Source organism: Equus przewalskii, chromosome 2 (genome assembly GCF_037783145.1).
Source record: "Equus przewalskii isolate Varuska chromosome 2, EquPr2, whole genome shotgun sequence".
Lineage (NCBI taxonomy): Eukaryota > Metazoa > Chordata > Mammalia > Perissodactyla > Equidae > Equus > Equus przewalskii.
In genome coordinates, this window is record NC_091832.1 from 55689730 (window position 1) to 55833908 (window position 144179).

Sequence of the window (144179 nt, forward strand, 5' to 3'; positions counted from 1 at the left end):
CGCCAAAGGCACCAACTCTCCTTAGAAGGAGACACTCCACTCAAAAGACATATTAATAATACATTAGATTGAAGAACTGGGGCATTATGTGTCTAAAGAAAGAGGGTTAAAATATTTTATTAGAGAACATACATCAATATTGAGCAACACTTAAATATTATGGCATCCATATTTAGAAGGACAATATAAATGCTTATAATTTGAACAGTCACTTTATTAAACAAATAAAATAAATTCCTTTTTAACAGTGGGTTGCATTATCCATAAAGTATATTATTTCAATAATTTATTCATCTGCTTGGTAATATATATATATGTTTTCTTCAAAAAGAAACCCCACAAAATAACGTGATTGATCACCACATCACATCATAAACAAATGGACCTGTAAAAATGGCATGTAGAAAATTCATAAACACTTAAACAGCACATTCCAAGGATACTGAGTCCATTTCAAAGGAATTAAATACTTTAGAAGCCATTGGAGGCAGCCTAGGTGTCATATATATGCATCTGTACAAATTGGTGCAGTAAATTCAAGTATAACAATTCACACTATAGACATAGGAGAGAATCTCCTTCTTATAGCAGAGAGCACAGCCCAAACTCAATGCGATTCAGATGAGCTCTGTTTGTTACCTGGAGGGGAAGGAGGTCAGATCAGCTCAACTGACCAAGTGCCACAACTTGGACGAGGTGGGCTCACCAGCACTGCGAAGGTAGAACTTGTACCTTACAGAGACCTTATTTGCCACAACAATCATAAGGATTACAGGGAAACCACAGCAGCTAAAATCAGCCAGGCAGCCCACATCTGCATCTCTGGCAGTGTGGAAATGCGTGTTTGTGTTTTGAATGGATCTAAGGAGGAGATGAGCAGAAAAGCTGCAGTAAGGTAAGAAACGTCATGGGCTTTACGGTTAAATGGCATTGGCTTTATTTACTAAAATACAGTTGTAATTTCACAGACAGAGCAAACCTCCAGATTTGTCTTCCTTAGCCCCAGCAAGTCAAGTCCTTCCGAACTGCTAGTTGATGGGAAAAGTGCAGATCCAAGGCCTTCACTTTTGTTTACTTCTTCCACCGCCTCTGCTGCTTTGGGTGTGTACTGAAATCCCAGGCGCCCTGTGCTACTACAGCGGTGCCCCGAAAGAGCTGGGAGACCGACCCTTCGGGGATGGAGCACGTGAAAGCCAGCCTCGGGGGTGCTATAGGAATCCAATTATTTTCTGCCTTTTTTTTAGAAGGAAAAACTCTTTCTTTTAAAACTTATTGCACAACATTTTCTGCAAAAAATAATTCCTCAATTTTAAAAAATACTGAATTACATTGTATAAAGATTTGCTTGTTAAGATTCCCAAAGCACTTGGTTATTCTTATGGATTAACCACTTCATATTTGAGCAAGTGTTTATTTGAACGATGAGAAAATATGGACTTTTTTTTGTCCAGCCGCTCACTAGCACTTGTAATGCTGTGCTAAGCTTCAAGAACAAAAAGGATCGGACAACTGAGAAATCAAGGCCTTTTGATCTTCAGCCAAGCCAAACACTGGAGCTCTGTCAGGAAAGCCGCTGAACTCATCATTTATTGGCTGCTCCTTGATTCTTCCTCGGCTTAAAAAAGAGCGAGAAGGAAAGCAGGTGTGTTTGCCTGCAGGGGACTTGAGGGATGGGGTTTGCACAGCCAAGTGGCCACCATGGTAAGCAAGACTGACTTCCATGTGCCCTGACAGACTGGAGTGGGGGCAGCCCCAGCACATGCCTGAGGTTCACAGCCCCTGGGCCTTTGCATGGGTTCATTCCTTCCCTGCCTAGAAAATTCCTTCTGTTCCTCACTCTACTTTGCCTTTCAGGACCTAGCTGAGAGGTCACCATTTTTGAGAAGCCTAACTCCGAGGCTGGGTTGGGTGCCTTCTACCACATTCCCATGGTGCGGCGTGAATATGCCTGTCACATACCGTGCCCTCCGCAACTGTTGACTTGCCTGTACTCATGGGTGCCTTGAGGGCAAGGACCATGTGTCCACCATGGTTTTTCTCACCCTCTGGAGCCTCCTGAATGTGACAGAATGGATAAGTGAGCAGAAGCGCCGCTGTGTGCAATGGCAGCTCCCCCTGGAGGAGGCTGGCTCTGCCCTGTGGCAGGGCTGCTTCTGCTCCTACGGCTGTGCTAGAATTTGAGGGGCACGAAGAGACCCTCAGTGTTTAAATTCTAAGAACGCAACAGGGGAGTTGTACTCAGCTGACTCTCAAAAAATTGAGCTAATTGTCCCCCAAACCTGTTTTCTTCTTTCTTTTTACATCCACAATCACTGCTTAAGTCACTATTGTCCCAGTGTTGACAACAGTAATACATTAGATTTGTGCCTTAGTTAGACTAATGCTTGGTAAGGATGTAAATCTACGTGGCAGGTAAGACTTACAGGCTCCTGAGGTGGATTCAGAAGATGGTGGGGAGCAGGAAACGGGGCTGTGCTGGGCGCCTCCTTCAGTGGGTGGGAGGACAGCACACACAGACGTGAAGCTGGCTGTTGTAATGGGAGCATGTCCCCTCAACAAAGAAGGCAGATCAACCTTTAATGAATCATATTAATACTTTTTACATATTAGGTATTGTACATCAATGTGAACAAAATTTTATCCTTCTGTAGAGTAGGAATTCCTACTCGAAACCCAATGTATCCATTTTGACAAGTTCAGATTGTGGTAGGGCTGGTTCTTTGTAAATCGAGCCCCACGCTCGTTCCCCTGTGAGCCAGCCCAGTCACGTCCTGCTCCCCATGAGCTGATGCTCTCGCTTTTCCTTCTCCTTGCACTGAAAGAACAGAAAACTCTTCTTTTCAATTTGGGCCAATACCAAGCCTTTCACCCTTGCCACAGCTCAGCAGCTGCTTCTCGAAGCCTAGAAGACTGAAACAGCCATAGATGGTGTTTATACAAAGCAGAGTTGGGCCAAGAACCTCTTCCCCGAAAGTGACTTTTCCCCTCTGTTTAAAACAAGTTTGAGATTCCAAGTCACAAGAGACCATTTGGCAGGGATTTGGTGGCAGGTCCCTGCCAAACACAGCCTTTGAGTATGGATGGCTGCCCTTGGCCGACTGCATTGTGGTGAGCTGAGCCTGCTGTATGAACTTTCCTGTCAAGCCTCCTGCCCAGGAGGGTCCTGGAGATCATTTAAAGGGGTCCAGAGAAATGCCGGGGCTCTCACCGGCAGACCCTGACATTAGAGCTGAGACTGTGACCCGGTGCTCTCATGCTGTGGGCTTTAATTCCAACTGAAATCAAAACTGCCTGTGGGTCGCGACTGGGAATTTGCTGTTTGTCTTGTGAACACTTAACTTGTGACAGTTACCCAGGCCATGTGGTGCCCAGCCTTATTTCCTGCAGTGATTTTAAGCTCGAGCTTTGCTTCAAGTGCTCTCCTGTCTTCCAGTGGTCAAAATTACTTCTCTTTCTCTTAACATCAGTTATACAAACACACACACATCCTTTGTATAGTGACCGCACTCTATACAGTGTCTTTCATAGAAGCACTATGATGACAAAATACTTCCTATTGCCAAGTAAGAAGTCAACATGAGAATGAGAAAGACAGCAACACCAGCCCTGGGTACTCTTGTTCTGGGTTGTCTATAATCTGAAAGTAGTACACTGAGTCTGATTTTTAAAAATTAAAACAATATGCTCCGGTGGGATATTTCCAACCCAAAGAAAATAGCTTCCTCGGGGTAGGGAGAGAAATAACCAAAACTTGGAATTTGCTTCCTGGAGCTCTAAATTTAGGAACGGTGGCCCCCAAGCAATGGTACACCACAGTTTTGTGACTTCCTTTCTAATGAAGGGGTGATTAGTGTCTTGAACTGGTGATGACCAACTTCTGGAAACATATCAGCCTGAACTACAATGAAGAGCAAAGGAAACAGAAAGACTTATTCCATTGTTACTCCTGCATGTGGAGTTCTTGGTGCTAATTTAGAATAATGTTTTATTTACATAGCATTTGGGAGGGGAAATGAAGACAAGGAAGAGTGCTAGCATTTTTTGGGGTCTACTATGATTTGAAATGTTTTATTAGCTCACAAGGCATTTTCATGTACACCACGTCATTTGCTTACCCCATTTCACAGACGAGAAAAATAGGGCCAAGAGAGGTCAAATGACTTGTCAAGGGTCACTTAGTAAAGAGATGGGACCTGAAATTATGCCCAGGCCATGTGGCTCCCAGGCCACCGCTCTTCCCACAACACCACGTACAAGCTCCCACTAGTTTCCCTCCTACGACTGGCTCTGCCGTGGAGCTGGTCAGATCAGGCCAGGGCATCAGCAAGGCAGGTGGCCAGGACAAGAGAACTCCAGGAAGAGGTACGCAGAAGGCTCAACTGGTTCTAGTCTTTCTTCTTCCTGAACTCCCTGCAGACTTTTCTGTCTTTATTCTTCTCACATCACTGTATTGTTCTCTGTGAAAATATTTCTTTTGTAATATGACTGCAAAGTCTTATATTTTACAGTATCAAAATGTGCAAAGGGCTTTTGACATAGTAGATGATCCAAAATTGTAATTTTTACTACTTAAGATTTCTCTCTGCATACTTTATCCCAGTGCATGGTACGGAGCAAACTCCGTCCATGGTCTGCAATCCTGGGTCAAGTAGGTGTGGTAATACTGGAAAGTGGACTGCTTGTGACTTCTTATACCCCAGAGACAAAAGTAGCTATTTTTCTCCCTTCACATCTGATGAAGAAAGCATGTGTTTTGATTCAGGCTTAAAAAGCCGAAGTAAAATTTCTCTTGCAGAACGTTAGCTCTTGTGTACTGAGGCTGAGGCATCAGGGCTGCGTGTGATGTTCAGAAGGAGGAGGATCAGGTGAGCTGCTGGACACAGAGACAAAAGCGAGCGTGGGACTCTGCTTTTTCATTCAATTGCTCCCTAATAAATGTGTAACTCCTTTAAGGAAGTAAGTGGAAAACTAGCAATAAATCATTATTTAAATATTTGTAATACTTGCTTGTGTTTTTCTTAAAAATACTTCATCAGCTTACTTTTTAATAGCCTTCCTACTGTCAGGTTGGGTTTGGGCATCCTTATTTTTGGTGAAAGCTGCTCATTTCCCTATGCATTCACCATTGCTCCCTTTTTCCCTGCACTTTACAACTGTCACCTCTGCTGTGACACAGAGGCTGTTGGGGGGCACTGTGGACTGAGACACATTCATCCTGATGCTCGGCTTTTGATTAATGGGCCACGGGCTTTCCAACTCTTGAGACTTCAATTTACCAAGCTGCAGAGCTGAGATCTTTTCATTAGGGAAGATAAGGCTGGGTTCAGCAAAAGGAATGGGAAACAGAGTGGGAAGAAAGACAAATTTTTTTAGTGGATAAATCAATAAGCCATTGCTACACTCATTCAGACCTGTTTTTGGATGGGCTGCCTTAAATACACTTAATGCTTTTGTAGGCCCTGCCTTTTCGTGTGAGTTTTCCTCCTGTAATTTCTAGATTGGATTGAAGCTGGCAAAACACAGTACTCTGGACAAAGGTGTTCCATCGTGATGGATATCGTGGGACCAGAAACACCTCCACTCTAAGATCCCCAGGGAGGGGCACGACGGGAAACCAACGTGCCATGGGTTCTCACCCAGAAAGCACCACAGCAGATGCTGTGCAGTCAGAGCAGCACTGATATTTCCAAATGAGGATCAATGCGCTTCGCTTCTCAGCAGGGACCAGGCAGAGGAGAAGACATCACTCTAGGGCTTTCAGGGAAGCACCAGGTGGGCAATGAATTTGTTTACAACAAGGGGCTTGGGTGGGTTGGCGAAACAGAAATGGGATGGAATTCCTCAAGAGAAGCAAGGTGACCAGGCAAAGATACTCTAAGACCGTGCAGAATGGGCAGCCGACCTGAGAGGCAGGAGCAGCAGCAGCTAAGAGTGTCCTGTTATAGTCACTGAGAGCTTAGGCAGTGGCAGCGGGAGGTCTTCAGAAGGTCTGAAGTAAAGTGCCTTTGAGCAGGAACAACTGTCTAGAGCCTCCTGTCCAGTCAAGTAAGCGCAGCTTCCTTTCCTCTACTCTCTCTTAGGCTGTGAGACAGAACTGAGGAAACGCTACCCGAAGGCTTGTTGGCACCCATTTTCCAAGCTAATCCTGATGGAGGGCAGATGTCATGGAAACAGTGTCAATTCACTCATTGCCGGGGTTAGGCCCCGTGGTGATCATGGACTCCCATGTGGTCCTCTGTGACCCATCTCCCAAGACTGGGTCCTGCCCTTGGTTCTTGATCCCATCTTGTTCTGTCTCACCTTGCTCTCAGGGCCAAGGAGCTGTCCCATTCAGCGACGGCACTCTGCTTTCCTTGGTGCTTATGTCTCTGAGGGGATCCCATACCTGCCTGACTCTAGATGGTCGCTGGCTTCAGATTCCCCACTGCTGCACTCTGCACCCTTGATAAGAATCTTACTGTAACCTTTCAGAAGCCCACTTCCTGTTACCTGAGCCTTCCTGGTAGGTCATCTGGTATTTCCAAGTCACTGTGGACCTGGTCTCCCAGCCTTTGCCTGTACCTAGTGCTTGGATCTCGTCCCTTGTTCCTCTTTTTCCTAGTCTGCTTGCCTGCTCAGGAAGGGCCCAAGTCCTCAGATATGGCCACTCAGGGCCAAGGACTGCTGTGGGCATATGAAATAATGACAGTTCCTGCCCCAATGGAGTTTTAATCTAGTTGAGAAGGTGGAACACATACAGGTACAGTGTAAAGTGGGTTTTAAAGTGAAAAAATAGATATAGATTTTAAAACACAACAGAAGAGCCAGCCCTGATGGCCTAGTGGTTAAAGTCCTGTGCTCTCCTCTTTGGCAGCCGGGGTTTGGTTCCCGGTCATGGAACCACACCACTCATCTGTCAGTAGCCACACTGTGGTGGTGGCTCACATAGAAGAACTAGAGGGACTTACAACTGGAACATACAACTATCTACTGGGGCTTTGGGGATGGAAAAAAAAAGAGGAAGATTGGCAACAAATGTTAGCTCAGGGTGAAGCTTTCCCAGCAAAAAAATAAATAAATAAAAAGTAAAAAGCAACAGAAAGATTGCAATAAAGTACATAATTAGTTGCTAAATACATTTTATAGATAACTGCTGTAGGAACTTGGAGAGGATGACCAGGAAAGGCTGAATTTGAACTTCTGATCTGGGAAAAGAATTGTGGATAAATTTTTATGGGCAGAAAGGAGAGAGTAGGAAGGGAAATATGGGCTGAATTCTGTCCCCTCAAATTTGGTATGTTCATAACTCCTAGTACCTCAGAGTGTGACTGGATTTGGAGACAGGGTCTTTAAAGAGGTGATTACAGTGAAATGAGGTCATTGGCATGGGCTCAAATCCAATGTGATGGGTGTCCTTTTAAGTAGTGATCAGGACACAGACACACAGAGGGAAGGTGATGTGCAGACACAGGGAGAAGGTGGCCCTCTGAAAGCCAAGGAGAGAGGTCTTAGAAGGCCCTACTGACACCTGAGCTTGGGCTTCCAGCCTCCAGAGCTGTGAGACAATAAATTTCTGTTGTTTAAGGCGCTCGGTCTGTGGTATTTTGCTATGACAGTCCTAGCACACTAATATGGGGGGATTACACATGCATGGAGCTGCATCAGCAAAAGAAGGAGCACATCGGGTAGGCCAGAACCCTTTGCTTGGAGTGGAAAAGATCCTGGCAGGAGGAAACGATGAGAGAATTGAGGGAGTCCATGAGCAAGTTCCAGGAGCAGATTGGCTGGTGGGGTAGAGCCAGGGAGCAGGGCAGCAGAAGAGAATGGCCCAGCCTTCGCCTAGTCAACTCTGCCTCGGGGAGGCTGCAGAAGGCGTAATCTCCGCTTAATGCTCATGTGGACCCAAGTTTATTTTACGGGATTGATCGAGGCCTTGAAGGCCCTAAGGGAAAGGGAAAGAAACAACAAAGGCGAGAGGCAAAGACGAAGAAGAAGAAGAGAGAGAGAAAGTGGCTTTGCAGGGCTCAGAGAGACTTCTGAACTGTCAGAGGGAGAGGTGGCACCTGATAAAAGAGGGGTGCACGTGCAGTGGTGGGGGAGAAATGCCACAGAAACCCCTCCTGCCTCCCAGCTCTGTCTCCAGGGTGGCTGCACACTGTGTTTCACCCTTCATTCAGAACAAATAGCTTAAGAACAGAAAGACAGCAATACGGGCAGAGGGTAAAAGCCCTTGGGGACGGGGCCTCGAGTGTGCCCCACCCGTGGGCGCCTCCTGCCCCGGTGCACTGGAGGCTGCGGGGCCGAGCTTGCAGCACCAGGCCTCACACGGGGAGGGGACGGAGCAGCGGAGGGGAGCCCCATCTTGTCACCCAGGGCTACGCACAGAGCACTGTCTCCCACGGGAGCTGGCACCTCTGGAGTGAGGACATCTACCCCAACATCATGCATTGCTTGTAAGTTTGGCAAGAAGAGGAGGGTGGAATTATGGACAGAGAGGAGGGGATAAGGAAAGGATCAAGACAGACAGGGGACAGGAGGAGAAGGGAAGCTGCCACACAGTGTCAGCCCAAGCCTTCCTTTGTGTGCCCAGCATGGGCGGTGGTGTTATTATTGATTGGCCTCCATATTTCCAGGTCTTTCCATGTTAGTTCTGTACCCACTATCATTCCATGCCCTATCACCAAACTCTGCTGTACAGTCTCATCTCTAATGCTGTGGACACCCTGTCCTAGGCCATGGAACCACCCACCTTGTTTCCAACTGGGAACATCCTCCTCCCCTCACTGCCCATGAGGACTGGAGAGAGAACTGGGAAGGAAGTCCCTCCGACAGTGCTAGCTCAGAGAAAGACGGCTTCATCGTCCCAGTGCAGGGTTAATTATGTTTCCCCATAGAGATGCCATTTCAAGTCTAGTTAGATAATTTCAGACTTAAACAAAAGGAAAAATAGGAAAAGAAGAAGGAAAAGGACAAGGAGGAAGAGGGGTAGGAGACGAAATCCTGCTAGAAGCTAGTATTTGTCTTTTGGAAGATGTCCCTCCCATCCAGCACCTCTTTCTTTGCCCCACTTCTTGGTGAGCTGCAGGGCAGACTCTGAAATGCCCTGGTGCAGGGCGCTGTGGTTGGGAGGTCTGCCCAAGGAGCCAAGCGTGGTCCCAAAGCCTGTGGGGACCTCCACTTCAGCAGGCTCCAGGGTTCACATCGGCCCTGGTCAAATGGCACCTACTGGTTGTTGCTACTCTCCGAGTCAGCCAGAGTGTGCTGGGGGAATTTGCCGAGGAGGTGAAGAGCTGAAAGACCTCCTTGGACTCCCCTGAGCTTCTGCCGACCTGCCAGTTCTACAGAATACAACAGTGGGTGCTTTCCTCTTAGCCTGATGCCTACGGAGAGAATCACAATGATAAATACTAAAGTCTGTCTTTTGGCTGAGCAGGTTATGTGGAGCAGCCCCCACCCCTGAATATGAACTTGTCACTTTATGTACCAACACCTGCAGGTTGGGAACATTAATGAAGTCAAGCGGAGACGTGTCAATGGCATATTAAAAAAAAGATGCTTGGGGACTGGCCCGGTGGCGCAGTGGTTAAGTTTGCACGTTTCGCTTCGGTGGCCCGGGGTTCGCCGGTTTGGATCCTGGGTGCGGACATGGCACTGCTTTGCAAGCCATGCTGTGGCAGGCGTCCCACATATAAAGTAGAGGAAGACGGCACAGATGCTAGCTCAGGGCCAGACTTCCTCAGAAAAAAGAGGAGGATTGGCAGCAGATATTAGCTCAGGGCTAATCTTCCTCAAAAAAGAAAAAAGATGCTTGTATGTTGAGCACCAAATCCACTGGTTAGCATCATTTGCACTGCACTGTAAGCTAGCGATGGCATAGATCAAGGACGGCAATTTACGGCCCATGGGCTAAATTAGGCCCACAACCTGTGTTTTTGGTGTGGCCTGTGAACTGAGAATGGTTTATACATTTTTAGAAGGTTGTCTAAAAAAAAAATATCAAACAAAGAAAAATGTGTGACAGAGACCATATGGCCCACAACGCCTGAAGTATTTACTATCTAGCCATTTACTGAAAAAGTTTGCCAATCCCTGGTGTACATTAAATAGATTTCTATTTTTTAGTTCATCTGGGAACATCTCTCCCACCCCCCAATTTATAACAACGCATCTTGGGGAAATGCATTCCTGATTTGCAACAGATGAGCTTGGAACGCATCCAGCTCCTAAGCTGGGGACTGTCTGTCCCTCTCTCTATTTTTCGTGCCAAGTGCAGCGCCTGGTGCAGGAGGGAAATGAGCAGCTTGCTGACGATGATGATCAGGGTGTATCCAACTCTTAGGCTCACTGGAAAAGGAACGTTCCCAAAACTCTCTTTGGGACTTTTGCATTCCTGAGGTCCTTAAGGTGTCAATCTCTGATGGCTTTGCCTTTCATGTCACCCGTTGAGCAAGCCAAGGGACCTCTGCCCTGCTTATTCCCTTAGCTCTGTGGCTGCCTCTCTAGGGAGAAAGAGCAGAATTACATCTGCTTGTCTTTTAGTCAATGAGAGAAGCACAGACAAATATGCACTCAGCCCCGGAAACAATCTTGTGCTCCCCAGCTGCTGGAGAGATATAAGAGGAGAGAAGGTGTGAAGAGAGCTGAAAGCATGGATCAGCGAGGACTGAGTGAAACGTGAGAGCCAGGGTCTCAGGAAACACAGTGGACCCCGGGGATGTTGAAGGCATCCTGGAAAAAGGAGTCAGACGCTGGATTTGGGACTATCCAAAGAAATCCTTAAAGCTTTCCCTATTCCTCCTCGTTTCTTCCTATGCTAAGCATAGATAACAATCCCTTTCTTCTCTTTATGCCTCACAGGAATGACTTGAGATAGGCAAAACTGATAGTACAGAGTGTTATATAAACAGAACAAAATATTAAACTCATGTTGGGATTTTTGTCTTAGTTTCTTTTCTATTGCATCTGAATTTTCCTACTGTATTCAGGTTTTTTCATTGATCAGCACCTTCATTATTTTTTCTCCAAATACAGTATAAATTTTCTCTTAGATTTTTTACCTAATTAAGTCTGCATTTCTCATAGATTAGCAATACTCATTTCCAGCTTATAATGTGGCTACCTTGACTATGATATGGAGGGAAAGTAATATAACTCCTGAGCCACACGAAAAGGAAAGACAATTATTTTGTCTTTGGAAAGGAATAAGCAACCAGTTTGAGGGCAATTCCTTGCTTATCAGTTGCAGCAAAGTATTACTAAACCATCCATCCTACTTTGAGCGATGTCGGTGGTAAGTCCTCCCCCTCCTTCTCAACACGCAGAAATCTTGTGCTCCACCGCCATAGCCTTCTCTTTAGGTGGGAGACTCAGTAATCCACGTTGCAGTAGCAAAGAAATGACATTTTCCTGCACAGGGCAGATACGGTCCTTCCTCAGCCCCCATGACATTTGGGTCTGAGGGAGTGTGAATGAATTACTGCTGATGGGAGCACTGGCAAGGGGCCAGGTGTCCTATGCTGAAATCCTAACTTGCTTTTGCCAGCCCAGGCCCACGACAGTCATCTCCACTCACTCATCTTGCAGGGATGGCCAGGAGGCCACTGCTGCCATTGCTTTTTGAAGATGGTAGACCCCACAGCAGTCTGGGCTCAGCCCTGCTCCACAGCACAGTTTGTAGACAAGAGCAGGTGCCGACAGTGTTCCAACCGGGCTTGACCAGCGCTGTGTGCAGGTGGTTTCATGGTTAAAAGTCCTAGTAGTGTAAAAAGAAATCAGAGTAGCAAGTGAGCATACCTCTGCTGCCTCCATCTTTGCTACCTCTGCATTCTTCTCAGTCCCCCTGCTTTTGCTCGCAGTTTACCTTCCATGCGCTTGGCCTCCCTTCTCCCTTTGCTGACGAGCAGAGCTCTTTCCTTAATTAAGTCAACAAGTACTCATACACAGAGGCAGCATCTCTTTTGGCAAGAGGACCTGAGCAGAACCAGCCCCAGAAGCAAGTGAGAATGTTTGTCAAGCTGTGATTAAGTAGCTGTGGTTAAAGCATGAATAATTACCTGCCCAAGCAAATAGTTCCTCACAAGTTCCCACTCCCAGGCCGCAACCAGGAAACCTACTGGGCCAGGTCTGGGCACGGTTCACTTTGAGGGGGTGGAGGGAGCTGAGATGCTGTGGACATAAAGCTTTCACTTGTGAAAGGAGATCCAGGAACAAGTGGATGCTGCAGCCAACAACCGAGTCTTCACTTTTAAAGACTGCCTGGGCCGCTGGCTGCCCGTGCATCAGCGTTCTGAACCATTTCCCCACCGTGACAGACACGAAATTCACATGTTTGACACACTCGTTGAGCTCCGCATGATTCCTAGAGAAACACCTACAACTCCTTGTCTTGCTCTCCAACTCAAAAAAAAAAAGATGTTGGAATACAGCAATGAGTGAGAGTGATGTCGTATTTGTTTTTATTTGTTTTAAAAAGGGACACACTTTCAAAGGTGTGCCAATTAATTGTGGTTGGGAGCCCATAACTTCAACACAGTACACGAAGTGTTTTGTGTCCACACTGTGTTGCTGTTCTAGGCTAATGCAGCCTCTTCTGCATTTTCTTGTATGTCCCTCTTGTTCCAATTTGATCTAACTTGTCTTTCTTGCAAGGCCTGAAAAACATTCCAGGCCATTATCCCCTAAAAAAGAGGTACATTCTGATAGAATCATAGACGCCAAACCCTTCCAATTATGACCTGCTCCGGGGTTTGGCTGGGATGGAGATTTGGCAGCATATTTACTGAGGTTAATTGGAAGGCAAATCCCAAAGAAATGAAACATTAAACAGTTTGAGTATGATTTAGTATCCTCAGCACACCCAATCCCAAATGGAGGACTTTCACCCTGACTATGAGGCAGGGGTGCTGGGGGAAACACGCAGACCTTAGCGTTAGGGAGACCCAGGATCGTATGAGGGTTCCTCCTTGGCCTTGGGAAAGCCATTAATCACTCTTAACTATCAGAGTTTTATCTCTGAAATATGAATGTGGAATTGCTATGAGGTTTAGAGACAATGGGTGCAAAATGCCCTGTGGATGCCTGGCACACAGTAGGAACTAACAAAAAAGTCTTAAGAAAATACTTATTTACCCACATATCACTGTCTACCAAAGATAGACCAGTCCAAGAGGTGTGAGAGAGCTGGAAGCCTTAATATTTTGGAGAGTGTTAGCATACACTAAGTGATTACAGGCAGAAGCGGTCTTCGATGAGACATGAGAGAGGCAAAAGGAAGCAAACTATGACAAGTAAGATGCTTTTCTGAAATCCTTGCGATAGTTTGGAGAAATTTTTGAATAAAGAGATTCAAGGTCTCTCTTAATGCATGCAATTTGAGTTGCAGAAGAAACTCAAATTTTGCTTATCCCATAATGTCAGACTGATTTTCTGTGACGTTTAGACAATCCCAAAGCAACCGCTTTTTATAACACATTAGAGAACACATTTTGACCACTATTATTCCGGGTGAATTCTTCAAACTCCAAATAGAAGCAGTAAACATGTGAGTATAAATATGACAATCATTTGTTTAACTGTGACAATTTTAGATAGTTTTTGGCATGCTCAAAGGTACAGAGATTTTTGTGGATGAGTAAAAAATAACTCTAATAATGTTTATCCCACTTTGACGAAGTCTTGGGTGACATTGTCAATTTCTTGTAAAATTGGCATGTTTGTACGTAATATTGTGTTATGGGAAAGGAAAAAAATGTTAAAGTTTGCCTCCCTGGAGGGAGTAGGCTTGCAGAAGAGTGTAGGAGACAATTATTTATGGATACTTTTGCATGAATACAATTGTCGTGGCCTTTATCTGATGAACAAAACATTTTCTAGATGTTTATTTTGATTAGAGATACCCTTAATGTTAACTTTCTGGTGATCCTAAGCATTCTAATATTTAAAATTTAAATTTGTCTGTAAAGGTGTTTAAAGATCATCTCAAACATGGAGCCATATTTTGCTGAAGAAAAACTATTACCATTCTCTTCAGGGGGATGCTCTTCCTGTAAGGGGGAGCCTGGAAAATGTGGCTTCTTAAATTCAGATTCTGAAAGAAGCTCTTCTCAACAACAAAACTTATGTTTCCTATCAAGGCAGAAGAGAAATGGGGTTTGCACATTCAAGTCCTTCCCTGGTGCCTACACCCATCCTAGGACCTCTACATCTGGGAGAGCTGTTATGGACAGGCAGGCAGACCAGAAGAGTCTAGAAATCCAGCCAACATCTAATTCCAAAACCCAAGTTATGAGCACCAGGCAGAGTGTCTTTCTGGTCAACAAGAAGACACTCTCCAGAAAAGGCTGAGAAAGCAGTAATATTCTATGTCCAATCACAACCAACAAGCAAACTCAATTCTAAATGCAAACATATCCTCCAGGGCAGTGTGCAAAGATATTAGTCTTTTAGAAAGATTCAAGGAAATTATCATTTTGCTGCAAGGGAAGAAGGAAAAGATGATGGGGCTGCTACCTTTGCCATTTATGTTAAATAATGGCTACAGTCTGCTTTGAAATTCTTAGAGGAAATTATCCTAACAGGTGAAAGAGGCCACAGAAATGATCAGGTGTTTTAGACCAGTGATTTGAGTCAAGAATTATCCCCAAAACATAAATCTTACTTTACATTCTTATTGTGGAATGTGAAAAATATTTTAATATTTACATATAGTTACCATCTTCATCTTTACTAATATACTGAGTTATTAATGTTTACCAAAATTCGGTGTATATATAAAGCAAAAAATAGTATGTTTCCCAAGTTCTTGTAAAAGTGGGAATAGATGAAATGAATGGGTTACTGGATTTTTTACCAAAACAAATGAGCTTCTGTCAAAAGCTGTTTGCAAACTCCCACTTTAGATGAGTTTTGGTGACCAGTCAGTATCCTTCCAACTTAGGCATTTGTATCTCTCAAAGTTCAGGAAGGATCTACCTGGATCATAGGCTCATTCCAACATGCTGCACCAGCATTCGGGACCTTGAACCTCATTCATTATGCAATAGTGAAGCAGCTGAGAAAAAAACAGAAGTCAAGATGTGCCTTTCAAAATATTATAAGCTCTGGATTTTCATAATGGAGTGCTGGAAAAGCTAAGTGATTTGCCAAGAAAGGTTTTCGAGGCCACGTCAAAGAGGCTGTGGAGTAATTTTGTAGCCTCTATCTTAGCATGAAATCAGCAACCCCCTACCCCAACCTCTTGGTCTTTAAATATGTTACACAAGCAGCCTTCCTCCATCTGATCTTGGAACAGCTTTATGGAATTTTGTCTGTAGTAATTAAGTTGAAAAGACGACTCTCATCTCTACTATTTTCCAGTAGCGAAAGTCATCTCTTCCCTGACTGGTTCCTTCAACACTCTCTGGACCCAAGCATAGAGGGTGAGCCTCCATTAGTTCAGAGACACAGTGAGTGCCCCCACTCTCATCCTCAGGGAATCAGGACCAGCGTCCAGTCAAATTGCAGCAAAAGGTAAATCCCGCTGTCAAGTTTCACCCAAGCTGAGAAACTGGAAATATCAGAAATGGTGGAGTTTAAAACTTGCTCTAAAAATAATGTGCCTGGATATCGGCCACCATCTTAAGGCTCTTCCTCTCCAGGCCTGCTCCCCGTAAATATCCAATGAAGCTGTCAGTAAGTTTAGCCTGAAAATAAAATCCCCTCACTCCGTCAAGAAATAGCTCCAAACTTAGAGTGTGTGCTCAAAATATTCATGATGAAATCATAATCCTATATTTATAGTCTTTTGGATTGTGTATAAAATTCTGTTTCCCATGGTGTTTTTCATTGAAAGAGCCAGACGTGGAAAGCGGGCTCAGAGGACAACAGAGAGAGCATTAGCCTCAAGGAAATGCTGTTTATCATCATTTTGAACTGGATGGCTGTGTGATGTCCTCCCGCTTCCCTCAGTCCTACTTACTGCCCATGAGTTGAGTCTCCTCTGCCACCCCATTCCCAGATGGTCCCCCTTTTGATTTGATGGTCCTGTCTTGTCATCCAGGAAGAGTGAACCTGAGATCATCTCCCCTTCCTTCTGACCTTTCCTGTCCTCTAGACTTCCTCCCCATTTTCACTGAGGGAGATGGTGTGGATCTTAATGGTTGGAACTTGATGGCTCTCGCCAAGGCTGGGGGTTGAGGGCCCCAAGCAGCAGCAGACCTGCAAAAAGCTTTTACTTCTCACCCGGGCTGTGGTGCAGGCTGATCGGTCTTTGGGCACTGTAATCCTGGCAGATCCACGGGGCAGAGAAGAGAAAAATTTCCATTCACAGACCCCATCCGTCTTGGAAATCTTATAGAAGGTCTCTCCCGATCCCACCGGAATCCGCACCAGGTCCTTGTGCTGCCCCTCCAGGGCATGGCTGGGCGGGTGCAGGGCATAACCCAGGGCATGTTGGGAAGACTGCTTTCTGCGGAGACACTGGATTCTCAAGACATTCTGAAAGGCCTTTTTAAACTCTTGACTGGAGCACGGGTATATAATGGGGTTGATGCAGCTGTTTAGGTATCCGAGCCAAAATACTATTTTAAAAACTGTTTCTGAGGGCTTGAAATCAGGGAAGAAAGACCCTGCAAGAAAACACACAGATTCATACATATTATTTGCAAGCCAATAGGCCAATTGGCTAGGAAAACAAGCAAATAAACCAACAAACCTCATTTTATATCTTTAAAAAGTTTCAAATGATTCCAAATGCATTTGAGTATCTCACATTTGACTGGCCAGCCCCTGTGAATATCCTCAAAGACCATTCTCACTTGGTCCACAGGTACAAGATCAATTATGGGAGCAGACTCAACAGATAGGGTTGCATCAGTTCTCAGTGATAAAATATAACTTGATGTCTTCTATGAAGCTTTAAATAATGAAAACATGAAATTTTGGCTGAGTAGACATATGCAAATTGTTTGCCTGAACTTAAAAATAAGTTGGAATCCATTCAAATAATCCATATTAAAATTGGGTCACCTAATAAGTATTTCCTTTGTTCTTTGACACAGTGTTATATAGGCACAGCCTAAATAATTATGAATTCCTTTTCTCCTGAATATTGGAATTGTCTATTTTAATGAGAATCTCAAATTTACAAAATATTGGCTTTGCCAACTTTTGGCCAGTGATTTTTGACTATTTTTCTTTGATGATGACTTTCAAAGTTACAGTATACTCCCCTACTCGACCTACTCCAATGGCTGCCAAATGCTTGTCAAATGCCTGTCGATTACTTGACATTCAGGGTCCTCCACAGATGTAACCTAACAGCTTTCTAACATTAACACTTTTACTTTAGCCTGGCTCACTACAAAATTTTCTCCAAGCCATTGCTCATCTTTTTTGTCCTTTCACGTTGAGTCCCTATGTCTAAAATGCCCTTTCCCATTCTCTTTATCTACTCAAGTCTTATCCATTAATTTACACAGCAGGAATCCAGTTTCTTTACATCTTTTACAGTAACTATCGCATAGCCCTTAGCAGCAAAATAGCAAAACCATGGAACCTTAAAGGGAACAAACTTAGGGATTATTTAACTCAATTACTCAATTTCTAAATAAAAAATGATGATTAAAGAGGTCGTCACAAACATGACAGCTACAGCACTAATAGAGTGATGGATAAAGGTATAAAGTGATGGATGAAGTCCAGTGTTCTTTCTTCTCTGCACAACTTTTTTCTTTTACTTCGGTCTAAGGTTTTGAGTTTATGTCTTACTTTTTCCCTCTGCTCCACAGACCCATTGGAGCCATGACAAACTGATGGGTGTGCTTAAAATCTACTCTGGCAAACAATGCCCTGACATTTAGTAGAGGATCTCATAAATATAAACCAAGAGTACACTTAAATACTGCAGAACCAAAGAAGACAAAATGGTACAGTGGTCAGTGGGAGCATTTATTATCTCTAAAACACATTCTCTGCTAAGTTCAATGGGTCTCCAAGAAATTAAGACACACATACACACACACACACACACACACACACACACACACACGATGGTTGTTAAGTAAGAAAATATTATTCTCTAGCTCGAAAGCTTTTTTTTTTTGAGGAAGATTAGCCCTGAGCTAACATCTACTACCAATCCTCCTCCTTTTGCTGAGGAAGACTGGCCCTGAGCTAACATCTGTGCCCATCTTCCCCTATTTTATATGTGGGACACCTGCCACAGCCATAAGCCGTGTGTAGGTCTGTGCCTGGGATCCAAACTGGCAAATCCCGGGCGGTGGAGGCAGAGCACATGAACTTAACTGCTACACCACCAGGCTGGCCCCTCCAAAGTTTTTAATGCTGTCCTATAATAATAATAATAAACCTTACTCACTGAGTACCTGATTGGAGCCAGGCTCTAGGCTAAACACCTTACCTACAATTTAATAATCATTAACAACATAAAAATTCATCTTATGTTAGGACGCCTATATATTGCCTGGGATTAAGGGAACCAGCTTCACAAAGGCACACACTGGCCTGGGCTTAATGGGCTAATGAGCAGGGTGCACCAAAAACTATTGTCTGGGTATTTCACTATTCTGTAATTCATCTAGAGAAAGGGGTGTATTTCCCTTATTTGAATAATTTCAATTGAAAAGAAAGAATATATAAACCATGAATGTCAATACTAATAAAGTGATTTGGGAGCCTTGGAATTTCCCATAATTCCTTCAAGGACACTCTTTGTGCTTACAGAGCCCAGTATTGCATTTATAAATCTCAACATTTTTTCTAGTCTCTTCCCTCTCACTCCGCTTCCCTCTCTCAAGTGCCTCCGCTTAATTCCAGTTCTGGCTGACACAGGGCCGAGCTCTTGGCCTCTTTCTGCTTTGGCCGTCTTCCTGTGTCCACAGCTTCAGAGGTAAATACTGCTTTCCCCTCTATGCGTCCTGTTCAAAACACCTATTTCCTCCCTGCAGCTGAAGTATAGGGTGAGAAAGGGAGATGGTGAAAATGAATTTACACTAAGATTTGAATGTCAGATGGTCTCCAGCTTTAACCCTCCGGGGATATTGTCTAACTAATCCAACCACATCTCTAGATGTTGGCTTTTCAGACAGTGAGTGGGAGATGCTTCTGGACAGGAGGCATTACCATAAATGACACCATGTGGTTTATCCCACGACGTGTGCAGCAGCACCTAGGTGTGTCTAAGCCTAGCACGATTTGCCCACTCCCACTCTGACAGTTCCACAGGGGCAGGTCACAGGATCCGTTTTTCCTTGCAGTGTTCTTTCTCTCTTGGGGGGTGATTCTCTTTCAGCAGCTGCTGGCTGGGCTTAGGAGAGGGATTCATAGATATACTTCCTTCAGGAACTTTCCAAAAGGTAAGAAGAGACAGCAATGGCCTGTTTCCCTCCTCATTTGAATCATTTACGTCCTCAGATCTTTCTTCCCTTCATTTTTCCTCTCCTAGGAAGCAGACGTTGAGCTAGGATCAGGCTTGAAAAAGAGCTGTCACTGCCTTGTCCCAGTGAGGGGCCCCTCATCCCATTATCTTCTTCCTGTCCAAACCTCCCTGCTCAGGCACCATCTTCTCTGAACTCTCCAGTATTTCTATTCTCAACCTCAAATTCTTCTCAGATCCCTTTTTCCTTGAGGATGATGATACTTTTTAGAATGGGAGGCAGCTGGATCATGCTCCTCCCTGTCCTCCACCCATCACTGCACGGAGCACCAGGGTTAAACCTGCCTGGTTTAGGGATGGGGACCTCTGACCCAGTCGCTGGGTTGTAAGTTTCATCTGAGCAGGTGCCATGTCAGTGTTGCTCGATCATGGAGCTCCAGAACTCAGCACAATGCTGGCATCTCGAAGGCATTCTCCCAGTTTTTGCTGAATGAATGGCCATCTCCCTGTCCTCTCTATGACTCACCATGTGGCCTGGACAGCTGTAGCCTTTTCCTTCCTGCCCGTGCCTTCCGTCTCTTGTCTTTCCTTTTTTTCTGCCCAGTTTCTGTTCAATCCTCTGGTTTTTCTCTGTGACGATCTTTCACTATCTTTTTTCCTTCTGCATTATCTGGTATCTAACATTCTAGTTTCTCTTATAATGCTTCATAGGAAGAGCTAGACTTTGGAACCATCCAAATGCGCACAGAGACTCCTGTTTCTCTTGTCACCGTAGGTATGCTGTGCTCCTCAACAGCCTCTGCCCAGACTCTGCTTCAAGAGGAATAAACAGTGCCCGGCTTAATTCCCTCAAGCCCTCGCCCTGCAGATCAGGTCATCCTTGCATGTGAGTCTGCCTGGTTTAATTCCTGAGCTTTGGAAGATTCCAAGCCCCTAGGGACTCTTCCCTTCACTGAGTTTCTTCTCCTATTTGATCTGCTGAAGAATTTCTGACTCTTCTTTTTCCAGGACCCTCCAAACATCTGGTCAACTAAACCTTGGCCAGATTGAGATGGGTATAGCCTGAGTGTATCCCTGAACACCATCAACGTCTTCACCCTTAGAGATTCAGAATCCTCACTCCACTGTTGAGGTCTCTAGATTCCAAGGGGTAACTGAAACTGATAATTTCAAGTGATACGACTCATGTCTCATCACTCAATGTCCTCCTAATTGGGAACAGTTGACTTCCCATTTCTGATCTGGGGTTCATCCATAGGATTATGATGGATGACAATGGGAGCCATCCTAGTGAAGGCTTGGCCATTATAGTCACATTTTAGCTACAAAGTTACAGCAAAGTTTGCACTCAATGCCCCCAATACAAGAGAAAACCATTTTTCTCCCAATGTTAGTCTCCAAGTGAGTTTCTCCACCAGCGCTCACTCTGACACGCAGTGAAGACAGAAGTGGAGTTCTCAAATTCCAATCCAGCACTGATAATTAGAAGTTTCCTCTTCAGTTCAACCCTTTCAGAATTAAGGTGACTCAGTGTGGAAGCAGAAAGCTATGAGTCAGTCCTCTTCATTGTAGTCTCCCAGCATCCATGCTTCACTTCACCTACCTGAAAACTTGACATCTTAATGACAACTTTGAGAGAGATTGTGTTATGATAAACCCAAATTAACTACAGTCATCGAATGCCAGAATGTGAAGACTGGCAGAAACTTAGAGACCAGCAAGGACTGTCAGCCCCTGCTTTACAGATGAAGAGAGTACGGCTGAGGAGGTGAAGTGGTTTTCACAAAATTGCCTGCCTCATTTGTAGTCCAGTCAGGACTAGACCCAGACTCTCCTCTGCTTCACCCATTTCCGCTCCTGATCTTTTCTGCCGTTTAGCAACCCCACAATGGCACGAGAAATGTTAATGGCACTATGTCCAGCTGTTGTCATAGGATGACAACAGAATTTGCAGAGATGATGAGGAAGAAGGAGGAGGAGAGAGGCACCATCAATAACTACATCATTTAAAAAGCCATAATGTGCTGCTCAGACATTGGAAAAAAGAACAGTGGGTGATGATCTCGGAAGGGCTCATTAGCAAGGTATCACATTCTAAAAACTGGAGTTTAAATGGCTCCAATTAAAAAACTCTGGACTCCAAAGGAGAACCTAATGTTGTGTGACTATAGGAGAAAATAACCTTTAACTGTTTCTCCTTGTCCAACCAGTGGTCTCTCTGTGCATGTGGTACCAATCCACTGTGACTGGTGTACATCCAATCAACAGAGGACAGACACAGGCTGTCACACAAATAGGCTGCCAGTTCCCCAGGCCAAGGTGCTCCAGTTCCAAGCAATGTTTAGGCCAGAGCAGTTGGCATCTTCTTGCCAGGAAGAAAACTCTGCTCCATTGAACTAAACCCTAGAGAAAAACTATAGGAACCAGGGTGTGAGCATAGCCCCAATTTTCTTATCATCCCAGCGTCTAATAGATGCCTCCATGTTGGGCTGGCTTGTTTGCCTAAGCCCTCCTAAGGTTCATCCAGGGGCCACCCTTGGGCAGTTCACACCCAGATAGTCTTCAGGTTATCTACCTAGAATGGTGGTCAGGAATCTCTAAGAATGCTGGCCAGATTAACTGCAGACTAGAGCCCTAGACTCACGACCCAAGATTCATCAATAGACTTCCCAGGAAATGAAATACACGTCTGTGTATGTACAGAGATTCATTTTCCTGAGAAGAGGACTCCAGCTTCTATGGGTTTCTCCTAGCGGTCTTGGAGACACAAAGGATGGCTAAGCCTCACTCCCAGTTACTGAGAACAAGCCTTACCTCTGGTTGGCACAGCTCACTTGGCCCATATGTCCTGCTGAGAGCATCAAACTTACAGGGCAAGAGGTGTTAGGTCAACACCTCTTTCGAAGAACCTGCTCTTTTCTTCTACTTAACTGGGGCTTGAAACAGCATAGTTCTCACCTTATGCCTCTGAGGGAAGTAATCTGGTTGCTCCCTTGAGAGAGTTAATATGTTGAGTCTTTTCTGAACTTTCCGGCAGGAAGCTAGAATAGTAGTCAAGGTGAGGAAGGGTGGAGGTGTGGGGGGGTGTGGTGAGTAGGGTGCTGCCTACACACAGAGCACACCCAGGCACTTCGGGGACTGTGCAGTGTCGGGTGGGAGTGCCTCCCTTTTGCCTGGGGCTGGGGTATATTGGCCCATAGTCACTGTTGTCAAGAACCACCGCTTCTTCCAACCCAGGCAAACAAAGAGGTTGCTTGGGGAGATGCTCTCTCATACCTCAGACTTCTGGAGTTGGGAGACACTCTTTATGGGGTCCTTCTGATGGCCAAGGGTAGCTCTGCATAATCAGAGATTTTACCCTGGACAAGTCCAAGATGCTTGAAGGAAAGCTCTTCAAAATGTTTCTTCAGTCACCAAAGCCCCAAACAGTATTTCTCTTTTTACTTATTTACTTATTTATTTTTATTGGTGAGGAAGATTGTCCCTGTGCTAGCATCTGTTCCAGTCTTCGTCTGTTTTGTATGTGGGGTGCTGCCACAGTATGGCTGCCAAGTGGTGTGTAGGTCTGTGCCCAGGATCTGAACCCATGAACCCTGGGCCACTGAAGCGGAGGACGTGAACTTAATCACTATGCTACTGGGCCAGCCTCAGTATCTCTTGCTTTAGAAGAGGGGACTGTGTCTCTCAGAATGAGTGTGTTTGGCCCAAACAACTCGGGAGAGAGGACCCGTGACCCAGTTGCAGTAACTTGCTGTGCACACTTTCCTGGAAGAGCTCCTTGTGTTGTGTGTCCCCCTTTGAAATGAATAAATAACTCAAACACTTTCAAAGGATAGCAAGATTTTTTCCCCTTTACTTAATAAAAGATAATTTGATTCGGGAAAATGCTAGCAATGCAGTCATCATGTTCTTTTATAGGTTGTTTCCTTAAAAGCATTCGCCTTTCATAAACCAGCTGATTTTCCAAATTCGCCACTTTCATGGTCACCATTGTTTCATGAGTCTCACACATTTGAAACATCCTCTAATCATCTCTACATGAAAGCGCTCTCCAACCACCCCGTCTAAGGAAGAGTAGGCATCAGACACACACCCATTAGTGTGGTTTCTTTCTTTCATGGCACATATCATGGTTTGTAAGTTTCCTCTTAAAATTTTTTTCAAAAATTTTTTTCTTGTGATGAGGACTTTTAAGCTTTACTCTCTTAGCAACTTTCAAATATGCAAGACAGTACTATTAGCTACAATCACCACGCTGTACTTACATCCCCAGGACTTACTCATCTTATAACTGGAAGTTTGCACCTTTTGATCTCTTCAACCATTTCGCCCACCCCCACCCCCCTGTATGTTTTCTTGTTCTCTTGTTTTCTTTGATTGTCTCATCCTCCAGGTTGTTCAAGAAGCCCTACCATGCCAGGGGCCAGGCTGTCTTTCTTGCTGTAGTGTGAGCGCAAGGCCTGGCTCAGTTCCTGAAAGAAGAATGTGTATCTGACTCCTCCTCCTCTTTGTCTCTAACATTCCAACCAGTCACCAAGCCCCACTAATGTTTTCCTTTGGAACATCTTTCAGGCTTTCCTTTCCCCTTCACCCCATCCCCAGCACCCCTGCTTGTGCAGCAGAGTGTGGAGGGGTCTCTTCACTTCCAGCCTCACTCATTGCTAAGCCCATGGTACCCATCTCATCACCCTGCAGCCTCGTCAGGATGGTGCCACTTTCCTGCTCAGAAATCAAGGAAGGGCTCAGAATCAGGAATCAGTTAAGCTTAGATGGGTTGTTTAAGGCTGGGGGAGTCACTTTCCTTTCCTGAGCCTCAGTTTCCTCATCTGTGATATGAAAGGTTTGGACCAGGTAATTGTTACCACTCCTTTCCCTCTGTAGAAGCATATGCTTCCAGGAAAACTGAAATAGGAAACAGTGAAAACCAGTGTGTCAAGCCAGATGATTAAGGAACCCTGTGGGGAGATGGCCAGAAGGGAAGAGGGCAGAACGGAGGGGAGGGAACCCAAGGTTTGCAGGAGGACATCCTGATGTTTGTCCTAGAGATTTGTGTCTGAGCAGGCAGGAAAGAAGGCCTGGGAGGAGAAACCCAAGGGCTGTTGTCATGAGACACACCTGTGTAGGCGCACATGCAGCCACACTCCGAGGCCCCCTGACAGTGGGTTACACCGAGTAGGAATGGTGTTTGCTCTTTTTCTGCGTGGAGCACGGCGTGGTCCAGGCTGCTGGCAGCTCCAGAGCTCCCATACTCCTTGCTAATACGGGAGTTGCACACATGCATATCTGGGGCCGGAGAGGCTATGGCTAGTGGTCATCTGGTCATCTTCAAGGTGAGAGGATAGACAGGGAAGAAAGTAGTGGAAACCATGAGGGAAAATTCCCAGAAATAACTAAACGGAAGGGAGATTTTTCAAGGGGCTCAGTAACACAGTTAAGGGAACCTCATGATAGTGAGATCTGCCAAGACATGTGCTGTGCATTATTTTTTTGTTGTTGATACGATCAAGTTCAAGCTCATCACCTTGGTGTTTAAGGTCCCTAATCACTTGGTTTCATAACCTTACACAATCCTCTCCCTCACTATTCACTCACTTAACGAATAATTTGCTTAGCACCTTCTGTGTGACAGGCACTGTCGTAGATACTAGAGAAAGAATGGTCAGGAAAATGCATAAGGTTCCTGCCCTTGGAGCTTACATTCTATGAGTATTTCCAATAAATGCCTGTTAAACTGAATTAATTTCCAACACCAAGCCTTTCTTCTTGCCATGGTAGACTTTTTACTGTGACTCTGTTGATCCTCCAAGGTGACTATGGCCTCAGATTGCGTGGCTCTCCACTTCACTTCTTGCTCCTCTTGCAGTGACCTGGCCCTCTCCCCTCTCCCCAGTCAAACCTCAATCCATTCAAAGACTCAGTCCACCTTCAAAGCTGTGTTCAAAATCCAGCTCCTCTACGGGCCCCTCCTTCATTACAGTCTGACGTGTTTTCTCACTGTTTCCTCCAAGCATGACCTTTAGTTACTCTTCTCTATACCACTCATCACCATCTGCCGTACTTATTGCTTCTCTTGTTCCTTTTCTTGAATACAAACTCCTTGAAGACAGAGTGTTTTGTCTGCTCATTTCACTGCTGTATCCGCAATACCTACTTAAACTGTATCTTTACAGCATATAGTAGGCTCATGACAAATAATGTTGAATGAATGACACGTTCAATCCTTATGCTTTTAGTCTCTTTAAAGACACATACTACTTCTTATCCTTCAGTTACATCTCCCTCAGTGATGAACACAATGCTCAATAAATGTTTATTGAATCAACAGATGACATTTGTTGATGGAAGAAAGTGACATTTTGAATAAAACTCTTGCTTCAACTACTTACAGCTGGAAATACTCAAGTGAAGAAAGAGAGCCTGTCTTAACCCACATTCCAACATTTTATCTTCCTGATCTTCAAGCACTCCTATTTACATAAAAACAAAATCATTCTACAAATAATTTTATACAGCTACATTGCAGGCACTTCATAATATTATTACTTCCAGTACTTATAAAGACATTTTATAGGGTCCTGCAGGAAAGGCCGAAGCCTATAATTAAGAGGCGATAGTCATCAGCAGGCTCTCATATTTGTGGGACGTGAATCCAAGGCCAAACGCCACAAATCTGAAGCAGTGACATAAACAGTGAAAACTGGTTCTCAGGGGGAAGTGCAGGAGCTTTTCAGGATGATGTCCCTTCACTTTCAGCTTAAGGGCTAAGGTAGGTTCCATTCCAGAGTTTTCCCAGCAAGGACATGGGTGAGTTGGCTGGTGCTTATGTAGTAAGAGGTGAACAGGGGAGAAGGCAGACGGACTTTTGCTTCTGGACTGCCTGTAAAGATCCTGCATCTGCGTTCTCTGGACAATTCCCTACTTGGAAATGACATTCCAGCTTCTCTCACTGGCCACCGGCTCACCCAGAGGCATGTTCTCTGATATTGCAGCCATCCTCCAGGAATATTATCCAGCTCAGCACGAGGCGGAATATGAATAGCACTTTGCTCTCCGCTCTCAGCTCCTGCACAGCCCCTCCCTTGCCTGGGTTAAGTCAGGGGTGGAGGCTGTCTGTAGACCCTTGCTACTTCTCCCCAGTCCCGGGCTCGAGCTGGATCAGACCAGCAGAGGGTCTGATCTCCATCAAAAGTGGGTGGTATTCAAACTGACAGAACACATATGCATAGGCATTTTAATAACTTATTTTCAAAATAAAAGGTGCCTTTTTGGAAGCTGTAGTATGGCTTCTAAATACAGGTGAGCAAACCAATTTTGAAGTGCAGAAATGGATTTGGGACATTTACTCTTTAATTTTAAAAGGCAATAACGAATGGCACCGTTTTGATTACAAACGTCTTTGAAAAAAAGAATTGACTACGTCTCCATCTTTCATAATAAATGCAGTGTTGAGAAATCCCAGTTTTGCTTGCAGAGGACGTCCTCATTCTTTTCAAACTTAACTAAGTCTTCTGCAGTCTCAACTGAAACTGATACTCTAAGGGAGAAGATAGAAGTCATTGAAGCTCACCCATTTCCCCAGCTTCAATTCCCTTTTTTACCTTGATGACTCTCAAATCTCCATATCTGGCTCCCCAGCTCCAGTCCTGCATACACAAACATTACCAGACACCTCTGTTGATGTTCCCAAACCCTCTCATCCTTAACATAAACAAACTGAACCCACTGTCTCTCACAAAACCTACTCTTTCTTCTCTGCTCCATCCTCAGCAGATGGCACCCCTTAGCCTAAGTTGTCCCAGCCAGAAACTCACTGTCATCCTCAACCTTTCATTCTCCCACCTCATCCACTACATCCAATCACCCAGCCCAGACCACTGAGCCTTCATTCTCCTTGTCACCATCCATCCTAGTTCAGGCCACCATCATCTCTAGGTGGGACTCTGTATCATCTTATCTTCTGAGCTTCCTGCTTCTAGTCTGACATCCTTCCAACCCACTTCCCATATTGCAGCCAGAGAGATTCTGAGATCACAAACCTGATTATATCTTCCTTAATCAAATCATTTCAATGACTCTTCTTCAGTGAATTCAAAACAAAGTACAAATTCTGTACTAGGACTTATTAGGTCCACAGGTCTGAGAGACTGAAAATCCACTTTACTGGATCACTAGTTAGTGGAATATGGTGATCTAAGTGTCCATTCAAAGACTCTAGTTAGTATTACAGAATGATCAACAAGATTTGAACATTTGTATAATTGTTAACTGAGTGATGCAGCATCTTTAGGTCACAAGGATGTGGTTCAGGGTTATAGTGGTTGATATATCATAGTTTAATCCTAAGGAATAAACACATGGCTTCCAGAAGGCAGCATGTCCACTAAAAAGTGTTCCCAGGGCAGAGAGTAGAAACCACTCATGAATTTCCAACTGTTCAGTGGTAGTAACAGCATGCATCAGAACTTTTTGAAAAAGGCCTGGGTCAGGAATAAACATGACTGAAGGACAGACATGGAAAACAGTGAAGAATAACCAAGGACAGAGACAAGTGCCTTCGAGGCTGCCCAAAAAGCACTAGTCCCTGGCACACGGTGTGATTTTCTACGACCAACAAAAGTCGTGCTCCTAAGGAAAGGTTGTTCCCACTGTCGTGATTCCCCTCTGAAATGCCCACCCAATATTTGCTTAAATTAGGTGATTAATTCAGAACACGTCAGATAACCACAAACGATAGTTTCTGGCTGTGCTGTTCAGAACAGCAGCGTTCCTCAGCAGCTCCAGCACAGCTGTGTTCACTCCCCAGGCAAGTGCTGAAGCAACAGAACTTCTACCTGGCTGTTGTTGTCAATTTGTCTGTCTCTCAGGCACAGAAAAATTTTCATGGGAAGAGAAGAAAGGTACAATAGTTTGTCAAAATGAAAATAATGATACTCATCGTTTTCGTTTATTCCAGTTTGATTCTGGTGAGTTAGAAGTTAGCTCCATTTTACGTCTCAAGACAGGTATCAGTGTTTGCAAGAGGCTGGCTTAGGAACATGTTAGAACCCGGGGGCTCTGGCAGGTTTCCATTTTCCTAAGTTTTTCTTAGGCTTACATTTGTTTCAGAATGACTAAACAGGGAGGCTGCTAGGGGCAGGGAGACCAACAAGGAGACTAGCACACTGGTCTGGTGTAGAATTCTGACCAATAGCTAAAAGCTGTAGGAAGACAGATTTGGGCTGCTCTGGAAGTTGGTCTTCCCACCGATGAAAATAGCCTAGGATAGGATGGATAACACGCATTGAGGTTTATCATACTAGGATTCAAGCATCATAAAGCATCCTATTAAAACACTCTTTACGGCACATGCTAAGCCGAAGCTTTAGAATTTCCTGAAAAAGCAAACACTACTAGGGGAGAAAAAGTTGCTCGTTCTGAATGTCTCACTTCTTCAATGTTGCAATAAAGAAATTGTGCGTTAGAAGCATTGCGAGACGCACACACATATAAGAATATGGACATATTATTGGATCTGACAAATGATATACTTAGTATGATATACCTTTTTCTGGGGGTGGGACTAGTCTACACGTATTTCAATAATTCCTAAATTTTCTTCATAGTCTATTTGGGATCCAATACACACATTTTGATCTAAATTGTTGTTGAAATCATTTATAATCACCTCTTGTAAACCCTGGAGGCTCCAAGAGCCAAGCTGACATCTGGGCTACAAATAGAAGAGGATGTGAACACACAGAAAGGGTAAGGCACTTAGTCAGGGTTACACAGTGAGTGGAAGGACTAGACTAAAAACTCTGGTCTTCAGATTCCCAGTTCAGAAATCATTCTATTAATTAATATATTGAAGTTTTCAATTGCAAGAGTAGGAATATCTCTAGTTATTTGAGAGCACTCAGAGAACTCACTCTAAAAAATATGGACACCTTCAAGATTAATATCTGTGGCTAGCATTTAGACATCAGCGTATAGCTTGAGTCCTTGCTTATTTCTGTAGCTCATGACCCATACACGTATATCCACTCTGATGTCTCTCAAGAAGTTTAATATTAATGTGTCCGAATGACATACCCTAATCTGTTTGTCTTCTGGTGTTCTCTATCTTTACAGGTGACATTTAACATTTACTCACTTGTTTGTGACAAAAACATGGCAGTCAACCCTATACCCCTATTTTGATAGCTCCAGAAGATTATACCACCTAACATTGCTCACACCTCTCCGGTCTTCTACCTGCATGCATCATCCTCCCCTTTCCCTACTATGATCTGTATGAAATGCAACTCCAGTTTGGTAACATCTCTGCTTATGTGTCTTAAACACTTTCTGGTGCTCTTAGATGAAATCCGGCATCACTAATATGACTCATCAGTCCATACGATCTGTCTTGCCTTCCTCACCTGCCAGTCTTGCGTACCTTCTATGACACCTCCTCTGATCACCCTGATCCTCTCTTGATTTTGGAATGTTCTCTGCCCCAGGACCTTCACATCTGCTGTTCCCTTTGCATGGGATGTTCTTTCCCCCCCAAGCTCCTCTGTGGCACTAACTCTTCTTCAAGCTTTAGGTCTTAGCTTAAATTCCTCTGCTTCAAGGAAACTATCTCTGATCTCTTTGCACCCATCTACACAGCCCGGATTTCAGACTAGGAGAGGTTCTCTTGTTAAAAGCTACCAAAGCAGCCTACAGTCTTCACTCACAGTGCCTGTCCTGACGGTTCTCGCATGATTACTGGTGGGATAATTTGCTTAGTGTCTCTGCCTATATAAATTTCATCAAGAGAGGAATTATGCCTGGAACACTGTAGGTGTTTAGTAAATATCTATTCATGAATAAAATTAACATTCATTGAGTGCTTATTATATGCCAGACATCAAGCAATATATTTCACAAAATTATCCAATTTAATTCCCCCCTACAGCCCTATGTGAAGATAGCAACACCATTTTACCGATGAAGGAAATGAGGCTTAAGGAGTTGAATTCACAGCTAAAGAAATTGGCTAAGTTCAGATTCAAACCCAGGCCCATTTGACGCCAAAGCTCATTCTTTTAAATTCCAGATTATGCCATCTAAGGGTCGGGCTCTGCTTTGCTGGCTTTAAAGTGAAAATAGTGCACAGTGTTACAGTACTTAGAGTTCAAAACAAAACAATCATTGGAATGGCCAAAAAAATTAATCACACATTTCATGGACTATTTTTCAGACAGCAGAGACATGTATAACTCAAGTCATTAAGACAAAAATAAATTCTTGAAAGTTAATAATTTTGTTTGTTCGGGATAGATGTGGTTGGTCATGTGAAAACCTGTGAACATTATGTTCTGTCAAAAAACTTTCGACAAAACTCTATTAATAAAGCATGCTTAGAAAACAATCAGGTAAGACACGGTCAGAACGTATGACTCATCATTTGTAAATAAGCATTAGACAAAGTGCAGGCCTAAAAGGAGAACTGAAATCTGCAGTTCTCGAACATGGACAGTAAGGGAAAGTTGAAGGAGACGAAAATGGAAATAGTCACCATCAGTTGTGCTGCATAAAAATACCAATTCCTGCCACAGGCTTTATAGAGCTGCTCCTTGTTCCTGGGAAGGAAACCCTGAGAACTTACCTACCAGTCCACTGACGAGGACAAGTTTCTTGTCTTCTCTGTGCCTCCATTTCCTCATGCTTATGGGCACAGAGCCTGGCTGTAAGCAGTCATTACATTTGGGCCATTTCTTGTTCCATATATACCAGTTCTGCATCTACTGCATTCTACTGCTCCTTCATTAGTGCTTATCTTGTCACTTTTTAACCTTCAGTGATACTTTCTGAGGTCAGAAACCAGACCTTCTGACTATCCACGAGTTATCTTCCTACCAAGATGCGTCGGGGATTCTGGTTCTGGCTCTACGACTCTGGCCACCCGTGAGCCCTCCCCGATAACCTGTGCACTTGATTATCTCCTTAAACGATCATCAGCCGGGCACTTCACCTGTCCCTTTCTCAGAGCAGCTGCTCTGAGAATCTCCAAGTACTTCGAGAGAACTTTGACTCTTATTCAGTGTATTGGAGAAAAGGGACATTCACAGTGGCATGTGTTCACGTTTCTTGAATACCCTGCTGCCCAATAATATCTAATTTTGCCTACAAAAAAGAAAGGGATAATTTTGCCCGCTTGAGAATTTCCCAGGACTAGGCTGAGTCTAACTAGGTAGATAATAGGTGCTTTTCCAAGTTGTGCTCCGTCCAGACTAGAGTGAGGGCCACATGTTTACTACATTGCATTTCTCTCTGGAAGGCCTTCCTCATGAAGAGCCATCTGGCCTTTCTACCACATCTGGCACTTTCTTTCTTATTTTTGTCTGTTTTAGATGAAAAGGCTCATTGGATTTTAGACGTAGTTTTTTTGCTTTGTTTCAAAGTTTCATGATCCCATAAAACCTAGAAGAGGTCTTCAGAGCACCATGGGGGTGATGATGGCAGTTCTAGCAGTAATAATTATAATAAGAGACACAAATTATTGAGCATTTTCAGGTGTCCAGCAGCTTTGTGTTGAGTGCCTTTCATGCATTACCTCATTATCTCCTTACAACCCTATAAGGTACATACTCTTCATCCTCATTTTACAACTGAGGAAAATGAGACTTAGAGAGTTTAATAACTTGCCACAGAACAGTCAGCCAGTAAGAGTGAAGCTGGGTTCAAACCCAACTCTGCCTGGCTCTGGAGCCTGCACTGCACCCCGATATGGGACGTGCCGAACCTCTGCACCACTGCTCTTTGTGTGGGGCTGAGTGCTCACCGCTACATTTCACAGCCCAAATCAGACTCAAAGCATGAAAACGAGGTTGTATTGAATCGACTCTTAAGAAATTGCTGGAAACTTCCTAACGCAAAAATCGATAGCGACTTTCTTTTTGGAATTAGTTTATCCATATTTAGGCACCAAAACAGCTTGAAAAAGGCCAAAGCAATTAAGTTAAAAATTATTGTATTTTTTAACTTAAAAAATTAATACAAACTAAATTTGTACACTTTGTAATATCCACAATATGTGTGCCCACATGCACGCATGCACACACACACACAAAATAAAAATCAACTATAAAGTTACAGCCTAGAAATAAGAACACATTTTAAGCAACTGAGATGGTATTTACAGCACGTGATTCTGTGATCAGCCTTTTTTCACTTGGTGTATCTTGAACATTTTTCTATTTTATTTTTATTCCAGAGCACTATTTTTCATGGCATCTTAGTATTTCATCATATGAATATAACAAAATTTATTTATCCGCTCTTGCTAATTTGAAATTCTGGACTTTCAAAGTTTTCTGTATTATGAATAAACTATGAAATAAACATTTGTGTGGATAGATTTGGAGGCATATTATGGAGTATTTTCTCAAGAAAAATTCCTGGAAAAAGAATTCTGGGTCATATGATATAAATTTTTATAAGGTTTTTGATACATATTGACAAATTTCCCTTTGGAGAGGATACAACTATTTGCACTCATACATTAATGAAAAATAATGACAACATGGTGATGATGATGACAATGAATTATGATGAGTCCTACTATGTGCTAAGCATTGTGCTAGCTCTTCACATGAAGCAACTGATGTAATCTTCACATCTGCCCATTGAGGTTGGGTGCCATGACGCCCATCACACATGGCATCTCTTTCCCTCCTAGGAGCCAAGAAGGAAATCCCTGCCGAGGACTATGAGGGGCTGCGTGACCCAGCCTCTGCCACTTGGCGAGAAAGCACTTCACAGCTATGCTGAATCTCTTTATTTCTCAAACTGCCAAAATTTCCCAAACTCATAGCCTCAGTGCCTGTGTCCTGTCTTCTTGGGATGTTCTTCCCCTGAGTTTGCATGTCTAGATTTTTCTCTTTTACAGCTCAGCTCTGTGGCTACCTCCTCAGAGATGCCTTCTCTGAGCACACCGTGTAAAGGGGCACCCATTTCATCTCTACTCCCCCTGGTTCCCACGTCAGCCTCCCTAACACATCAGCTAGTTTTATTCCTTATCAGCTCTTGCCATTTTCTGAAACATTTTTTAATTGTCTCTTCCACCAATGAAATGTAATCACCTTAACCGCAAGAAGCACTAGCACTGGTAAACAGGAGGAATTCCACACATGCTTGCAGGCTGAATGAATAAACGCCTGTATGAAACAGCAGCTAGAAAGAGCCGTCAGTATTGGAACCCGGATCCCCTCTTGCTTTTAGAACGGCAACATACAGAGAACACCCACCTTCCCCACCCTCGGCAGCACTATGTACTCATTTTCTCTTGCCAATTTGATCAGCAAAATGTGATATCTTTTTATATTCTATTAGTCACTTGTATTTCTGCTTTTGAAAATTGCCTGTTAATTACTTCTGCCCATTTTTCCATTGGGAGGTCATCTTTTTTCATTATTTGTAAAATGTACCTAAGGTCTATTAAATATTTCCTTGAGAGGTAAGAATAACAGATAAAAAAAAAGAATGTATGATTAACTTGGTAGATATAAAAAGGCACTTAGTGCAATTTATCACTGCTCTCTGATAAAACCCTCTTAGTGCTCAATCACTAGGAGGACACGCCCTTAGCAGCACAAAGAAGATCTATCAAGTTCTATAATAATATTTGACTGAGAAATATAGTCGGTGCTTTTTCACTAACTCTCTCTGCCTCGGTTTCCTCATGTATTAAACGTTTACCTCATGTTATGAGAATCAAATGAACTAACATGATAGAGTTCTGGGATTAGTGTCTGCCACATAGAAAGGTCACACACATTGGTGATTATTACTACTCGGTCTTACGTAACATATAACATTAAAGGAATAAATTTGTAACTATTTACCAGCTAACTCATGTTTATATTTTTAATATTTCCATGCTTATCCTTTGAGGAGTAAAATAAATTACAATGATATTCAAATATATCAGTTGAAAAGATCCATGTAAACAGCTTAAAGTCGTGTATGAAAAGAGAATCTGACAGTCTTTTCAACATATGGTGTCAGAAAAACTGAACATCCACATACGAAAAAATGAATCCGGACACAGACTTTACCCTCACAAAAATTAGTTCAAAATTAATCATAGGCCTAAAGGTAAAACACATAAATACAAAATTCCTAGAAGATAACATTGCAGAAAACCTGGGTGACCTTGGTATGGTGATTACTTTCTAGATACAACACCAAAGGCGTGATCTATGAAATAATTGTTAAGCTGGGCTTCATTAAAATTAAAAACTTCTAGGGGGAAAGGGGTGTGGAGCGGGCACAAAGGGCGAAGGGGCGCACCTATAAGATGACCGACAAATAATAATGTACATTTGATTTTTTTGTAATTGAGGTTAGAATGGCCAAAATCTAAAGCAACACCAACACCAAATGCTGGTGAGGATGTGGAGCAACAGGAGCTGTTGTTCATTGCTGGTGGGGATGCAAAATGGTACAGCCACTTCAGAAGACAGTCTGGCGGTTTCTTACACAACTAAACTTACTATATGATCCAGTAACTGTGCTCCTTGACATTTACCCAAAGGACGTGAAAACATGTCCACATAAAAACGTGCACATGGATGTTTATGGAAGATTTATTCATAATTCCCCAAATTTGGAAGCAACCAAGGTATCCTTCCATAAACTGTGGTGCACCCAGACAATGGAATATTATTCAGCACTAAAAGAAATGAGCTATCAAGCCATGAAAGAACTTTAAATGTATAATACATTTGAAAGGGAAATGTGAAAGAAGCCCACCTGAAAAGGCTACCTATTATATGATTCCAACTATATGACATTCTGGCAAAGGCAAAACTATGGAGACAGTAAAAAGATTCATAAAAAGTAAAGGGAATCGAGGGAGGGAGTGACGAATAGGCAGAGAACAGATGATTTCTAGGGCAGTGAAACTATTGTGTGCGATACTGTAATGGTGGATATGTGTCATTATACATTATTCACACCCATGGATATACAACACTAAGAGTGAAGCCTGATGTAAACTATGGACTCTGGGTGATGATGATGTGTCAGTGTGGGCTCATCAACTATAACAAATGTATCACCCTGTGGGGGATGTTGATAATCGGGAGGCTATGCACACGCAGGGGTTTGGGGTATGTAGGAAATCTCTGTACTTTTTCAATTTTGCTGTGAACCAAAAACTGCTTTAAAAAAAATGAAAAATTTTATTAAAAAAAAGATAAAGCCTTTCAGAGTCAAAAAAATTAAATATGTACTGTTTATGAAAGAACCAAAATACAAACAAAATAAAAAACAAAATACCATCACATGGTTAAAAGAATAATATGGTTTGGAACTTTATATCAAACCAAGGCAAAAAACCCCTGGGACAGCAATATCAGTATCAAACAAAGCAGAATCCAGGGCACAGGGCATTTCATGGGATAAAGATGATTATTTTATTTTGATAAAAGGCACACATCCCTATAGAGCTATATTTTTAAATTTTATATACCAAATGATATCAAATACCTATATAGATGTGTCTATACATGTGTATATATATGTGCGTATATGTGTGTATATTTAAAAAGCTCTTAGAAAAAATTGATAAAACTATACTCAAAGTAGAATGACAAAAATATAGACATAGCAAAATATCTACTGAAAATTTTCCAGTTGAAGAGTAAATCAAAATTGCAATGACAGACAACTTCGAAAATACTGAAATTTGAATTTCATATAATTTTTATGTGCCATAAAATATACCCTTCTGTTGATTTTTTAAATCATTCAAAAATGTAAAAATCATTCTTAATTCACAAGCCATACTGAAAAAGGAGTCAGTTTGTCTTTGGGGGCCATAGTTTGCTGACACCTGAAGTAAGATTTTCCCCTTACTTTAACAGGCATTTGTCTGAGAGCAGAAGTATTTTTTCTATCTTTTGATTATTAAAAATGTTTTTTATAAACAAAAGTGTCTAAAATACTAATTAATGAACAACGTTCTAGAAGACTAAGTCAATGCATGACAGAAGAACTGAACAAGAGATACACATAATGGAAAGACAATTTATTATTTGCATACTGTATATTAATGATTTGTTACCTGGAAAACAGATGGTGTCTTTTATCTTTAAAAAAATCCTATTTCTTAGCTTTGACTACTAAAAGACCTAGAAACAATGATCATTGCAGTCGTAATAAGCACCCCACTATATTGTGTCCTCTAAATACTGTTTCCCGCTGAAAAACTCAAGAATTCTTGGAGAAATGACTGATGCCAGGTCTGGGCAGGAAACAGACGAAAACAGATACAGGTGGGCAGTCATGAGAGACCACAGGCTCACGTCAAAAGGACTCATGAACCAACCTGAAGAAGTTACCACTGACCAAAGGTGCCACAGTTTAAGACTCAAAATGGATTGAAAAAGCACTAATCATCACAATAAGGATTAATAATGTGTTTCAATCCATAAGTTTTAATGATGCTGGGGGCCAGGGGGTCACTGACTAACTTTGAAGGAGACTAAATAACCACTTTATTATTTTTAAAATTGGTAAACCAGTAAAGAATCAGGCACTTACCCAGCCTTTCTTGTAAAATCTACACCTCAGTTAACCCGATAAGTGATAAGTGTGATAAATGGAGGTTGCTCCCTATAGATGTTTTCCAGTTAATAAGAAGTGAAGACAGAATGATAGAGTTAGAACATTACCATTTTGCAATCCTAGCAAATAAGGCAAATTGATGAATCTAGGCAATGACCATCATTATTGATATCTTAAAAAGAGAGCCAATAAAACATTATGTCCCTTCTGATGGAAGTATACACCATCTAAACACTAATTTTAAAACAAACTAACAAACATCTGATAAAGCTTTCTGGGTCCAACAACAAATTTCCAGGAAATACAAGGAGAAAAAGAATATATTAAATGATATCACAGGGATGCAGTTAGCAAAACTCAGGCCATGGAAAACTGTCTGCTCACATAAAATAAAATAGAAGTTTCATGGAAAAGGAAAAAAAGAGAGGGGAAGTGAGAACTTGCAGAGTAAAAAAGACTTAAGAGACATAAAGCCAACCATAATATCTGGACCTTATTTGGATCTCAATTCAAATAAAAAGATTCTAAAAATATCATAAGAAAATTAGAGAAATGTGAACACTGACTGGATATTTGATAACAAGAAGTTATTGATGACTTTTGCTTTAGAGATGATAATGGTATTATGGTTATGCTTTTCAAAAAAGAGTATTGTATAGAGGTACAAGTGAAACATTTACTGACGAAACGATGTGTCATCTAGAACTTGCTTCAAAAGAATCTGTGTGGAACGTGAAATTTGAATAAAACAAAACTGCCTACATATCTAATTATAATTGTTAAAATTGGGTGATAGGCATAGCATCCCCATTATACTACTCTCTCTATTTTTGTGTCTATTTGATAATTTTGATAAGAAAAAATGTAAAAATTAAAAAAGAATGAAAGCATATAACTATAAAAATAGTTCACATTACCTAATTTTTGTGCTTTTATCTGCATTTCTAAGTTTCTTAAAACTCTCTGAAGTGAGTTTGCTCTTTAATTCATCTTGCTTGAAGACTGAACATGTTTGGGTCAGTGACGGACAAGGAGAGGTGAGACTTTGTTCCTCACCTCCTGGGTCCATTTTGAACCAAGACTCGTAGAGACCCACCGGTAATTCAGAGCACTGAGCACCATGACAAGCATGAGAGGAGAGGAGCAGTGAGGCAGGAAAGCATTCATGGAGGAAAGATTCGAGGACCCATGTACCCTACATGTGGCCTCTGAAAATGGATAACATGTGCACCTATGAGACAAGGGAGGAGGGAGTTTCAAGAGAAGGGCAGGGTCACAATGAACCTGAGTGGAAATGTGATTACGTTAGAAAGGTTGGGCAGAGATGAAAGGAGGCCCCAGAAAGCAGGCAAAGGCATTAAGATTTGATACAGTGATAATCCAGCAGCCTCCATAACATGTGATCACAGAAAACTCTTGGATACAGCCTTGCTTTTATGTTCAGGATATACTGGAGAGGTTTATTCACTCCCTGAGCAAATGTTTATAGAGATGAGACTAGAATCGAGTGTAAAATGAAGGGAGTCAAATTAGAGCATCAATTCTCAAAGCTCTCTTCCAGAGGGGCTGCAAGGTGGAAAATATATTCATAATAATACTAAGACATTATTTTCCTTTTCACTCTCATCCTTTTGCGAGAGTACTGTGGAATATTCCAGAGGTGACCTGACGTGTGTTATTGAGACAGATTGAATGCAGAGGTAGATATGAGGATCCAGCTGTCCTTTATAGCCAGATATAAAAGAGATTTGCACTAATGTAAAACATTATTACTCTTTTCACTATTTTTTTTCAGTTTGAAAAATATAGTTTCTTTGCGGAAAAATATGTTAACATGTAATGGGTTGATTATTGTTATTTTAAAAGAATTTGTAAATATTTAAAAAATTTCTCAGCTTTGGCTTCTAATTTGGTAACATCAGCAGCTATAATCCACACAAACGAAGCTCCTTGAGGGTCTCAATGATTTTTAAGAGCGTAAAGGAGGCCTGAGACCAAAAAGTTTGAGAACTGCTGTAGTTGAGCGTTTGTTAAGGATACGGAGAAAAAATGGGATTCAAGGGGAATTTCAAGGGAAAAGTGATGAAGACATGGTGATTCCTTCAGTAGATAGTCATCAAGCACTCGCTGCGTCCAAGGCACTGAGAGGAAGCAGGAGGGACAAGACGTCTTCCGGTGGTCAAGCTGGCTGTCCCACTCAAAGTCAGACATAAGCTACTATCTGCACTGACAAGGTGGTTTTGACCAACTTCCAGTGATGCTCCAAATTATCTGCTCTTCTAGCTGAGTGGATGGGCAACGTTTTGAACCTCTCTCACTCAGAAAAGTATAGCTTTATTAACTCATGTAGAAAGAACATGTTCTAAAAAGGACTCCTAATATATTAAGCAGATCCAGATAGACTGTCCCTTTGCTTACACAAGTCACAAACACTGTCAACTCTCACTATCTCCTGCTTATTCTCATTTTTCATTCCCAAATTATTTCCCTAGACAGAGATAATAATTCAGTTATCTTGATGTCATTTAACACGTGTGTAGGAAAGCCATCTCATTTGACGATGTGGAGTCTAATGAAAAAATAGAGATAGGATGGTATCTGCCTGCAAAAAAGATACAGAGCTTATTAAAGATTCTAAAGTTTACAAAAAGAGGATATTTGGGGGGTTTGTAAGTTCCCATTCTCCAAAATTCAGATGAAAGATTACTTCTTTAAGAAACTTTTCCAAAACATCACTTACCCATCACCATCCCCAGGTCAAAATTAAACATTTCTCTTGTGCTCTCTGTCTTATGGCGTTTATTAACCTTTGGGATATGACTGTTGGCTACGTTTCTATCTGTTCTCCCTCCCTGTCCTGGGAGATCCCTCAGAGCAGGTGTTTTACTTTATTCATGTGATTCTCAACAATGCCTTACACGGTGCTAAGTTTCAATAACAGATGTTGAATTTAATTAGCTAAAAAAATCCTGAGAGTTATCTATATTGCATTTGTTTATTTAATGTATGTAATTGTTAAAATGTTTATTACTGGGTTCCAACCATGACAGAATAATGAGTATCAACATCCTCTCCTGGCATGAAAAATGACAGAACTGGATACAATATATGAATTGCCTGTTTTTAGGTAGAGACGGTTTTGATCCTTGACAGAAGGAAATGCAGGAGATGTGCTCCACATTCACCCTGGCTTTCTCCCTAAGGGAATTTTCTAAACTCTGGCACAGAGAAGTGCAGTTCAAGTAGAGAGCATCTGTCTGGGTGGAGTAGACAGGAGGTTGTTGCTCAGAGAGACCGAGATGGATGAAATCTGCAGGGCAGGGTTCCAGAGAGGAGAATGCTGGGCAGGGAAGTCCCAGCAATCTGCAGATGTGCCCCCTTGAATCTAGTGCCAAATATTTAGCCGTGCAAGCTTAGGGCAGGTGCCCATAAGAAGACCCGGCAGGCAGGTTAGTCTGATTCTATTGCGGTTGGCTTTAGGCTTTGTCATTGTTTCTAGGGCTAGAGCAGCCCTGCTCCTAAGTTAAGATTTTCTGGGGTCTCAGCTGAGCCCCAAGTATGGAACAACACCTCCACTCTGATTTCTTCAGTGTGTTCCACATTCCTTCAACGTGTCCACACATGTGTGACCTCTGGAATCTCTGTTGTACACCTAGCTCCCAGGGATAATAAGTGAATATTTTTGGACTTTATGCCAATGAAGTCAACAACCTAGATGAAATGGATAAATTCCTTGAAATATACAAATTTTCAAATCTGATGGGCAAAGAAATAGAATATTTGAATATATCAATTTGTATGGAAATATTAATGATCTAAAGTTGTCAGTACAACTTGAAAAAGGAGAATGAAGTTGGAGGGATTATGTTATCTAACTTCGAGACTTACTACAAAGATATGATAATCAGAAGAGAATTGTATGAGTGTAAGGATAGACTAATAGATGGTGGAAGAGAACAGAGACGCCAGAAATAAACCACATGTGCAGTCAACTGATTTTCAACAAAGGTACAACAGCAATTCAATGGAGGAAAGGAAAGTCTTTTCAACAAACAATGCAAGAATAATTGGATATTCGATATGGAAAAAAGATGAGCCTTGAATTGTACCTTACATCATGCAGAAAAAGTAATTTGAGGGGCTAGCCCGGTGGCGCACTGGTTAAGTTCACACGTTCTGCTTCAGTGGCCTGGGGTTCGCCGGTTTGGAACCTGGGTGCGGACCCATGCACCATTCATCAAGCCATGCTGTGGCAGGCGTCTCACATATAAAGTAGAGGAAGATGGGCACAGATGTTAGCTGAGGGCCAGTCTTCCTCAGCAAAAAGAGGAAGATTGGCAGCACATGTTAGCTCAGGGCTAATCTTCCTCAAAAAATCCCAATAATTTGATATGGATTATGGACCTAAATGTTAAAGCTAAAACTACAAAGCTTTTAGAGGAAAACACAGCAAAATGCCTTTACGATCTTAGAGTAGAGAAGCATTTTCTAGACAGGACTTAGAAAGCAATAGCCATTAAAGCAGATAAGTAAACTTTATCAAAATCAAAACTCCTGCTCATCAAAAGATAACATTAAGAAAATGAACAGACAAAACACAGCCCTGGGACAATATATGCGATATAAATACCTGAGAAAATACTGGTATACACAATATATGAAGAGATCCTACAACTCAATAATAAAAAACAAAAAATGCAATAAAAAATAGACAAAAGACTTGAATAGACATTTGACATAGGAAGATATATAGAGATGTGCCACACAATTAGTCATCAGGAATGTGCAATTTTAAAGCACAGGAAGATAGTGCCACACACCCGCTTCAGTGGCTATAATAAAGAAGACTGACAACGCCAAATTGTGGTGGAGCACCAGAATTCTCATACTTTGCTGATGGGAATGTAAAAACACTTTGGAAAACCGTTTGACGGCTTCTTATAATGTCAAATTTATGTCTACGATATGACTCAACAATTCTACACCCAGGTATTTACCTTAGAGAAATAAAAATATATATCCACACAAAAAAGGTTAGTACACAAATGTTCAAAGTAGTTTTATCCATAGCAAACCTAAAACTGAAAACAACCCAAATGTCCATCACCAGGAAAAAGGATGAATAAGTTATGATATATTCACACAGTGGAAAAATACTCATCTATAAAAAGGATCAAACTACTGATACTTGTAAGAAAATGGATGGATCTTAGAAAACATGCTGAGTGAAATAAGTCAAGCTTAAAATAGTATACACTGTATGATTGTATTTACATGAACTTTAAGAATAGGTAAGACTAATCTGTGGAGGTCAAAATCAGTACTGTGGTTTGACTAAGAAGGGCAAGGATTCACTAAGAAGGGGCAGGAAGCAATGAAATAATCCATATTTTGATAGAGTATACAAGCATTTGTTGGAGATTTTGCAGGTTTGGTTCCAGACCACTGCAATAGACCAAATATTGCAATAAAGTGAGTCACACGAATTTTTTGGTTTCTCAGTGCATATAAAAGTTATGTTTACACTATACTGTAGTCTATTGTGTGCAAGGGCATTATGCCTAAAAAACAATGTACATACTGTAATTGAAAAATATTTTATTGCTAAAAAATGCTACCCATCATTAGAGCCTTCAGCGAGTGGTAATCTTTTTGCTGGTGGAGGGTCTTGCCTTGATGTTGATGGCTGCTGACTAATCAGGGTGGTGGCTGCTGAAAGTTAGCAGGCTGTGGCAATTTCTTAAAATAAGACAACGATGAAGTTTGCTGCATTGACTGACTCTTCCTCTCATGTGATTTCTCTGTAGCATGTGATGCTGTTTGACGGTATTTTACCCACAGAACTTCTTTCAAGTTGAAGTCAATCTTCTCAAACTCTGCTGCTGCTTTATCAACTAAGTTTATGTAATATTCTAAATCCTTTGTTGTCATTTCAGTAATCTTCACAGCATCTTCACCAGGAGGAGATTCCATCTCAAGAAACCAGTTTCTTTGCTCATCCTAAGTAACAACTCTTCACCCATTAGTTTTTCATGTGATTTCAGCAATTCAGTCACATCTTCAAGCTCCATTTCTAATTCTAGTTCTCTTTCTATTTCTACCACATTTGCAGTTAATTCCTCCTCTGAAGTCCTGAACCCCTCAAAGTCATCCATGAGGGTGGGAATCGACTTCTTCCAAACTCCTGTTAATGTTGATATCTTGACCTTTTCCCATGAATTGCAGATGTTCTTAATGGCATCTAGAATGGTGAATCCCTTCCAGGTTTTCAATTTACTTTGCCCAGACCCATCAGAGAAATCATTATCTCTGCAGCTATGGTCTTATAAAATTTATTTCTTCAATAATAAGACTTGAAAGTTGAAATTACGCCTTGATCCTTGGGCTGCAGAAAGGATGTTGTGTCAGAAGGCATGAAAACAACATTAATCTCGTACATCTCCATCAGAGCTCTTGGTGACCAGGTGCACTGTCAATAAGCAGTAATATTTTGAAAGGAAGCTTTTTTTCTGAGCAGTAGTTCTCAACAGTGGGCTTAAAACATTCAGTAAACTATGTTGTAAACAGACGTGCTGTCATCTAGGCTTTGTTGTTCCATTTATAGAGCACAGGCAGAGTAGATTTAGCATAATTCTTAAAAGCCCCAGGGTTTTAAGAATGGTAAATGAGCATTGGCTTCAACTCGAAGTTACCAGTTGCATTAACTCCTAATAAGAAGGCCAGCCTGTCCTTTGAAGCTTTGAAGCCAGGCATTGACTTCTCCTCTCTAGCTATGAAAGTCCTCGATGGCATCTTCTTCCAGTAGAAGGCTGTTTCATCTACATTGAAAATCTGTTGTTTAGTATAGCCACCTTTATTAATTATCTTAGCTTATCTTCTGGAGAACTTGCTGCAGCTTCTATATTAGCACTTGCTGCTTTACCTTACACTTTTATGTTATGGAGATGGCTTCTTTCCTTAAATATCATAAACCAACTTTTGCTCGCTTCAAACTTTTCTTCTGCATCTTCCTCCTCTCTCAGCCTTCATAGAATTGGAGAGAGTTAGGGCCTTGCTCTGGATTAGGCTTTACCTTAAGGGAATGTTGTGGCTGGTTTGATCTTCTATCCAGACCACTAAAACTTTCTCCATCTCAGCATTAAGGCTGTTTCACTTTTTATCATTCGTGAGTTCACTGGGGTAGCGCTTTTAATTTCCTTCAGGAACTTTTCCTTTGTGTTCACAACTTGGCTGACTGGTGCAAGATGCCTAACTTTCAGTCTATCTTGGCTTTCAACACGCCTTCCTCACTGTGGTTGTTATGTGCCGTCAAGTTGGCTCCAACTCCTGGCAACCTTACGAATGAGTGATGACCACAGTGTCCTGCTCAACAGCCCTACTCAGCTCCTGTAGACTCATGCCCATGCCTTTCTTTATGGAGTAAATTCATCTCATATTTGGTCTTCCTCTTTTCCTGCTACCTTCTCCTTTTCCCAGCATTATTGTCTTTCCCTAAGAATCCTGCTGTCACATGATGTGCCCAAAGAAAGCCTAAATTTGATCATTTTTGCCTCCAGTGATAGTTCAGGCTTAATTTGCTCTAGGATTCACTTGTTTGCCTTTCCGTTAGTCTGGACTATCCATAGAGTTCTCCTCCAACACCATATGTCAAATGAATCAATTTTTTTCCTGTCAGTCTCCTTCACTGTCACGCTTTTGCACCCATACGGAGTAACTGAGAAGGCGAGAGTGTGGATAAGCTGGATTTTAGTATCTAGTGACACTTCCTTACACTTGATGATCTTTCCTAATTCTTTCATCGCTGCCCTTCCAAGTCTCAGTCTCCTCTTGATTTCTTGACTGCAGTCTCTATTTAAATTGCTGACTGAACCAAGGTAAACAAAATCTTTAACAATTTCAATGTCTCCATTGTCTCCATTAAAGTTGTGTATTTCTTCTGTAATCATGACTTTTGTCTTCTTGATGTTCAAATGTAGTTCTGCTTTGGCACTTTCTTCTTTCACTTCCATCAGAAGTTATTTCAGGTCATTGCTGCTTTCTGACAGTAAGATGGTGTCATTTGCATGTCTTAGATAGTTGATATTTCTTCCACCAACTTTCACTCCTCTTTCATCTGAGTCTAGCCCAGTTTTTTGTATGAGATATTCTGCATACAGATTAAACAGATAGGGAGGTAAAATGCACCCTTGTCTGACACTTTTCTCTATAGGAAACCATTCTGTCTCCACATTCTGTCCTGATAGTGGCTTCTTGTTCACAATACAGATTATGCATCAGGGACAGTCAAGTGTTGAGGCACACCTGTTTCATTCAGAGCAGCCTATAGCTTTTCACAACCAATGCAGTCAAAGGCTTATACTGTAGCCTATAAAGCATAGACTAACCTTCTTCTGAAATCCTTTGGAGCACTCCAGCAGCCAACAAATAACAAATAGATTTCCTGTGCCTCTCCCCTTTCTAAATCCAGCTTGGACATTGGGCATTTCTTGCTCCATATGAGGTAAAAGTCTTTGTTGCAGCACCTTGAGCATCGCTTTACTTGCATGGGAAATTAGAGCAATGGTCTTATAGCTACTGCACTCCTTGGCATTGGGATTGGGATATATATATAATGAGTGTTTCCAGTCTGTGGGCCACTGTTTTTTTTCCCATATTTGTTGGCATCTTTGTTAGGAGTTTGACAGAGTCAGTCTCTGTGGCTTGCAACACTTCTATCAATATCCTGTCTATCCCTGGTGACTTATTTCTTCCCAGTGCTTTCAGGGCAGATTCCACTTCACTTTCTAAAATTACAGGTTCTTCCTTATAAGAATCTTCTTCAAAGGAATCTTATCGTCTTTTTGTCTCTTCTGTATAGATCTTCAGTATATTGTTTCCACATTCCCTTTATTTTCTCCTGATCAGCTGGTGTGCTTCCTCATTGCTTGTTCAGCATTCCTAGCCTAGGTTTAAATTTCCCTTTGATTTCTTGAATCTTCTGGAAGAGACCTCTTGTTCTTCCTTTTCTGTTGTTTTCTTCTCTTTGCATTGGCTGTTATAACAGTTCTCTTTATCTCTATGTGATAGTCCCTGAAAAACTGTGTTCAGGATTCTAACCCTACTTTTGTCACCTTTTACTTTTGCTTCTCACCTGTCCTTAGCAATTTGTAGTGTTTCTTCTGTCATCCATCTCCATTTTTCTTTTCTTTTTATCTCAGGCATTGTTTATTTGCTTTCTTCCTTAATAATATTTCTAGTTTCAGTCCTTAGTTCTTCTGGTTCTTGGTCAATGAAGTTTAACAATGTGAATCTGCGTTTCATGTGTGCTTTAAATTTGTTGGGAATGCTGTTTACACTATATTTCAGCACTATGACTCTTTTAGTGCTCTTGTTCCATAAGCTTAATCATTTCTAGCTTTTGATTTACAGTGAGAGATGTGAGACTCTTCCTTTCATTTGAACACTTAGAGGCCATTGTAGGATTACTTATTGGCCTAATTTTAATTTTGTTCTGTCTCAGGGAGTAGGGAGGCCTGAGGAGAGGGAGAGAAGTGGGGAAATGGCCAGTCGGTGGAGCAGTCAGAACATACACCACATTTATCGACTAAGTTTGCCGTCTTATATGAGTGTGGTTCGTAGCACTTCAAAACAATTACAATAGTATCATCACAGATCACCATAACAAATATGATAATAATGAAAAAGTTTGAAATATTGCAGGAATTACCAAAATGTGACACAGAGACATGAAGTGAGCAAACGTTGTTGGAAGAATGGCGCCAATAGACTTGCTCGAGGCACGGTTGCCACAAACCTTCAATTTGTAAAAAACACAGTTTCTGTGAAGCACAATAAAGTGGAGTGCAATAAAACAAGGTATGCCTGTAATTTACATGAGTATATGCATATGTCAAAACTCATCAAAATGGAAACTTAAGATCTGAGTATTTTACTTATATGTAAATTATGCTTCAAAACCAGAGAGCTACTTGACAGTAAAAAGATAAATAACAAAATTAAAAAAATGGGCAAAGGATTTGAATAGATATTTCTCCAAATAAGATATACAAATGGCCAATAAGCACATCAAAAGATGCTCAGCATCATTAGTCATTAGGGAAATGCCAAGCAAAACCACAATGAGATACCATTTCACACCCACTTCAGGATGGCTATAATAGAAAAGATGGACAGTAGCAAGTGTCAGTGAAGATGTGGAGAAACTTTAACCCTCATACATTGCTGGTGAGATTGTAAACTGGTGCAGCCATTTTGGAAAACAGTTTTGGGGTTCTTCAAAAATTTAAAAATAGAACTACCATATGATTCAGCAATTTCACTCTTCAGTATATACTCCAGATAACTGAAAACATGGCTAGAGGAAAATTTGTTCATGAATGCTCATAGCACCATTATTCATAATAACCAAAAAGTGTATACAGCCAATGAATGAATAAGCAAAATGTGGTACATCCATAAAATGAAATGTCATTCAGCCACAGACAGTAATGACGTACTGATACATGTTATAACATGGACAAACCTTGAAAAAATTATGCTAAGTGAAAGAAGCCAGACACAGAGGGTTAAATATTGTATGATTCCATTTATATGAAATATCTAGGATAAGCAAATTCATAGAGACAGAAAGTAGATTAGAGGTTACTAGGGACTTAGAGAGAAGAGGGTGGGGACATATTGCTTAATGGGTACAAAGTTTCTGTTTGGAGTGATGAAAAACTTTGGAAATAGTGGTGATGGTTGTACAACATTAGGAATGCAATTCATGCCACTGAATTATACACTTAAAAAGGTATGTGAATTTTACAGTATGTGGATTATATTTCAATAAAAAACCATATGAGAAACAGGACAAAAATAAGGCACAGTGAAAAATAAAGTAGATTAAAGGCTATATGAACGAATGGATAGATAGGTGGTAAGGGCGGGAATATGGAAATTCACTGTGCAATTCTTTTAACTTTTCTCTGTATTTGAAAATTTTCATCATAAAAGGTTAGGAAAAAACAGAGAGAGTTCCTGCCCTGACATAGCAGCATAATCCCTCTATACTCTGCCCCTCTCGCTGATTAAAACTAAAATTTCGAGACAAATATCTAAAAAAAAAACTTACCTGAAGACTCAGAAAAGTAAATAGAAAGTAAAAGTAAAAGATGCTAAATTGTGGGTAGGTATCAAAATTTGGAGAAGCAATTTCCAAATTGTGGGTAGGGTGAGCTGAGGAGAGTCCAATTTGTTTTGTTTTCTTCTTCCTCATGGCTTTGCCCTCAAGGTGAGCCCCAGTTGTGGAGCTGAATGGTGGTGGTTGTATGAGTGGCTCAATTTCCTATAAAAACTTCATACCGGAGGTACCATTAAAAGGAGTCCTTGTGGGTCAGAGAATGGGGGAAATCCCTAAAAAGAGATAACTGGAGAAGTGTATACCCTAATTATTTGTATGAACCTAGAGAAGTCTCACGCTTTTATCTGAGCCACCATGCACTGCATATGTGTGGGACAGTCTCAAACAAATATAACAGAGGCTTAGAGAACTGAACAGAATCACTTCCTACAGAAAGTAAGAAGGAATTTTCAGTCTCAAAGAAACTCGACATTCAAAAATATCGACAGTTTCCAGGGACCAAACTCATCACCAAGGGGTTAAGTTCATGCTCTGCTTCAGCAGCCTGGGGTTCAAAAGTTTGGATCCTGGGAGCGGACCTACACATCGCACGTCAAGACATGCTGCAGCAGCATCCCACACAGAAGAACTAGAAGGACTTATAACTAGGATATACAACTACATACTGGGGTTTGGGGGAGAAAAAAAAGAGGAAGATTAGCAACAGAGGTTAGCTCAGGGCCAATCTGCCAAAAAAAAAAAAAGTTTCTACAGGATAACAATTGGACCCAGAGTCTATACAACACAACCTTCACAATATCCCTGATACAGCCTAAAATTACTCAAAATACAAAGAAGCAGAAAAATGTGACTGTCAAAGGAAAAGTCAATCAAAAGATGCCAACCCTGAGACAACCAAGATGTCTGAATTACAAGAAAAGGCTTTAAAGTATCTGTTAAAACTATTGTCTGTAAGAGAAGGGAAAATATATTTGAAGTGAATGAAAAGATAGAAGTTCTCAGCAGAAAAACAGACCATAAATAGACATTTTAGAATTGCAGAATACAATATCTGAAATTCAAAAATCACTGGAGGAGCTCAGCAGTAGGACAAAGGTAACAGAACCTAAAGATAAATCAATAGGAATTAGCCAAACTGAAGAACAGAGAGAAAAAAGATTGAAAAAAATGAACAGAGTCTCAGGGACCTGTGGACCAACATCAAGAAAATATAACATAGACATCAACAGAATTCCATAAAGTGAGGAGAAAGAGATTGGGGCAGAATAGTATATTTGAAGAAATACTGGCCAAAAATATCACGAATTTGGCAGAAGATATAAATTTACAGATGCAAGAAGCTCAGTGAACCTCAAACAGAAGAAACTTGAAGAAAACCATGCCAAATAATCCAACTGCTGAGAACCAAAGATAAAGAAAAAAATCTTAAAATAGCCAAAGAAAAAAGATTACACACAGGAACAATGATTCAAATTCTTGCAAATTTCTTATCAGAAACCGTGGATCAGAAGACAGTGAAACAACAACTTTAAAATTCTGAAAGAAATAAACTGGCAACCTAGAATTTTATATTCAGGGAAAATGTCTTTCAAAAACTAAGGCAAATAAAGACTTTTACAGATAAAGAAAACTAAGACAATTTGTCATCAGTGGACCTGCTCTACAAGAATTGCTAAAGGAAGTTCCTTAGGATAAAGGAAAATAATACAAGAGGGAAACCTGAACCCTTAGGAAAAGTAACAGAAATGGTAACTATAAATGTTATTTTTCACTCTAAAGTTAAGTCAATATTTATGACTGCTGAAGACAAAAATGATAATGTCTCATGGAGTTTTATATAGATATATAGAAAGCAACCACTCAAAAAATTATGAAAACATGTAGAAAAAATCCAATAAGTACATTAAAAAGAATATCAATAAATATTCAAAGAAGCCAACAGAAAGCATAAAAGGGAGGAGAGTGAGACCAAAAACACAGGGGACAAACAAAAATAAATAAAATGGTGGACCTAAATCCAGCTCCATAAATAATCAAATCAGATATTAATTAGTTGATATTAATGATTAATAAAATCATCCAATGAAAAGGCAAAGATGGACAGAGTGGATAAAAAATCAAAATTCGACTATATGCTCCCTATAAGAGACACACTTTAAACATACACACAGACACTTTATAGATATATATACAGACATACTTAAAAAATACAGAGAGTTTGAAAGTAAATGGGTGGAAAAAGGTACTATGCAGTCAGTAAGCATAAGAAGGCTGGAGTAGCTATATTAATAACAGAAAAAGTAGATTCCAAGACAAACACAAGAGATAAAGAGGGATACCTTATAACAATAAGTGAGAGAATTCGTCAGGAAGATGTAACAATTATACATGTGTGCCTGCCAAATAACAGACTCTCAACATCCATGAACCAAAAATCAACAAACTTAAAGGGAGATAGATGCAATCCCACAATTAAAGTAGATTTTAATAGCCCTTTCTCAGCAAAGAAGAATGAGTAGACAAAACTCAGTAAGCCATATGCACTCTGAACATTGTCAACCACCAAAATCTATCATCATTTACATAGAACATTACATCCAAGGAGTGAAGGGCACACGTTCATTTTCAGTGCACATGGTGCACTCACCAAGATAGACCCTAAGTTGCTTCACAAAAAATGTCTCAATTCATTTAAAAGGATAGAAATCATACAAAATCTGACCAGGTAAGAAATCAGTAACAATAAGTTATGTAAGAAAACCCACACTACCTTATAATTACATAACACAATTATAAATAATTCATGGATTAAAGGCGAAATCAGGAGGGATATTAGAAAATATTTTGAACTGACAAATAATGAAATAAAACATCCCAAAATCAGTGGGAAGCGGCTAAAGCATCCAAAGATGCAGCTAAAGCTTAGAGGGAAACTTAGGGCTTCAAATGACTACATTACAAAGAAAGAAAGATCTAAAATCAATGACCTAAGGTTATACCAAGAAACTAGAAAAAGAAGAGAAATATTAAATTCAAAAATAAGTAGAAGGAAGAACATAACAAAAAGGAGAAATTGGTGAAATAGAAAACTGACATATGGTAGACAAAATTAGCAAAGTCAAAAGTTGGTTCTTTCAAAAGATCAACAAAATTGACAAATCTCTAGCTAGACTGTTCCAAAAAGGAGAGAGAGAGAGAGAGCGAGAGAGAGATAGAGAGAGAGACAGAGAGAGAAAGAGAACAGGAGTCACCAATATCATGAATGAGAATGGTGCTACCACCACATAGTATATAGATATTAAATGGATAATAAGATAATATTATGATCAACTCCACGTCAACAAATTTGACAACTTAGATGAATTAGACAAGTTCCTAGCAATATATAAAAAGGATAATACATTATGACCAATTAGAGTTTATCCCAACAATACAAGATTGGTTTAATCTTCAAAGAATCAAACAATAAAACTTACCATATTGTCAGAATAAAGGAGAAAAACCATATGATCATTTCAACAGATACAGAAAAATCATTTGACAAAATTAAATACTCAATCATGGTGAAAACTCTCAGCAAACTAGGAATAGTAAATTGATAAGTGGCATCTATGGAAAATCTGTAGCTAATGGTGAAATACTGAATTGTTTTCCCCTGATAACTGCGCCCAGAAAATAAAAGGCAGAGGAGTGGAAAAGATGGAGAAAAATTATTCTTATTTGCTGATGATATGATTGTGTATATAGACAATCCCAGGGAGTGTACAAAACAACTCCAGGAGCTAATAAATGTATTTAGCAGAATCACAGGATACAAGATTAATATATAAAAATCAATTGTTTTCTTAGACACCAGCAAGAAACAGTTGTAAAATAAAAAGTTAAAAAAATCCTATTTACAGTAGCACCTAAAAACCTAAAATATTTAGGAATACGTCTAAAAACTTGTCAAGGACTTCGGCATATTTTTGTGTGTGATGACTGCACCTGAAATCACTCTCTTAGCATATTTCCAGTGCTATGCAGTATTACTAAGTATGGTAATCATGTCTATACTTCAGATCGCTAGACTTATTCATCCTACATAATTGCAACTGTGTATCCCTTTGACCAACATCTCCTCATTTCCCCCCACCCTCTAGCCCATAGTGACCACCGTTTTACCCTTGCTTCTATGAGTTGAACTTTTTTGGGTAGGTTCCACATATAGGTGAGATCATATTGTATTTGTTTTTCTCCATCTTCCTTGTTTCACTTAGCCTAATGTCCTCCAGTTTCATCCATGTAGTTGCAAAAAGCGAGACTTACTTCTTTCTCATGGCTGAATAATATTCCATTGTATATATATACCACATCTTCTTTATCCATTCATCTGTTGATGGACGTGGGTTGTTTTCATCTCTTGGCTAATGGGAATAATGATGCAATGAACATGAGAGACAGTTATCTTTTCGAGATCTTGACTTCATTTTCTGTGGGTAGATACCCAGAGGTGAGATTACTGCTTCATATGGTAGTTTTACTTTTAATTTTTTGAGGAATCTCCATATTATTTTCCATAATAGCTGTATCAATTTATATTCCCATCAACAGTGCACAAGGGTTCCCTTTTCTCCACATTTTTGCCAACACTTGTTATCATTTTTGTTTTTGATAATAGCCATTCTAACAAGTATGAGGTGATATCTCATTGTGGTTTTGATTAGCCTTTCCCTTACGATTAGTCATGTTGAGCACCTTTTCATATACCTGTTGGCCATTTGTATGTCTTCTTTTGAAAAATGACTATTCAGGTTCTTTGTTCATTCTTTAATCAACAAGATGCTTGTAAAGAAACAGATAGTCAAAATGTTGATTTTGTATTCTGCAAATCTAGTGATTTGATTTATTAGTTCTAATAGTTTTTTTGTGGAGTCTGTTGGGTTTTCTACACATAAGCTCATGTCATCTGTAAACAGAGAAAATTTTACTTTTTCCTTTCTGATTTGAATCCCTTTTATTTCCTTTTCTTGCCGAATTGTTCTGGCTAGGACTTCCAGTACTATATTGAGTAGAAGTGATGAGAGTGGGCACCCTTGCCTTGTTCCCGATCTTAGAGAAAAAGCTTTCAACTTTTCACCACTGAGTATGATACTGGCTAGAGACTTGTCATATGTGGCCTTTATTATGTAAGCTACATTCTTTCTATAGCTAATTTGTTGAGAGACTGTATCATGAAAGGGTGCTGAATTTTGTCAAATGCTTTTTATGCATCTATTGAGATGATCATATAATTTTTTTTTAAAGATTTTATTTTTTTCCTTTTTCTCCCCAAAGCCCTCCGTACATAGTTGTATATTTTTCGTGTGGGTCCTTCTAGTTGTGGCATGTGGGATGCTGCCTCAGCGTGGTTTGATGAGCAGTACCATGTCCGCGCCCAGGATTCGAACCAATGAAACACTGGGCCGCCTGCAGCGGAGTGCGCGAACTTAACCACTCGGCCACAGGGCCAGCCCCCTAGATGATCATATAATTTTTATCCTTCATTCTGTTAATGTAGTGCATCACATTTATTAATTTGCATATGTTGAACCATCCTTAAATTCCAGGGATAAATACCACTTGATCATGGCATACAATCCTTTTAACATGCTGTTGAATTCAGTTTTATAGTATTTTGTTGAGGATTTTTGCATCTATGTTCACCAGGGACATTGGCCTATAAGTTTTTTCTTGTAGTATCCTTGTCTGGCTTTTATGTGGGGGTAAGGGTGGCCTTGAAAAGAAATGGATAAGTTCCTAGAAACATACAACCTACCAATACTAAATCATGAAAAAAACAGAAAATCTGAACAGATCAATAATGAGAAAGGAGAAATCAGCAATAGGTAATCAAAATCTCCCAACAAATAAAAGCCCAGGACCTGATGGCTTCACAGGTGAATTCTACCAAACATGTAAAAAGAATTAATATTAATCTTTCTCAAATTCTTCCAAAAAGTTTAAGAGGAGGAAACACTTCCAAACTCATTCTAGCAGGTTTTTGCTTGTTGAAATCAACAAGTTGATTCTAAAATTTATATGGAAACACAAAGCATCTAGAATAAACAAAGCAATTTTTAAAAGAACAAAGTTTGAAGATTCACATTGCCTAATTTCAAGACTGTAGAAAGCCAGACGAACTAAGACAGTTTGGTATTGGCGAAACATTAGGTATGCAGATCAATGACACATAATAGATAGCCCAGAAGAGGATCTACACATATATTGTCATTTGATTTTTGACAAGGATGCCAAGGCACTATGCGGGAGGCCGAATACCAGCCCCCTAAAGATGTCCATGCCCTAATACCAGCCCCCTAAAGATGTCCATGCCCTAATACCAGGAACCTGTGGAATACGTTACCTTACACGGCAAAAGAAAATCTGCAGAGGTGACCAAGTTAAGGATATTGAGATGGGGAGACTATCCTGGGCTATTTAGGATACATAAGTAAATCAACCCAACGTAATCACAGGGTTCCTTATTAGTGAAAGAGGGAAGCAGGAGGGCTGGAGTCAGAGATGGAGATGTGACAATGGAAGTAGAGGTCAGAGCGATGTGAGTGCTGAACAGGGCCATGAAGCGAGGCATGCAAGCAGTCTGTGGAATTCTCTAAAAGGCAAGGAAACTTCTAAAACCTTCATAAAGAACACAGCCCTGCTGATACCTTGATCTTAGCCCTGTAAGATCCATTGTAAACTCCCGACCTCCAAAATTGTAAGACCATAAATTTGTATTATTTTAAACCACTAAGTTCAGACTGGAAGAAAATATGTACAACGTATATATCAACCAAAGGATATGTGTCTGGAATATACAAAGAACCCTTACACCTCAATAAGACAATGTATGCCACAACAACAACAAAAATGTACAAAAGATTTGAAGATACACTTCACCAAAAAAAGAAACAAATGGCCAATCAGCACATAAAAAGATAATACACATTGTTAGTCATTAGGAAAATACAAAGTAAAATCACCATGAGATACCACTGCATACTCATTATTATGGATAAACTTAAAAAAAAAACAAAAACCTGACAACAGCATCTGTTGGTAAAGAGCAACTGGAAATCTCATACCCTGTTGGTGGGAACGTAAAATGGTCCAATCACTTTGCAAAAGGATATTTTGGGAGTTAAAAAGTTAAAACACACACCTGTCATATGACCCAGTCATTTCTCCCCTAGGAGAAATGAAAACATGTGTCCACAGAAAGGCTTATTTATGAATGTTCAAAACAGCTTTATTAGTAATAGCCCCAAACTGGAAATAGTCCAAAGGTTTATGAATAGGTGGAAGCGGAAACAAATTATGATACACGTATTACTCAGCAATAAAAAGAAACAAACTACTGATACACACAACATGGATGCACCTCAAAATCATGGTGAATGAAAGGAAAGAGGCAAGAAAGTGTATGCACCATGTGATTTCATTCTTGCAAGATTCTAGAAATGCCTAGCTAATATAGAGTGACAGAAAACAGATTAGTGTTTGTCTGGGAGCAGAAGGTCATGACTCCGTGAGCGCCAGAGTCGTGCTCTGAATTACTCTAACGTGTGTCACTGTTTATTTAATGAAGAAATGATCAAATAAAATGGAAAATATCTAAACTAAAAATTTGGGGTCTAATTCCAGAATGACCACGGACAAGTCAGGTAACCCTTGTGTGTCCCATTGGGAGAATATCTGATGCCTTAGAGGTTGGTCGTATTAGAGATCTAATGAGATGAAATGTGTACAAAATAACAACAATTATAAGGTCTGATAGAAATTTAATTTATTCTTATTGTTTGTTATTAATAGCTAGAGAGAAGCCATAAAATTGGGATTTCATAGTTCATCAGTGCCCATCAACCATGGATGTGCATTAAAATCAGCTTTGGAGTCTCATACACACATGCACATGTACACACATGTGTAGACACACGTACACACTCACACATCACCCGGGTTCCAGAGATGTTGATTCTGGAAATCTGAGAATAGCCCCGAAACTTTTTCTAATGCCACTGGTGAGTTGGATGCTCATTTTAGGCTAAGAATCAAATCCTAAAAGATCAGTTAGATACCACCTAATTGTGACCATCCATAGTATTTCCTTTTGTTCTCCAAAGTGTTGCGGGCTGGATAACAAGTTAACATTGAACTAATATTCCCTGCTTAGGATCTACAAGGTGGGTATAATTTCCATTTTAGAGATGAGGCAGATTGCTTGCCGTTCATGAAGGGAGATCAAGACTCTAGGTCAATTAAGTTCCAAAACTATTGCATGTTCACTCAGTGTCCAGTATTTCTAAATGCATTCCATGTATTATCTCATTTAATTTTCCCAAAATTCTATGAGGTAAAGTATTATTACAGATGAGGAAACCGGCATGAGAGGCTAAGTAACTTGCCTGACACCACACAAAAAGAAAATGGAAGTGGATCTCAGTTCCTGCAACCCAAGCTGATGCTCTTAGCTTCTCCACCCTTACCTCACCTCACCACAGGTGGCCACATCCTTTCTCTGTAGAGAATGAGCCGGCGTGCCAATGTAACAGTTTTCTTCCTCTGAAGGAAAAGAGAAAATCTATATCATGCCCCTACTTCTGCCCCACCTCTGCTCTCCCCCGACCCCAAGCATGACCAATTTGGGGAATGATTACTGTCCTATTTTTAACTGGGCTGCAATTCATTCAGCCTCCTAACTGTGTTTGTATCAAAATAATTTCCCCCACAGCCTTCCTTCAGATGTGGTGAAACTGATCCCAGAAGCTAAGTACTTATGCTAAAGAGTTTATTTTTCAAATTGAAAGCAGGCTTCTGTTTTACTCTTCCCTTGTAGTAGAATAGATAAGAGGGTGTAAACGCTGTTTATCAAGTTAATACAGTGGCCCTAGGTGGAAAAAAGGAGCACAATTCAAGTTTTCTGTGACTTCTGGCTCAGTTTTAATGGAATGTGAGTGCAATGCCAGAGCCGGATAAAAATAGAAACTCTCCGGTGTCCAGGCTCTTCTCCAGATGGTGCATGGGAATCCAGATAGTAACTCATCCCTGAGAAGAGTTGCTATTAATTAGTAGGACGATGTCATGCCTCACACGCGGCAGTAAATGAAAATGGCTTAGAGTTTAGAGTGGAACCGCTGATATTGCCAGAGAATCTGGGTTGCTCCCCAACTCTCTTTGCTCTGGATTAACTGAGAGTTCAGTCACTAAATCAAGCTGCCACATGCCTTGAAGGATGAAACAGGGAAACCAGTGCCATTGGCTCTGGTTAGAAATGGCCTGAGGGAAAGTCCTGGAAAAGGAGAAAGAACCAGTCACGGAAACACAGAAAGGATGTGACATTCTGGACTCCACTTAAGAGAAGTAAATGGAGAAAGAGGGAAGAGCTCACAGCCCTGGGTCACCAGAGTGGACGAGGAGGGAGCAGACACTGGTGAGCTCTGAGAGAAGATGAGTGGGAGGGAAGGGGCTGGGGCTCTGATATATAATAAACTGTCTGTTTCTTTACTGACGGCCGACAGAGCTTGACTTTGGCTTTGTTCATAATGTAAAACTCACGTAGGGGAAAATGCTACAAAAGTAAATGTGTTCAATGAATGAGCTAATTCCAGAAACTCTTGTCTCATCAGGGTCCTAGAACCAGGCAGAATCAATATAAGAAGAGAGCACCTTGTAATAGTTTTCACAACAATAATTATTTTCCTTCATAAGGATCACAAACTTAACCCCCTCTCACTAAGCATAGCCTCCTGAGAGGAATTAGCTTCTGGCCTTGGGTGAGCCACTGACCTCTCCAAGTCTCCTCCTTTATCGATACGATGAGGAAGCTCATAGCTATTATCACAGGGCTTCTTTGAGCAATTAAATAACAATGTATGTGCAAGAATGAAGGAGGGTGACGAAGCGCATAGGTGGCTAGAAATACTAATTTAAGAAATGAAAGTAATACAAATGATTGGCACCATTAAGTTAGAAAGAGTGGGATCACTCGGATTCTTTCTGATTTCACCAGAGGGAATCTCTCTCCTGGTCAAGTCTTAGAAATTTTTACCATTTAGAGTCAATGCCACCTACCTGAGACGCGGTTCCAGAATGGCACGCTGCACTACTGATCTCGTGTCTGTCTCTCCTCATAGACAGTGAACCCGTTTATGGGAGGGACTGTGCCTCCTTTGGGTCTGGGGTCTGCCACTGTGTGCAGTGAAAGGAGGCGCTTGGATATTTACTGACTGAAGGAATGAATGAAGATTTGTGTTGGTGGGAAACGTTGAAGAGAGTGCTCCCTTTGGTGGGAATGTGGCATGAACAAAAACAGGAACATATTCGAATATTCAGAAAAAGTGGGGTAGGACGGCCTGGCTGAGAAGGAGATAGATCAGGGAGGCGGGGACCCACCCGCCTTCACTCCTCACCTATAAATTCTGCCCCTCCCTCCTCTCAAGATGGATCATTCTCTCCATCATCGCCTCCTACTCCTCTTTGGCAAGAGAACCAGTCCCCAGCCCGTTATGCCAGACACAGGGCTGTGCACTTTGCATTTCCTTATTTCTTTAAGTTCATACTTGAATAGCTAATACATTTACTTTGTTCAAAAATTAGAACAATACAATAAGGTATGCACTGAGATGTCATACCCTTTGGTGCCATATACTCTGTTCTCCCTCAACCCTTACAGGTAACCATTTTGATTAGTTTCTTGTTCATTCTTCCAACATTTTATTTTATGCAAATATAAGAAAGTATGTCTATGTAGTGTCATTTGCTTACATTTCCTACACAAAATGTAGCATATGATTATATACTTCTACACCTTGCTTTTTTCACTTAATACATCCTGGTACACTCTTCTCTACCAATGTGTAAAGACCTTGTCATCCTTTTTTATTGCTGAATAGTATTCCATTGGGTGCATTTAGCACAATTTATTAGACCAGCCCCCTATTGCTGAATACTCAGCTTGATCCTTATTTTTCCTACTATATAGATGTGGACATGGATAACCTAGGAATTTTGAAGAGTTTTTGAACTTGGTCTCTTACTTATTGCTGCCTTTTGTTCCTCAGTGACCTCAGTCATTCTTTGGACTCCATAGATGACTTCCACACTGATGACACAGCTCTCTTGCCCATGTGTTCCAGCTGCCTTCCCAGTACGATGATGTTGTTCCCTCACAAACATCTCAACTGCAGCTCTAAAATTGACCTCATTTTCTCCCTCCACTTGCCCTGCTGAGCAGGTTTTCCTAATAAAAAGGTATACACTGAGACATCATGTTTGCTCTCCTCCTCACTAAGATGAGAAACTTCTGTTGCCTGTGATTTCTTCCCTTCCTCCACCCCTACATCCATGGGTGGGGACAACAAACTCAGTTGTTTTTCTTGTACAACATTTTGGGCATATGTCCTTTCTTTCTATTCTGATTTCTACTGTCTAGTTCAGGTTCTTGTTAACTCATACTTGGACATTTTTAAAAACAATATATAAATAGTTTTTCCACTATAACCATCTAGAAAACTTTGGGAGGCAAATCCTTAGAATTTTGATGGGATTATTTCCTGCCATGAGGCATGTCCCACTGCCTAGTGAAGAAAGCGTGCATCACTGTTTGTAATCAGAGACTTAGATGTCTCTATTGATCTGTGAGCTCTGTAAGAGTAGGGACCTGCCTGCCTGTTTACTGTCTTATCCCAAGCATCTCCCATGAGGTGGGGCATGTGATATGTGCTAGGTAAACAACTGCTGAATTTACCTCTAAAATATAATTTCAATGGGCATTTCCAATCTTACCTTCTGCTAATCTCTCAAACTAACTTTACACCAAAGTCACTTTGAACTACAGTGAAATATGCCTTTTTGGCTTTCATGACTTGGATTATGCCATTTTCTCTGCCTGGAATATTCTTCCCCCTTCCCTCATATACCATGCTGGCCACATACTGAAAAACCATTAGTCTCCAAGGCTCAGAAGCTCTGAGAAGTGCTATCTGATTACCCTAAAAACTCTGAGGTCCTAAAGGAAGTAACTTACACAAGTAGAGGAAATTAAACTAGAATCCTGGTGTCCCAGCTTCCATGAGCCAAGACATAGTAGAGACTCTTCTATCAGGAGCTGCTCGTTTCTATTTCCCAGTGAGCCATGACATCTTGCCCCAGAAGGCTAGACTGATACTTGCTTTGCAACTTTTATTGGAGAATAGGGAAGATCTCATAGAATAATAGATAGTAACCATTTGTAAAAACACAAAACCCTATCTACTTTAGTGAAGTACATAGTGCACCTAAATCCAAATAAATAAACATGTGTTAAGCTCCTACCTCTATTATACACTGGGTATTGGGCTATATCTGGAGTTCAGGGATGGTCTCTTCCCTCAAGGGCTGAGAGATAGCCATGACCACTGATTTAGCCTCATAAAATGCAAGGTGATGTCAGCTACTCAGATGAAGATGAAAGAGTGACAATCCTGGTCATGGCTTACCTCTGTAAACAGCTTGCCGTATAAATTTTGCAAAGTCTCTTGAACAATTTGGTCCTCAGATTTCCTAGATAGCTAATGGAACTTCTTTCTTAGATTATTATACTCTGTTCTGTGTCTCAGCTTGGAACTTTTATCACAGCAGTGGAACTCAGGCTCTCAGAGGGCGATTTCCCTTGAAAACTGGCTGCCCTTCCCTTAACCAAGCTCCTCTGGCATGTACACGTTTTTCCTGTTAACTATTAATATTTTAAACTCATAGGTCAAGTCAATAAAGCCAACATCTTGACTAATTTGAGAGTGGTCATCTCAACTACCAAAGCAATTTTTGCAAAAGAGTAGTCATGCAAGTTCTAGTAATTCAGGAAAATTCCACTTTGCATTAATTTCACGCTGCATTTCTGAATTCCCACTGCAATTTTGACTGAATGTAATCATCAGTGTGGATTTTTTCCTTCCTCCATCCCAAGAACGATGACAGGCAACAAGCTTAAAACAGCTGCTCTGTTTCACTAGGGAGAGAAGATGCATGTATACTCTGAATGAAAGCATCTGTTAGAATCCTCCAGCAGTGTGCCAAGGAAGGAAATGGTAGAGAATCTTTCAAGAACCTCAGTTAAAGGCAATTGAGTATTTAAGGGATGATCTGAAGCATCTCAAATAAGAAGGCAAGCCCTTATTAACATCCCACTCCAAAGTCACACTGGCAAGGCAGACCTGGCATGTTCCAGCCTAAAATAGTCCCAGTGATACTTTCTTGCAGAAAATCAATTAGTTCACTGGAGAGACGGCATGGAAACTTCAGCAGAGACCAGAACCCATATTTCAGGTCCACTCTCCAAACCCAACGTGCTCACTCCCACAGAACCATGTATGGCCAACGCATCTTTGTACCTTGGATAGCAGGTTTTATAACTATTTTTAACTAGTATGCTTCCTATTTGACTGACCCCAAATAGTTTGAAAGTAAAATAAATAGAGTTGCCTTAATTTGAACTATGATTAACCAATTATTTGAAAAAGTACCTTAAAAAAATCAAGATTCACCTAGCATGACATTTTATTCTTTCATCATTTCCTCCAAACGTGCTTCTGTGCTCAACCAGTTTTTGGAGTTAACTAATACGAATACATGAATTTAAAGGAAAGGCTGTGAATCCATGCAGGGCATTCTACGTCAAACACTAAATCCACCAACGAACACAGGCTCCCTCTGGGTGCATTTATTTGTTCATCATCGTTTTGTGTGAGGCTGTTGGGGAAGAAACAAAGAGGCAGAAAGCTGGATATTGCCTCTAAGGGGCTCACCATCTAGCTGTCTAAAGACAAACTGGTCCTTACACCAATCTCTCTTTGGTCTTTGCTGCTAAACTCCTGTCCACTTAGAGCCCGTTCGCAAAACTTTTCATCAACCCATGGGAGCATGTAAGTGGGGACTGACTCTCAAATTTCTTGCAGTTAAAAAAAATCGAGGTATAACCTAAGATTTGTAAAGTAGCCAAATCTTCAGTATCCAGCTCAATGGTTTTATGCTCATGTATACACACAGAAAATTGCTACCCAGATCCAGACCCAGAACATTTCCAGCACCTCAGACGTCTCCCTCTTGCCCACTCCCAGTCAATGTTCCTCATAAAGGTAATGACTATTCTAATCTCAAACACTATAGCTTAGTTTTACCATTTTATATAAATGGAGTCACGCAGTATGCACTCTTGTGTCTGGCTTTGTTCACTCAACATCATGTCTGTGTGTTTCATTCACTTGTTATACATATCAGTAGTTGGTTTTTTACTGCTGTATAGTAGTCCATTGTAGGAATATAATACGATATATTTACCTATTTAACAGGTGACAGACATTTGGGTTGTTTCTTGTTGTTGGGCTATTACAAATAAAGCAGCTACAAATATTCTTATAAATATATTTTGGCAGACATAGCCATGTTTTAGAAAAAAACCAAAATGTCTGATTTCATAAATTAGGTATATTTTACGTACTTTCTTTTTGGAAGAAGAAGACACTGTGGTCCATTGAAATGGGAAGCTGAGAAAACCGGACTCTGATTGGGTGAATCCAGAGGTAACCTCTGCAAATTGTTTCCCTGTCTTTGATGCTCCCACTCCTGCCTCTTCCTCCCCTTCCGCCTCCACTCCTGGCAAGGGCAACTCCTACTCATGCATTTTTGTTCTAGGGTTTTCCCCAGCTTTCTCCACACTCCTTTAACTTGTATCTCCCAGAAAAAATTATAATCAAGTAACTAATACTTAGGTTTAAATGATAATGACACCACTTTCCTGATGATACACGCATATTAATGGGAAACAAATGAAACATAATTTAACTACAATTTTTAAGCATTAATAACAACCATGTCCTTCCTACAAATGCCAGCCAAGAGACAGGTAATGAAATATTATACTTGCTTTAATAGTAAAACATACTAGAGGAAAGTTTTTCAGTTAGGGTTTCAGAGTAGTGAAAGCTGTCCAGTTGCTCTGCAAGTGCAAAAACAATAAATATTTGTGTCATCTAATTATATCCGCGGTAGGCAACCTAGTCTAAGCCACCAAGGGAGCACGTAAAATGATTTTCAGTGACATGACTAGGACAAAACGTTTCAGGGCAAGATTAGAAAGAAGGGAAACAAATATTTGGCACCTTTTGTCTTTCCTTTTCCCCACCCAAACTTTCTGCTTCATTGATCCTACTCCTTACAAAGGAGTGAACTAATGAAGCCTCTTCCTGGAAGGGAACCTATAGTTGAAAGGGATCTTAAATACCCTTGCTTCCATCCATCCATCCACTCACCTATCCCATCCACCCATCCATCCACCTATCCACCCATCCATCCACCCATCCACCCCTCCACCCCTCCATCCATCCATCCATCCACTCATCCACCCATCCACCCACCCATCCATCCGATGCTTGGATCCCAGACCCGTATTCCACATTGTGGACTTTCAGTCTATGTTTAGTTATTTCCAGTGTTATGAGACTCACACAAGCAGCCAGCTCATTCCTGACAAAGTAACAAGTTCAACACATAGCTTTATAAGTTACCATTCTTTTATTCTTCTCATTATTTTATTCCTCATTGCTATAACAGTTGTTTCAACCACTGGGTAATAGCACACCATAAGCACAAGGCAATTTCATACGTAATGGTCTTTTAAGACTGGACTCCAAAACCTAGACAAAGCGAAGGACAATTCTGGGAGCTGAAATTTTTGTATAAGATTTGGAGGAGAATAATTTCTCTTCCAGTGACATGGTCCTGATTCTTACTAGGTTAAGTTTTGCAACCTGGGGCTCACAGATGTGTTTTGTTTGGCCAGCATGATATTTCTAAAATAATGAATCAGTTGCAAAATTTTAACATTAGACTATTTCACACAAAACTTGAGTCTGGCTTATCTAACAAAAAGAGAGTGCTTAATGATTTTCCTGATCTTTTTTCTTAACTTAAAAAATATCTTTAGTGACTACTATTTAATACAGTGAAGAAACATCTTCTGGGATTAAATAATTCCTTCAGTTAGCTTTATTGTATTTTTTTCTTCTGTTAAATAAATTAAACATTTTAAAATAAAACACTATATGTGACACAATTTTATAATTTTCTTTTTTTTCTATCTACTCATCATCCAGTCATCCATCTAGAGAGATATCTAGACTGTGTTGGCCAAATAATAATGGTGGTTATTTCTGGATGGTGGGATTTTAGTTGTCTTTTAACTTTTTTTTTGTATTTTCTGAGTTGCTGTCATTTTTAGTATTCAACACATATTATCTTTACATAATAACAGTCCTTGTCATTAAAAACATTCCTTTAAAATTCAAATATATCTTTTTCTTTTATCTCTTGAACTTAACTTTTAATCAATGTCATTCATTAAATCTAAATTAATAATAAATGTCATTTTTCAGATTATAAGAAAAATTTAAAAACCAGAATTTCTCTATTAGGTAGCTTCCTCCCCTAATACTAACCATTATATATCTAACTCATTTTAATGATTTAGAAAGACATGTGTTTTATTCCTTTTCCTTCTAATCAAGGAATATTGGTATTCCTTTCAATATCATCTAGACATTATGGGACAAAATATCAAAATTTCACTACCAAATTCTCATCAAGACATACTAGACTAAATTCTATGGTAAAAGATAGTAAAATAATAGTCTTAAAGAGACTTAAAGATCACATGTAGACTTCCATTTCTGGAAATAGGACAGGCAAGATATACTGAAAAACCTCCTGTAACAGAAAATCTAGACACAATAGATAAAATTTAATAGGCCCCTAATTTAAATACACAGCTAGGTTTCAAGACAGCAAAAATTCTCGAAAGCCCAGCAACAAGAGGTATCTGAAAACAGACTATTTACATAACACTCACCTAAAGCTGCCTTATTGGCATTTGTTGTTCTTGATTATCAAGAGACGTGGGTTTTGTGAACCATATGGGGACAGAAGATTGGGCCTCAGGCCTGCCTAAGATTGGGGGGAATATAAACTGAGATTCCTGCATGAAAGCTGGAACCTTCAAAGAACTAGGCCTTTCATGGAAAAGTAGATGCCTGGGAACCTTATCAGCCTCAGCCTGGATCCTGATTATGGGACAGAAAACTCTCTCCTGAGAACTGAACAGTAACAAAAGTTAAATATATCCAAACTTGTAAGAGGCAGCCAAAGCAGTACTTAGAGGGAAATTTACTGCCTTTAATACTTCTATTAGGAAAGGAGAAAGCTGAAAATTAATGAAAAATTTGTCTCTCTTCCCTGTAAAATAGAGAATGATGCAAGATTAAGTGCTAAAGCTTTATTTGGAAGGTTCCTTCCCAGGGCAGAAAGAATGAGAAAAAGGGAAGTGAAGCACAACAAAAAAGAACAAAAAACTGCTGATAACCAAAGACAAACAGAACATTTTGAAGACAGCCAGAGGAAAAACAATACATATGACATGTAGAGGAGCAAAAATAAGAATTACAGCAGAGTTCTTGTCAGAAACAATGCAAATCAGGAGACAAAGATGTGACATCTTTAACGTGCTGACACAAAGTCACTCCAGAATTCTATACTCAGAGCAAATATCTTTCGAAAATGAAGGAGAAATGAAGACTTTCTCAGACAAATGAAAATTAAGAGAACTTATTGCCACCAGTCCCCCACTACAAGAAATGTGAAAGGAAGTTAATGAAGGAGAAATCTGAATTTACACACAAAAAATGAAGAACACTGGAAATAGAATAACTGAAAGTAAATATAAAGCCATTTTATCCTTATTTTAATTGTTCTAAAGATAACTGACTAAAGCAAATATAGTAGCCATGTATTGTGAGTTTATATCATTTGTAAAAGTAAAATATATGACAACATTACTCCAAAGAATGGGAGAAAGGGAGTGGGAGTACACTGTCGTAAGGTCCTGACATTACAGGCAACTGATATAAGATTATTTGAAGGCAGAGTATGATTAAAGATGTACACCGTAAATGATAGAGTATCCATGAAAAAGTTTAAAAGAAGCCTAAATAATAAGTCAATAGGGGAGATAAATTGAAATAATAAAAAATACTCAATGAGTACAAAAGAAGGCAAAAGCGGAGGAGAAGAAAAACAAAGATGGAAGAAGTAGAAAACAGCTAGCAAGGTAGTAGATTTTAACTGAAACATATCAATAATTATATAAATGTAAAGACTTAAGAGACTAATTAAAAGATATAAATTATCTGATTGATCAAAAAGCAAGACCTAACTATATGCTGTTTATAAGAAACCAGTTTTAAATATAAAAACATAGATATGTTAAAAGCAAAAGGATAGAAAAAGATTCTCTAGGCAAATAATAATCAAAACAATGCTGGAGGAGTTATATTAATGTCAGAAAAAGTAGCTTTCAACCAGGAATGAAGTGAGACATTACACAGCTATTTCTCTAAGAAGCTATAACAATCCTAAATGTGTATACACTTAATCACAGAGCTTCAAAATACATAAGCAAAAACTGATAGAAATAAAAGAAATAGACAAATCCACAATTGGAGACTTCAACACTCTTCTTAAGTAAAGAGAAAATAAGTAAGGATATAAAAGGCCTAGACAACACTGTCAAACAACGTGACCTAATTTATGAAACTCTCCACCCAACAAGAGCAGAATACACATTCTTTTCAAGTGGACATGGAACATTCCCAAAGATTGACTATATTCTGGCCATAAATCAAACCTTACCAATTTTAAAAGAATTACAATTATGCTACTATGTTTTCAGACCATAGTAGAATAAAAATCAATTAGAGAAGGTAACTAAAAAATCTATAATTACTAAGAAAGCAAACAACTCACTTATAGATAACTCATGAATCAAAGAGGAAATCACAAAGAATCTACAAACTCTTTTATCTGAATGACAATGAAAATATAACATCAAAAAATGTGGTTTGAAGCTAAAGCAGTACTTAGAGACAACCACAGGCCCTACAGGCATTAAACTGACAGTGAGGAAATTCTACAAACAACTCCAGGATCATAAATCCAACAACTTAAATGACATGGACAAATTCCTTGAAAAATACAACCTGCTAAACCTATTCAAGAAAAAATAAATAGCCTAACTAGTCCTATATTTGTAAAAGAAATTGAATTTGAAGTTAAAAGCCTTACAACAAAGAAAAATCCAGGTTCAGATGGCTTCACTGGAAAATTCTATCAAACTTTTAAGTAATAAATAATATTAATTATATGCAAACTCTTTCAAAATACAGATGAGGGAATATCTCCCAGATCATTTTTGGGGGTGAACTTTACCCTGATGCCAGATAAAGACATAATAATAAGGAATAACTACAGACAAACATCCCTCATGAACAAAAATGAAAAAATCCTTAACAAAATACGAGAAAATTAAACCTAATAATACATAAGGAGGATAATATAACATGATCAAGTGGGGTTTGTCTCACAAAAGTAAGCCTGCCTCAATATTTGAAAACCAAGCCATGTAATTTACCATATCAAAGGCTAAAGAAGAAAAACATATGATCATGTCAACAAATGCAAGAAATCATTTAATAGTATTTAATATCTATTACTACCTCTCAGGATGTTAGGAATAGATGGGAACTTCCCTAATTTGATAAAGGGTAGCTACAAAAACCTGCAGTCAACATTGTAATTAATGGTGAAAGACTGAATATTTTCTCTCTGATACCAGGAACAAGGCAAGGATGCCTCCCCTCACTACTCAGATTCATCATTGTACTGGTGGTCCTAGCCAGTGAAGTAAGAGAAGAAAAAGAAATAGAAGTCACACAGACAGGAAAGAAAAAAGTAAAAGAACTAAAACTGTCTCTGTTTATAGAATATTTCAGAGAATCTACAAAAAACCTACTAGAACTAACAGCAAGTTTAACGAGGTCATGAGATACAAGGGCAATATATAAGAATTAACTGCATTTCTACATACTAGTGATGAACATGGAAAATTGAATTTTTTTAAAAAGTATCATTTACAATACTACCAAAAAACATGAAATACTTAGGTAAATATCTTACAAAATATATACAAGATATGTAGCTGAAAATGCCAAAATATTAATGAAAGAAATAAAAAAAACACCTAAACTTCCAGTTATAAAATAAATAATTCCTGGGGATGTAATGTACAACATGGTGACTATAGTTAATAATGCTGTACTGTATATCTGAAAGTAGTTTTCTTTCTTTCTTTCTTTTATCTATTTATTTTTTCATTTATTTGTTTATTTTCGGATGTACATCATAATATATTTTGAATTCTGTGTAGATTACATCATGTTCACTACCCGAAAACTAATTATAGTCCATCCCCTCACACGTGAGCTTAATCACCGCTTTTGCCCTCTCTCCTCCCGACTTCTCCTATGTTAACCACCAATCCAATCTCCAATGCTACGTGTTTGTTTGTCGGTGTTTTTATCTTCTACTCATGAGTGAGACCATATGGTATTTGACTTTCTCCCTCTGACTTATTTCACTCAGCATAATACCCTCAAGGTCCATCCATGTTGTCACAAATGGCCGAAAAGTTGTTAAGAGAGTAGATCTTAACTGTTCTCACCGAGAAAATAAATGGTAGCCATGTGTGGTGATAGACGTTAACTAGACTAGGGGAGTGATCATTTTGCTACACATACAAGTATCAAGTCATTATGTTGTAGACTGGAAACTAACATAATGTTATACATCAACTATGGCTCAATTAAAAAAAGAAAAAAAATTTTAAAGGGAAAAATAGATTTTTATTCCTAAAAATAGAATTTTAAAAGATAAAAAAAAATCCCACCTAAATAAATGGAGAGATACACCATGTTCATGGATTAGAAGACTCAATATTGTTAAGATGTCAATTTTCCCTGAAGTGATCTGTAAATTCAACACAATTCCAGTGAGAATACCAGAAAAATGTTTTGTAGAAGTTCATTTTAATATTCACATGGTAAGGCAAAGGAATTAGGATAGCCAAAATAATTTTGAAATAAAAAGAGAACAAAGCCAGAAAACTTACATTATCTGATTTTCAGATCTCCTATAAAGCTACAGTAATTAAGATAGTGTGACGTTAGACAAAGAAAAGACATAGATCAATGCAACAGAATAGAGAGTAGAAAAATACTCTCATTTATATCTGGCCAAAACATTTTTTAATGAAGGTTTCAAGGCAGTTCAATAGAAAAAGCATAGCCATTTCAACAAATCATTGTTGGAAAAAGTGAATATTCATTTGCAATAAAATGAACCTCATTCCATGCCTCCTATGCTTCCTAAAAATTAACTTAAATGTAAAACCTAAAACTATAAAACATCTAGAAAAAATTTTAGTAGAAAATCTTTGTGATGGATTATGGAGTTAGTCGGATTACGGGGTTAGTCAGAGATTTCTTAGATGGAACTCCAAAAGCATGAGCCGTTAAAGAAAAAATGATAAATTGGGCGACATAAAAATGAAGAACTTCTGTCATTTTTGTTATCAAAGTGAAAGGCAAGCCACATACTGGGAGAAAATATTTGCAAACCACATATCTGATAAATGACTTGTATCCAGGATATTTAAAAAGCTCAAAATTTAATAAAAATATGTAGAAAAAGATTTGAACATACGCTTCACCGCAAAAGATGTACTAATGACAAACAAACAAATGAAAAGATGCTCAACATCATTAGTCTTTAGGGAGATGAAAATTAAAACAATGAGATACCACTGCACATCTACTAGAATGGCTAAAAACAAAGACAAAATAACCCAAAGAAAAACACCCTGACACGTCATAATTCAAAGAACATGCAAAGAAAAAAGGGTCAATTTTACTCTATGTAAGTTAAATTTTAATTAAAAAAGGAAAAATATTAACTAAAAAAATTCCCCAGTGTTTCACTATCCAAAGACAACATTAATGTTTTTTTGTCTTTAGCATTTCCTAGAATCGTAAAGAAAAAACAAACAAACAAAACCATACCTGCCGCCTCCCACTCACAAATAATAGTCCCAGAAAATTTTACAGGTGCATTTCACCAAACATTCAAAGAACTGATGTTTAAAATACCTTAAAGCACAATGTATAGAGAAAGGGGTGACATTTCCCTGGCTCATTTTATATGACTAGTGTATCCTTGATACAAAACCAGGCAAGATCATGAGAAAGGGAAACTGCACTCGCAAAGATAAGGGGAAAATCCTAATCAAAGTACTAGCAAACTGAACCCAGAACTATATCTTAAAAGTCTGTTTCATTAGTACAATTACACACATAATAATATATAATATACATTTAAAAAATATATATCATTATACTAATAATACACATTGTTATTATTAAACTAGGAATGGTTTAATATTAGAGAATTGCTTTGTCTATTAGAAAATATTAGAAAAGTCTATTAACATGATTCTCCACATTAACATATTAAAGAGAAGAACCTTGTGTCTCTCAAAAGATTCAGGAGAAGCACTAATAAAATTCAACATCCATAAATGCCAAAACCTCTTAGCAAATGAGGAAAAAGAAAAGAAGTTCTTTTTTAGATAAAGAGCATCTACCAAAAACTTATGGCCACCCCAGGCTCAGTGGTGAAATGTTAGAAGCATTCTCTTCAATTCTCTTTAATGTCGGAGGTGAGAAGCGGTGGCTGCTGCTAACACTTGTTTTCAACATTGTGCTGGAGGTCCTGGCCACGTGGAAGGAGAAGAGAAAGCAACAGACTGGAAAGGAAGAAACAAGTCACCTGTATTCACAGATGATCTGAATGCTATGTAGAAAATCCAAGAGCATCAACAGACAAATCATTAGACTTCATAAAAACTCAACAGTTTTCCTGGATATCAGGCCAATATACAAAAATAAATTTTATTCCTATACCTAGCAACAAACTATTAGCCCACGTATTTAAATACAATACACTTCACAATAGCAACAAAATTATAAGGCATCTAAGAAAACCAATAAAAAATTAACAAATCTTTATGAAGAAAATTACAAAACTCTAAAAAAGACTTTGGAGAACCTAAGTAAATTGAGAGGTATTGTATTAACCAGGGTTCCCCAGAGAAACAGAACCAGTAGGATACATAGATACACAGAAAGAGATTTATTATGAGGGATTGGCTCGCGGGATAATGAAAGCTGAAAAGTCCCACAGTCTGCTATCTACAGATTTGCTGGAGGCCCAGGAAAGCAGATGTGTAGTTCCAGTTCAAACCCCATGGCCCGAGGACCAGGGGAGCCAATGTTGTAAATCTCAGTCTGAGTTCTAAGACCAGAGAACCAGGAGCCACCAAGGTCCAAAGGAAAGAGAAGATAGATGTTGCAGCTCAAGTAGAGAGAGTGAATTTACCCTTCCTCTGCCTTTCTGTTCTATTCAGGCCTTCAACGGATTGGATGCGGCCCACTGGCATTGGTGAGGTGCATATTCTTTACTCAGTTTACCGATTCAAATGCTAATCTCTTCTGGAGGCACGCTCATAGACATACCCAGAAATAATGTTTTCCGAGCTATCTGGGCATCCCTTAGCCCAGTTGAGTTGTCACATAAAATTAACCATCACAGATGTATCACGTTTTTGCATGGAAAGACTCATTATTGCAAAGATATCAATTCTCTCCAAATTACTCTATAACATACAGACTATTTCATGGTCAAGGGAAGGTCTAAGAATAGCCAGGAAAATCTGAAACAGAAGAAGGAAGAGGAGCTCAGTTTCCTAAATATCAAGATATTATCAAGCTTATCAAATAAGCTAGGACTATATTGGTTTAGGAATAGACAAACAGACCAAGAGAAAAGAGGGAGAGTCCAAAGACAATCTCACGTATATGGAATCTTAATGTATGAGAGAGGTTGCATTGCAGATTAGTGGGAAAAAGACAGATGTTTCAATACATGGTCCTAGTACAACCAGTTATTTAAATGGGGAAAATGTTCAACTGGATTCCAATCTCATATCACACCTAAAAATCAATTCTAGGAGCCCACCCAGTGGTGTAGTGGTTTAAATTCGCACACTCTGCTTGGTGGCCCAGGGTTCCCAGGTTCAGATCCCAGGCACGGACTTATTGCTGCTTGTCAAGCCATGCTGTGGCGACATGCCACATAAAATAGAGGAAGATTCGCACAGATGTTAGCTCAGCGACAATCTTCCTCAAGCAAAAAGAGGAAGGTTGGCAATAGATGTTAGCTCAGGACCAATCTTCCTCAAAAAAAAAATAATTCTAGGTGGCTCAAAGACCATGTTTTATACTCTATATACTAATTCATGCAAGAAAATGAATGGATCTTAAATGTATTATGCTAAGTGAAAGAAGCCAGATTCAAAAGCCTATATACCATATGATTCCATTTATATGACATTCTTGCAGCGGTAAAACTATAGAGACAAAAAATAGATCAGAGGTTGCCAAGGGCTGAGGGTGGGGAGAGTAGCTGACTACAAAGGAGTACGAAGAAAGTTTGGGGGATGATGGAACTTTTCAATGCCTTGATTGTGCTGGTGGTTACATAGCTGTATGCATTTGTTAAAACTCATACAACTGTGCAGCAAAAAAGAATGAATTTTACTATATAGAAATTAGACCTCAATAAAATGCTCACAGGGAACTTTCTATTAAAAAAATAACCATTAATAATCTCTTAGTATGTGCCAGGCACTGTGGTTAGTATTTCTGCATGTATTTTTTTAACTTTTCATAATCATCTCATGAAATAGACACTATAATTATTTAAGTGAAAAATATTAGTAGACAGAACCATCCATCAGTTTCTCTTATTCTGTAAAGTTGTTTAAATTCTTTTAAAAAATTCTTTAAATCTCTTCCCTAGGAATAATTTCTTGATGGAACGTCCTTGATCTTCTTCGACCTACAACCGCACATCCACTTAGTTGGACAGTACAAACATTCCTTTCTCTGTGTGGACTTTCACCATCTTCCCTAAGGCACACACCACACACTCTCTGCCTCTCTACTACCACCTCCTACCTTACTAAGCCGTGCATTTGTCGGCACATGTGTGCCTATGCCCACATGCACACACCAATACGTGAACACCGTTACAAAAGAGAATTGGCTTCGTTACACTGAGATTCAGAAAACATGCAGTTTCTATAAGTAACAGGCGTATAAAGCTAGTCATATCTTAAAAATTAAAATTTATTTTGAGATAACTGTAGATTCAAATACAGTTGTAAGAAACAGTACAGAGAGATCTCTTACTACCAGGTTTCCTCCAATGGTAACATCTTGCAAAACTATACTACAATATATCAATCAGGATATCGACATTGATACCATCAAGATACAGAACATTTCCATCACCACAAAGATACCACCCCTACTTTGCTCCAAACTTCGCTTCCTCTTTAACCTCTGGATACCACTAATTTGTTCTCCAGTTCTATAATTTTCTCATTTCAAGAATGTTATATAAATAGAGTCCTACAGCACGTAATCATTTTGGGATTGCCTTTTTTTCGCTCAGCACAGTTCTCTGGAGATTCATCCAGAGACTGTTGCATGTATCAATAGTTCCTTTTTACTGCCGAGTAGGAATGTACCACAGTTTGTTTAACCTTTCATTCACTGAAGAATATCTGGGTTGTTTCTGGTTTGGGACTGTTACAAAGAAATCTACTGTAAATATTCCCGTGGAGATTTTTGTGTAAGCATAAATTTTTACTTCTTTGGAATTAATGCCCAGGAATGCAATTACTGGGTTGTATGGTAGTTGCGTGTTTAGATTTTTAAAAAATTATCAAAATTTCCTAAGTGTCTGTATCATTTTACATTGCCACCCACAATTTGAGTGATCCAGTTTCTCTGCATCATTGTTAGCATCGGATGTTGTCACTGTTTTTTATTTTATAACTATTTATAAATAGTTGTCACTATTCTATAACCCGCCATTCTGATGGTTGTGTAATGATATCTGGTGTTTTTATTTGCATTTCCCTAATGGCTAATGATGCTGAACATCTTTTCATGTACTTATTTGCCATCTGTATATCCTCTTCAGTGAAATATTCGTTCATGCCTTTTCCCCATGTTCTACTTGGATTTTTTTCTTACGGTTGAACTTTGAGAATTCCTTATATATTCTAGACATCAGTCTATCAATGGATATGTGGTTTGCAAATACTTTTCTCCCAGTCTGTAACTTACCTTTTCATCCTCCTAACAGGGTCTTTTGCAGAGCAAAAGTTTTTAAATTTTAATAAAGTCCAATGTATTAATTTTTACTTTTATGAATAATGCTTTTGGTGTCAAGTCTTGTCTAGACCTAGACGCCAAAGATTTTCTCCTTTGTTTTTAAAAAAAGTTTTATAGTTTTATATTTTACATTTAAGTCCATGATCTATTTTGAGTTATTTTTTGTATAAGGTGTGAGGTTTAGGTCAAGGTTTAGTTTTTACTTATGGATGTCCAATTGCTCTTGCATCATTTATTGACACAGGCTTTCTTTCCTCCACTGAATTGCTTTTGCATCTTCGTAAAAAATCAGTTGGATATACTTGTGTGAGTCTATTTTGGGGTTCTCCAATTTGTTTCACTGATCTGTGTGCCTATCCCTCTGCTAATCCACATAGTCTTGATTACTCTTGCTATAAAATAAATTTTGATAGTCTTGATTACTCTTGCTATAAAATAAATTTTGAAATTGGATAGAGTGATTCCTCTTACTTTAAACTTCTTTCCAAATGGTTTTTAGCTATTCTCGTTTCTTTGCCTTTCCGTATAAATTTTAGAAGAGTGTTATACAAAAAAGTCTTGAGAGCAATTGTGTTAAACCTGGATATCAGTTAGGGGAGAATTGATAACTCCACCATGTTGCGTCCATGGACACAAAGTTCCCTCCGTTTATTTAGATCTCCTTTGACTTCTTTCATCAGCAGCATTTTGTTGTTTTCAGCATACAAATACTGTACATACATTGTCAGATTTAAACCTAAGTATTTCATTTTTACGATCAATTGTAAATGGTATCGTATTTTTAATTTTTGTGTCCATGTACTCATTACTAGTATATAAATATACATTTTTTTGGTTTATCTTGTTTACTGAGACTTTTCAGTAATTTCACTTATTAGTTCCAGGATTTTTTAAAAATAGAATCTTTGGAATCTTCAACATAGATGTAATATCATCTATAAATAGGACAGTTTTATTTCTTCCTCCCTAATCTGTATGTCTTGTCTTTCCTTTTCTTGCCTTACTGCATGGGCTAGAACTTCCAGCAATATTTTGAATAACAGTTGTGAGAGTGGGCACCCTTGCCTTGTTCCAGACATTAGGCGGAAAGCATTAATTCTTTCACTATTATGTTTAGTGTCACCTATAGATTGTTGTAGATAATGTGTCAAGTTGAGGAAGTTCCTCTATCTATTCCTAGTTTTTTGAGACTTTTTGTCATAACTGCACGTTGGCTTTTGTCGAATGCTTTTTCGATATTGATTAACATGATTTTTCTTCTTTGGTGTGTTAATATGAAGAATTAAATTGATTTTCAAATATTAAACTAAATTTGCATCCTTGGAATAAATCCCTCTTGCTAATGACATATACTTCTTTTTATATATTGCTGAATTTTATTTGCTATTATTTTGTTAAGGAATTTTGCATTATTTTCATGAAGAATATTAGACTGTGGTTTTCTTTCTCTCTCTCTCTCTCTCCCCCTCCCTCCCTCCCTCCTTCCTTCCTTACTCTGTCTTTGGTTTCGGTACTATCTCCAAAATGAGTTAAGAAATGTTCCATCTTCTTCTGTTTTCTACATGAGATTGTGTAGGACTAGTGTCAATTCTTCTTTTGACAGAATTCTTCACTGAAACCATCTGGCTCTGGAGATTTGTTTTCCAAAGTTTCTAAATTATGAATTCAATTTCTTTAACAGTTATAGGGCTATTTAAATTATCTATTTTATACTCTGTGAGTTGTGGTAGCTTGCTTTTCATGAAATTAGTCCATTTAATCTAAGTTGGCAGATTGATGTGTGTAGAGTTGTTCACATTATTCCCTCCTCCTTTTGATGTCTGCAGGATCAGTCGTGATATCCTCTTTATTCCTGATATTGCTGATTTATGCCTTTTCTTTTTTATCTTGGTCAGTCTTGCCAGTTGATGTTTGTCAATTTTATTGATCTTTTCAAACAACCAGCTCTTTGTGTCTTTGGTTTTCTGTTTTCAATTTCATTGATTTCTGCTTATATCTTTTTATTTCCTTCTTTCTTCTTGCTTTAGGTTTATTTTGCTTTTCTTTTTCTAGTTTCTTGTAATAGGAGTTCAGGTTATTTGACTTTTCCTTTTCGATAATGTAAGTCTTTATAAATTGTCCATCTCAGCACTACATTAGCTGTGTCCCACACATTTTGTTAAGTTTTATTTTCATTTTCATTCAGTTCAATGTATTTGCTGATTTCTGTTGAGACTTCCTCTTTGGTCCATGGATAATTTAGAAGCGTGTTGTTTAGTCTCCCAAGTGTCTATCTTTCTGTTACTGATTTTTTTGTCTGATTCCATTGTGGTAAGAGACCACATGTACATGTATGATTTTAACTGTACATTTGTCAATGTGTGTTTAACGGTCTAGAATATAGTCTATCACGATGTATATTCTGTGAGTGCTAGAAAAGAGTGTTTATTCTGCTATTGTTGGGTGGCATATTCTACAAACGTCAATTAGACCCACTTGATGATAGTGTGTTGAGTTCTAAATGTGTGCTGATTTTCTGTCTAGTTGTTCTATTAATTGTCGAGAGAGGGGTGTTGAAATCTCCAAGTATAACTGTGGGTTTGTCTATTTCTCCTTTCAGTTATATCAGTTTTTGCTTCACATAATTTGCAGCTATGCTGTTTGTTGGTGTATACACATTTAGGACTGCTGTGTCTTCTTGTTGGATCGAACTTTTTGTCAGATTAATTTGCATGCTTTGAAGACTAATTTATCTGCTATTAATATAACCATTCTTTCTTTCTTTCTCTCTCTGTCTTCCTTCCTTTCTTTCTTTCCTTTCCTTTTCTTTTCTTTCTTTGTTTCTCTTTTTTGCTGAGGAAGATTAGCCCTGAGCTAACATCTGTTGCCAATCTTCCTCCACTTTATAAGTGGGTCGCTGCCAAAGCATGGCTGATGAGTGGTGTAGGTCCATGCCTGGGATCCAAACCCATGACCCTGGGTCGCCAAAGTGGAGCACGCCAAACTTAACCACTATGCCATGGGACTGGCCCCCATTCTTGCTTTTTTTTGGATTAATGTTAGCATGATCTGTCTTTTTCCATTGTTTTACTTTCAACTCTCATATATCACTATATTTGAAGTGAGTTTCTTGTAGACAGCATATAAATGGGTTATGTTCTTTCAATTAACTCTGCCAAGTCCGTGAGATATGAGGCAAAAAAGAAAGCCCAGGAAATTTATCCCTGTGCTGTTCCTCAGAGCTGAAGGTCTATAGCCGGTCTACTTTCTTCTCTCCATCTTTCAGAATCTTCCTATGTTTGTTTTATATATGATGTCCAAGATTTTTAGTTGTACTTAGTGGAAGGAATAAGTAGAAGTATATCTACTCCATCTTCCTGGAAGCAGGAGTCACCAGTCACGTTTTGTAAGCAATTTTTTGGTCTTTATTTCTCCATGAGGAGTACAGTATAGTATGGTGGTTTAGAGAGGAGATTTTGGAGTCAGACTGGCCAATATCCACCACCATTCTGCCATATATGATCTTGGCAAGTGAGCAAATATCTCCAAGACTTAAATTCTTCATCTGTAAAGTTGTACCTGCCTCATAAATTGCTTTGAGTGCTAAAAGAAATTACACATAGTAAGACTTAGTGTGTGGGTATTGAGAACTTGAAATATGGCTAGTATGACTGAGAAAGGGAAGGTTTCTAATTCACTCAATTTAAGTCATTTAAATTTAAATAGCCACATGTGGCTAGTGGTACTATATTAGACAACACACACTTACACTGTTGTAAAAGAAGATAACAATAACCCTCAGGGGATTAATGCAGAGCAAATAAAAATATGGAAGACAAAATATGCTTTGAAGACACTGTAGTATACAATCTAAGGTGAGGTGTAGTCAATATCATAACTGAAGTACAGTTTGAGCACAGGCCAAGAAAGCTTTTTCCCCTTCCCAATGAGAACTGACATTTTTTTATAGACATGAATAGAAGAATAAATACGAGCGAGAAATGAACAAAATGTGAGAGGACAGCATCGGGAAGCAAAATATGTGGCTTGCCTGCTCCTTTCTGTAACACACTCATGCAGTCACACGGTACAGCGTCTGCCATCCACACTCTGCCACCTGCTGAGCTCTGCTCCACACGCTGGCTCTGCGTTGGCGGCTGGGCATGGGTAGCAATTTCCATCTGCTTCTTCATGGAGCACTGCCTCACAGAATTCATTATGGAGATAGGTCACCACTGGGAATGTGCTCTGGTATGAAAAACTGGTCCCTGGGGAGCCCTATCTCTGATTCCCTTCAAAAAGTTATCCAAGGAAAGTAGATGAGATTTGTTGACAGTTCACTATTCTCCGGGACAGCTGTGAATTACACAAAGAAAAAGAACCTTTCCTCCGCCCTGGAAGTGAGGACAAGTAGTCTGGCTCCAGGAGCACCAGGATGCGTATCAGGCTGCCTGGGTTCTTGACATATTGTGCCACTAGCTATCTATGTGGCACCAGGAAACTCAACTCCTTTTCTTTCTGTGTAAAATGGAGGATTAGAACTTGATGGCCCAAGACTTCCAGCAGGACCGCAGTTCCACTACTTACACCTGACACTTGTACGTTTTTGCGACTTCAAGGAAACAACCACTCCCTGATGTATATTACGATTACGGTTGTGGAGATGAGGAACCAGAGGTGCAAGAAGACCGTCATTTGGTCAAAGCCTCACAATACGATGGTCGCAGAACTGAAAACGGAATCCTCAAACTCCAAGCCCACGGGTCTTTGCCCTGTACCATGCTGCTCTGAGCTCATTTAGAAGGAAGTATTGCTCAGGGCTGAAAAACTCAGCACCTAATGAACAGACCTGCTTCCCTCTCCTTCTCCTGCCCCTCCTTGCTCAACGCCTGCACCTGTTAACACCAGCCCTTGTTTGGATGTTTAGGAAAGAGGTATAAAAGCAGGAAAAAAGAGACAGGGATCAAAAAAAAAGAGAAAGGTAGGAAGGATGCTTGACAGTTTCCGTGAGTTCAGAACAAAAGGCCCTGAGAGTTTCCAGAAGAGCCAGCATCTTCATGGGATCACGAACAGTTAAAGGAAGTGAAGACAGAAAGGTGAGGTGACTTCTTCCAGGTAACACAGGTCTGTTTGGTAAGGAGCTACTAAGCATGGACACCACAGCTTGGAATTAAGGCCCATTAGAGTGCCCATCCCAGCTCGGCCGCTTTCCAGCTCGGGAACCTTGGTTAGGGCAGCCTCTCTGAACTTTATTTTTCTCATCTCTGTGAAGGGGGTCATGATACCAACATCATAGGGTTATTATGAAGATTAATCGAGATAATGTATGTAACACAGCTGTCAAAGATAAGCACATAGAGAAGAGAAAATTTATTAGTTTGGACTAGAACCCAGATATTCTGTTTCAATCAAGTGATCTTCCCCTTGTAATATGCTGCCCCTCCTCTTCCTTTCTTTCTACCCCAATGCCAGCTCATTCCCTTAAGCCTTCTAATTAGCTAAATAAAGAGTGCAGACAGGGCATATGTAAAAAAATGCTCTTCGAGCCAAGCAAAGTCCCCAGGGAAGGGAAGAAACCCACATGGCCAATTACCATAGCATCATTTCATTTCCTTGGAGTGACTAATACTCAGTGACAGTCACTTAAACACTAATTGCAGGAGAACAGGTAGAAATTGGCCCATCTTAGATGGGCTTAAATGAGCCCATCTTTATTTCTGGGGAAAAAGACAGCAAGGCTCTCTGATCCATGAGTAAGCTTGCTTCTTAATCTTCTACAGAAAGAGAGAATGGCTTCCATTTCCAAATGGACATTGGATTTTGATTGCATCAGTTCTTAAACTAGCCAGCAGATTTACAGCGTGGAACTGAATTAGCAGTGTAACAACATGCCAGCTCCATTCTGTCAGCGTTTTATTTTTCTGAATTCAAGCACTGCATAAAACCGTGATGCCTGCATGCTGCAGAGAAACCACTGACACCCACAGGTTTCACCTTGAGCTCGCTAGACCTTTCAGGGCCTCGGTCCCCACTTTTGTGCTGAGAGAGCCCTGTCTTTAAGAGAGTTTTATGAGATCTCTTCACTAAGGGCTACTGGGAATCGTCACCCTCCACCCCCTAGCTTGTTTTTCACTTTCCACTGTAGCTTCTTGTCTTTCATTCTCTTTTCTGCTTCCTGCCTTTAACTATACTTCCTTCCATCACACACCCACGTGAGAGAGTTTGGTTGTTTTGAAAAAGGTGGAAGGCACGTAGGGAGGAAGACAGATCTCCTTTACTTCCTAATTCTGTCCTACTGCCTGACCTGTGAAGTGCCCACAAGCACTTTCACTGGTCATCCTAGGGTATTGCATCCCCCAAAGGCTTGTTCACCCCACCTGCAAGCCATAAGCTATTCTCGTCAAAATGTTCTGATCCCTCCTACTTAAGTCCTGGTGATTCCCTAAGTCCCAGGTGAATGCTACCTCCTCAGAAAGTCTTCCTTAACCACTTCAGCCCTCATACAACTCTTGACACTTCTTTAGAAAAAAATCAAAATCTAGTTCATAATTATATATGAATTGTATTGTCATGTAATTTAGACTCCCCATTCTGATGTAATGATCTTTAAGGGTGAGGACCAAATCTCCCATCTCTCTTGTATCTTCCACAGGTGTCCTGGTTTGATGCTGGGCACAGAGCTGGTTGCCTATTTGATACCTGCTTAAAACAGAAAACCCATTTCGGAGTTCTGCACTCTGGTGTCTGCATGAGGGCGTGAGCTTGGTAAGCTGCAGAAACAGCTTTCCACGGTGCAACGGTTCAGTTCAACACAGAACACATTCCTTGAATCCCTCCAATGTTCCAGGTGCTGGGCTGGCCACTGGCCACATCAGAAACACATTCTGCCCAGCGCAGTCTTCGCCTCTTCTTCCTAAGGAGACAGCCAACCCACCTACAAGGTGGCCTTATTCTCATCATGGAGACAATGAAAACAGGGTGCTTACAGCTGAGCCAGTACTTCATGCCTGTCAAGGCTCAGCTCAAGTTGAAGTTCCCTCTGAGAACTTCCTTAGACTGTGTAACCATAAGTTCCTTCACTTTTCTTAAGAAAATGAAATAAGGAATGCTAGAGTAATTGACTAAGGCGATCATCTCATGGGATGACTTTCTGAATTGATTTCCAGTTAGACTTGGGAGTTTCTGACTGGCAGGCAGCTCTCCTACCAGCTCCTTCCACCTGTGGCTCTGCTGCCCTCTGAGGCCTGGGGGCGACCTGCATCCAGGATGCAGCAGCAGAGCCATGAGGTGACTTCCGTGGCTCTAGCTGCTTTTGCCCTCATGGGCCCCTTCTTCCATACGAAATATTAAAAATCACACTATATGACTCTGCTGGCATAAAGATGAATGTATTGTGCATTAATACACTTTCTTTGACCTGAAAGTTTGTTTTTTAATTCTGATTTTAAGGAGATTAAAAGATTTCCATGAGTCCTTAAAAGTATCTTGGTCCCTAGGTACTGAGCTCATCAAGTCTGTGCTCATCTCTTCCTGGTCTGAACCTCTGCAGTGCTGGTCTGCCCCAGGCCCTTGGCACCCAGCTCACGCTGCCCGACCCTGCCCACCTGATACGCACACATCAGCCTAGCCGGACAGACAGCAGGGCCTTGGGCCTTCTGCTAGCTCGCCAGCACGCTGCACAGTGCTGCGCCTGGAGCCAGGGCTCTGGATGTATCGATGACACAGCTGTGTACCATTGGGCAATTTCCTCAACTCACTAAACCTCAGCTTCCTCATCTGTAAAACGGAGCGCAAGGTTTGCAACCCCCTCATGGTATTCCTGTGAGGACGACAGGAGAGGACTCATGCTTCACCCAGCGTCTGGCACATAGCAAGCACCAAATAAATGTTAACTTTTTAATCATTATGATTTACTATGACAATAACTCATGTTTATACAGTACTTGGCTTCTCACAGAACTACCACAGGATGAAACCATGGCTCTGGTTTTCATGTCTCATTGGAGTCACAGAAAATGTTGAGGTTTAACGGAAAGGTTTTGGACCAAGACAGATGGTGACTCAAATCCCATGCTGCCACTGGCCAGCTGGGTGATATGTAACTCAGACTTAATCTCTCTGAGACTTTGTTTTCTCATCTGTAAAACCAACTTATAATAACACTTCCCTCACAAGCGCTGAAAGACCGTCTCGGGTCTCCCTATCACCAGGCTGTCTCCCTTTTTTGTTGAGGAAGATTGGTGTCTAACCAAATACATCCTACTCGCCTGTGGTTCTGAGAGCCTCTGAGCCCTCATGGGAGACCAGGAGATTTGACGCTAAGCTCAAGAATGCTAGCTGCCTTCACTAGTGCCTATTCTGATTAAAACAAAAACACCGTACGCCTGGAAGGAGTCACGCATAAATCCTTCATCAGTGGTGAACACTTTAACACGTCCATGCTTCTTGTATCCAGGGAGCAGCTCCACCAGCTGGTGAAAGGAAGGCTGTAAGATCCCAGGGCTGGGTGCTGAAGCCTAGGACACCGAGGACTGACTTTGTTTCTTTCTTCACATACATATTTTTTCTGTGATACTGGCATTGCCACATATGATGCATTCCTCCTGGTTTGAGAGTGACTACATTGCTGTAGAACTCTTCTCTACTAAATGAAGCCGTAGGGTGTGAAGTTTAGTTCTTTTGAGTCTTCGTGGTCAGTGGCCTAATAACCAATTGACCTAAACACTGAAAACAGCAACCATGCCCATCCCCAAGTGAACGCCTACCATTTGCTGGGGCCGTGTCATAACCACATGCAGGACATCAGGTTAGAGCCCAGGACCTGATCCTAGTCTTGCCTTTGCCACATGGCAGCTCTATGAGCCACCTCACTTAATCTTAGGATTCCTCCATTTCTGTTTCTTCCTTTAAATTTGAATAATAACAGTACCTACCTTATGAGGCTGTATGCATGAGGTAGTGCATGTCAAGTTTATGGTGTCTGGCACATAATAATTTTGCAAAAGCAACACATCTCAGTACAGCAGAGCCACACTACACAAATAACTGCCTGAAGCTGGGAAACACACCAGGAATGGGGGTGCCTTCCAGCTGTCATCTGAGCCTGGGGATTGAACCATCACCCACACGGACCTCTAGAGCCACAGGCAGCCTGCCTGCCTTACCTGCTGGCAAAGCAAGAGCCTGGATAAACCCTGCTGGATTCAAGACCATATGACAAGAGGAAGAAATACAGTGCTGACAAAAACCAACCACAAAACAAGGCAAATTCTAATGGCTACTAGTAGTATCCATATAACAGAGCTGCCAGGGAAAGGAGCTACAGGAAGACAAGACAAGTCCTGAAGAACATTGTGAAAAATGAGAAAATGAGGAGAGATGCAATTTCCTTAAAGCAAAGAACAATATTGCAAAGATTCCAATTCATCCCATATTTTTAATAAATATAATTCTAATGGAGTTTTCTTTGGCACTTAAAATTATGTTATAAATTATATCCGCAAGAAAAAATGGCAAGGAAAAGATGGATAATTCAATAAATGGAGAAAGAAAACAACAACCAATGAAAAATAGGCAATAAGATAAAATGCTTAATCATGTGTCAAAGAACTGTGGCTGGAAGTCACACACTCCTGATTCCACTTCTGAACACATGGAGCCCGCATTTGGAGTTCATTATGAACATGGGCAAAGAGGCAGCAACAGGATTCAGAAGAATAGCCTAACAGAAAATAGAAACCTAGAGAAAGATCAGTAATTCCATCACCCATCATTCCACTTACAGACAACCCTATATGTTCTTGTTAAGTGTCTACAGAGGAAATACTGAAAATCCTGATGTAAGGCTCAGGCAAGCTGAGCAGAGGCTGATTCGTTAGGGAAATAGCGGCTCCACATTCCTAAATGCCAAGGGTGTGTGTGGGAGGTGGATTGTGGTATCGCAGGGAGAAGAAACGCCGAATGCTTGAAGAGAACGTCAGGTGTGTGCGAGAGTGAGCCTCTACTAGACTCAGTTCAATCAACTATCTGCGTCAGAAGCACAGGACCCCTCTCCAGCCTGCACGAGGCAGAATTTCTGGGGGTGGGGCTGGGAATCTATACATTTTCTAAGCGTCCTAAGTCATTCTTGTGCTCACCAAAGTTTGAGAACCACTGCTATAGCAGCTCCTGCCCAGAGCTGTCCCTGCCAGACAGAAGATGCTTCATAGCTATTCCGTCTGTACCTGCCCTCGAATCTTGGGGCGCCCATGGATACCCTTCTTCCAAGGAAAAGGGAGGACCTGGAGGAACATGACTGTGAAGTCATGATGCTCTCTATGATCTCACTCTTGTCAACCCGGTTCTGAGCCTTGCTTTCTTCTGCAGTCTGGAGAACCCCAAACCTGGTCGTCAGGACTCCTTTGTTCTCGAGTGTGAGGATGACACATGTCTGGACCATAGGGAAATGGCCATGAAAGGGTGAAGCTCTGGGGTCAGACAGTGTTCTTTTAACACAGAAAGGGAAGGAGTTACCAGAAGGTAAAACGAAAGCTGGTTTGGCTGGAGGAACAACACAGTCGAAGCTTTCTCAGTGTGGCCAGGGCAAGAGTTTGCAGAAATGATGGTTTACTTAAGGAATTAACTGAGAAATAAGCTGTTCTGCCCACAGTCATCTCAGCTGCCAAAATCCAATTATTTTCCTACCCTGAGATGATCTCAGGGAAAGAATGGTCCAAGTTTGACCACAGTGTCAACTACTCCCTCTGGACTTTGTGTTAACTTCTTCAGATTGTTAAAGTATGATTTTGCAGGCTCTCAGAACTGGCCTGGATTGTTGCTGTAGCCTCCCAGATGGGGTTGGTTGGGGTCCGTCTCTCACACACACACACCCCTTTTTTTTCCTCTTTACTTATTTTCTCACCAGATTAAATGATTTGGTGAAAGCCCAAGATATTGGTCCTCATAAGTGTCTTTGTTCTCATGGCTGCACTGTGCCTCTGCAGACTCCAGGAGACCGAGGTCTTTTATAAAGAAATATGCTCAGGAGATGAGTCTGCTAGGGGGCGGGGGCTCTGGAGCTGTAACCTAATCATGTATCCTTGGCAGCTAAGGCAGGATCCTCTGCTGACTTGTCAAACTTTCACATGGACGTTAAGAAGATTAAGATAATAGCATGCCTAACATAGCTAATAAGAAAGACTTAAAACAATTGGCAAGAATCGATTGAGTTATGAAATGCTTATTTGGGATAATGATTCTCTGTTACAATAACAGCACGTAGGGTCAGTCTCATTTTATACACCAAAAAGAGGAGATGAGATGCTGATGATGGCAAGACGGGGAGAGACAGAATCAGCAATGCTTCATGCCCAGTGCCCAACCAGGCAGGCAGAGCCACACCCAGCTGGCAATGAGCCCCCTACGTCACTGATCATGGTCGGTTTGGAAGGGTATATAGGTCACATAGGTGCCAGGTCACATCTGACATCTTAGACATTGGAGGAGGTACACCTATGCCCCCAAATCCTAAATAGATTTCCCTCAGTTTAAGAATAGTCACCTCAATCTTCCCTGTTTTGGGCACATCAGTAACTGGCTAGTTCTCTTCCAGCTTGTTTTCAGGGACAAGAGCAGCATAATTGCACTCGCAGGGAACTAGCTAAGGACACTTCTCGGCAGGGCAGGGGGACACGCGGCACGCCTCTCCTCCCCAGGCCCATCCTTACCCCCCTTTGCTCTCTAGTGTGCCCTTTCACATTTCTGGAGCTGACTGCCGCAGCAGCCCCTGCTCAGGGAGCCCTGTGCAGCCGTATGCTCCAGGCTAGCCCGCAGGAGAAGAGCTCCTGCTGGTCTCCACGCCGTATTTCTCATGCATGTAGAGGAAGGAGCAACCTGGAAGCCTAGGGACTTTCTCAAGCCCACTGGCCTTGTCTTCCCCTCACCAAACTCTCCTTCCTTTCCTCAGGGAAGAGACAAGCTTGGGTCTGCAGTGAGAAATGGTGAAGGCCCAAACGAAGTTCTGATCAAAGATTAGGCCTCTCATCTTCGGTGGGAACAGAAGCAGCAGGGACCTCTCCGACATTGCTGGTGAAATGGTGTTACAGGCTCTTAAGAAGGTCATCGGGCAACATCTTTTGATGAAAGTACGCATATCCTTTAAGCCACAATCCCCCTCTTAGGAGTCTATCCCATAGAAGCAAAAGCACCTACGTTCATATGCACCTTTATAAAACGATGTGCACCATCTGGAGGCAAAAGCTTGGAAACCAGGTGAGAGCCATTGACAGAGGAGTGCAATAGACTACAGATTATTTCACAGAGAACTAAATGAACAGAAGAGAAACGCAGGCAGGTACAGAACAGGTTGTGAACATGTGTTTTCTTGGGAGACATCAGTGGGGCTTATTCTGGTTCACAGGACAAGAGATGGGAGGAGTTGGCCAAAAAAAAAGAAAGCAAAAGAATGACACTTAAAAAATTCAAGCTGGGTGTGTAGGTCAGAGAAGTGGATTGAGATATAGACTCTGCTCCCCGGGAAGGAATTCTGAGACGGAGGTTTGCCTGCAGGAGGTTTAGGGGATGTGCCCTCAGGATCACATCTGTGGGGGAGTGAAGCAAGCTGGGCCTCTGCCAATCCCAGGAGAGCTGGGAGTGCTCTGGACAGTTGTCCCAAATTAGGACGAAGACCAGTCATTGGAGGCGGGCTGCCCCCAGAAGGGAGGCAGCTCCCATCAGCAGAAGGCGATCACCAGGAGGTGAGACTGAGCTGTGAGCTGTCAGCACTGCCAGCACTGGGCGGATGAGCACTTCAGCCCTGGAGGGAAGGGAGCCAACGGCCCAGTGCAGCAGCCGCTGCACGGGAGCATGATCGCATTTACTTATATCTGTGAAATTAAGGATAGGGTGTGTGCTGATGAACAGAGAAAAAGAGTAAGCAGAAGAAACAGCAGCCTCTTTGATTCTCGGATTTTAAATTTCTTTCTAATGCTGACAGTTCTGAAGCCTAACCAGACTCTGTACCAAGGGAAACAGACGAGACTCCCAGCCTGGGCAGTTCTGCAGGTAACACTGGCCTGATGATTTCCCCTGACCTCGTCACAATGGAAACCAGGCGCCCAGCCTCCCAGCTGAATTAATGTCTGCTCCTGAGAACTCTGACTGCCTTCTATTTTTGAATGGGTTGGAAATAGAACCAAGGGATAAATCTTGTCTCCCTTTTGTTTGTCAGGGGTGGGTACCTTGAATACGGGTTCGAATTGAAATCAAGTATAAAATACAAAGTAAAGACCTCAGAAGGACACCTGCCGTCTCCATGGTAGGCAGAGCTATACAGGATGGCGTAAAATTGAGGCAATTGCTCTGACGCAGCCCTAACTAGGAAGCCCGGTGACTCAGTTAGGTACCCTCTTGAGATAATTAAGATGCTATAAAAAATGTAGGAACCTCATGATTATACATATAGTCAGTCCCTCGATCCCACCTTCTCCTTCTTACACTGTATTGCTAAGGCAAAGTGGGGACAATGCATTCAACTTGCATAATTCTCCCAAGGTTGTCTTTCACGGTCATCTGAACGAGATCTGACTTCCATCAGCAAGCGTTTGAGGAACAGTGGCGGGGAAGAGGAGGCTGGGACAGACCTGCAAAGCTCCGTGTTTCTGTTGATATGGAAAGAAAGATCCAGCGGCCCGTCATGTTCTGACAGGATGTCTTCATTTATTTACGTTGTTCTGAATACAGGAGCTAATGCAATTAGCCAGGAAACAGGTGAGTTACATGTATTGGAAAGGAGGACTAGAGTTACTAAATGTTTTTTTTTATATCTGGATAACCCAAAAGAACTGTAATAAGAGAGCAGGAAGGTGGCTGGTCAAACATTAAACGTATTAAAATCTATAGCCTTCTTGTATATCAGCAATAATTAGAATTAGAATGTAATGGGGGACAAGATTCCACGCACAGTGACAATAAAAATATAAAATAGGGATACATTTAACAAAAGGGTATAGAATAAACAAAGAGAAATCTACAAAAACTAACTGACTTGAATGAAGTGATAACATTCTTGGATGGGATGTGTTTATACGGTGATGATATTAATTTCATTCATTTTAATATATAAGTTAACAGAATTCCAAGCAAACTTATTTAGAAATAGACAATTCTAAATTTCATCTGGAGAAATAAATATGGATGAAAAGCCAAAATGAGGTGGGGGTTGTTCTATTTGATATTTTTAAAATATATTTTAAAATTATATTGATATATAAATATCAATACCAAAATGGAAATTAGGCTGTCTGCTGAGCACTCAGCCACGTCAGATGTGTCTGCACAGGGAATCAGCGTTTTCTCTTTCCTCAGTTGACCACGGAGTCTTGTGAATGCCATTCAGTCTCGTGGCAGTTTCCACTCAGGTCCCATCAGCCAAGGAAGAGAGCCAGGAGCACCCGTGGTCCTTGGCATCATCTTGGGAACAACAATTGCAGCCCTAACCTTCCAATCTATATTCCTTTTAATGACACTGAGTCACTGAGTCTCCAAGGTCAGACACCAGAGCCTGAGCTCTGCGTCTACAGGACGCCAAACATCTGGGAGAAAAGTGACCCATCCATTTGGAAGGAACTCTTACATTTTCTACTTCCTGTCAGCCTTTCTCTGGATGAGTAAAATATGCAGACTCATTTTAATTTTTCAGTCACCTCCTGGACTGTTGATATCTCACATTCCACAGCTTCTCACATCATCTGTGCGAAGGGCCAGTTTTTTCCAAGTCCATCGTGCGCCAGTACTTTTTTTAAATGTAAGAAAAGTAAATGACTAAAAATGAAATGAAAAAGAAAATACCAAGCAAATATAAGCCACAATCTTTGCTACTATATTCAATAGACACAAAATTGCTGTGTCATATTGCTATATACATCTCTAAACACTTACTCTTTTCACAGATCACTGACAAGCTGTCAGTGGCTGGGCACCTGTCCAGCGACTGCCCAGCTCCAACCTCGTCACCGACAGACTGGCTACCCCTCGAACTGAAGATTCTTCACGCCATGTGGTTGATGTAACAAGACAGTTTTATATTTTAATAGCACTTAGCCTTTTAAAGTACTCAGATATTTTCCCTCACGTGACTCTCCTATAACATTACTCTGAGGTAATTGGGGCAGTTTTTAAACAAACCCCATTTGTCAGGCAAGAAATGCAGATCCTTGCAGAGACATTTGGTGACGTGCTCAAGGTCAGTGGTTAGTGACCACACTGGAACTCACCTGAGGTGTTCCCGTTCATGATGTGGGATCTTCCCACTCCTCAGCTGAGCCACATACGTGGCGATGAACTCGCTACTGATCTACTGTATGAGTCTAATCACACGGCTCTGGCCAATAAATCATTTTAAGCGCTAATACCGCAAAAGTCCCTTTCTACCTTTCTTTGCTCCATATCCTCAAAGAGAAAGTCCACCAAATTACCCAGAGCCCCTGGACTAATGACTTTGTTCTTACACTGTATCATTGTGTTAGGAGAAAAATTTCAAATGATCCACAGTTCTCAAAAATAATAGCAAATATCAAACTGCAGCCATGTCACTAAAAACGCTTTACGAAGAGAAGTCTAGCAAATTATTTAGGCTACGTGGCCATAACCGAGGTGGCTTTGCTCCCCTCCTAGCTGTTTTCCCAAACTGCAAGCACATTGTGTAAGAGCAAATGAGTGGCCTCTCTCCCATGCCAAGATTGCAAATTAAACTACAAAGAGATCTCAGAAAGTTCTAACAAAATCTCTGCTCGTTATTCAGAAGGCGATGCTGTCCCTCGCCTTCTGCGGGAGGGGCCAGCAGTGGTGTTTGCTGTGGGTGATAGCAAAGATAAGTGCTCAGGTCCCCTCAGGCTTCAGGCAGTTCAGTGCAGTTTCAAAGAGCCGCCGAGAAGCAGATGACCAGCCCAGGAAGGCAGCGCTGTGCGGCGGAAAGGGCTGGTTCCTGAGTCAGAGGGTCCTGAACCCCAGCCCTGCCACTCCTGCAGAGGGCTTGACCTCGCTGGGCCTAACAGAACTGTGACTATTAAACAAAGATACCTGTAAAATGGCTTAGCACGTAAGTGCTGGAAAATATGTATGTTTGTGAATAGAAAAAAAGCATATAGCATTCACCTTCCTTTACTATGCGTCTGCCTGCATCTTTTCAGCCCCCTCTAAAAAGATTTTTGATTTATTTTTGCCTCCAATTGATTAAGTAGAATTAAAATAGCTTCAGGCGGGGTGTGGAATCTACATGAAAAAACACAGTTAAAAGGAGAAGTAAGAGTCTGCAATAGCGGGTGGCTACTCTAACCAGATAGCCTGAGGGCTGACTGACATCCACAGTGGAGATGTTTTCAGTACCGGAAGAAAGGGTTTGCTTTCTGAAACAAGTTTGCAATGAATCTGCTAACGCCCACCCAAACAAGCTAACACATATGGAGAAAATGGATCTATGGCTCAGAGTGTGCCCACCCTTGCTGGTTTTGATTCCTATCCTAACACATTACTTTAGTCTCTATCAAGGCAACTCGGAGGACAGGGAAATAGAATCGTCTTTAAGTCACTGGAAGCACTACAACATACAATCAGGACAATTCAGATTTTTTTTGGCTTGAGTTGTTCTAGTTGGCTGTCTACACTGATACAAGACTCCTGTTTCTCAGGCTGTGTAAAGTTAAGCCAAGTAACTGAGTACAAACTAGGACAGGCGTTCAATCATACAGATGTTTCACACCATGTTTTCTTTTCTGGCAACAAAAGAAACTCGGAGACCTTCTTTAGTTTACAAGACCACATTTAACTACTTTGGATAATTGAATTTTTTTCCTTTTCTATTTAAATATTTAACACAAGGCCTAGGCCAGCCTTTGCTTGAATCTACATCTGAAGGACCAGCTTCAAGATCCAAGTCACCAAGGAGGCCACCTTCCATATTTTTAACCATTAAATTAACAGATTCAATACACTGTTTCCTTTCAGGGCTTCAGGTGCAGCTTTATGACCTTGCCCATCACACTTCAGCTCAAGTACCCAAAAGTTGACTCACTCCAACAGAAACAATCAGATCACTGCTCCCTGGGATGTAAAACCCACAGAGATCAGGTTTCTTGAGTTAACACGGGGTGTGAACCTTATAAATGTCCATCTTTCAGTTTGAGTCACTAATTGGAAAATCTCTGATTCTCCTGGAGACGTTTTTGAACCGTGGTGTGAAATAAAATCATGCATCTATACAGAATGTCAGCAAAAGGGTCCAGGGCGCTGCCTCACCAGGAGAGGCAGGCTCTGGAAGGGGCTTACACGAGGCTCTGTGACAGGGAGAAAACCCAAACCCTTGATTCTGTCAGTCAGAGAAAACATGGCTCAGCCCATCAAGATCTCCATGCTCTTCATGCAGACTAGTGCTATCACTCACATGTAGGACTGGACTTTGAGTTTCTTTAATTTGATTCAACAAATATTTATTCAGTACTTAGTGCTGTGCTTTGGCCCTGAGGATTCAAAGCTGATGCAGACTGATTCAGGTTAGGTCTGTAGAATACAATTTATAGCTTAACAGATGATCATCAAAGCGAACCTCGCCATTCTACTGAAGGAGAGTTGAGGCCTGAAGAGAAGGAACCTGCCCAAAGTCACACAGTAAACAAGTGTGAAACTTTGAAAGTCATACTTCTGAACCATGGTAATTCAAAAGTTTGAAATCTCGAGTAAAACGTAGGTACCACGGTATCAAAGAAACGGTAGGAAATAAAAGGACTGTATGCAAGTCCCCTATCCTGTGGGCTTAGTTGTCAATCCATTTCTCAATCTGGGCACAGCACACTCAGCTGTCTGCACACGGTCTGCACAGGGCCAGTCCCCTACATAAACTGCCTGCGATCCTGCCATCTGTCCACGCAGTTCTGAAGGCAGCGTCAAGGCCACGACGACCCTCACTATGTTCTCAGCTCTATTTTAAGCAAGTCAGGTTGAACCCAGTATAGTAAAGACCAGGTTTTCACATTCAAGATTTATGTAATCTAAGGAGATAGCAAGACAGATTTGCACGTGGATGTATGTATTTAAAACCGATGTTATAATTACGAAATGTGCATGATAAATATATTAGAAGGCTACAGATCATGCTAGTCAAGTCACTTCTTTGATGAAGTCTTTTTTGACACCCTGCCCCCCTACAATGGAAAAGCCACCTCTCCCAACTGTGCCTGTGTAATTATCACAGCCCCTCACTGGTCTCAAGGACTTGTCTGGCTCCATCTAGAAGTCAGGGTCTGCTTGCGTCCGCCACCCAGTAGGCTCACAATATGTTTCTTGCATAAAGTAAATAAAAGATATTTTGAGATCCTAGTCCACTCTGGGGTGGCTTCCCAGAAGAGGAAAGCTGAGATTTATTTTAAGAAATGGAAATGATTTGGTGGAAGGAGGCACATTTCTTCCTTAGTTCCTTCCTTCACTACACCTAGAAAACAGGGGCAGGGCCTAGGGTGGAGGTGGTGGGAAGGGCTGGGGGAAGGAAAGGCACACGCTGTTCTTGTGACTCTCCCACGACTGCAGAGAAGTTCTCAGGGGCAGGCTCACTCTTCCAAGGTCAAGGGTGAGGACAGGAAAGGAAGTCCTGACCCTCAGCACAACTTCACTTGTGCTGTCAGGCCTTATGTTCTCCATATGAGACACCTTTGTACCGAGCTTTGCAGTGACCTTGGGAAATCATTTCCATCTGGAAGCCTGGATGAGTCACAGGAAGGCAATATGCAATTCCTCCAGTTTGCATTTGGCCTGGACTGTCAAATTTACATTCTGACCCTTATGAAACACTATTACCCAAGAACACTCCAATGGGTGCAACATTAGAAAATCAAAAGCCTGTGGCTCTGATGCCCTTTCAATGCACACAATTCGACATAGAGAGAAGTGACAGCTGGATGCTGCCAATGGTTTGACTTTGAGAGGACGGCAGACCCTGGGAAGCTCCGGGCACTTGGTCAGCACAGTAGCAAAGAGCGCGTGTTTGGGAAGGTAGCGGTTGGGTGGGAGAGGCTGTCGCATGCAATATTTCTTTTTCTGGTATTTGTCCCAGGAGATCCATTTGATAGTGACACCTGAACTTTGTGGCATAGCTGGATCCAGCTCCACTGGCTTCTATACAAAAACTGTGATGCAAACCAGCTGGGGTAAAAGCAGTTACTATGGAAACCCCAGACGTTGGTTTGGAAAGTAAAAGTGACATTTATGACGACCACGGCTATGGCTTATACCAATGTACTTCCTGGGAAGTTTTATTTTATCAAGAACTTTAGGATTCCTTTTTCTTTCCTTGCCATGCGGAATTTGGGAAAAGAAAAATTTAAAATCAAATTGGAAATATTACCTTCCCAGTTAAAAAGCTAAAACAGGAGGTCTTGGTTTATTCAAACCATATTTGTTGAAGACAAATTTAACTCTAAATGAAGAAACTGCTTAAAGGTCAAGTTTTGTCTTGGATACTTTGAAAGAGTTGCTAAGCATTTTGTCCCCCATGAAGGCTGGGTTGACACCAGGAGGCGTTATTTGTGTTACTTCCCCATAACCATTTTTCCACCTCTTTGTAACGAGAGGAGAATTATGGCTATAGAGAGCAAACAAGACCTTATGTGGGCATGATCACAGTTGTGGCCAACCCAGTCATGATAGCAGGAATAGACTGGTCACGTTAGCACACTGGCCTGAGAACACAGAGGACATTAAGGGCAGGCAAGATTGCACGCCAGAGAGCACCAGGTTCCAATTCCCACTCTGCCACTTGTACTTGCTGCATGACCCTGGGCAAGCTTCTTAAGCAGCCTCTGCCACAATTTCCTCATCTCTGAAATGAGAATCAGAATACCTATCACTCCAAATGTTTGCAAGGACTTAATAAAATAATGCAAACAAAGCATTTAGTTTCAGCCCATGATAAACTAAAATTCAAAATTAAATCAATCCCTAACAACTCTTCAGTGGCAAGGAGGACGAATTATCTTTGGTCAGCGGAGTTGGCAATACACTATGCACACATGCACGCACGCACACAGACATATTCAACTGTATACATCTATTTTTAAAAGAAGCCCTTCAAATACAAGTGTAATTATTGATCTTTGTAATTAAGTAGTATTGAATTAGCTGCCCATATGTTCATAGCAGTATGATGAGCTCTGTACAGCATACATTAAACAGACCCTGTTCTTGTCCTTACAATGTAAAACAGATGACACTGACATAGACCAATAGTAAATGCACGTGTATAGTGGCAACAGTTTTAGAGAAATCTAGAAAGCTCAATAGTAACACCATGCATAAATGTTAAGGTCTAATTAGAAAAAAAAATCAAAATTAAGTCAATCAGAAGGAAGAATCCCGTGGAAGGGAAGTGGGGAAGACAGGAGAGCCAAAGCATGCAGACCAAGCCGACACATTCTCTGGCTTCAAGCAACTGTTCCAATCACCAAAGACAACGGCAGCAAGCCCACCCACAGCGCCCCTTCTCCCTTATCTCCTCAGTCCCCCAAAGTCTAACCCCCCTCCTCATGCCCCCTTTCTCGTCCCATCACAACTGTTAAGGCACCTGGATTTCACAGGTACACTCTCCTTCCAATCCTCTCAATCAACCCCTGAAGAGTCCCTCTTCTTCTGTACTCATCTTCCTTTTCTTAGGGAAAAAAATAATAGTTGACCATGAAGCTCGTGGTGGTGACAATTCAGTCTCCTTCATTCCTCTCCCTTCTTCTCTCCACATCCTCCTGAACAAGTCCTCCATCCCCACTACTCAACTGAAGCTGTTCCTAAGTCCTGAACTCCTGCCTCAGTCTCAGAGAAAGCTGGTGGCGTTGCTATTTAACTGCATCTCTCCCTCACTCCTCCATTGAGTTTTGTAGGTCACAAATGACCTCAGATTACTAAAAACACATTTTTTTTCCTGGTTCTCTTTCTCCTTGACTTCTCTGCAGCATTTAACACTGGCACCACTCCCTCCTCCCTGACGTTTTCTCCTCTTTTTGTTGCCAGGGTTTTATGTTATGCTGAGTCTCCCACTTTTCCAAAATCTCAGACAATTTTTGTTTATTCTTCGTCTGCCTATTTTTCCCAACTTCATACATGTCCTAAATTCAGCCTTAGGCTTTCCTCCTTGAGAGATGACCCATTGACTTAGCATCACAATTTTCCCATTCTCATCTCAAGACTTTCTCCTCACCATAATGTGAACATTTGCTACTGTTCTCTAGATCAGTCCTGTCTAATAGAACATTCTTGAGATGATGGAAATTGTTCTACATCTGCACTGTCCAATATGGTATCCATTAGCTCTATGTAGCTATTGAACACTCAAAACGTGGTTAGCCTATTGAGGAATTGAATTTTTAATTTTTCCCAATTTCAATTTAAATTTAATTCATGACTCATGGCTAGAGGCTGCATATTGAACAGGACAGTGCTAGATAGTTTCACTTAAGTACCATGATTTCAAGCTGACCATGGTTAAAACTAAAGGCGTTCCAGAACATATTCCTCCTCCCAGCATCTCTGTCCATGGCATCACAACCCCACCCCATACTCAAAGTACAAATGCTACCTTTTGTTTCTCCCACTCTGCCTCCTCATAAGCAGCCTCTGATTTTCACTGACTCTGCCTTGAAATATCCCCACTCTCTCTGTGTCTCATGGCCACTCCTCTGTTCAGGTCCTCATTAAAACCTAAACAATCAGCCTGAGTCTCTCACTTCAACACATCTTGTCATCACTGCTGGTCTAATCTTATTCCAACACTGCTTCACCATGTCACTTACCCGCCCAAACCCACAGTGGCTCCCCACATCCTCTTAATTCAAGGACAAAATCCTTGTACAGTTTTCAAAAACACATCCTGGAGAATGTTGTCCCACCAAGCCTGGTCAATGTTGCCTTCCATGGCTCTCTCCATATGCACTCACACGAGCATGTGCACACACGTGTACACACACACACACACACTCAAGCACCTCTCCAGGGGATTATCTCACTAGACCATGAACATGCCATGCTCACTCCTTCCCTGGATCTTGGTTTTTCAAATCCTACCTTTCAAGATCTAACTGAAGACTCCCTCCCTCCACAGAGATTTCCACGACTTTCTAAGCCCTGCCTGACATATCTCACCTCTGAACTCCTAGAGCATTTATAAGGGATGTTATCTTGTCCTGCTAACTATGGTTTCCCGGGTTTTAGCCTTTCTCCCCAATTAGACTTGAAGGCAGTGGGTCATATCCAGTATCCTCCATAAGACGTAGCTCAGAACTGAGCACACAGTACATGCTGAGTGCTTCAGAAACACTTCTTGACTAATTAGCAAGTTCAGGATAAGTACTGGGCTGACGACTCAGTGAACATTAGACTCACATTGTTAATGATTTACTCCTTGCTCCCCCTCACTTTCTGCTCATCCCTCTATTTGTCCTGGCTTTTTCCAGCTTCAATTCCTCTCATTCGTCTACTTATTCCCTTCATCCAGGACACTATTCAAGCTAATCACGACACGGTCAGGGTAGAAAGGGTAGGTTTTTCTGTTTTCTTCTGGAGATGGCGACTACAGCTCATGCTTTGTTTGCCATACAATCAATACGTTTCTATTGAGGAAGTTATATGCTATAGGGGAAAAATCATGATGGACCTTTTGTTGCTAGCTTGGTGGCCTTAGGTAAACTATTTGACCTCTACGAGCCTCAAAAACACCTCCTCATAACTTTATAGGGGAATGATGGAGTTAAATAGAATGACACTTGAATAATGAGCTAAGGCTATAGGATTAGATGCACCAGAGGCAGAATGTGTGCACTCACAGATGGCCTGGGTATTTTCATTTTAAAGAATGAGCCAAAAGGGCAATGTTTAAACCAAAATAACTCAGGGAAGAGTAAAATTCCAAACTATGTAAACTAATCTAAAAGAGGAGAATCATGTGGAAATCACAAACAGCCCATGATGGCTGCAGAGGGCCACAGAGAGGTGATAGGGGATCCTGGCAGGTCTGCCTCCTCTTGGAGCGATGAGGCAGACACCTGGAAAAGGGCCGGGGCTAGTCCCCACACAGAAGCCAGACCAGATGCCGGCGCCCCAACGGCGGGAGGCAGACTTTCTTTGGTTTCCCACCCACAGGAGCTAAGTAGGACCTTGAATCCACGACAGAGCTTTCCTTTTCAGTCTCTCCTGATTTATGTACAGAGGTCAGAAAAACCACTCCCAACTTTTCACTGCCAAAGATCACTTTATTATTTTTCCCCACAGAATCTGTGTTTTGAATGATTTAAAACGAACTAGAATAGGGAAAGTGCCTAACACATTGACTAACACAGATCAGTTGTGTCACAAATGCCAGTTCATAAAACACATCGTGATCATTGGTTTCTCACGTTTTTCTAACCAAAGACAGAAAATCAGCAGTTTTGAGCATTACAACATGAGCAGCGCTGCCCTAAACAATAATAGCTCTAGTTAAATAATACAGGTACACCATTCCTCTCCAGGACCTTTGGAGCCACGTGTGTTTTATAATTCAGGATTTTTCAGATTTTCTAAAGATAAATGGGTCATATACTGCACATAGTATAACACCACCAGTGGGGTGTGGGGCAGCACCCCTCAATCAAACACATAAATCTTTCTGCAACTCAATGTATGAATATAAAATGCATATTCTCATGGATTTTATATTCTATGTTCTCTATATTCTGAAATCTATATTCTCATAGATCTCATAGAATCTGTAGATTCATGTGAGTTCAGATTGGGTTTGCTGCTAAATGAGTTCTGATCTACTCAGGTTTTGGTCCCAAATTAGTATTGTAGAACTTTCCATCTTCAGAGCTTTTTAAATTGGGAATTCCAAAGGAATTCTGTACCTGTACTATTCTATGTAGTTTTCTAAAAAAAGAGGAGTCTCTTTGAAAACTTCCATTAAGCTTTTGGGAATGTAAAAAATAGTGGGGAGCAATTTCAAAACTTATTACAAGGCTACAGTAATCAAAACAGTGTGATACTGACATAAGAATAAGAAACATGGAATATGGAAAAGAACTGAGTGTCGAGAAATGACCCATATACCATAGTCGATCAAATTTCAACGAGGTGCCAAGACCACTTAATGGGGAAAGAATAGTCTCTTCAACACACTGTGCTTGGACAACTGGATTTCCATGTACAAAAGAATGAAGTTGGAAATTTACCTCATACCATGTATAAAAATTAACCCAAAATGGATCAAAGGCCTAACTGCAAGAACTAAAACTATAAAATTCTGAGAAGAAAGCAAAGGGATGAGTCTTTATGACCTTGGATTAGGCAACCATTTCTTAGATATGACACCAAAAAGCAACAAAAGAAAAAGTAGATAAATTGGACTTTATAAAAATTAAAGACATTTGCACATCAAAGGACACTATCAAAAAAGTGAAAAGACAACCCACAGAATGAGAGAAAATATTTGCAAATCATGTATCTGATAAGGGTCTAGTATCCTGACTATATAAAGAACTCCTACAACTCAACAATAAAAAGACAAAACAACCTAATTTAAAAATGGGCAAAGGATTTGAACAGACATTACTCCAGAGAAGGTGTACAAATGGCCAACAAGCACATGAAAGGGAAATACAAATCAAATCCACAATGAGATACTACCTTATATCCACTAGGATGGCTATGGTTAAAAGAAACCAAAAAGGAAAATAAGTATTGGTGAGGATGTGGAGACACTGAAATCCTCATACATTGCTGGCAGTTATGTGAACTGGGGTGGCTGCTTGGGAAAACAGTTTGTTGGTTCCTCAAGAAGTTAAACATGGAAGCACCATATGACCCAGCAATTCTACTCCTAGATATACACTGAAAAGAACTGAAAACAAGTATTCGAATAAAAACTTTTACATGAATATGCATAGCAGCACTATTCACAATAGCTTAAAGGTAGAAACAACTTAAACGTCCATTAGCTAATGAACAGATAAATCAAATATGGTCTATCAATACAATGAAATATTAATCAGTCATAAAAAGGAATTACAATGCTGACACTTGCCACGACATGGATGAAGCTTGAAAATACTATTCTACGTGAAAGCAGCCAGACACAAAAGGCCACACCTTGCATGATTCCATTTATATGCACTATCAAGAATAGGCAAATCTACACAGACGAAAGCAGACTGATGGTTGCCAGGTGCTCGGGATGAGGAAAATGGAGAGGGATGCTAATGGATACGGGGGTTCATTTTGGGGTGATGAAAATGTTTTGGAAGTAGATAGTGATGATGATTGCACAACATTGTCAATGTAATAAATGCGACTGAACTGTACATTTTGAAATGGTTAAAATGGTGAATCACATGTTACGTAAATTTTACTAAAATAAAAAAAATAGTGGGTAGACAACTATTACCTTTTTAGGAGCCATCTGGAGACCTCAGGCTTTTTTTCTGAATCACTAACCAAGATGTTGGAAAGACAGTAAAAAAAAATCTGAATGATAATCAAAATCGGTATTCTGTTTTCAATGTGGTGTTTCTAAAGATTTTGATAGATTTTAGGAATTCTTATAGTATAACCGAAGTTTATCAGTCTTGGCATTGTTGTCATTTTGGGCTGGATGGTTCTTGTAGTGGGGGCTTTCCTGGGCATTGTAGCATGTTTAGCAGCATCCCTGGCCTCTCTCCAGTAGATGCAAAAAGCACTTCCACCCCAACCGTGACACTGTGACAACCAAAAATGTCTCCACACTTGCCAATGTCCCCCGGGGGGCAAAATTGTCCCTGGTTGAGAACTACTGCTATGACTCCTTCAGGAATGGTTTGTTATTCTGGGATTTCATCTTATCCTAGAGTTTCCTCTAAAAAACTCCATTTCTGAGATTGTTCTTTCGTTATCTCCTAATGACAGCGAAATCACTTTGCAAAACAACACGACTACAGATTGCAGGTAAACTTCAAAAACGTTTCTCAACATAAGGGGTCAAACTACAGGATCAACTTGTAAACAGCAGGTTTCTCACTGGCAACTAACTGCCCTGGCAATGAGCTAAATGTGGATAGCACATAAAAAAAAAGAAAGAAAGTTAGTGTGCAATGTTCCCTTTTCAAACCGTTTTTGGGCAAAGACTACCACTCTGCCAGCATTCCAGAATAATGACAGCTGACATGCCCTTTGTCAACTTTCCCCCCTTCTTTGAAAATCCAAACCGAACTCCTTCCGGAACTTCTTCTGATACCATTTACTGAGTCTGGAATCAGATACCGTTAGCAGAGAGCAACCTGTGCTCCAGGGTCCCCTCCGCAGCTGCGGCCCGACCCAGGGTGCGCGGGCGGCTGCGACGGGCACGGCATCACTTTCACCCATTTTACCTCTTGGGCTTCTGAGTAGGATTTCATTTGAACAAGAAGTTCTGAAGCTGAGAAGTTTGAAGGCGACTGACTCCATGCAAGCCCCTTTTTCTATTGATGACCCTAGGAGAAACCCAAGGCTTCTAACTCATGGCCAGACCTCCCTTGTCTATTCCAGGGAAGGCAGCCAAGCAGCTCCAGCAAGATGACACTTCATCTCTGTTGGGCCTGTTTCCGCTTCTCCGTATGAGCACAGCAATTTCTATCTTACGGGCTTGTTCTAAGAGTTAAATTAGATGCAATAAGTGGCACGTAGGCACCACTGCTATGGACTGAATGTTTGTGCCCCCCAAATTCATATGCTGAAGCCCTAACCCCCAATGTGATCTTATGAGGAGGTGGAGTCTTTGGGAGGTGATTCGGGTTAGATGAGGTCATGAGGCTGGAGCCCCCAGGATGGAATCAGTTCCCTTATAAGGAGAGGAAGGGACCAGAGCTTGCTCTCTGTCCACCATGTGAGGACACAGCGGGAGAGCCACTGTCTGTGAACCAGGAGGAGTGCCTTCACCAAGAACCCAACCATGCTGGCACCTAGCCTCCAAAACTATAAGAAATAACGTCTGTTGTTTAAGATATTCAGTCTGTGGTATTGTGTTACAGCAGCTTAAACTGACTAAGCCAATGACCACAGGAAAGAAAGAAAACGGTCCAATTAGTAAGAAGCAGAAAACAAAGAAAACGAAGAAAACATAAAGCCAGAAAGCATAAAATGAGAAGATAAAAATCAAATATCTGTTACAATCAATGGGAATTAGTTAAATCCTTACTAAGAGAAATATCTAGATTCAACACATAGGCTATGAAAAATCCATTTGACACAAGATACACAAGCTGATATGTAAAAAGATGGGCAAAGGTATGTTGGCCAATGCAAACAAAAATATATCGGAGTCGAGGAAAAATAAATAGGACAAAAGGCCTGTCTTTAAATGAAGATATTATTGACTCAATCTTTTTTTGTTTTGAGGAAGATTCACTCTGAGCTAACATCTGCTGCCAATCCTCCTCTTTTTGCTAAGGAAAATTGGCTCTGAGCTAACATTCGTGCCCATCTTCCTATTTTTTTAATGTGTGGGACACCTGCCACAGCATGGCTGGATAAGTGGTGCATAGGTCTGCACGGGTGAACCCCAGGCCGCTGAAGTGGAACATGCAAACTTAACTGCTGCGCCACAGGGCTGGCCCCTCAATGTTTTATGTATCAAGCAACTGCATCAACATATATAAAGCAACACCTGTTAAAAATATAGGAAGTAATTTAAAGAATTATTCCCAGAAGCAGTGGGAAGTTTTACTATACCTCTCTCAATATTTGACAAATAAAGAGGACGATGGATAAAGGTAAAGATACAGAATAATGGATAAAGAAGATCTTAAAAACACCATTATAAAAGTTTAGTTAATATATATGTATTAAATATGCTAATTATTGATCATACATTGTCACAAAGAAAATCTCAATAAACTCTATAAGCTAGCAATTATCTTGTTCACATTCTCTGACCACAATGCAGTAAATTTGAAATTAATTTTTAAAAGTGGGGGATTAAAAACACCAATTATTTTCAAATTAGTAAACAACAACAACACAACGAATCTTCTCCTGTCTCCACAGGACAAAGGTAATCTTAAAAGTGGAAACACAGATCAATGGGGCGAGAGCACCGCCTTGCAAAGCCTAAGGCAAGGAGCCCAAGTTTGCTGAGAGGAAAAGGCACAGCTTTGATCACTTTGAATCCTAGACAGGAAAGAATTAAAACACCTGAACCAAACATTCTACCCAAGCTAATATAAAAGAACAAAATATAACCAGAAAAATAAAAGAAATAAGTTTCTAGAGATTAAATTAGTGCACTGAAAAACAGATTAAAATGATTAATAAACCCAGGACCAGAGTTCTTTGAAAAAACTAATAAAATAGATAATCTTCCAGGATATCTCAGTGAAGAAAAAAGAACGAAACACAAGTGCCTGATGTGGGAAATAAGAAAGATAGAGAAGAAATGAACAATTACAGAATTTCATGTAGAAGTCTATACTAAAATGTTAAACCTCCATGAGAAGGAAAATGGAAAGTAAGAAAACAAAGATTATCAAATCTGACAATCAGAATAGACCACTATCCATGGAAGAAATAGAAACCAGTTTCCAAGAATTGCATCCATAAAAGGAGCTATGCCCAAATGTTTTATGGGCAAGTTCTTTCAAATCTTCAAAGAACACATAATTCTTATGCTATTTAAACTGTTACAGATTGTAGAAAAAAAATGAAAAGTGTCACAATTTGCTTTATGAAGTTAACATAAACTTGATACCAAAATGTGACAAAGATAGCACAATAAAGTGAAACAATATACTCATTTCACATAGAAATACAGATGCAAACCAGAAACAAAATATTTAGTATAATGCAGTAACACAAAAAAGAATAATGCCACTGATCAGATAAAATTTAATCCAAGAATATATGGATAGGTTAATGTTATGAAAAACATTTATCAAATTAACGTCAGTGAAAAAAAGATTATATTGATGGATATCAAAAGAGCAGCATTTGATAAAATTAAAAATTCGTTTTTGGTAAAATTGTTCTATAAACTATAGAAAGATACTTCCTTGATCTGATGAAGTGTATTGGTCTAAAACCAACAATCATGTCATAGCTAATGTTGAAATACCAACGCAGCGCTTCTCACTTCATTGTAAAATCGCTTTTCCAGGATGTGTTAGGAAGTGTGATTAAAAGTAAAGTGTAAACAATAGTTCAAATAGTTTGGGAAGTAACTGGAGAGACATGTCATATGTCTTAAGAAGAGGTCTCAGCATGATAAAGGTGTCACTTTTCAAATTATCTATATATTCTAAAAACTTATGATTAGCATATGATAGGATTTGTGTGTGTCTGCGTGCGTGCCCGCGTGTCGTGTCGGTGGGGGAAGGGGTGTAACTTGACAAAAGGAGTTTGAGCTTTCCTGGAAGCATAAATGTACGAAGACAAACAAGGTAATTTTGAGGGGCTGGTCTGGTGGTGTAGTGGTTTAGTTCGTGCTGTCAGCTTTGGCGGCCAGGTGTTTGCCGGCTCAGATCCCGCGTGTGGACCCAGCACCGCTTACCAAGCCATGCTGTGGCAGGCGTCCCACACGTAAGATGGAGGAAGATGGGCACAGATGTTAGCTCAGGGCCAATTTTCCTCAGCAAAAAGAGGCGGATTGGTGGTGGATGTTAGCTCAGGGCTGATCGCCCTCAAAAATAATTAATAAATAATTTTGCAAAAGAATATTCATCCAGAGGCCTTACACCAGAAAATATTAAAACATATTATGAAACCACAGTAATTAAAATAATGTGGCACCACTGCTGAAGTAGAGAGACAGATAAACGGAACAGAAGTGGGAGTCTCAAAATAGATTAAAGATCCTTTCTAATATAACAAAAGTGGTTTTCCAGATAAAACAGGAAAGGATGGATTATTCAATAAATCTTTTAAGAATATCTGGTAACAACTTCAACATAAATATAGACAGACGTCACCTACCAAAAGACAAAAATAAATTCCAGGTAGACTACAAATGATGCTCTAAAAGAACCAGGAGAAGCTGGAGGTTATCTGATTTACATTGGGGAAGATCTCTGTGAGCATCCCTTAGAAGGCACAATTCATGAAGAAACAGTTTAAAATATGCGACTACGTAAAAATTTTAAATGTCCTTATATTTGTAAAAACCACGAAACAATAAAGTGCAAAAAAGCCAATGGGAAAAATCATTGCTAAATATGTATAAGGATTATAAGATTGTTAAATACTCCTCATCTTTACTCTCTTTTCGTAAGCCTGTCTCTCTCTCCACCTGCAGTTCGTTACTCTTCCATAGAAGGTGGATGCCGCTCTGGAAAGCAGGAGGACATGATTCAGAGGAGTGTCCTATTTAGCCAGACAAAGGAAGGGAAAGTCTTCCCCACCTGCCTCCTACAGGGGAACTGCGGGGGTAAAATGAGGAAGGAGGTGATGGAAAGAGGCAGCCAGTGTTTGTTCTGAGCTCCTCTCTCAACAAGGACCATAGAAGCATTTAAGAAGATAAAAGTGGGAGTGACGGTGCCTTTTCCCACTCTCTGTTCTGTGCCTCTGGGAGATGGCACAGCAATGAAGGCTACAGCACCTATTAAAGGGGCAGCCAGCATGGCTGGGCAGAGAGCAAGCCTGCATGGTGCCGTGTGGTGTGGTTTGGTGTGGTGTGTTGTGGAAGGAACCCACAGGGCTCTCCCTGTCTTGAGATAAGGATGGAACGTTGCTGAGGATTTGGCTGAGGAGCTTTTGAAAGGGGATCATGGGGCTGTAGGAACAAAGTGACTCCTTAGTCAACTGTAACAGAGCAGGTGTCACTCCAGCCAGGAACCAAATGGAGTCACAGACAAACCCTGAGAGTCTGTCATTGCAGTAAGAACTGAGTGGGGCTGAGTCATCAGACAGGACAAGGGCCCATGGGCAAGCAGCCTCACACTCATTGAGGGATAACAGAGAGATGGCTGGGGACCAGTGCCTAAGCACCAGTTGCTAGACTGAGCCAACCCCACCAGTGCAGGACACTGAAATTCACATTGAAGGGTGAGCCCAGCACCCTAATTTCCTATCCCCCGTTCCACTGCCATGAGGTTATGGGAGTCTCCAGGCCTGGTCAACAACTTAGGGGGGCAGATTTGAAAGGCTGAGTTATCCAAAAAAGACTGAATATAGAAAGACGCTGCTTAAAACATTGCATCTGCCTGAGCTTATTGGGTTTAACTAAAAGTGTGTGTGTGTATTTCTGTGGAAGTTCATGAAAAAGATCACATTGGTTTTTGGAAAATAAAGAAGCTACATTTTCTCAGCATGTCTGAATGCAGTATGAGAAAACTGGCAACCTAGTATATTCAACAAATATGCTATTAATATCTTCAACGTATAAAATGAGCTTACAAATGGAAAAGAAATAAAAATAAATGGCTTTATAAAAAGTGGCCAAAAAGCACAAACAATTTCACATCACAAAAGTCAAAATATAAATGACGTATGAAAATATTGGATGAAAATTTTCAAATAGTAAAGAAATAGATAATTCAGAAATGAGAAGTCACTATGCAAGTGTCCAGCTGGCAACGCAAACAGCAGGGCTGACACACGGTGAACCTGCTAGACACGGAAAGTGCCTTGGAAAACTGTCCTCACATCCGAACCTGAAACTATGAAATAACAAAACACACTAATGCCTCGGTCACTAAGTGTTGTCACTAACGGCTTCCTGTCTGTGGCCGGATTTGAGTCGGCTATTGTTCAAGCACAGCTAGAACTCACTGTAGATGTCCTCAAGCCTCCAGCTTGAATATGATGGTAAATCTTCATTGACAAATTCGTCCTGTAGAAAGAGCCAGATTGATTCAAAGCTGAGTCTGGTTATCCTATTTGTGATCAGAGAAAGGTTTTCTTGTAAATCTGCTCTAGAGGCAGTGACGGAAGAGGCATTCCAGAACTCTGCAGCAGCTCACGGAAGTAAAGATTTCCAGCCACACATGAGGAGGCTCGTACTTGGCGGGATATGTCTCACCTGTCGTGTGTAAAGGTCTCCAACTGGTCTAGCCACAGTCTTATTTTCACTAAGCCTTGATATTTTGAAATACAGACTTGATCATGTCATCCCTGTTCCTGGTCTTCTTCAGATAAAAACAAAAACTCATAAAATGGCTCTGAAGGTCTATTTCGGTCTGGTCCCTCTCTGTCCTGCTTCGTTTGACGCCAATTATCTCTTGGCCTTTCAGCTCTGGCCACACTGGCCTTCTGGAAAATTATCATGAACCTCAGACCAGCCCTGTCAGTGTCTTTGCCCATTCTGTTCCCTCCCTCCCCATTTCAGCTGCTGAACCCCTCCTCATTCTACAGATATCAGCTCAAAGTCAAGCCCTCCTTCCCAGCAAGCCTTTGCTGACTTCCCTGCCCAGGGTCCCCCTTATCCACAGTATATGTTTTCAAGGCACCATCCACATCTTCTTTATTGTACATAGTTTTGGAATTTTTGTATGGTTATCTGATTAATGTCTATCTGCCCACGGAGATTAGAAGGCAAGAACTCAGACTGTTTTTGCTTGGTGCATTACGTAAAGCCCAGCACGTGGGAAGTTCTCAGTAACTGGAGGATGAACGAGAAATGTTATTTGATGTACTTGTGAGGTAGATGTCTCCACACCATTCTCTCTCAGGAGTCAACCTCTGCCCTAAGAATCAGGGGCCTGATCCCTATGTACCTGCAGCAAGCAACAATCTCAAGTGATCTTGGGGACCCACAAGGATCAGAGTCATTGTATGTCATTTACATGTTATTATATGTACTTGCCCTTTTTCCTTCCTGTTTTTCATATTTCACCATCTGAAACTTTGCTACGTATTTAACTGTGCAGATTTTCAGCTCCATTAGGGCAGACGTTTGTTTGTTTTTATCTCCAGTGATTCTCCAGCTGCCTGGAAATAGTCGATGCTCAATGAAATTGTGCTGAATGAATGAATGAATGAATGAACGGATCATTCTCTGCCTCACTGCTTCCACCTGATGAGTCCCTTGCCAGCTCTGCCTGCCCCCAAGCGTCCCATTTTAAAACACATTCTCCTTCTCACCACGATGTTTTCTGCTGTCTTTTTTGTTTTAACATCATTCTCAAATATTCTATGTCCACATGAGCCACCGCTCAGCCCAATGCTGCCTCCTTTGATTCAGAGATAACAGAAATGGCTAGGTCCAGTAATAATGCCTACTTTGTATTTTGATCAGACACTGTGTCCAGAGTTCCGACACGTAACTATGTGTTCAGTAAATGTTGCCCCCACTTCATCCCTTTCTTTCTGATACCCTCTGCTTCTCAGACCTCCAAGGGCATCCACTCCTCATGGCAACATCCCTATGTTGACATATGTCAGTAATGGTGTGTGACTCATATGCATTCTGATAAGATTAACATTTATTGCCATTTGCTCTGTGTTAGGCACTATGCTAGGCAGCTGACTTGTATAACGTCCCCTAGTTTATGAAAAAGAAAGCCTAGGTTTAAATATCAGGCCAACATGTTTTCCACCTGGCACATTGCCTCCGGGGCTAGTGGGTTCTAGGAAAAAGATGAAATAGGTGAAAGGGATGCACATTCTTCGGGTGCCAGGGCTTCTGTGTGAGGCACATTTTTCGCCCTTCCTTCTTTCATATGTTGAAGGCTAACAACTTCATATTCTCTCTATTCATAACCATGATCAAAACTTTTCTTTTTAAAAACATTCACTCCAAGGTATAAATGACTGATAACAACTTCAAACGTAATCCCTCTCCCCTGGAGGGGTTCTGAATTTCAACCAAACATTTAGGATGCAAAAAGAAAACAAGACTAGTAAGACTTAGACCTGAGAGCAGGCAGGTCAGATTCCTACCTGCAGTCACATTATTTAGTCCAGCAACCAATCCAGAGCTGGTGGGAAGGAGCAGGAAGAAGGGGAGTGGGGAGGCAATAAGGAGACAGAGCCTTCTCACAGGAGTGACGTTTGGGGACAAGACGGAGAGGACTCACTCACCTGATCATCCTGGGCCAGTTTCTACGCGCAGGCAGGCGCTTCACTTCTCAGCTTCATATACCACACTCATCTCTGCTCTGGTTTCAGTTTCTAATGCCACTGTCCTCTGGTAGCCTAGCGCAGACTGATAACCTCTTCTTCCCAAGAGGGTGCTTGTCATACTTAAGAGCTCATGTCCCTCGCGTATGATAATATATGGCCTATTTATTCTTTCGTCCACATTTTGCATGAAAAATGTACTTAAGATACTTACTAAAAATAAATAACGTCTCACTGATGGCCCAGCAGAAGCAGTGCAGTCTGCAAGTCCCTGCTCAGTCAACAGCAATACTTCTAGAAGCTTCTGCAGTGACCTTCAGACACAGTGAACTATTGTTATATTCTTCAGCACTTGTAATACCACTTTGAGGACCAATCTTACAGACTTGTAATAAGTGTTCCTAATCTGTCTCCGTAACTAGATTATGTTTTTATTCTGTCTAACTCTGTGCCTGGTACTTATTACACAGTCAATAAATCCTGGAAGAAATAGTCTTTTTCTCATTTGGTGTCAAGAAGAAACTGTAGACCATTTTTTTGGTAGGTTTAGGGATCTTTTGCCCTACTGAGCAGCCTGGTCGGGCACTGTTAACATAAGTTTTCAATTTTCCTCCTGTCGCATCACGTCATTAGGATTTAGAGGAAGCCCATGGATTCTGGAAGCTCCTGTCTTATCACAACTCCCTCCCACCATACCATCTTCACCTCAACATTACTAACCCCCCAAGACAGCAGATCCAAGAGGGAGGCTGTGATTAGACCAGAGTCCCTGTTCCCTAGAGGACCTCAGGACCCAGCCCATCGTGCTCATCTCCCCGGACAGCTCGGTCACCACCGGAAGACCCAAACTCCCAGTCACTTATCATCTCCTGACCTTTTTCCACCATCTGACTCTGTATGAGCCCTAATCTGATCCAGTTTATGTCCCCTCACAAACACCCCTCTTTACTATGGTTCTTAGATATAGTCAGTCATCAGCAACATTCCCTATAATCCTCAGCCTCTTAGCTGTTAGAGAGCAACATACAACCTTCTTGACAGGTCTTACTTTAAATTTATGACCGTAAGTCTCAAACATGTCCTCAGGACTCCCTGGTGGCTCTAAGAAATTTCCATTATATATTTACTCTCTCACCTCAAAGACTAACATTTCACATCTTCTTTTGCTCCTCAAACCATCATCATTTCCTGTTCCTTCCTCACTCTCAGTTGATGATTTTGCTTCTTATTTCATTGAGGACATAAATATATTTCAAAGAGATCTTTACCTTTCTCCCTCCATATCTACTTGCCTCTGGGCTCATACAACCTGGCTGCCCCGTCACTTCCCAGGCCTCCATGTGGGCACTGAATCCCACCTCTTCCCATGCCTGTACCACCAGCATCACTTTATTCCATCAATCCCATCAGAACCTAAACATGATATCCTATCTCCCATCTTTGAAAATTCTCTCTAGATCCTTCCAACTACACTCCATTTCCCTACTCCACTATCTGGCAGAACCTTTCCAAAAAATTGTCTATTTTCACGGTTCCCACTTCATCTTTCATTCTCTCAAGAAGACACACAATCGGGCTTTTGTCTTCATCACTCCACTGAAACTATTATCCTCAAAGGACCTCCTCATATCATCAGAGACCTCCACATGGCCAAGTCCAAAGTTGATTCCCAGTCCTCATCCGACTTGGTCTAGCAGTTGCATGTGACACAGCTGATCCCGCTTCTCTTCATGAAACATTTCCATTTGGCTTTAGGGACACCACACCCCCCTGGTTTTCTTCCTACCTCCTTGGCCACTCCTTCTCAATTTCTTTTGCTGGCTAGTTCTCCTCCTTTTCCCCACCCTCAAATATTAGAATGTCTCAAGGCTCAGTTCTTATCTCTCTTTTCTCTCTATACTTTCTTTCCTGTAGATCCTTCCATTTCTGTGGCTTTAACTACGTTGAAATGCCCCAAGTTTATATAGTAGCTAGGCTTCCCCTCTTAGCTCCAAATTCATACATCTAACTGCCTACTTGGCATCTCTGCTTAGATGTCTAACGGACACTTCTCAACATAGGCTATACAAAATAAACACCCGTGCTTCACACTCCTGTCAGCCCCTTCAACCGTGTCATTCTCTAGTTTTCCCAGTCTCAGTGAAATTCACTATTTGCTCAGTTGTTTAGGCCCCAAACCCAGAAGTTCTCTTTAATTCCTCTCTTCTTCTCACATCCTATGTCCAAACTTGTCAGCTCTGCCTTTGAAATAAGTGCTGAGTGTGATTACTTCTCACCAACTCCACCCGTCTCACCTGAGCGTAAGGCAGCCTGACCTCGCTCCCCGTGACTTCTCCAGCAGCCTCCTAACCGGTCTCCCTGCTTCTACTCTTGCTGCCAAACAGCCCACTCTCTACCCAGCAACCAGAAGGACCCTTTAAAAATATAAGACCGGTCACCAACCTACTAAAAACCCTCCAATTGTATGGCTTCTCATCACGATTAGAATAATAGGCGAATTCTACTTTGGCCTAAAAGACCCACATTACTTTGAGCTTGTCTATCTCCCCAGCATCTTTTTGAACGTGTCTTCGCCCTCATCCTCTGTAGTTCAGCTCCAATGGCCTCTTTGCTCTGCCTTGAACAAGTCAGATTCTTTTGCATCTCTATACTCGCTGTTCCCTCTGCCCAGAAAGCCCTTCCTCCCAGACTTTGCAAGGCTTGCCCCTCACTGCAGTCAGGTCTCTGTTCAAACATTACCTCTTCAGAGAGGACTTTCCTGACCACCCACCCTGTCATCCCGCCACTCTCTATCCTCTTATCCTGGTTACTTTTTTACAGTGCTTATTAATCTTTGACTTCTTAGGATATATTTACTTGTTTACGTCTATCTCCTCCAAAAGAATGCAAACATCTTACTGGCAAGGACTTTTCTGCCTTGTTCATCCTAAGAACAAATGCCCAGTAAATACCTGCCGAGTGAATGGATGCATGAATAAGGGTGCAAACTTCAGGAGGAAGTAGGATATGGGAAACGGGAAGGTAGGTAAGCAGGCAGTGGCTCAGGTAAAGAGCATTATTTAAATAAATTTAAAGCTGTGATGTAATGCCAGGAGCCAAGTAAGCAGTAATGATGGGCCGGCACAATGGAAGCTCAGTTAGTGGACTTGGAAGGGCCTCTCGAGCAGCCCTGTTGGACAGAAATTTCTGCGATGATGAAAATTTCTACATCTCTGCTGTCCAAAACAGAAGCCACTGACCACATGTGGCTATGAGCACTTGAAATGTGGCTAGACTGAGGAACTGAATATCAATTTTCTTTAATTTTAACTCACATTAAATAGCCACGTGTGGCTACGATACTAGACAGCGGAGCTCTAGAACCTGAAGAATCTCTCCCCTGACTTATGATTTCTGGATAATCACGCACAGCTCACTGAGTGGTTGAAAGGACTAACAAAATAAAAAGCCTTGTCAAGTGTCTGAAACATAGTTGGCCCTCAAAGAATAATAGCGGTGACTATTACACAGAGCTGCAAATTAAAGTACTTTAGGAACATGCCATTTAAATTTGACTCTAAAGTGCCAGAGACAGACTTTTATTAACTTTTATCATATTTTTTTTGTTTGCTAGAGTTAGTGGATAACCAATGTGTGGGTCTATATTTGAGCTCACAAACTAAAAATAGCAAACAACCATTTTGGGATCTCACGCAGGCCTTTCGGAGATAGAGGACTATTCCGAGTGGACAGCTTGCCGATCTTACAATGAGCTCATTGCTTTTGGTAACAGCTAATTCAGCACTTGCAAAAATTGGGTTTGTAACATTACTGTAGTATTTTCAAATACTGTCATCTGCAGCTTCCCAAATGATTTCAGATAAAGAGTCATGTTGGCTTTAATACTTATTATTAAAATAAAAGGAAAAGTATTTACTTATTGGAAACACTATGTTGAATTCTTTAAGGCTTAAATTAGTTTGGACATAAAATCTTTTTTTTTCTTGTCAGTGGCTCACCACACTTTCATCCATACTGAATCCAGAAAATAAAATTAACACAGATATAGAACATAAGCAGACCATTATAACTAACCCTCAGGAATAATCTAATCTAATAATAAAATTACACATTTGTTCAGAATAAGCATGGTGCTTACTTTCAGGCCTAGGGAATTTGCGGTCCACAGCAGCAGAGGTGAAAGTGGCCTTCCCAGGCCCTGCCTTGGCGCAGACAGAGATTCCCAGACTTGAAAGAGGACCATGTATTTAAGTTAAACAGGCTTGAAGTCAGTGAGAAAAGCTGACATTCTTACTAAGGAGGCCAATTAATCTGAATTGGCTGGAAGCCACTTTACATTAGTTGAAAAAGTGCTCTAGGAAATAATATACATGAAACTGGAGTAGAAAGGGAATGAAAATTCGTTTTTCTACAAGGGAGCCTTTTCTAACCACCCTCCCACTTTTGCCGTTTGAAACGCAGTTCCCTTCTCGTTCTCAGACTGAGTCTGGGACAGCTGAAGGGAAAGAGGGTCAAGATTCCCTCAACTGCTAAGATGAGGTGTTGTAAAGACTTACCAATGGGCATCACCAAGAAAAAAGGCAGCCAGCAGAGGACGAAGCAGCCGACCACGATGCCCAGTGTTTTGGCTGCTTTCTTCTCCCGGGAAAACTTGAGGAGCCTCACGGAGAAATGCGTCTTGTTCTTGGCGCTGACCCCGCTGCCTCCTACCGGGGCATTTTTCCGGTGAATGCGGAGCGTCACCTGCTCCGAGTCCGACTTGTCAGTCTTGAGGCCCGACTTGAGGCCCCGGCTCTCCCTCTTGGCCACCACGTAGACCCGGCAGTACATGACCAGGATGATGGCCAGCGGCACGTAGAAAGAGCCCAGCGCCGAGAAGAGCACGTAGCCCGGCTCCTCGGTGATCTGGCAGATGGTCTCGTCCTCGGGGGCTGGCTGCCTCCAGCCGAACAGAGGCCCGATGGAGATGACGAGGGAGAGCGCCCACACGCAGAGCAGAGCCATGAGTCCCCTCTTCTGGGTGACGATGGTGGGGTAGCGCAGCGGGTAGCTCACGCCGATGTAGCGGTCGATGGAGATGATGCAGAGTCCCATGATGGACGCGGTGCAGCACAAGACGTCCACCGCCGCCCAGATATTGCAGAAGACCCTGCCAAAGGCCCAGTAGCCTAAGATCTCGAAGATAGCGGAGAAGGGCAGCACCGTGGAGGTAAGCAGAAGGTCGGCCACCGCCAGGTTGACAACGTAGTAGTGAGTGACCGAGTGCAGATGGCGGTGGCAGGCCACGGAGAGGATCACTAGGATGTTCCCCAGTACCCCGAAAATGATGAGGCCCCCCAAGATTACTCCGAGCAGAATGGCCTTGGAAACATTCACTGGAGCCGGCGGGTGGGTGCAGTTGGAACTGTCTGAAGCATTTCCGGAGAGAAACACCATGGTCCCAGCCGGGTCGGACAAGGTCCGGCTCTCGAGGGCCACCCCCGGGCGGGGGCGCAGGCCAGAACGGGGGGAGCAGGGAGTCAAAAGGTCTCGGCTCGGGGGAGCCTTGCCCGCTGGGGTTGGCCAGGGGTGAGAGAGAGCCCGCGGATGGGAAGCAACCCCGGCCAGCCCTGGAAACGCTCAGAAGGCCACGCAAAGGGGCAGGGCATTAAAGGCAACATGGCCAGGGTCGCGCGGAGCTGTCCGCGGACCCTCTCCACCCGCTGCGCTGGCCCCAGGCCCCAACTCCCTCCCTTCCCAAGGTTTGGCGCGAAGTTCGAGAAGACACGGTGCAAAGTGCAATTCCAGAGTTACGGGAGTATGCTTTTCTGCACTGTCTGATCCGTCCTGGTTAGAAGTTTCAGCATTCTGCGCATAATTTGGAATTCAAAAATCCAGCGCCAGTCTCCTTCCAAACCACAAGCAGGAACCGGTCTGTCGCCGACTCTCAAAGGCAGGCGCTTTTGGCATCTGGGCACTTCTCCTGGCCCGCAGTTACCCACCGTGTGGCTGGCTCGCGGTGGACTTGTGCTAGATCCAGCTTCCAGGCGCGCAGGCCGAGGGTCGTGGATGCGAAATGTTTGCCAAGACCGAGGCAGCTGCGGAGCGTTGTTTGCCCGCGTCCTCCTGAAAGAGCGCAAAGAGAAAGGCGGGCGTAAGCCAGGCGCCCTGCAGAGCGAGGCCGTGCCCGGCTCGACGGGCGGTCGGACCCGGCCGGCAGCCCGCCGACCTGCGGTCCCGGAGCGGCTGGCCCTGCCGCAGCAGAGGTGGCGCGGGAGGGGACTGCGCGCCGCGTCCCCGCCGCTAGGAACCTGCTCTGCGCGCTCCGCCGCGCGCGGCCTTTGGCGAGGTTCAAGATCCCAAGCAAACAAATCCCAAACTGCTGCAGCCGCGGCCGGATTACCAGCGGCGGTACGGCGAAATGAAAATCCCCGAAGCCCGCGAGGCGCGACTGCCGCTGGCGCGTGTGTCGCACCAAGCCAAGCCGGTGGAAACTGGAAGATCTACCCGGTTGCCATTTGAACAGGTTGCTTCGCAGTCACCTAGAGGGGGCGGCCTGGGAGAGGGAACCGCTGCGACCCGGGCACCGCAGGGCCAGTACCGCGCGCACGCTAACGCCCGAGGAATTCACACTTGGGTATGCGGAGCGCGCCGGTCTCTCGCCCAGCCAAGCCGGCCTGAGGGCCAGGTCCCGAGCAAAGCCCGGCGGGTCCCCGGGGCTGAACGCGATCTAGGTTGGTCCAGGATTCCTTTCTAAGCTACAGGGTCAGCGGTCCCAGAGGACTTGAGCCTCGAGCCACACCCAGGAGGGCTGCTGGGGTCCAGGGGGAGGAGTTGGGGCCGGGGGGGTGAGAATCACTGCAGAGGGGGCTTTGCAGGTGGCAGTCACTGCGGATTTTGTAGGCGTAAAAATCACGCCCGCTCGCCAGTGGACAGAGGATGCCTCGGATTTTCTGGGCTGGGGGCCACAGTCTGCTTAAGAAACCTCGATTTCCACAATCGCAAGCCGACCCCAGGGACTCACGCAGGAGTACTGGAGTGGGGACCCATCTTGCCTTCTAAGGATTCTGGGCTTGGGCCCTGAAGTGAGACCCCCCGGGCAATGGCTATTGTGAAAATCACAAGTTCAAGAGTTCACAGGTGATACTAAAAGCAAGCGCAGAAAGCGGTTTTCTCCTACTTCGGGGCGATAATTACGGGGTTAAAAACACACTTGTTAACTAGGAGGTAACTTCCCAGAATGGGAACGGGGTGCGGTGGGGATGCCGGTGACAGAGCGGGTGAAAAAAGCGGGAGGTGCTTGGGGAAAGTGGGGGTTCAGTCTCACCGGGAGGCCACAAGAGATTCGTCCTCACCCTCCCAGCCATGCTGGACGCCCCGCGCCGCGGCGCACTCACCTGGAGCGCAGATGCAGAGCCACCACCGGCACACGACGGGGAGTAGACGGGGTTTCGGTCCCAGGAGCAGCCCTGACGCCTCCTCCGTGAGGGGAGAGGGTATCGTCTCTTCGTGGAACCAATTTCTAGTCCTTTTGCACCCGCTGACTCACCCCTCCACCACAGATGTTTTTAAGCTCTTGGCTTGCTATGGCTTTACCTGGAGATTTTAAAATAAAGAGCGAAATAGGAACAGGAAAAAAAAATACAGCCAACCAATAGCTCCACATTCACCCCTTTAATATTCAGCTCCCCGACATCTGCAAAGAATGGCAAGGAACTTTGCAGCTCTCGCTGACGTAACACAGGCAGTAGCCCCAGCTAGTACCGTAATCTCCGCTGTTACCGTATTACTCTGTGGCAACAAGCACAGTGCGCACAGCCGTAATTTTTTTTTTCACTTGCCTTGAGTGGATTGGGTTCTCGCTTTACTTTAAAAAGGTGGTTGTGTGTGTGTGTTGGGGGGGGGGGGGGGAGGGCCGGATTTATTTGTAGTAAATAACGTCTTTGAATGCCCTGATTTTAAAAATAAAGAAAAATTCACACTCTCCAGACGGATATTACCGAGTGTTTGGTGTGTTCAAAGAAATGCCCAATAAAGTTACTTTTCAACAGCTTGATTCGGTTAATACTTGGACTAGGTTCTGTTAAAATCAAGAAGTGTGTTATTATGCCAAATATGCAGGTAAGTTATATTATTTGCAGATGTTTTAAGATACAAGTAAAATCAGATAAAATTCAGTGAATCTGATTGCAATAAAATTATAATTCCAGGAAGATAGAGTGAGCATATCTAAACCTTATTAAATATGATTCACTTCTCATTTCTTTAGACAAATAGATTTAGAAAGCATTATAGTCCCACTCTAGTTTCTTACACAGTTTAGTGTTTTTAAAGTGCCACACATTCTTTTCCAGTTTTTACAAGAAAATGTATCCTTTGAAGGCATGTTGCTTCTCTTTAATTCCTCTTGATTCATTAACAGTTGGAATTTGAAAAGCTTATTTACTTTTTTTTCTGGTAGATTCTGTGTTCTGTTTACCTGGCGATTGAATAACGCCATACGTGTTTTGGGACATTGGAAAAACATTAGAATTTTCTCCGTTCTGATTCCCATCTCCTAAGTCGTCTTCTCTCATCTTTATTGATTCAGACAAAACGCACTGTGCTTTAAGTATTTACTAGATTCCCTTAAACCTAGTAAGAAAGAGATAACTTTGAGCAGTGGTTTGCACTTGAGTTCCCTCCCCCGAACAAAAGTTTATTAATGTTATTGCTTTTTCCAGCGGGGATGTTTGGGAGGCTTTTATATAGCAATGCGTCTAAAAAGGCCTTGGAGGAATGCCAGTGAGAAGATGAGGGGGCCCTACTTCATTAAAGACCTAACATTTCCATCTCCTTCTTTCTTGTGCACGATGCCATTCCACCCCGCAGATCTATAAGGGTACTATTCACACCTATTACATTTGATTAGACCTTAATATTATTTGATTGGACTTTAATATTATATTAAAAATATACGCAATTGGATTGCTCATCCAAAACCTGCAATTTTTGTTGTAGGAGAAGCATACCGGGTGAGGAGACAGGAAGTCTGGGCTCACTCTTACCACTAAGTCGCCTGCTGTTTCTGGGATTCAGTCCCTTCAGGTGGAGAAGGCTGGAGTACAGCTCCCTGTGACTCTGACATCTCATCATCAAATATGTGTGTAATGTCTGTTCTTCGGAAATCCCATCCACCAGAACGAGATATTATTGTTTAGTTTCATATTCATTAACCTTATACCATGAATGAGAGTTTTCCATTAAAATTTGTTCCATGGTAGATAAGGGAAGTTGTGTTACTAGCAAGAAAAGCAACTGAAGATTGCTCAGCTCTGCAAGGTCAAAACGTACAAAGGTCTTTGGAACTCCCAGTTCCCCACCCCCCAACAAAGAAGCATACTCACAATCTCCCCCTCCCCATAGCTAGTGCCAAGACTGGGAAGAGCAGCTCCTTGTTTCTAGCGTGGCCTCTCTATGCTACCAGGTAGGTCTTTCAAATCTGCTTCTCAGCTCGTGAACATCAATCTTTGTGAAACTAACTCTCAGAACTAATTTTTCCATAGTTAACCATAGACTCCCAAAGAGGAAACTGTCCATCTGTTGGTTACTCTTTAAGGAATGATTGACATGGATGTCCCAGAAGGTGCTGGATTAAACACCTGGGGAGGTGGGGTGAAGAGAGAGTAGGCTGTGGAGTCATAAGGATGCTGTCCTTGCCCTCCTATGAGACCAGGGAAGGACTCAGCTTTCTGAGCCTTGGTTCCCTAATTTTTGAAGGGAGACAATAAAACTCCCCAGGGTTGTTGTTAAGACTGAGTGAGAGTATATCTCATAGAGCTTATCGACCTACTTGTTATTAATTTTATTAATAACCTTTCCCTTTCTGCTCCTTTTGTGTGCTACTTTAAAGCGAAACATACTTCTAACCCAGAGTGGTCCAAATCCCACATTTAACATGGGCATAGTATATTCAGCTGGAGAAATGTGCAAAGTGACCTGAGAATTATGCCTGGGCCCACTGATGTAATCAGAGTGACCCAATATGGCAGAGTGAGAGAGCTGGCCCTGGCCGCTGGCTACTCCTCCTTTTCTTCCCACTTCCCTCGTCCCACATCTTGAAGGGCCATGCAAATATGTGTGAACACTTCAGTCCACACATCCAGACAGCTGCTTCTTGGCCATGGGTCTCAGGGTGCACACACCTGTGGTGTGGTCTCTCCTTCAGAGGATAGGCCCAGGAAAAAGGCTTAAAGGCCCTGAAAGTGGCTGTGTGGCCATTTGGAGCAGGAGATTCTGGGTCCCTGGGTCTAGATCAAAGCATGATCTAGAAGGGAGGGCGCAGGCTCCAAGCAGGGATATTACCTTAGTCCTGTGGTCCTGTGGACCCTTTGCCCCAAGGAAAGGGCCATGGCCAGAGGGAGTCAGAGCTGGGCTCTCGAAAACCCGAAACACAAGGCAGGGGTCTTCTTGCCTGGACCTAAGCGTGCTACTCTGTAGACTTCAGGTGTGGTGGAAGTTGAGAAGCCCACTGCAGGGGAGGTTCTGGGAAGGCTCATGGGATGATGTTACTTGTTTTAGGACTTCCAGGAGAAGCAGGATTCAGATTGGTAGGCGAAGTGAAGAAGGCAAGTCGATATTGGTTGTATAGTAGAGTGGTGTGTGTGTGTGTGAGTTCAAAGACACTGGAGGAACCAGTGTAAATGGACAAAAGAGGCTCGCAATCAACATGCACTCGATGCCTTCAATTGGCAGCACTCTGCTAGTGACTAGCGAGAAAGTCAGCAAGTGTGGGAGAATCTAAGGAAATAATAAAAAAAAGAATCTGTCAATCATTCTCTTAGAAGACAATACACAATGGAATTAGGAGCTGTTTTCTGGTACTTATGATTCCAAGTGACAGAGTAGAGGGCTTAATGTTAGTATCCACCAAAAAGACCCGGCTTTTCAACCAATTCTCCAAAGGCTTAAAAAGCTAAAGTGGGAGGAAAATGAAAAATATTGCTCACAACAATATTGATGCAATATGAAGTCACAATTTTCCAAACAAGCATTGTGTTCTAATTCTTTATCAATGTAAGAAAACTGCACAGTGCTCAGACACTGCCGAAGGAAGCCTTGGATGAAATAACAATTCTGCCTTTGGCATCATTCATTCTGTTCATTCTCATCACCTTGAGAAAATAACTCGCTCCAAGCTATGAGTGGTGACATCCCATCCCTACAGTGTATTAATGTTACGGTGGGACTATGAGGCCAAGTGCGCCTATAGCTAGATCAGGTAAATTATTCCTTTAAAATAATAAAACTTTGCTCTTGCATAGCAAATGTGAGTTGAGACAGATCAATCAAAGTTTTTCAATACCTTTGCCAAATATCATCTGACAGGAGAGTGAAACACCTAAATCAATGTCTGTACCAAATATAGAAATGCTTTATTTCATTTTTCCACCTGCTGATGTGCTATTATAGGCACACTAAAATGCTTATTGACCTGTATTTCATTATAAAATATATGTTCATAATAGCACACTTTGAAAAGTTAGAAATGTATAAAAATAAAAAGTCTATAATTCTATTCTTGGAGAAATAGCCACTGTTAAATATTTGGTACATTTTCCCATTTTTTAACCTATGTATATAAATGATATACATAGAAATATATATATAATATATTATATATGTATTTACTATCTGTGTATATGTACATTATATACAATACTGTGATCCTACTGTATCTACAGTTATATATCTTTTTCATTTAATATTATTTTATGAACACATACTCATATTACTAGATTTCTGCCAAAACATGATTTATAACAGCTTCACAGTAATTCCATTAAATGTATATGTCATGATAAATTTAAGTATTTGTATACTTAGTATTTGGATATTTAGCTTTTTTGAAAATGTATGATTTATAACTTTTACTGTGATACTCATATATAGCGTTGTGCTCTAAGTTTCTCTTAAGATTAACTTCTATAAGTAAAATTAAAGGGTCAAAATCATGAACACTTGAAAGGTTATAACACATATTGCCTTTTAGAAAGGTTTTACAAATGGAAATGGAAAACGTAAACTTGTAAAAGTAGCATATGACAGAATCTGGATTATTTTTGCCACTTGCCAAGTACATAAGTATTTATAAATGAAGTAAACCTTAGTCAATGTGATAAGTAAAGAATATCTCATTAAAAAGTTTTATTCTTTAATTATGAGTGTCTTTTCATACAATTTGACATTTCCATTTATTCTTTTGTGATTGCTTGTCCATGCTCCTGTCAGTCAGGGTTTATTCAGAAACTGTTGTAGGTATTTCAAGCAGGAAGTGATTTAATACAAGGAATCAGACTCTTATAAGACAGTTAGGAAAGATTGAGAAACAGATCAGGGAAAGCTGCTATTTGCTTTCAGGACGTCTGGAAGTACATGGATATCAGGAAACCACACTGATGAGTTCAGCAGCCCGAAGCATTAATAACGTGCAGAATACAGAAGCTCCTGGCAAACCTCACGTGTGCTGTTGGCTGAAGCCTTCATTCTTGCACAACACTGTTACAGGGTGAACAATGGCCTCTGCTTCTCTTCTACTCTCAGAAGTCTCACAGAAATTCCTCTCATTGGTGGCTTGTAAACTAGAATCCCGCTGACAGTTTCTTCCAGCCATTTCGGTGCAGAGAAGAACATAGAAGGGAAGAAATGGTTCTGAGTGTCTGAAGACAATTTGTTATAATGTCCATTGCCCATTTTTATATTGGTGTTTCCTCCGTTTATCTTATCGGTTTGCAAGAATTCTTTGTATATTAAAGCAGTCATGAAAATGTGCCTTTCAGATCTCCTGCTGCATAATTCAGCATAACTGAGTGACAGTCCCAGATTTTGTCCTTTTTGATCCATTCTTGTGCTCATGCCACACTTCCTATAGGCTGCTCCCATCCCATATGGGAGCTCAGCTAATGGCTGAGCATGGCAGAAGTTCTAAGGCAGGCTGGTTTTTACTAGACAGGATTTCTCGAATAGGAGACTTTGTCTCAAGGACTTCTCTTCGGTCAGACAAAACTTTCTTGTAACTGTGCAACACTGTCTGACACTTTTCTTTCCAAATCTTCCTTCCTTCCCCTCTGCTTCATGGGATTTTGAGGTGGATGACAGTCAGAAGGCTCTCCTTCTCCAATTCCTCTTTTTTCCTTCACAGGAATTTCCCACAATAAATCTTTCATTTGGTTAATCACATCTTGGTGTCTGCTTCTTGGAGGAACAAAATTAACACAAATATTAAGGATGTTAGCCTTTTGTGATATTCATTGTCATTTCTTCCCGTCGCAGATATTTGAAGGAAAACATTTCGTGAATTTATATAAAGAGAAAGGCTCTCCAGGTTAAGTTCTCCCATAATCAACAGAAAGTGACCCTTTTATTTGCACCTTGGCAATCTATGAACTGAACCTGCCTATGTTTTGTGCATTTTTTAAAATTTTTTTTCATTTTGTGCATGTTTTAGAGTTTACTAGTCAGTGCTTTTCTTCATGGTCAGAGTGGTTGACCTCATGAAAGAAGCTAGAGGAACTTCTGTATTTCTCTCTACTCAGGGGATTTTCCTTCCACACTTGAGTCTTTTAGGACTGAATTGAGCCTACGTGAAGCAGATGAAGTCTGCACTAATTTTAAAATTATTCTAAAATGAAAACATAGAGTAAGTATTGAGAAGGAGAGGTCCCTTAATTTCCTCTGGCCACAGGTCAGCAGAAAATACATGATTATGCTAAGGGCTTAAAACAAGAGTGTCTCTTCTCTCTTATTGAAGGATAAGCTTAAGTTCTGGATCGATAATGGAGGGTTTTTTTAATCCAGACTTGTTAATATACCTGCAGTTAATGCAGTTTCTTTGCCTTCTATAAGATATAGGACATAAAATGATGAAATGGTCTTGTTGCTCTCTCCAGTCTCAGAAAAGAGCAAAACAAAGCAATTTTTACTGTTTTTTTTTTCATTTTCTGCAGCCAACTTCATCATTTTTGTTAATTCCCTTATGGTAATCAAATGAGCCCAGTTAAATAAGTTATAACAAGACCATAAGAAAAAACACTCAAAAACGTCAGAAGCCAGGCCAATCTGATTTTATCAGAAGTACCGATCATTATTGGAAAGAAGAGTTAAATTATCAACAGAGAAATTTGAAAAAAGAACTGGCAAGCTGAGAATCCTGAGCATCTGTTTGGTATTTTCAGTGACAAGTAAGTTTCCAAATAAGATAAAGAAAGTAAGTTTTTAATTAAGCAAACTAAACATCAATTTAGTCTGGTGTAGAAAGTTTGATCTCTATTAGCCTTCTCTCCATGGCTCCTCCTGAAACGTTAAATTAAAAAATGTGCTTGCTATGTAAACTCAACTTCAAGGCAAGAACCCTAGCCTTCCTCTCCAACCAGATTTGTGCTTCTCAGTTCCCATATGTAGAAATTATATAACTACCCACGATTTATGTCAGAAAAAGCAAAATGGGTAATCAAGGCAATGATGATAATAGGGACATTGGGGAAACCAAAATATCCAAAATGATTGTTGATCTTCGTTAAATTTCTTGGTGAGATAGTTTGTCAGTTCCTGTATTGGTTAGAGTCTAAGCAAGAAAAAGATTGCACAAGGAAAAGGGTTCAGCTGAAGAAGGATTAATTGGTGGTGCTCAGACATTTGGTTCTCCATTTGGAAAAAGTAAAATAAAATTCGATCTCTATCTCACACTATAGACAAAAACAGTTAAAGCTAAATTAAAGATCTAAATGTAAAAAACACAATTTTAAGCAAATAAAAAGAAATATATGAGAATATATTTTCATACTGAGATTTAGGAAATGTTTTTTAAATAAGCTACAAAAAATACAATTTTTGAGAAAAATTGATAAATTTAACTACATCAATAGTCAATGCTTTTCAATTTGATAAAAAGGACAAGGTTAAATTATATCTTTAATTGGGAGCAAATATTGTAAAATATATAACAGATCAAGATTATTTTCCAGAGTACATATGTTCCATTGTTTTCTGACTACCATTGTTTCCGAGAAGTCAGCCAAACTTATATCATTCTTTCACTGTAGATAATATATAATTTTTCTCTAGCTGATTTTAAGATTTTCTCTTTCTTTCTGGATTTCAGCAGCTTGACTATGATGTGTCTGGGTATGGCTTTGTTTGTATTTATCCTGCTGAACTTATTGGGTCTATACATTTAGGTTTTTCACTACCTTTGGGAAAATTTCTTTAAAGATATTTTTCTAACTCATTCTCTCTCTTCTTTTCTGGGATTCCAATTGCAGGTATGTTAGACCACTTCACTTGGTGTTGTCTCACTAGTCTCCAAGGTTATGTTAATTTTCTTTAATCTATTTCTCTCTTTTTCAGATTGGAAATTTTCCATTGATCTATCTTCAAGTTAACTGGCTCTTCTTTTCCACCATCTCTAATATGCTGTTAGACCATCTAGCAATTTTTAGTTTGTTAGTGACTTTTTTATTTCTAGAGGTCTTATTGTATATTTTTTGGTCTTAATTTCTTTGTTAAGCTTCCTCAACTTTTCATTCACTGTGACTATATTTTCCTTTGAGTACTTGAATATATTTATGATAGTTATTTTAAATCTTCTCTGCTAATTTCAACACTTGAGTCATAATGGAATTAGTTTTTATTCAGTGTTTTACCCCCTTTGAATACAGATCATATTTTCCTATTTCTTCAAATGTCTAGTAATTTCTATTATATACCATGTTGATATATTTTAGGGACTCTGGATGTAGCTATGTTCTTCTGACGAGTGTGGATTTTTGTTGCAGCAGGCAATTAACTTGCCAGGACTCCAACTCTAAGCTCTGTCTCTTTTGTGGTGGACAGCAGCTGAAATTTCCTCTCAGCTATTTTAGATTCCACCTTAGTTTTCACAGAGTTCTCTGGAATCTCCCCTGTCTACCAATAATTCAGCATTCAGCCAAGAATTTGAGCAGATTTTATATGCAGATTTTAGTGCTCATGCCCTTTGCGACTTCCTCCTTTTGGGGATTTCCCCTCAACTTTTCAACTGCTCTGCCAGCTTTGAATTCTGTCCTCTGACACCTCAAGCAAGTAAAACTGGAGATTTCTGTCACCCTATACAATAAGGACTGGGAAGTGCCCTTAGGCAAACAACACAGATAAACAATCTCACTTGGTGCAATTTCCGTCTTTCAAAGATGGACTTGCCTCCAGTTTCTGTCCTTTTTTGGGTCACTCTATAGTACCTTCACAAAGTGTGTAGATATCCAGTCAATCCATATTATTTTCAGATCCCATATTTGAAAATCAATGAACTTGCTGAAATTTATTTGAAATCCTTAAGTGAATATTCGCTGTGCTTTTGCAGTCATTCACAGACTTGCAGAAAACAGCAAAACTCATTGCTCTATGTGCATGTTCCCGGTTTAGGTCAAACGAGGTGATGTTCTATGTTCTTGTTTCAGCTTCATACTATAAATAAGTGTTCTTTTTCTGGTCTATTTAGTGCCACACTTTTCACATCTTTGTGCTTTTTGGTGGTGATTTCACTTTTTAAAATGGCCCGCAAGCATAGTGCTTAGTGTTCTGTAGTGTTCCTAAGTGCGGGAAAGCTGTGATGTGCCTTATGGAGAAAAAGCACGTGTCAGATCAGCTTTGCTGAACCATGAGTACAATTGGCCACAAGTTCAATGTTAATGAATCAACAATATATATTAAATAAGATGTTTTTAAACAGAAATATGCATACAACAAGGTTATGTACTATCAGTTGATGAAAATGTGACCAGACGCTTGCAGGAAACGAACCTCGTATTTCCTGTAGGAGCAATGGTTCAATATTCATTAATTGAGTGTTCCCAGTGACTTTGTAGAATACAACTACCACAAATGAGAATAAACTGTGTGTGTATCTGTGTATCACGCACACACACAGAAACACAAGCAGTGTGTATATGCACACCACATATATAGATAATCCAGGATTTATAATTGTAATGTGCAGAAGGATTACTATTACAAGAATATTCCAACGTTTCCAGACGCTAGAAATTTAACTTTAAATGAGTCATTTAAGTTTTAATTAGCTTGTTGGTTTCCAACAGCAATTAATTGTGATTTTAAGAGTTAATCTATGGAGAATTAACATTTTTATGATGGTTCTATCAGCTACAATGAATATTTTCTCTTTTACTCATAATATATTCTTCAATAACATTTAAACAATTTTTCATAAGCATCTTGCGTGATTTTAGTTAGTTATTTTTAGATGCCTAATAGTTCTTATTCCTACTATAAATGGTGTCTTTTTCCTATTAGATTAAAAATTTTTTTTGTTGATATATAGGAGGGGTATTAACGTTTGTATATTGATCTTATTTGCCAAATTTCTTGCATTTCTTTTTCTTTTTTAAAAATTAGTATTGATTTCTTAATTTGTGAATTATCTTGGATTTCCGACAAAGACAATTATATTTAATAACAATTTTGTGTCTTTCTTTCAAATGTTTAGACCTCTTATTTCTTGTTCTTTTTGTATTTCATTAGGCCCTGTATAAGGCTGAATTTTAGGGATGATTATATGACTTCTTGCTTTAATCCTTACTTTAATGAGAATGCTTCCTGACTTCCAATATGATGTTTGTATATCTTTTGATAATAATCTTCTCAGTTAAATGGGTTCCCATCTAGTTCTAGTTTGCTAAGAGGCTTTTTTATTCTTGTAGCTCTTAAGATGATCGTATGATTTTTCACTTTTAATTTATTAATATAGTGAATTATGTGGATTGATTTTCCTATATTGAATAATTTTTCCACTCTTGATTTAAACACTGCTTGACCTTAATATAATACTTTCTTTTACATATATTTTGTTTCATTTTTTGTAATTTATTTAGAATCTTTTTCTAGTGGTATTTGCTAGTAAGATTGGGCTATGGTTGCATTTTCTCAGCTTGTCTTTGTTCTGCTTTGAAATTGCAGTTGTACTAGCTGAAAAAACTGATGTCTAGTTCTCCTGCGTTTCTGTTCTCAGGGACAGTTTAAATGAGTTGGAACTCCTGTTATTTGAAAGTTGTACAAACTCAAGTATAAAACATTTGACTTAATGTCTTTTTGGAGGGGAAAGTTTAGTCTATCATTTCTACATTTTAATAGTTCGCAGTTTATTCTGGTTTTAATTTTTTGTTATACTTTAATCTCACTTTTTGTAGTTATTGTCATATACATTTTCATAATATTGTCTTACAACTTTGAAAATATTTACTCTATTTTTTTATTCCTAGTGTGTCTTAAATCCTCTTTCTCTCCCTGTTTCTTAATTTCTTAAGCCCTTCAAATGGGCTACGTTTTATTTCAAAACACTGGTTGTGATTGTGTTGGTCATCTCTTTTGTTGTTTTTGCTTATTTGTATTCTACTGTATTAATTTCTGTCATTATCTTTATTCTTTCCTTCTTTCTTTCTCCCACCTTTAGATTTACCGTTGCAGTTAATATCTTAGCTTTTTTGTGGTAACTAATTTCAATTTTATGTTTTAAAATGTGTTTATGAATATAGATTTATTTTTAAGTGTCATGTTAGCTATATTCTAGAAGTTTGATGTCATTCCTTTTTTATTAAGTTCTAGATATACTTTCATTTCGTCAGTATTTATCTTTAATTAATTAGGTTTTCTAATTAAACATTTTATTTTTAGTTAGTTCTAGATCACACGCAGTTGTAAGAGAGAATACAGAGAGATCCAATGTACTCTTTACCTAGTTTCCGCATTGATAACGTCTTGTGAAACCCTGGTACAATCAGTGTGTTGACATTGAGGAGTCAACATGCAGAATCGTTCCATCCCCACCAGGATCCCTCATGTTGCCCTTTTGTAGCCACTTACATTCCCTTTCCCACCCCTACCTGTCCCGCTTCCAGGACAACAACTACTCTTCCATTTCTAAATTTTGTCATTTCCAAATACTATAAAAGGAATTACACAGTGACCTCTTTAGGATTGACTTTTATAATTCAGCATAATACCCTAGACATTCGTCCAAGTGGTTGCATGAAGCACTGGTTCATTCCTCCTTATCACTGAACAGTATTGCATGGTATAGATGTGCCACAACCAGTTTAATCATTCACCTTTTGAAGGACAAATAGGTTGTTTTCAGTTTTGGGCTATTCCAGTTAAAGGTACTATAAACATTTGTGTACAGGTTTTTACGTGAACCTGAGTGTCCACGTTTCTGAGATGAATGCCAAAGAGCACAATTGCTGGATTGTAGGTAAGTACGTGTAGTTTATAAAAAACCACCAAACTATTTTCCAGAGTGGCAGTACCATTTTACATTACCTCCAGCAATGTATGAGTGATCCAGTTTCTCTCCATTTGCTATTGTCACTATCGTTTTTATTTTAGCCCTTAGTAAGCGTGTAATGATATCTCACAGTGGTTTTAATGTACATTTCCCTAATGGTTAATGACATTGAACATCTTTTTATGTGCTTATTTGCCTTCTGTATATCTTCAGTGATTTTACTGAATGTCTGTTCATGTCTTTTGCCCATTTTCTATTTGGATTGTTTGGTTTTTTTTGCGATTAAGTTTTGAGATATATATATCACATAATTATAGACATCACATATACATATATATATCACATATGCATCACATAGTTATCATTTCTTTAGTGGTGGCAACAATTAAGATCTAATCTCTTAGTAAGTTTAGTGTTTGTAATACAGCTTTGTTGTCTATAATCACTGTACTGTGTATTTGATCTCCAAAACTTTTTATCTACAAGTTTTAAGTCCATATCCTTAAACAAGGTTTCTCCCATTCCTCCACCCCCCATCCCTGGTAACCACCATTCCACTTTCCATATTTTTGACTTTGAGTTTTTGTAGATTCCACATATAAAGATACGATACAGTATTTGTCTTTCTCTTTCTAACTTATTTCACTTAGCATAATGTCCTCAAGGTCCATCCATATTGTTGTAAATGTCAGGATATCCTTTTTGCTCATGGCTGTATAATATTCCAACATATATATATATATATATACATATATATATATATCATATCTTCTTTATCCATTCATCTATTGACAGACACTTAATCCACATCTTGTTGTTGCCCTATCTTGGCTATTGTGAATAATGTTGCAATAAATATGGGAGTGTATATATCTATTTGATCACCTGTTTTCACTTCCTTTGGATATATACCCAGAAATGAGATTGCCAGGATTGTATGGTAGTTCTATTTTTAATATTTTGAGAAACCTCCATACTATTCTAGTGGCTGAACCAATTTACAATCCACCAACAGCGCGCAAATGTTCCTTTTCTACACATCCTCACCAACACTTGTTATTCTTGTCTTCTTAATGGTAGCCATTCTAACAGGTGTGAGGTGATATCTCACTGTGATTTCAATCTACTTTTCCCTGATGATTAGTGATCTTGACCTCCTTTTCACGTACCTGTTGGCCTTTTGAATGTCTTCTTTAGAAAAATGTCTATTTAGTTCCTCAGCTCATTTTTTAAGTCAGATTGGTTTTTTTGGTTATTGAGTTGTGTGAATTCTTTATAAATTTTGCTTATTAACCCCTTGTCTGATACATCACTTGCAAATGCTTTCTCCTGTTCTGTAGGTTGACTTTTCATTTTGTTGATTTTTCCTTTTGCAGTGCAGAGGCTTTTAAGTTTGTTCTAATCCCACTTGCTGTTTGGTGTTGTCTGTTGTTTGTGCTTTTGATGTCATACCCCCAAAATCATTGCCAAGACCAATACTGAGGAGCTTTGTCCCCATATTTTCTTCTAGGAGTTTTATAGTTTCAGGTCTTATGTTTAAGTCTTTGATCTATTTTGAATTCCTTCCAGTTTTTAGCTTTTCTTTTTGTGCATTTAACAAGAGTAACAGCTCTTATTGATGAGATTCAATTTATCAAATTTTCCTTATATGTTACTACGCTTTCTCTTCCATTAGCTTCTGCTCTTTCCTTTACTCTTTTTTTTCTACTTTATTTAGTTTTACTCTGATGTTATTATTCTGGCATGCTGGATGTGCACCACTGGACATTTTACTCATTTATTTTCAAACCAAATGCAATTGTAGTAATAAATTTGCCTCAAAATTCCACTTAACACCCCCCAGGGTTTAATTTGTTACATAGTGCTTTCATAGACATCCAGTTCTAAACACTTCAAACATTCCAATATGTTTTTCTTCCTTATCCATGAATTAATTACGAGTGTGATTTTTTTTAGTATCAAAATTTTAAGGTATTGTTTTAATCTTGATATGTAGTTTGATTACATGGATATCTGGGGAAATCATCTATATGATATTGACTCTTTGAAATTAGTATATGGCTGGTTTTGAAATGTTTCATATGTACTTGAAAAACATGCATATTCTCTGTTTATTGGGCACAGGGATTCCTATAACCTATTACATCAAGCATATTAATTTTGTTATGAAAATTTTGCCTGTCCTTACTAATTTTATGTCTGCTTGATGTACTTGTTTCTGATATAAGTAATTTCATATCCTCCACTATGATTATGGATATATCATTTTCTCCTTATAATTCTGACAGCTATTGCACTGTGTATGTTGATGCTGTAGCCAGGGTCATTCCAGCGTGTGATTATTCATTCTGTAATATTCAGAGTGCTGAGGGGCAGACCAAGAAAATGTGTCTGCCAAAACAGTGTCCCTTCATTTTTCCTGTTAAGGATCTTTACTTGAAATTTTATTTGGGCTGATATTAGTATTCCAACACCAGCTTTGTTTTAGGCAGCTTATTTTTGGTTTATGTCTTTCCAGACTTTCATTTTCAGCTTTTCTGGATATTTTTGTTATAGGGCTGTTTGTATAGGTACTATAAAACTTCTTTATTTTTTCTTAAATATAATTTGACGGTCCTGTATTTTAATAGGCACGTTTCATCTGTCCACAAACATTATGATTATAAATTGTTTGGATTTATTTATCTGTTTTCAAAGCTGGATTTACTTCAATCATATTATTTTGTTTTCTGATTATCATCACCTTTCTCTGCGTTTCCCCCTGTTTTCCCTCCTTCTATTGTATTGATAAAGTTATTCTGTACTATTCTTATCTAATTTTTCTTGAAACATTGTATATATTCTTTCTGTTCTGATAGTAGTAGCAATCAAATTTTTCTTATTTGTACTTAAATATATGTTTTACAAGCAAAAGCCAGAGTTATGCTGAGTTTCTCTCTCTCTTCCTAAAACTAATCATTTTAGCATGCTTTCATTACCCGTTGAACTACACTTTCCAATTCCTCATTATTGCTCACTAGAATTTAATTCCTTTTGAAATAGAAGAATAAACCTTTTAAAAGTAAAAATTAATAATTAATAGTTATAATTAAATTTACCAGCATATTTTTAAATTTTTCCTCACTTTGCTTGTTACCGCTTATTCTTTTCCTCTGAGTTCGCTTTTCTTCTTCATTCAATAAATATTCAATATATTTTTATTAACATTTCAAATAATTTAAATTCAAATTAAAGGAGACGAAAATCTCTTCTTTTATAGATTTTGTATTCTTGTTAAAATATAATCTTTGATAGTTCTTCAACAGAAGTTTTGTAAGTGATATAAAATTTTCTTAAACTTTGTATGTTTGGAAACATTTTTATTTCATATTTACTCTTGAAAGATTGTTTGGTGATAAAATTCTAAGTTAATGTTTATTTTTTCTTTAGTATTTAGAAGATTAATCTTTTTTCTGCTGTTATTCATTTTTGCTGCTGATAACTTTGCTATCAATCTAATTGGCATTTATTTGTAAGTAATCTTTTTTCTCTCTAGCAGCTTTTATTTTTACCTTTTAAATTCATCAGTTTAATAAAATGTGATTTGTTTCTATTCTGTTGGGTGCTATTGTGTTCTTTCAAAGTGAAGATTCCTGTAATTCTTTATTTCTTGACAATTATCATCTATTATTCTTTGTTTAAACTTTTAAAATGGAAATAAAACACATATGCAGAAAAGTGCACCAATTGTAAATGTACTGCTTGATGGATTCTCACAATTGTCTAGGTTTTTAAAGAACATAGCCAATACCTTCGAAGCCTCCTTCTCAGCTTTCTGGTTGTCTCCTTCCCTAACGGTAACCACTATCTTGACGTCTAATTTTATACTTATGCCTATTTTTGAACTTTATATAAATCATACAGTACATATTCAAGATTATATTTGTGAGATTCAATCATGCTATTTCATATAAATCATGTAGATCATTTATTGACATTGATTTATGGTATTTCAGTGTATGAATAAACCAACACTTATTTATCCTTTCTTTGCCCAGTGTTTAGCTATTATGGATAATGTTGCTATGAACATTGGGTAAAAGACTCTTGGTGCACATGTGCCAGAATTTCCATTCAGTATATTTCCTAGAAATGGAATTTCTGAATCATAGAGAAAAGTGTAAATTCTAAATGTTTTACTATAGGAGATATTGACACATATTTTCCAGAGTAGTTGCACCAATTACACCCCATCAGAGTACAAGAGTCTCTGTTGTCAGTTTTCTTAATTTTAGCCATTTTGGTGTGTGCATAGAAATAGCTTATTATGGCTTTAGTTTGCATTTTCTTGATTACTAGGAAGTTGAGAAACTTTATTCATATGTTTATGTGTCAGTTGATTATCTTTTTTGTGAAGTGTATATTCAGGTCTTGTTCTGAAATTTCTATTGAGTTATCTATTTTTTTTCATATTTAGTTTTATTTTTTAAATAAAATTTTTATTGAGGGATAACGTATTTAGAATAAAAGAAGTATCATAAGTGTACAGCTAGCTAGATTTTCACAAAGTAAAATCCCTAATTAGGCAATGTGATCTTACCAGAATCCCAGTAGGACCTCTCATGCCCACTCTCAATTATTAATATCTCCTTCCTCCCCAAAGGTGACCACTATACTGACTCTAAGACCACAGGTTGATTCAATCTATTTTTTGGTGTTTATATGATATGTATTCTTTTGCATCTAGTTTCTGTCACTCAATCTTCTATATGAGAATTTCAGTTCTTCCATTTCTCCAAATATCTTTCTGATTTTAGTGGATATGCATTGCATCTCACAGCAATTTCAATTTGCATTTAACCAGTGAGCTTGAACACCTTTAAAAGTGTTTGTTAGTTATTTGGAATATCCTAATTTTTGAAGTCTTTTACCCATTTTTCTAATGGATTGTATTTTTCTTATTGATTTGTCAGAGTTCTTTATATATCCTGGATACTTGTGTTTTGGCAGTTATACGTATTGCAGATCTCTTCTCCGAATCTATGGCTGGTCTTTTCACTTTTTTAACGGTATCATTTGACGGACAGAATTTCTATGTTAATGTAACAGATGAATTCATCTTTTCCTTTATGTTTAATGTGTTTTATATCCCCAAGGTCATGAAGGTATTATCCTATGTTATCTTTTAAAGCTTTACGTTTTACCTTTCAAATTTAGATCTTCAATCCACGTAGAAGAGGTTTTTGTGTGGTGTGAGGTAGGGATCAAGGTGACTTACTTTTTGCATGACCTGAATTATTTTTCATTTTTCAATGACCCAGAATCATTTATTGAAAAGATCATCCTTTCCCTCACTACTCTGTAGTGTCATTTAGTTTTAAATAAATTGTTTGAGTATTTGGGGTTGGTTTCTGGCCTTATTTGGGTCTACCTGTCTATTTGTATATCATTGCACCAATACCAAATTGTTTAATTCCTCTATCTTTCCAATAACTTTGATATCTCATAGTGAAAGTCCTGCAATTTTGTTCTTCAATATTGTGTTAGCTATATTTGGCACCTTCACATTTCCATACACATTTTAGAATTTCTTGCTAAATTCTGAAAAAAATTTCAAGTGGCTCTGTGCATTTTGTTTCTCATTCTTTAGGGTAATAAAGCCTTTGCTTTTCTCTGTCTCCATAATCTGGGTCCAACAAACCTGTTTTAGGCTCACTCATTGCCTTGATTGTATCTGTTGTTTAGATCCATAGAGATATTGTCTTATTTTAGAGTATGCTTTATATCTTTAGGCTTTTAAAATGGCTTAAAGTTTTGTATAGTGTTGCAGTTTATAGGAATTGGGGAGAGGAAGGGAAAATAAAAGCTGAAACTCCCAGTGCCAATTTGACAAGAAATCCTCAACATCTCCCAGTCTTGTTTCTCACTATTGCCCTTTCTCCCCTGCTATGTTGAATTATTTGCCTCTCACAAAGCTTTGTTCTCACTCTTCATTCAGCCTGATTTGCTCCCATATCTTCATGTGCAAATTATAACTGTATTTCAGAACTCATTCAAATGTTACACCTTCTACGATACTTTCCTAATATACTCATCCAAAATTCATCTCTCTCTTAAACTTCCAAAATTTTGTTTATATCTTCTGTTGGTAATTATCACTTTGTGACTTAATTTCGTAGTTATTTGTGTTTATTTTATCTCCTGGAATAAGAATTACATTCTGCAAGACAGGAACTATTTGAATTGTATGTACCTTTGTATTATGTACGATTTTGGCGTTAGCCCATAGCTAAGGTGACTGCCTGTTCTGTTTTATCAGGATAGTCAAGGTTTATGCTATTGTTTTGATGCCCATCTAGTTAGCACTCCTTTCTGATCTCAACATTGTCCTAGTTTATATGTGGTGTTATTTGATCACCCTACTCATAGTAAAAGTTCCAAAAAAAAAAAAAAAAAGACAGAATGGACAATAACTTAGCAGTTAAACTGATGTTTGATGAAAGCAGATACCATCAAGTGACTGAGAAAATAGTTGGTGGCATTAATAGAAAGGAAGTCAGGAGGAGAAGATTTGGGAGGTGGCTGATAAGTGTGGCTTGGATATGTTGAGTCTGAGGTTGCTGGTGAGGTATGTGACAGAATGCAGAGTGTACTCAAAATGCTGGGCAGACAATACTGGTTACAGCTGAGCACTGGGAACCAGGGTCCATATTCCTTACAGAGGGATTTAGCAGGGAACAAAGCAAAGTTTCTGCCCTCATGGAGCTTAAAATATAATGGGAATAGGCAATATAGACAACTGTTTATAAGCATGAATGGTTTTGTTGTCTGAAGGATGGAGCTGAGGAGAGAATTGGGGTCAATCAAAAAATGTTGGAAAACGCTCACGTTTTCAGGGCAAGATAAAGAAAAAGAGCCAGAGAATAAAGAACTGGGGGAGTAAAATGTCAAAAGTTTCAAGCTTTTTAAAAAAAGAATGAGGTCTGATGTCAAAGCAAAGGATTAAAAAAGAAAGACTGAGGAATTAGAGATAATTTGTTACACACATTTTGGAAATGGACACACTATTTGCTATCCCCATTTACCAAAATTTGCTGATGTCCTTAAATAATCTTGTTTTTTTTTTCCTTGAGAAATACCTTAAAAGTCTCATGGGAAGAATAAAAATTCATTTTTTGTCTGGTTTGTTGCCCAAATTTGGTGACATTTAATAGCTGTTCAATTCCTAAATGTGTTAAACAAGGTAGTGTTGTGGTCACAACTAGCTAACAGCATTTAGTGGAATGTGCCTTTTCTCTTTACCAAAGTATATTACACTAATTTTCAGCAAAGTCTCAATTTCTCTTTTTCTAAATAAATTCACCACATATTTTAATTTCAGGAGGACAGAATCTTTGGCATTTGAAAACAGATCTTTACAAATATTTTTTACAAAAAGAATTATTTTTCCTTTGTGGTTTTTCTTCTTTGAATGTGGAAGGTTAGAAAACCACAATTTCTTTTCCATGCAAGTAATTTCCTACAAAAACAAAATAATAGCTTCTAAGAGAAGTTTGGAGCTTTCTAATAATTCAAACTAAATATTTCTTTGGGATTTTTCCCACACTCTGTCATTGGAACTGAATATGTAAAAATAATGGCATCAGAGTAATTCTGATTCCTAGGCATTCAATAACATTAAGAGTAATCATAGCTAATACTTGAATAGAGTTTATAGTTTACAAAGAACATTCATATACATTATCTCATTGCAGTCTTTCTATAAGACATTTATTTATTAACCACATTTTTAAGATGAAGCAACTGAAGCTTAGAGAAGTCATCTGGATTGGCCCAAATCACACCCCGGGCTGCCGAAGCAGAACGTGCAAACTTAACCACTGTGCCACCGGCCAGCCCCTTATATTTTTAAGCTTTGTAAAAACAAGGAAACAAACAAAAAATATGCAGCTGATATATATGTGACCTGCAAAGCCTAAAATACTTACAATTTTGTTTTTTACAGGCAAATTTTGCTAATCCTTGTTTTATGATCTGATTGGTCTTAGACATACCTGGAGGCACCCGTTTTTACGGCAAATGCTCCCATAGGCTTAAGAGTTTGATAGGAGGGTTGTCTTAGCTATTTTCAGGGCACCTCTGGCTCATATTTCCAAGAAAGTTTCTAGGAATTGACCCATGTAATTTCTGAAGCTAAAGAACTGGACCCCAGTGGAAAAAGGCAATCCGTTCAGGCCTGGCTTCCACCAGGCTTCTGCCTCCAGGGGCAGGCTGGCCATGCACCTTTGGTACTGTGTTTATGAGAGCAATTTTAGAGTTATTCTGTATTTCAAACTTCCCCGATAATGTTCTGGAATGTCTGGCTTAGAACACTACATCAAGCTGGTAGCCTAAGGTGTATTTTTCAACACTGAGCACAAAAACAGGGTGGTCTTCCTCTTCTCATGCTCATCCAGGGCAATTGTGTGAGAGAATGTAGCGGGGATCAGGAAGTCGAACAGGTTTCCTTCTATTTGAGATATTTACTTAGCCTACTATATCTATCATTTAAAAGATTTCATATGGGACTCATAATTGAAAACTATAGTTGCTAAAGATGGTTTTTCCATAGACTTGTACTGAATACCTACTATGTGAAAGGCACTGCGCCCAAAGCTAGAAATATGAAGATGAATCACACACTGTACCTGCCCTCAGGACTTCATGGACTGGTGAGGGAGGGAGAAATGCAAATAATTGCGTAAACACATTATAGTAAGTATTAAAGAGAGATTTAATGGAGATATATAAACGCGTTTTTGGTATCCAATATGTCTGGATCTTGACAACACTTACAGCTTTTTATTTATGAAATGAATTTTAGAGGTAGCTTTTTATCAATGACTAGTGAGTGGAGGTCCAGAAAATTCTACAAACATTTACTTGGAATATATTGTCTACCAATAAATGGCAAGTGGCACCAACATCAAAAATCACTTGGGCCTCCAATTAAGGGTTGAATCAAGAATCCCACCACTGCTTAATGGCAAGTCAGACAGGCACTGGCAGTGATCAAATCTGTCTGCTGTGTCAGCCTGAGGAAGTTACAAGGAACACAGTGACAATCCACATCTAGCAATCAAAGCGAGTTTGGGAAAGTGAGTGTTTGGCAGAAGGAAGTCACTAGGGCACTGGCACATGGATACACTTGTTACACGGCAGCCACTTGGGGTGGCTCTGTCTTTAGTGTTTTGAATCCCATGTGAATGTCACCTTTATTTGCTGCCACCACAGGCTGGCTCTGCTTTTTCACTTGCCAGTCATGCCCACTTACTTTCAGATGTCACAGCTTCTACTTTAAACTGGAATAAAACAATCATGGACACCAAAAACAAATCTACCCATTGCAATTTACTTCCCTCTATACTTAGAGATTCCAAAAGGAGCATTTGCTTCCATCTAAACTGGCCTCCAGTCCTGGATGTTGCCAACTGGTGCTCACAGAATTGCTCTCTCACGCTCTGGAGTTACTTTGGCTATCAGGACATTTTGAGTTGTCCCAGGCTTCCAGATGAATTATGAGAAATTGGCAGAGGGAGCAGTGGTATCAAAACCAGAGAAGCAAAAAGTGTTGATGCCAGGCCAAGTTCAAATGAAAACAGTCATTCGACTTTTAGGCCAATGAAAACTTATGTTTACGCAAAGCATTCAGAGGCCGTCCTTCACTGTATCACCCAACAAGTATTTACTGGGTGCATATCCTGGGTGCAGCATGTCCCCACTAAGAATCCCCTCCCCTACAAGAAAGACCTCATGGAACTAAGTTAATTGGAAAAGTAATAGGACTTTACTTCAAGGGTAAAAGCAAAATTAGGAGTCGGACGGTGGTGTAGTGGTGAAGTTCACGCACTCTGCTTTGGTGGCCTGGGGTTCCCCAGTTGGGATCTTGGGTGCAGACATGCACACTGTTCATCAAGCCATGTTGTGGCAGCATCCCATGTAGCAGAAATAGAAGGACTTACAACTAGGATATACAACTATGTACTGGGGCTTTGGGGAGAAAAAAAAGATTGGCAACAGATGTTAGCTCAGGGCCAATCTTCCTCAAAAAAAAAAAAAAAGAAAGAAAACAAATTAATTTAAGACATTTTGGAATTGTCATGTTTGTAGGAAGAAGTTCATTTAGGTTCCACTCCCAGTTTGTGAGAAAACATATCCCGTGCTGTGCAGCAAACAGCTTGTACCGTGGGGAGACACACTGATGGCTGCTGACATGGACCATGACTTCAGGTGCGGGGGCAACTGGAAGAGAACATTCTTTGCAGAGGGAGAAGTTCAGAGGTGCTAAGTGAAAAATTTCCTTTGCTTTTAGATTAGGTCCAATTGAAGAAATTTGTTCCAACTCATTTCTCTGGCAGGTTGTTACCGTAAAGCAAGGTTTGTCTATTACGTACTTTCAGGATGAGTATGGGAAAGGGAAGAACCAGCCACCAAAAGCCGTTAAGAAAAATGGGCTGTCTTCTGAGGACTTTATTTTGGCTAATCTTGGTGGAATTCTGTCAAAACCACAGATTCCTTTCCTGGAATTTTCAACCTCGCTGCTCCCGAAGATACAGCACTGTTACCCAATAGCAGAGGCATCTGAAGATCCATCCAAAGAAGATAAACACCCCCAGGGTCAGCTTATGAACTTGAGCATAGCACCTCAAAGCTCTTTCCTTCACAGGCACAGATGCAGTCATATCTCTATTTTTCAGTTTAACACTTGCTCAAGCCCCCACCTGCCATATTAGAAGGAAATCAGATAAATTTGTCTTCTTTTCCCACTCCAAATTTTCCAAAACCCCAAGGGCTGACAAAGTCTTAGGGAGGACTTTGGTGCCCATTCAGTGTGCTCACAAGGATATCCATTCAGTGCAGTGTAGTGAATGAAAGCCTGAGCTCTGTGACCAGACATCTTGGATGTGATGGCCAACTCTACTGCTTATTAGCCGTGTGGTTTTAGATGAGTTACTTGACCTCTCTGTGTTTCATTTTCCCCAAGAGTGAAATGCAGATAATAATAACTCATCTTCACTGGGTTGTTGTGAGGATTAAATGAGTTAATACATGTGTATTAGTCTGCTCGAGTTGCTATAACAAAATACCATAGACTGGTGGTTTGAACAACAGACACTTATTTCTCACAGTTCTGGAGGCTGGAAGGCTACAATCAAGGTGCCAGCAGATTTGGTGTCTAGTGAGAACCGTCTTCTTGGGTCACAGACAGACTCCAGCTGTGTCCTCACATGGTAAAGAGAGAGAGAGAGCTCTGGTCTCTTCTTCTTCTTATAAGGACACTAATCCCATTATGGGGGCTGTGCCTTCATGACCTCATCTAAATTTAATAACCCTCCAAAGGCCCCACTTCCTAATGCCATCACATTGCAGGTTAAGGCTCAGACATATGACTCTTGTGTGGAGGGGGCATACAAGCATTCAGTCCATGACAACTTGTAAATTGATTAGTGTTTGCTTAGAGTAAATGTTCAATAAATGGTGGTTCTTATTCTTACCATCTATCTTGCTTCTCCCTGATCACAGTGTCATGGTGTCACTGATGAGAGTCTGTTCTCTACAGTCAGAGGCTGCTGTCCTCTCTGTAGGTGTATCTTGTTGGTCCAGCCCCGGGGTGAGAAGCCTCTAAGAAGGCCCACAAGTATTCCTGCCTCCTGGTATCCATCCTCTTTAGTAATACCTTCCCTTTGAGTGTGGCAGACCTTGAGACTCCTTCTAATGACTGGGAAATGGTAAGTGATGGCATGGTACTACTTCTGAGATTGTTACAAAATGGCTGCCATGTTGGGCTGCCATGTTGTAGGGAGGCCCACGAAGAAAGCAACTGAGCCAGGCCTTCAGTCAACAGCCAACAAGGGACTGAGGCCTACTAAGATCCATGTGAATGAGGTGAGAAGCAGTTCTCTCTACCTTTCAGGGGAGCCTTCGGATGAGGCCTTAGCCCAGCTGACGTCTTGACTGCAATCGCAAGAGAGACATTAAGCCAGAGGTATGCAGCCGAGCTGCATCCAGATTCCTGACCCACAGAGACTGAGAGAACATTTGTTGTTTTCAGCCACCAGTTTCTGAGGTAATCTATTAAGCAGCAATAAATAACTAATGCATCTGTCATCAAAGTCCTCTGAGGGTATATGAGTGCCAGGTTCATCCCAGGATGCTCCCACTTGGGCCTCTATCTAGTTGATGCTCTCCTGCTCGGCTGTTTCCCCAAGGTTACAAGCACGGGGACAGGGTGTTTGCTCTGAGGGAGCTCCTAGCATCAGCCTCACTGAAGAAACCAATCCTTTATATGGAACCTTAGGTCCTTATCCTGAATCCTCATCTTCAGCTTGGACTCCCACTTTCTCAATGAAACTGTATTTCAGGGACCTCGCTGTCCTTTCCTGTCACTGGGACTCGGTTGGGGACAACTTGGCCTAGCACATCAGGGCTCCTTAAGTTCCAGTCGTGAGAACCTGGATGGTTTTGATTTTTTCTCTCCCTTGAGGCCCCATAATCTCAGGGAATGACAACTGAAAATCCATCATGAGAAGTTTTCTTACACTAAAATTCCAGAGCTTAAACCAGCCTCCGAGGTCGGCAATCCTTCCAAAGCCCTTAGTGTGGGCTTTCCATTTGCCCTACTGCTTCTGTATTTCTTTTTCTTTTTATTGTTGGCTTCTTTCGGATTTACTTTATTATTCCATTATTTCCTCTGTTAGTTTGGAATTGATGCACTGTTTTACTACCATTTTACTGTTTAGAAATTCAGCGTGTGTACTTGACCTACCAAAGTCTAATATTAATCGATCATTTTACCATCCTCTGAAACAATAAAAGGACCTTAGAAGACTTTGCTTTATTTTAATCTTCTCTTGACTTTTACCTTATTGTTCCCATTTATTTCAATTATATATATATAATATCCAAACAAGACATTATGATTGCTGTTGTACCATCAATGCTCATGTAGGCTTACCCTTATATTTATCCTTTTTGTTGTTCTTCCTTTCTTTCTACATCTCAAACCTTCTGTTTGAGATTACTTTCTTTTGGCCTGAAGACTCTCCTTTAGGATATGTTTTAGTGTGATCTTCCTGGGGCAAATGACCTCATTTTTGTTATCTGAAATGTCTTTAGTTGAATTTTATCCTTGAAGGAATTTCCGATAAGTATAAAATTCTGGGTTGGTAGTTACTACTTTTGGCATTTTGAAGGTGTTCTGTTCTACTGTGTTATGATTTCTGACATTGCTACAGAGAGGTAAGCTATATTCTGTCATTCATTTGATGGCAGTCTGTCTTTTTACCTCAGGCTGCTTTTAAGATAGTCCCTTTATCTTTAGTTTTCTGTAATTTTACTATAATGGACATAGGTTTGGGTTTCTTTTTTGTTTATCCCAGTTGGGACTTACTGGGCTTCTTAAATCTGTAGATGGATCTCTTTCGTGGGTTTTGAAAAATTCTCAGTCATTATCTTTTCAATTTTTATGCATGCATCACTTTCCCTTTCTCTTTCTGGGACTTTATTCAACTATATGTTGGACCTTGTTACTGAATTTACCACATCTCTTATCCTCTCTTCTTTGATTTCTTCCTTTTGTCATTCTGTGCTCTTCTCTTGTGTGTGTGTGTGTGTGAGGAAGATTGGCCCTGAGCTAACATCTGTTACCAGTCTTCCTCTTTTTGCTTGAGTAAGATTGTTGCTGAGCAAACATCTGTGCCAGTCTTCCTCTATTTTGTATGTAGGATGCTGCCACAGCGTGGCTCGATGAGCAGTGTGTAGGTCCACGCCTGGGATCCAAACCCATGAACCCTGGGCTGTGGAAGCTGAACATGCAAACTTAATCACTATGCCACCAGGCAGGCTCTCTATGCTCTTTTCTTGATATAATTTTCTGATCTATATGCTATTTATTAACTTTCTTTTCATGTGTTTGTAATTTTATATTGAACATATTTACTTAAATTTTGGTGAATTTCTAGGGTAACTACTAAAATAATAGTAAAATAGGTCATAAATTTCAAACTAATTAAATTCTTAATTTTGATTATTATATTTTGCAGTTCCAGAATTTGGGGGGTTTGGTTTTAACCATGAAGTGTCGTTGTTCTGCTGGAGTACAAGAAGCAGTGAAACAGTGTAGATCAGGAGGGTTTAGGATCAGGAAAAGTTCAGGAGATGGGAAGGAGTTTGGAAGCTGGTACTAGTTCTGACAGCTGAAGAAGGAAGTCCTACGAGGCTAGTTAAAGCAGGAAAGAGCAGGGAGATGGGGCTCAGATCCATCATCTGAGAGGGCCATCCAGAGCAGGACTCCTGAGCATTGTTGATGGACTCTGAGCCCAAGAGCGATTTACTCTTTCCCATATTATATGTTGCCTGTTGGGTGTCACAGGTCTGGGGACAGGTCTGGCACTAAATGTAACTATAAAGCAGGGAAAATTCCACAGATGAAAGTAATCTCTAACTGAGACAAGGAAGCTAAAACTTCTTGCCAAAAGACAATATAGGTGATGAAAGTTTTGTGGTAAAGAAAAGTCATAATAAAAGTAATGTTTCAGTATTTCTCTTTCTCTCTCTGAGTGCAGTATTCTGTATAATCCTTCAATTATTTTACTTTCAGTAACTCTCATTAGAAAAATGAAAGCATTCCAAAAGGAAGGAAGGAAAAAGGAAGGTCACCTTGTAAATCTAGAATGAGAAACGAGAATTGAATTTGCAGCTTTAAACTCTATCAATATGAACTATGTAACCAAGTTTGTTTTTATAATTTTAGGCATTTTCTAATTTTATAGGCTGCATAAACACTTGCAGGGTCTTCCTGCTAAAAAAAACACACATACACACACATTTAATTCATGTGATTTCTTGTATTCATTGCTAACACATTTCAAAAATTCCTATCTTTAAAAAGGCAGAATCATTATATTAGAGAAATGCAAATATAGCTCAATTAATGTATGTCTTGGGAGTGAAGCATTTTTGGAGGAAATCTACTTTGTTAAAAAGACAATGAACCTTCCCTTCCCTCTGGTAGAACCTAAGCAGCGAGAGGTGGAAGACACGTGACTGTTGAAGGAAGAAGGGGCTATACTAGTTTCTCAATGCTGCCTTGCTGGTGGGGGCAGCATCTGAGCTGGGAGTGGGCGTAGGGATGTGTTACTTCCTGAAGCTCCTGTGATTCTGTAGCAGCAACAGGGACAGCTGTGTGACTGTGCCTGAGGCCACAACAGATGGCACAGAAGAAATGGAGTTGGTGGCTCTGGAATGATAGCCATGTTGGCCTAGTGACAAGTCATGTGTGGCAGGACAGAATTTAGGAATCAGAATGTACTTGTAGAATGGTACTTAGGGGTGAGGAGACCCGGTTCTGTCACCAACCAATTATGTAGCCTTAGGTAGCTTGCCAATCACTCGAGGCAGCAATTTCCACATCACTAAGTGAGGGTGTTGGAATAAATGTTCTCTACTGTCATTCCCACTTCTAAAACTCTCCAATATTGTCAATGTATTCCCATGTCTCATATTGTTGATACTGCTGGAAAACCCAAAATTTTTATAATGCAAAAAAATTTAAGCATAGTGAAAAGTAGAAAAATGTTATAAAAATCCTCTAAATACTCCTCACCTACATTCAATAACTATTAACATTTTGCTACTTTTGCTTTAACTATTTTTGCTTAATTTTTTAAAATTATGAATATCTTGACATTCGCCCCTAAGTGATAAAGACATTTGCCTACATAACTACAATACCATCAACAAAAGTAGTAAAATTAATAACCATTCTTTGACATTACCTTTAGTCAAATTTTCCCACTTGTTTCCAAGATATTTTCTACCTTATTTGTTTGAACCAATTAAGGTTCACGCATTTCATTGGGTTGTTATGCTTTAAAATTCTTTCTTAACACAAAGCAATATCCTCCACCTTTTTTATGATGTTAACTTTTTGAAGAAAAAATAATCTTTGATGACAAATGAGCTATTAGCCTGCATCCTGTTCATCGGTAGAGATGCAATATTACGCTGCCTCGGATCGGTTTGTAAGCACCATCGAACTCAAAGGCTGTCTCCAATAACCCTGTCCTCAGAAAGAAACAAAAGAGAACACAACTGACATCTTTGGCTCAGACAGCTGTGACTCAAAGCAACCAGCTCCTGTCCCCAGACTCTGGGGTCACAATTCTTCAGGGAGTCAGACTGGGATGCAAGGTCAGTGGCTCATAGCTGCAAAAGGAGACAGAAAGAAAATGTTTTCCTTGCTGAATGCGGGGAAATTTAATGGAGGACATTAAATCTGCAATGTAATTTAAAGGAGCTTCTATTTTATTAGACACAAGTTCAGAGTTTCTTCAGTCCTAGAGGAATTCTCAAAAGACGTCCAGCTGCCTTTTTCCATTACAAAAGTTATAATTTTTAATATGCTTCTTAAGGATATTTTAATCTAGGGCTATACTGTTTTTGATTTTATTGAACACAGCTAAGATGAGATTTTGGGGTTGATCAAACAAGTTGAAATGAAGCGGCTTATTAGACATGATTCTCATTAGTGGTGTCATGACAATGCTATTGCGGTAC

General features: G+C 40.4%; 1 protein-coding gene and 1 long non-coding RNA gene across 5 annotated transcripts; one reads left to right on the forward strand and one right to left on the reverse strand.

Moving 5' to 3' along the window:
- Positions 1–920: 920 nt before the first annotated feature.
- On the reverse strand, positions 921–116035 carry ADRA1A (adrenoceptor alpha 1A). Of its 4 annotated transcripts, XM_070607339.1 has the most exons (4): positions 115690–116035; positions 112870–114418; positions 16198–16583; positions 921–11731 (listed from the first exon to the last, which is right to left on the reverse strand). In XM_070607339.1, exons 2-4 carry the CDS (start codon positions 113747–113749, stop codon positions 11723–11725), a joined length of 1275 nt encoding a protein of 424 aa, XP_070463440.1. In that variant the 5' UTR covers positions 113750–114418; positions 115690–116035; the 3' UTR covers positions 921–11722. The 4 variants fall into 4 exon arrangements, with proteins under 4 accessions (XP_070463440.1, XP_008533701.2, XP_070463434.1 ...); XM_008535479.2 differs by lacking the exon at positions 115690–116035 and having other exon boundaries at positions 112870–115047; XM_070607333.1 differs by lacking the exon at positions 921–11731 and having other exon boundaries at positions 15927–16583; positions 115690–116034.
- On the forward strand, positions 84597–90020 carry LOC139081477 (uncharacterized). Its single transcript, XR_011536596.1, has 4 exons — positions 84597–84790; positions 86217–86521; positions 87803–88018; positions 89200–90020. It is a non-coding gene; the product is annotated as an uncharacterized lncRNA (long non-coding RNA).
- Positions 116036–144179: the final 28144 nt, after the last annotated feature.

Coding starts and splice junctions, on each gene's coding strand:
- ADRA1A (XM_070607333.1), bottom strand. CDS start 113,749: ATGGTGTTTCTCTCCGGAAATGCTTCAGACAGTTCCAACTGCACCCAC. Junction 16,584..112,869: donor TTTCTTGGTGATGCCCATTG/GTAAGTCTTTAC, acceptor GTTTTCTTGCAG/GGTCTTTCTTCCCTGATTTC.